The sequence below is a fragment of the Crotalus tigris genome, unplaced genomic scaffold, assembly GCF_016545835.1.
Source record: "Crotalus tigris isolate CLP2741 ecotype Arizona unplaced genomic scaffold, ASM1654583v1 scf7180000017663.5292952, whole genome shotgun sequence".
NCBI classification, from domain to species: domain Eukaryota; kingdom Metazoa; phylum Chordata; class Lepidosauria; order Squamata; family Viperidae; genus Crotalus; species Crotalus tigris.
Window position 1 is genome coordinate 3,999,828 of NW_024096550.1, and position 121,896 is coordinate 4,121,723.

The 121,896-nt window shown below is 39.4% G+C and overlaps 2 protein-coding genes and 1 pseudogene across 4 annotated transcripts; 2 read left to right on the forward strand and 1 right to left on the reverse strand.

The window, feature by feature from the left end:
• Window positions 1-4,227: 4,227 nt before the first annotated feature.
• Window positions 4,228-5,549, reverse strand: LOC120304847 (annotated as a pseudogene).
• A 29,567-nt stretch (window positions 5,550-35,116) lies between these two features.
• TBC1D12 (TBC1 domain family member 12) lies at window positions 35,117-97,115 on the forward strand. Of its 2 annotated transcripts, XM_039335994.1 has the most exons (14): window positions 35,117-36,139; window positions 51,483-51,606; window positions 64,077-64,133; window positions 75,911-76,026; window positions 77,959-78,041; window positions 80,598-80,715; window positions 81,057-81,163; window positions 83,572-83,652; window positions 86,542-86,636; window positions 88,485-88,556; window positions 89,769-89,897; window positions 91,727-91,836; window positions 92,958-93,216; window positions 95,498-97,115. In XM_039335994.1, the coding sequence occupies exons 1-14, from the start codon at window positions 35,385-35,387 to the stop codon at window positions 95,564-95,566; spliced, it is 2,175 nt and encodes a 724-aa protein (XP_039191928.1). In that variant the 5' UTR covers window positions 35,117-35,384; the 3' UTR covers window positions 95,567-97,115. The 2 variants fall into 2 exon arrangements, with proteins under 2 accessions (XP_039191928.1, XP_039191929.1); XM_039335995.1 differs by lacking the exon at window positions 64,077-64,133 and having other exon boundaries at window positions 35,118-36,139.
• A 2,168-nt stretch (window positions 97,116-99,283) lies between these two features.
• On the forward strand, window positions 99,284-120,938 carry NOC3L (NOC3 like DNA replication regulator). 2 transcript variants are annotated; one of them, XM_039335996.1, is made up of 21 exons: window positions 99,284-99,382; window positions 100,994-101,198; window positions 102,195-102,318; window positions 103,230-103,387; window positions 103,481-103,546; window positions 104,844-104,971; window positions 107,608-107,769; window positions 108,809-108,902; window positions 110,383-110,558; window positions 110,643-110,771; window positions 111,529-111,660; window positions 113,051-113,131; window positions 114,016-114,116; window positions 114,548-114,620; window positions 114,991-115,054; window positions 116,018-116,089; window positions 116,456-116,637; window positions 118,215-118,343; window positions 119,326-119,423; window positions 119,858-119,942; window positions 120,470-120,938. In XM_039335996.1, the coding sequence occupies exons 1-21, from the start codon at window positions 99,374-99,376 to the stop codon at window positions 120,599-120,601; spliced, it is 2,400 nt and encodes a 799-aa protein (XP_039191930.1). In that variant the 5' UTR covers window positions 99,284-99,373; the 3' UTR covers window positions 120,602-120,938. The 2 variants fall into 2 exon arrangements, 1 of the variants encoding a protein (XP_039191930.1); XR_005555876.1 differs by lacking the exons at window positions 119,858-119,942; window positions 120,470-120,938 and having other exon boundaries at window positions 116,456-116,633.
• Window positions 120,939-121,896: the final 958 nt, after the last annotated feature.

Genomic DNA, 121,896 nt, shown 5'->3' on the forward strand with positions numbered 1-121,896 from the left:
TAGATGACCTCCAGGTCCCTTCCAACTTTATTATTATTATTATGGATCATCACACAGTCAGCCAGATGTTCAGACTGGATTTGGCATTTTGTCTACCTATCGAGGATCTAGGATAGGCAGATGTGGATGTTTGATGGTATTACAGATATCTCTTATTACTATTGTTGTTCTTGTTGTTGTTTCCCCCAGTTCTGGAAAAGAGTTGGACTGTGTTGATTTGACTGACAATCCCAAAGATGCTTTTCCAAAATAGTCCTTCAACCAAGAAAATCCAGTTGCCTTTCAGAAAAACACCCTTGGGGCAATCATGACTTAGATGGTGAGGATCTCCATAGACATTTGACCTGACAAATTGCCAGTGGTTCGACATCATTCAGAAAGATTATAGGACTGGGATGATTTTTTTGAGACTTGGGATTGCAGGTAATATGCAGTGATGTTACCACAATGGGCAAGGGGAGAACATTCAACCTTACCAATCCCTTTTGGTAGGGATGGAAATTATGTCCAAGAGTTTCTTTTTAAAGATTAGCTGTTATGGGCAGAAGAAATAACTTCGAGAAGAGTTGCAACCTTCTCAAGGCAAGGATCTGATAAAAGAAATTTGAACCCAGAGCAGACACGTAATTTAAGAGTGTGTCTCAGACATGACCCTCATGAAGATAAAGAGGGGGGAGGGGGAAGCATGTTCAGACTTGCAAGATTCTCTTACTGTAACCATATAATAAAAGTGGTATTATCATTCATAACTTTGCTTTCCTAAACTGGTTCACCTTGGAGAGCTGATAGCAGCAGAGGTTTTGTGCACCACTTTAAGCACACGTGCACCCTTTTACAAACCAAAAATCATACTGTCAAAAATAACCTTTAGCGATCTGGTATATAGACACTTACTTGATCTAGGATGTAGACACTTAATTGTTGCTCCTTTTTTGATACCTTACAAGACATGATCCCTGGACGAGCGTATCCTGCCATCCTGATCCCGGTGCTCTTCGGTAGGGTTAGGACACCAACTCCCAGGATTTATGTGCTTCCTTATGCACAACAACTAGATCCGGAATGCTCTATTGGATGTTCCAACACAATTATGGGGAAAACCAAAATGGCAAGCAGCATTATAGTCTCATTTGCCACAAACATCTTGGGGGGGGGGGTAAGCAATGATAGTAATAACAGCAGCAGCAGGAACTCAAGAATATGGAGGTGATTTTGGTTATTCATCCAGATAAGGCAAAATGTAGAATCAGTAAAGATTCTTTTGTTTACTAGAACATTGTTACTGTGTCCAAAAAGGACTATAATAAGGCTATCGTGCATATCTAATTACACAGGATTCCAATAAAAAAGGTACAATTAGGACAAAATCATACTGAGCTTTGAAAATGCCTTCTTTAATGTCCAACTGATTTGTCCTCAAAAAGTAATTTATTTTTGATAGAAGATTTTATTTGCCAGGGAGCTGAACAAAAGAAGTGAGAAGCAAATACTTACATTTCCTGTGTAATCACAGTTTCACTGGGATTGATGTTGCCCACTGACTTTATGTCCACAATAACAACAGCGTAGAACAGTATCTTACGCAATTGCAAAAGTGTTAAATTACATACAAGCAGTATATTATATTTTCAAACTCACTCCAAAGCCTCAATAAATACAAGCAAATTAGCCAAGTGATTATATTCTGATAATATATTTTAGACTACAGAGATTTATTAAGGAAACCATGTCTGATTATCTATTATTTAACATTTTAAAGACAATCAAAAGGAATTTAGCTTTAGAAATTGTACAGTCTGTGAAAGGTTGGGATGGGAAGATTAAAATGTACACATAAGCTCTTATGCCTAAAGAAAATAAGTACCATTAATTTAATAAGATACATATGGTAAAATATTTTTGAATCTTAACAGTTCTCTCCTAATTAACAGCTAAATTCCTTGGCTACAAAGTGGTAATGGCTATATCATTTACTTAGACCTACCTCTCCTCTTCACACAAAGCTGCTTTTTGCTAAATTAAACAAACAAAATAAACAACTGCAACTGTACATTCTGCCAAGTTCATGTAACAGAGCTTTCAAATTTTATTTCTCTCAACAAAAACATGCATACTTAATGTATTTATTGGCAGTATGCATTTCAAGCAAAAATCTCTACACTATACTACTATATCTATTTTTTATTTTTACACTCAATAAATAATTAATCTACATGATTTAAACATTTAAACATATACTTGGGTCAGATGGAAAGCACTGAATATTGTTCTACTTGGATACAATCTAAACCTTTGGAAATAAGTCATAGGTTTAATTTAGTACAAATTTGCATAAATCAGTTTAATATTTTGTATGAAATTTCATATTTCCTTAGATGCTCCATCCTGGTCAAGGTTCTTTGCAATATACAATAATGGTAATAATAATAACTGAACACAAACAAATAAACTTTACTGGACTGGACTGGAAAGAAAGACAGAAAGAAAGAAAGAAAGAAAGAAAGAAAGAAAGAAAGAAAGAAAGAAAGAAAGAAAGAAAGAAAGAAAGAAAGAAAGAAAGAAAGACTATTATGTATTACATCCCCATAGTAATATTGATACATTATACCTATTCTGCAGAAATGGAGGCTGAGATTTATTTCAAGTCAAACGAATGGTCAAAGAAAACATGCATTGGGTATTTATGCAAAAGACAACCAAGAAGAATTGATGGAAGTTAAAATTGAAACTTATTGAATATACAGGAAACAAAACATGAATATTGAAATAATGTAATAAATACACAAACAGAATGCTGGCAAGGAAAATCGATTACATGGTCAATTTCTACAAACGATCAAGGGGAAGGTGGATAAAGATAAAATCTGGCAATGACTTACAACAGGAACACGAAAAAAAGAAACTGAAGGCTTGATTTTGACAGCTGAAGAACAAGCTATTTGAACTAATACAATCAAGGCTTGAATTGAAAAATCATCAAGTGATTTAAAATGCAGATTGTGCAAAGAAACAGAAGAAACAAAAGATCATAAAATCATGCAAACTGATTATAAACAATGACACAACATAGTAGCCAAATGATTTAATGTCACACCTGTAAAAATTATCATGTGCCAGTAATGAAAAATTACTTAGAACATATAATTGAAAAAGTAATAAAAAATGAGCACGTTAAAATATTGTAGGATTTTCAAATAAAAATTGATAAAGTCTTGGTTCATAACACACCAGATTTAACTGTTGTTGAAAAGAAGAAAGTGTAGATTATTGAGGTCTCAATACCAGGGAATAGTAAAATAGAAGACAAAGAACTGAAGAAGTATTAAGATCTGAAAATTGAAGTTGAAAGATTATGGCATAAACCAGCCATGTTAGTCCCAGTGATTATCAGTAACTAAGAGTAACTAAAAAATTCTTGAACAGCACTTAGAAAATCTGTGTACTGACAAAATTTCCCTCAGTTCCAAATGGCCACACTATTTGGATCAGCACATGTACTACACTAATATATTACAACGTCCTAGTTTCTTGGGAAGAACTCAGCGAAAGCTAAAGAATTGGTGAAATCACTTTCACATAATAATAGACAACATTTGCCTATCTCAGGTCTATAGGAAGGACTTGATAGGTGGACAGAAATGAAAATCCAGTCTAAACATCTGGCTGACTGCACAACCATCAATAATTCAACTATTCTGCAAAGCATCCTCCTCTCTGCAGTGCTAAATCTGAACATGAGCTGTAGCATTTCAAATAGAGATATCTATTCACACATACTCACTTTCCTTACTGGAAACTAGTATGTCAGGAGAAAAGATGAGTTAAAACTCTTTCTTCTGACATTATATGAGAGGAAGAAATGAACACGTGTATATGTGTGTTAAGTCCATCTTGTAAAACGTAGAAGCTTTATACTCTCAAACCAACATATCAACTGCTATCCAGATGCAGTCATAGTTAGAAAAGTCAGAGATGATTATGACCACCAATTTAGATGACTGTGGAAAGGAATTCATGGAGCTACTTAGTCCAAATTCAGCAGCCTTTTGGGTTCCTATATACTTTCTAGAGATAGCCTAGTTCTGGATAGCAGTCACTGCAGAACATTCCCTTAAGTGTGTCAGTCTTTCATTTTCTTCTTCTTTTTCCTAGCATGTTCTCATGTGGTTTTCAGATCTAGGCATATGTGGGCCAGCAGTACCCCTCTGAGATCAGGTTGGGGAGTATCTAAGTTTCATCACGAGGAATATCCGTTTCTAAAGTTAGCTCAGTCTCACACTGAAAGGGAAGCAAAACTGGCATAGTGGAACTGCTTCTGTAAGCCCTTGGAGAGGATGGAAGCATCTCTTTCTCTGATATGAGCTTTTCATGCTGCTCTTCATTCCCTTGGATGCTTGCTGTGGAGGGCAGTGGCTCATTCCAAGCTACAACAGCACATGTGGGTAATGCCAATGGGGAATCTTCATCTTTTATGTGGGGGTAAGAGGTCAACTCACCACTCAGATGGACTCTCTGGGTGACAGAATGGGGACACAACAAGGAAGATGATGGCCACCCAACAGGCTCCTGAATGCCCGCTGAAAGTCTACATTGAAAGCGTAGATCACTGGGTTGATGGTGGAGTTGGCCCAGCCAAGCCACATGAAAATATTGAAGACGGGTTGGCTGATGCAGGTCACCTGCTCAGGGCTTCTGTCCTTGGACCCTGAGTCACAAAAGGGCAACAGGCAATTGAGCAAAAAGAATGGCAGCCAGCAGCAGACAAAAACTCCCAAGATGATGGTCAAGGTCTGAAGCAACTTGGTTTCTTTGCACAGTGAGCTGCGCAGAGAAGAAACCGGCTCCTTCCCCTTGATCAAGCACAGGCCACCTGCTCTTTCCAGTGAGGAGATGCGACGGATCTGAGCCTTAGCAATGCGAAATATCTGGGCGTACATCCCAATCATGATGGAGACGGGAATATAAAAGCTGATCAAGGAGGAGGCAATGGCATAAGTACGGTTGAGATGAAGGTCACAGTGATAGGGAAGCAAACCAGGGGTTGCCTCAGCGCTGTGCCAGTGGAGGTGGACAGGGATGAAGGAAATGAGGATAGAGAGGGTCCAGGCCAGGGTGATCATCGTGAAGGCCAAGGACGGAGTCATCCGCCGCTCATAGCAGAAGGGGTTGGCAATGGCCCAGTAGCGATCCAGGCTGATGATGCAGAGTTGGAGGATGGAGGCCGTAGAGCACATGATGTCAAAGGCCACCCAGGTATCACAGAAGAGGCTGCCAAAGAGCCACAGCCCGCCAGTCACTTCCACAACCGCTTTCCAGGGCATGACCAGCAACCCTACACAAAGGTCAGACAAGGCCAGCGAGAGCACAAACCAGTTGGTGGCTCTGGTCCGCAGGTGGGGGAACCGGAGGACGGCCAGGCACACCAGACTGTTGCCCAACAGGGTGCTCAGCACCAAGAGCGACAGCAAGCACCCTGCCAGCACCCTCCAGCCACGGAGCGGGCCCTGGGGCTCCCAGACCTCCTGGCTGTGGTTGGAGGCGTTCTCCATCAGGGAGCGAGAAGGTCTTTCCGTTTCTCCGTTTCTCGGCTTCTTCTTTGGGGTGGGGGGGGGGGACTTTTCTGAATCTGGCGCCGCTTGCAGAGGACCCGGGCAGCGCCTGTCCATCAGCACCTCCGCAGCGCCAGCAGCTCCGAGGATCGCGCGTCTCTTCGTCGATTTGCCTCTGATTCCATTGCAAAACTTTCCTGCCTTGCGGGATGCGAGCGAGTCGGCCAGCCCGGCTCGGGATCTGGGTGGATGGGCTTTGAGGAGACGCCCTTGCTACTTCCCGGCTGAAGGAAGCGGCGGTGGATGCTACGAAATCCGGGGCGCTCTGCGGCTCCCTTGACGCGGAAGGCAAGCAGAGCGAGGCGAGGAAGGAGCCGTCCCGTGTGTGATGTGTACACGAACCAGGTTAGCTGTTTCCAGGTGTCTCGTTTGGAAGCATGGGTGGTGCTCGCCCCCAGATCTTTTAGCCAGCTTTCGCTGTTGAACGGACGGGGAGAGTCCTTCCTTCTCTTCGCCTGCCGGTCCAAATGGCCGGGGCAAAAAAATAAATAAGACCTAAATATAAAATAAAATAATAATAAAAAATAAAAATCTTAAGGCTTATTCTGGACTCTTTTCTACCCTGAGCCAGCTTCAGACTGGGCTGTTCACAGCAACATGGTAGGCAGGCAGAAATTCTACCGGTGCAGCTTTCCTCTCTGATAAGGAGGAACGGGAGACAAGGCTGCTGCCTAATGCACAACTGTGTAATACCTTACATTTTTTAAAAAAAAAGTCCCTAGTGAACTGAAATGTCTACTGATGCTGAATTTCAAAATGGGCCAAAAAAGTTTAAGCCTGTGAGAAAAGGGCAAACAGTTTAGAGCAGTGTTTCTCAACCTTGACAATTTTAAGGCATGTGGACTTCAACTCCCAGAATTCCACAGCCAGCATTGCTGGCTGTGGAATTCTGGGAGTTGAAGTCCACATGCCTTAAAATTGTCAAGGTTGAGAAACACTGGTTTAGAGGCACTTATCCAATCGATTGGCGTCTGAGAGTATGCGAAGCCAGCAGTTCCCTTGAACAGGATATTAATAACAGAATTAACAGAATAACAGAGTTGGAAGGGACCTTGGAGGTCTTCTATTCCAACCCCCTGCTCAAGCAGGAGACCCTCTACCATTTCCAACAAATGGCTGCCCAGCCCCTTCTTAAATGACATGAGTTCAGTCTGCTGTTACCTGCCTTGATAAGCCACCAGTCTCAAGAAGGAACAAAAGCGAATCAATCTGTCTCTCTCTCCTGCACACACAAGCAACCAATTCATCAGTGTATCTTATCCCAGCGCTGAAATCACCCTGAGGGTTTAAATCTGTACAACTGTGGCTTTTGAAACGAGAGACAGCAGTTAATCTGATTAAAAAGGTTTCCTGAATTGTGGTTAGCCATTCTGCTCGGTTGTTTGTCTTTTGATTTGGAAGCTTTATTGCTTCCATCCTTCAGAAGAAAATTATACCAGTCTGACATTTGCCTTCCTGATTGTCCATCTCTATCCTGATTTTGTTACTCCCGGTTGCTGCAAGTTAATAGGTGCAAAGCTAACCACATTTTACATCCTTTCTGGTTCTCTTTAGATGGGGCTGATATAAGAGAGAAAATGCTCCTTTAAGACCAGCATAGCTAAAGGTGTCTCTCATGGATTGGAGATGAAATGAAGGCAATAGAATTAATTTTTAGCATCACTTGCATCTTTTAAATTTTTATATACTTTTTACACACAGAGCAGGAAATACATAAACATATAAATAGAAAACATATGAATGGTTGCAGGAATTGGGTATGTCTAGTCTAGTAAAAAGAAGGACTAGGGCAGTGGTTCTCAACCTTTTTAATGCTGCGACCCCCAACCGGTCATAGGTCGAGGACTACTCAACCAGTCGTAAGCTGAGGACTGCTCAACTGGTGCAGCACCGTTTGCAGAATGGGACTTTTGGCGGGCTCAGCAGGGCAGAGACAGCCTGGACAATTCCTATTGGCTTTTGAAAGCCAATAGAATTAGACTCAATTCAAGAGAGTCTCTTCTATTGGCTTTCAAAAGCCAATAGAATAAAAGGGAGGAGCACAGCTAAGGAAAAGGGGGAAAAAATGGTGGACTGCATTGTTTGGCGACCCCCGTGAAATGGTTGTTCGACCCCAAATGGGGTCCCGACCCACAGGTTGAGAACCGCTGGACTAGGGGGTGACATGATAGCAGTGTTCCAATATTTGAGGGTCTGCCACAAAGAAGAGGGGGTCAACCTATTCTCCAAAGCACCTGAAGGCAGGACAAGAAGCAACGGATGGAAACTAATCAAGAAGAGAAGCAACCTAAAACTAAGGAGAAACTTCCTGACAGTTAGAACAATTAATCAGTGGAACAACTTGCCTCCAGAAGTTGTGGGTGTTCCAACACTGGAGGTTTTTAAAAAATAGATTGGACAACCATTTGTCTGGAATTGTGTAGAGCAGACATATCAAATTCGCGATGTCACGTGACGTCGCGCAACGAATCGGGACGCTTTTGCCATTGCCGGCAATGGGGTGGGTGCGGCTTCTGGATGACGTGTCCAGCCCATGGGCCGGCAGTTTGACACCCCTGGTGTAGTCTCCTGCTTGAGCAGGGGGTTGGACTAGAAGACCTCCAAGGTCCCTTCCAACTCTATTATTCTGTTATTTTATTAAATGTTTTTAATATTGTATTTGTACACCTTTCAGAATCCCTCTATAAGAGAGATGAGTGGGTTTTAAAAAATTGATAAATAAAGAATTAGCAAATAAATAAATGAATAAATTAAAATAAAATAAAATATCAGGAGACATGGCAGAAAAAGGAGTCTCCAAGGGCAATGCTCGGTCATGGTTAGTGGGATAATCAACAAGTCATATGCAGGAACTTCAAAAATTGGCCACATGTCTTGTTCACAGCTTAAAACCATGTGCACCTTCTTTACCAGGGCTTGATTTCCATGCCTCACTTAAACCTTGATTTACTGAATGAGTCACTGTTGGCTGTGCGAAGCCACAAATCATTGCTCAAAATGATAATAGTTGGCTGACAAATTCCAAGTCAAGTCCAAGCCAGTCATGTTGCAAGAGAGAATGATGGGTGAATAAGGCAACATGTGAAAGCAGTTCAGAGACTCTGGCCCCTCCGTTAAAGACAGGTGCTTGTTTGTTCATGATCTCTTTTCGTATTAGATTTATGTCCCACCTTTTTTATCAGGAGCTCCGGAAAATCTATGTAGATCTTCTCCAAAGCAGCAACTGTCTGAGGTCACTTGGGCTGAGGGAGAAAGAGACTGCACTCCTGCAAAGTCACTCAGGGGGTTTCTATGGCTGAGGCGGGTCTCAAACTTGCCCTCCCCCCCACCAAATGTTCCTACCACTGTATGTGTGCGGTATTAGATAAAAGATTACCTTTTATTTATTGACATATAGAGGTAGTCTCGATTTACGAGCCCAGATGAGCCCAAAATTTCTGTTGCTAAGTGAGACATTTGTTAAGTGATTTTTGCCCCATTTTATGACTTTTCTTGGCACAGCTGTTAAGTGAATCATTGCAGTTGTTAAGTAACACGCTTGTTAAGTGAATCTGGTTTCCCCATTGACTTTGCTTGTCAGAAGGTCTTAAAAGCTGATCACAAGACCCCAGGCACACTGCAACCGTCATAAATATGAGTCAGTTGCCAAGCGTCTGAATTTTGATCACGTGACCATGGGGAACGCTGCAACGGTCATAAGTGTGAAAAACAGCCATAAGTCATTTTTTTCAGTGCCATTGTAACTGAACGGTCACTAAATTAACTGATGTAAGTTGAGGACTATCTGTACTGTATATGATAGTGTGATCTTTTCCAAATCTCCTTGAATATCCTATTCAGAAAGCCTATATAAAAGATTTTCTTCCATGAAATATTGTTGCATATGATATACATAGAGACTTTCCTTTGCTGGAGATGATTAACCAGGACAAGAGAATCATGTCTTAGAGTTTTTTTTGCAATTATTTTTGCTGAATCTCTCTAATTAAGATGTTTTATCAAAGATGCCATTTTTATTCCAGACACTATCAATATTAACAACTGATGTTCCATTTAAACAACAACAGAAGCATACTTCTAAGTTTATATGGCAAGGAAAAAGCCCTGAGATTTTAATAGAAATCGTTGCAAGATGCTAATGAAAGAAGTGGTGTTGAGTTACCAGATTTAACACTGTACAGGTAGTCCTCAATTTACAACAATTCATTTAGTGACCATTCAAAGTTACGACAGCACTGAATAAAGTGACTTATGACCATTTTTCACAGCTACAACCTTTGCAGCATCCCCATGATCACATGATCAAAATTGAGATACTTGGCGACTGGTTCATACTTATGACTGTTGCAGCATCCTGGGGTCATGTGATCACTTTTTGCAACCTTCTGACAAGCAAAATCAATGGAGAAGACAGATTCATTTAACAACCAGGTTACTAACTTATGGACTGCAGTAATTCACTTAAGAACTGTGGCAAGAAATATCATAAAATGGAGCAAAACTCACTTAACAAATTTTCACTTAACAACATAAATTTTGGGCTCAGTTGTGGTCATAAGTCAAGGACTACCTGTACTTTGATGCTTGCTGTTCGATCTGGATGAAAGACTGGTTAATAAGTGGTTATTAGATTTTGAGAGACACGAATTATTATTTGGACGGCACACCTAGCTTTGGTATGATAAGGTTAAAATAAATGCTAATTTCAAGAATCATTTTGCTAGAGGTGCCATCCTAGGAGTTTGGAATTGATATAAAATAAGCCTCTTCTACAAGGTACCTCTTTGATGTCACCTCCGGAAGCTTTTTTTGTTTTTAAGAAAAGAAATGATGTTGAGACCAAACTGGGGGACTTATGATCAGTTAATATATCTTAGCCAAGGTGATCCTACTGTCAAGTTAAAAAAGAATTGGAATCAGAAAGATATGTTTGCCACTGGCCCACATACTTTCAACTTAAGGAAAGATTTAATGTAGACCAGAAAAGTTATGGAATTGAATTTGTAAAAAATGAATTTGAAATGGTATTTATTTATTGCTAAGGTTCACAAGATGTTGTTGAAAATGTCTTAGAGATTTTCTTCTTGCATTTGCATTTAGAGCTAAAACATACCCATATGAAGTCCAAGATTCTATTCCATTTCTATGGGTTTTATCTAGATAGTTCTTAAATATTTTACTACCTTTAGGGCATCTCCAAGGTTTTGGTTCTAGATTTCTCTGTTAGTAATGCAGTAAACATTACAGACTACAGTGTTGGATTTATTCATTTTAGAGTGCTTCCTTTTTGGTGATCTCACAGATACTTGCCATCTTCACGCTTTTTAAAGTTAGAGCTGTGAAAATTATATGTTGTTCTGTGAAAGCTCTTGGCTCTAAATGAAGAAACCAGCTGGCATCCAGGTTGGTAATAACATGGCTTTTTTCTTTTTTTTAAAGTATTCCATATTGAATTTTAACATTGCAAATCTAAGCAATCATTTAAAATACAAAATAACATTTGCAAAGACCAACCTCTGTTTGAGCTTCTAAGTGCACTAAGCATTTGTCTATTTAAAAATTAACCCCATTTCATTCAATGATTTGCAGAAACCTTTCAAGGCAATCCTTTCTTTTCTTTCTTCATGTGATTTATATTCCATTATTCTCTCCAGGCAAGGTAGATAGCAAACAAGCACAATCCCCAAAAAATGAAGATATAAGCTAACTGATATAAGCTTAAAACAATGAACAATTAAATACATGCCAACAAATTACATTTTTCCATGGAACTGTGGTGGCCCAGTGGCTAGAATGCAGTATTGCAGGCTAATTCTACCCATTGCCAGGAGTTCGATTCCAACCGGCTCAGCCTTCCATCCTTCCGAGATCGGGAAAAGGAGGAGCCAGATTGTTGGGGACAATATGCCAACTTTGTAAACCACTTAGAGAGGACTATAAAGCACTGGGAAGTGGTATATAAGTCTCAGCGCTATTGCTATTGCATGTTTTCTTAAGAATTGGGTTTGATGGATTCACATGCCTTCAAACAATTCTTGGAAGCAACTGTTTTTTTGATCTCAGACATGAAACTACAGGTAGTCCTCGACTTACAACAGTTCATTTAGTGACTGTTCAAAGTTACAATGGCATTGAAAAAAGTGACTTATTGTCGAGCCCTGTGAGGCCGACTCATCCGGGAGGCAGGGAGGCCGCGCGCTGCTCCACTGCCCAACCAACAGTCCCACACACGCTCCGTCGATGCTGCTGCTGATCAGCTGTCCCTCACTGAAGTCATCACTCAGTGCCTCGCCGGGTCGACAGTTGCAAGCAGGGAGGAGACCGTTCGATGTTCTCCCTTGTGCTTGGATCGGACAACCTGCTGCTGGCCAGCCCGGGCAGGGACAGGCAGCCGACCTGACAACACACAGGGCTGGGGTGGGGCTTCAAAGCTGGATGGTGGTGGGAGGGGCTAAGGCCCAAGCAGGCCAGTTTTTCCTCCTGCGGACTGGATGGTGCCTTGAAGGGTGGGGTTAAGGTCGGTGAGAGTGAGGCAGGTGCGTATATCCTATGTAAAGCACTGGGAGCAATTCACTCCCAGTGCTGACTTTATTTTGTACGGAGTGAATAAAATTACCATTTGTCTATTGTTCCTGCTTGCTGGCTATTCTTGAAGCTCCAAAGAGGACGACCTGACAGTAAGTCAGCACTCATTAATTACTATTGTTCACCTTCTCTGATTCCTGGTGGTGAAAGGAATGGCAGAGGGAACCCAAGGGGCCGCACCGGTGGAGGAGCTCCTGGAGCCAGTGGTGGAGACTGAGATACCACCTGCAGCAGAGGCAGGGGAGGCCCAGCCATCGGTAGGCCCAAAGAGAAGGCCCAGCAGCCTGTGGACACAAGGGGTGAGTCCCACCAGCTGACTCCTACAGTCTCTTCTCTGCACCGCCCGGAGGCTGGTAGGCTGTGTGCAGCAGGAGTGGGGGAGGCCTTGTCCAGATGGAGGAAGAGACATGTGACTGGAGATGAGGAGGAGGAGTGGAATTATTCCACAGCCCTGGGCCAATATATATTGGACATTCTCCGGGACCAGTTTGGAGAGGTGGGCTACCTGGAGCCGCCACCTCGACCCAGGGCCACCCCCGGTCCGGGGGCCCCAGCAGAGTCATCTGGATTCCAGCTAGCCAGCCCAAAGTTCAGGATACCTCCTAGCAGTGGCCCTTCCCAGGCAGGGGCTCCTGAGGGGTCTGCTTCAGCCGATCAGCCCCGGCACCGACGGGAGCACCGGATGGCAGGAGCTTCAGCTGCAGCACCCACCAGGCAGGCTGTGCTCTTCTCCAGGTCCTCAGGGTCCTGGGAGACAGACCCTAGCAGCCGTCGTTCCATTCCTATGGATGACGGTCAGCGCAGAGCACAGGCCATAGATCCATGGCCGTCGGGGTTCATGTGTGGCCCACCGCTTATTGCAGTGTCCTTTGATGGCAACCCAAACCGATTGGCGATGTTCATGAGTCACGTCCTAAGCCACCTGGACCGGTTTGCCTCTCTTTACCAGTCCAATTGGGCAATGGTGGTGGCAGTAACAGCAAGCTTGCAGGGTCAAGGACAAATAAACATGAATAGAATATGAAAGAAGAAAAGTAGAGATTTATACTGACAAGAAGGCAGTGGAAAACTTTCACAAGTTTGTGAATAATAAAAATATTATTATACTATGTTTGTAAGATAGCCCTTGTTTAGTAATTGCTTTGTTTGCAACCTTTTGCAGTTACAACCATAATGAAAAAAAATAACTACAACCAATCCTTGCAGATCTGTAAAGCAAAGGAAAGCTGAAGTAAAATCCTAAGTACAGTTGCAGTTTCACTTAGCAAATACATCATTTAACCACTAAATTGCCAATCCCAATTGTGGTTACTAAATAAGGGCTACCTATATAATAACAAAGATCAGAATTGTTAAAACAACGTTTCTTTCAGGGGGTGCACAGTTGTGAATGCTAGACATTAAGGAAGAGGAAGAAACAGATTTATGCCTTTGTAGATTCAAAGATGTTTATTATGAACTTCCAGAAGAATCTACCAATGGGTTCTGGAAGAAATAAAGACTGATTGTTCCCTTGAACTGATAACTGGCAAGCATAATAGCAGCCCATTGATAACCGGCCATCAACATCCCAATCGACCAATAAAAAGGCCACAATACAACCAGACACCACATAAATATGACGCATAAAATAACCCAAGGCACACATTCTGGTAGACAGAAGTTCCTTGAGGACGGGCTCCAACATGAGTCCAAAAGCTTGGAAGATAAAGCCTCTGGTCCCAGTGCCCGACCCAGACTGGATCCTACCACATCATCCTTGGACATGTATATTTGCCTTCATTCATGAGAAACCACATCTTTTGGTGATGTGAGCAGATAATATACTAATAAAAACAACTACTGTATATTCGATGAGATGGAGGGAAATAGAAAGGCAAAACAATAAAATAGATGGACAAGATGGGAGATATCTTTGGGATATTCCAAAAAACCCCGCAGGTTGTCATCAAGAAAAAATAAAGATGGCAGATACTTGTTGATGCTCATCAGGACTACTATATATACTCCAAAGGTTGTAAGATCTTTTTTACAATTTTTTTGTACTTTGTTCTTCTTGGGGAAAAAAAAGAAGTAGCCAAAATAAATACAAGTACCCAGTACAGGAGACTTTCCTTACTGTAAAAAAGCACCATCAAATAGGCAGGCCACATGCAAGTGACCTCCTTGTGGCTTAATTGACAGCAGCAGCAGATACTCATAGTGCATTATAGCCCGGGTTATGTGGGGTTGTGGGAAATTTTGAAATGGCACCCCTGCAGATGTCAGATGTTGGAGCAAAGTTAGAAAAGGCAGAATGGAACATTCCATTCAACCCATAGAATGTCTGGGAGAACAGATAAAATATGGAAGTCTGACTTTTATGTCCTGCTGTTTAATAATGCTGGTATAATCTATTGATTTTGATGCAGATAGCCATAAAAACACAAACAAGCAAACAAAAGGAAAAGTAGAGATTTCAAACAGTACCACTAGAGGGCAAACCTGGCCTTACGAAAAAAGTCCTTTTTTTCTGATTGCGGTTGACGGTTGTTCCTTGATAGTCCCTCTTGTTAAATGATTCATACTGTCTGTTAACACATGTGAAAAACATGTCTCTTTCATCCTTTAAGTGTTAGAAGTTCTCCGTTTTAAATGTTAGGAGACAAACTGAAGTTATAGACCAGTTGGGGCAAATTGCATGAAGAAATCTAGTCGCTTAGGAGTTAATAAATTCTGCTTGGAAAAATAAAAATGGTCAGCATTCTGCAACAAGACAGCAAGGAAAATAGCTTTGCAATTACACATATCATTGCATTCTGCAGTGTTCACCTCAGGACGAAGGGGATTGTAACCTACGCTTGCAGTGCAGTTTTAAATATGGTTTTTGGAATGTAGAATTGTACCTAGACAAGAGAATTACTACCCTGAGGTACATATGCCTTTCCTCCATATTGCAGATTCCCCTGTCCTGTACTATAAATGTTTTACTGAAAATAAATTCCATAGTTTAGCAATGGAAATGTTGGCATCAATAATAATATCATGTATAAATTGGCAGATAGCGTATAAGTCATCTAGTCCAACCCCTTCTTATGAGGACTTCTTATGATTAGAACAGAATCCACTACAGATAGTCCTTGATTTACAATCACAACTGAGCCCAACATTTCTGTTACTACGTGAAACATTTGTTAAGTGAGTTTGCCCCATTTTGCAACTTTTCTTGCCACTGAATCACTGTAGTTGTTATATTAGTGAAACTGTTGTTAAGTGAATCTGGCTTCCCCATTGACTTTACTGGCCAAAAGTTCGCAAAAAATGATCACATGATCCCAGGACACTGCAACCGTCATAAATATGAACCAGTTGCCAATCATTGAAATGTAAATCACATGATTATGGGGATGCTGCCACAGTTGTCAGTGTGAAAAATGATCATATAAGTCACTTTTTTCACTGCCGTTGTTAACTTCAAATAATCACTAAATGAACAGTTGTAAGTCTAGGACTATCTGTAGTAGGATAGTGGTTTCTGAAAAGGAAAAAAAAAACATTTATGTTGCTTACTATTACCATAGTAATAGTAAGAAAAGAAGGACGTGCAAAATGATTTGCCTATGAACCATTTCAGGCATGGAACAGCCAGTCAAGCTGTTTGTGTAAAAAGCAAAGCATACATGTTATAAGTACTGTGATCTGAGTATTGTGAGTTCTTAGGATCCACCAGACATTCTCGATATAAACAATAACTTCTTCCTTTACTCTTAGCACAACAAACATAGAAAGGCATCAATTATTTAGGAGGTTGACTTCTCCAGCTTAAGCAAGACTGGGTTTATTTCATGCAGATAAGATCTCCAGTTCTGCCCTTTTGACTCTCTGAAGACAGCCTTCAAAGGAGGATGGAAGATAACCAATTTCTTTCGGGCTTAATATTTTCACCATTCCAAGATCTATCATGTCTCACATTAGTCATGATGACTGTGGCTGTTGGAAACTGTGGCTCCTCAACTGTCAGAATCCATTAATATTCATTTCTATCTATCTCCTCTGATCTAAAACCAAATCTCACCTTCCCCTGGATTCTGCCATACTCCCAAGGGGGAGGGGGATATGTCTGCGGGGTATGACTTTCACTTCCTCTATTTGCTACAATGTAACCTTTTGTTTATTGCCTGTTGGGATTGCTGCCCATTACAATGTAACAAATTGCCTCCTGCACTATGCATCTCTCTGAACTTTCTTCTCTCTAACCTGGCAGTTAGGAAGGGGGGGGGAGAAATGCAAACATCTGGAACCTGGCTTATTTCTCCGGTCTTAAAAGGAGGTGTGAAGAACTGTGGAACATCATATTACAAACTGAGCGGGACTGATGTTATCTTCCCTTTCCCACGATGGATTTAACACCTGGGGATTGGGCGGTCTGAACCATCCGGATGAACTGTGGGGTGGGGTTTGCTTAGGGACCCTTTAAAGTATCGATCTGTAAAGAATCCCTCAGATCCTGTCTATTATGCCTGCTATCAACTACTCTTAATAAAAGTTCCTGTTGGAAGAAATTGTTTCCAAGAGTTCTGCTATCTTAAGATGTGGGATTGAGGGTCACAGTTTCCCCACCTGTATAAAATTTGAGAGCAGGGGTGGTGGGGGGAGAGAATCAGACTCTAACTTTGACTTTGAAAACAAGGTTATAAAAGAACATATACATTTCTATTTTATTCTATGAAATGTTGGGGACTGAATATAATGAAGTCAGCAGCACTGGAAAGCCCACATGACCATGGGGATGCTACAACATTCGTACTTGTGAACACTGGTCATAAGTCTCTTTTTTTCATTGCCGTTGTAATTTTGAATGGCCATTAAATGACCTGTTGAAAGTCGAGGACTACTTGTAAACCATCCACAATAAGTGGCTGTCCAGCCCCAGTTTGAAAGCATCCAATGAGGTTCTTACTGTGTCAACCTGGATTGCTCTGTGTTAACATTGTTTAACCACCCAAATACGTTCTTGATTTTTTTTTCTATTTTGGTACATCAATTCTGCAATGTTGGGCTTGATTGGTTGGAAGGCCGCCAAAGAATTATAGGGCTGAAGGCTAGATTTGGAAATCAAAAAGTCCTGGAAGAAAGCAGTGGTAAACTACTTTGATATTGATATCAAAGAAACTGAATGGTTGTGCCTATGAAGACCCCAGGAAGTGACTTAATTTCAAAGGAGATTTACTTCACGAGTGGCCAATTTACAATAAATTTTAAATAAACCTGAAGACCTATAATGCAGAAGCTGTTCAGCCTGCTTCAGAGCAGCTGCCATGTTTTTAAAATGCTTTTCTTCCCTCTTCTGGTGAAATTTCAAAATCCTTAAATAAATTAAGAAATGAAGTGTTATCTAAGATTGCATTCAAATGTGCTGCACTGCTAATAGGAGACATATGATTGGTTAGGCTGCAGCAGGGTCATATAATTTGTTAGAAGTTCATCAATGGTATTATTTCAGTTCATGTTTGCATTGGATAATAAAGAGTCCAGGAGCTTGACTGATTTCTTATGATTAATAAGATTATAAGAGTGAGCTATTCTCCTCTCTATTTGGTTTATATTTCCAAGGAGCAGTTAGATGGGCATTTTGTTTTATTTCATGTAAAGGGACCACTAGAGAAAGTCTTGTTGGCAAAGCAAAGGACACTCTCCTCTTCAAGAAAAGGGAAAAAATCTGTAGCTTTTCAAATCAGTGGGAAGATCCTTGGGCAAATTCCTTTCTCCTATTTTTCCATCATCTATATCTTCTGTGTCTCTAAAGAGTAAGCTATTCTGTTTGGCATTTATTGTTACAATTGCTTTATCACCAATAATAATAATACAGTGTTTGAGCTCATTCCTGATTTTAAAAAAACCCATCTCAATATTTTAATGCAGAACTGGGAGATAGATGCTTTGTTTCAGAGATTCATCATAATATGGATATCACAGCCAAGTTTCTTGAAGACATTTTTAATAGCATCTTTTCTGTTCATTACACCACCCTTCTCCATATAAATGCCCACCAATTTTGGTTTATTTATTAATCCATAAATCACACAGTCTTGTGTTTTTATAGCCCATAAGATTACTACATTGCATCTCAGTAGCAAAAATGCCAAGTTTTGATTTGGTGCACTTTTTCCTGCTCTTTTTTTTTTTCAGAAAGAAGGCATAAAATAGTTAGATACACTAAGCCACTTCAAAGTGTGATGAGTTGATTTTATGGGAAACACCCAACCCTTTAGTTAAGCAGCTCCCAACCTTTTGGGCACCAGGGACTGGTTCCACAGAGAGAGGTTTTTCCACAGACCAGAGGGGGTGTGGTTTTGTGTTCTGCCTGCATCACAAGGATGGGGCTTCATTTGTTTGTGCAGTCCGGTTTCTGGCATGCAGTGGCCTGTTGGGGGTTGGGGACCCCTGCTTTAGTTTATGTTACACCCTTCCCTAGCAAATAATTTTAAAATCAAGGGGGAAATTTGAACTCTCCCGTCTCCTCTGATGGCATAATATAACCAGTTGTATCCGCTGAAGTCCTTGGAGGTTAACCTTTAAATAATTGGAGATCCTTCAAGAAAATTGTTCTTCTCTGCAAGACAATATGCTTCATATGTCATGGATAAGCCGGAATCAATCTCTCCCTAGATCAGTGATGGCGAATCTTTTAGAGACCGAGTGCCCAAACTGCAAACCAAAACCCACTTATTTATCGCTGGGTGCCAGGTGGGCATGGCCCACTGGATGGGCATGGCTGTGGTGGTCATGGCAGATTGGGTGGGCGTGGCCAAGGTGGGCGTGATCACCTCAATGTTGCTTGTGGGGAGGAATGCCTGTGGAGGCCGGGCAGGGTTGGGGGAGATCCAGGGGGTCTCTGGCAGGTGGGGCTGTGGGCAAGAGGCTTGTCCTGCGGGGTGAGGTGAGGCAAGGCGAGGCAGGGCGGGGGTGCCATTGTCACAGGGCTAAGTGAGGCAGGGGCCAGGGCAGCTTCTGCCTGACACCATCGGCCCCTGCACACAGAGTCCAGCAAGCGCATGGGTCCTGGGATGCATCCAGCCATCTGGAACCTCAGCGAATTAGCGGGCAGCTGGTTGAAGAGAGACGGTTGCCATCTCTGGGGCATGGCGAGAGTGCCCATAGAGAGGGCTCTGAGTGCCACCTCTGGCACGCGTGCCATAGGTTCACCACCACTTCTCTAGATGGTTCCTCCCTCACCAGGTAGGTTGAGCCATTGCCTTATGAACTGCATAGTGTAGCTGACTCATCTGATCAGCTAGTAGGCACAGATTGTGCCTTGCATTCACCCACTGCTGTGTAGAAATGGATGAGGGAAGCCACAACATGTTTCAGGGCTCTTGAACAAAGGAAGCTCTTCCTGTTACTCAATGAAGCCACAAAGTGCCTCTCTGTTTGCAGAGTTCAAGCTGATTTTAGAATGCAAGGTCACATTTGCCCTTTCCCATGGACTCTTGAGTTCTGCTTCAAAGTTTTCTGTAACAAAGGAATTTGAGGTTATCCAATCATTTCAGGTAAAGAAAAAACAATGGGAGGCAAACAAAAAATGTTTATGAACACCTAGATGTGTAAAAGTTCTACAATCCAGCCAATCAATAAAAAGGGACAATTATATTTATTAGATTTTAATGACTTTTATAAACAGAAAATACTAAGAGCAATATAATCTCTATGCATAACTAAAATTATTAAAAGCAGAGAGGATTGCTGGCATCCTCCATCGAAGAAATCCCTATCTTTGCAAGAGAGGCAGAAACGATCTCCCTTTTGCAAGCAGGAAATCTTGCAGCTGGGGATTTCCCCCCCCCCCCCACACACACACACTTTCCCTGGCTTGTCCCACATCTGGGGTTTTCTTCCTCGTGAGGAGACCCGCAAGATTTCCTGCTTGCAAAAGGGCGATCACTTCTGCCTCTCTTGCAAAATAGGGATTTCTCCGACGGACGATGCCAGCAATCCTCTCTGCTTGGTTTCACCGGAGAAATCCGTCTTTGCAAGAGAGGCAGAAGTGATCGCCCTTCTGCAAGCAGCGGAGGACGCCAGCAATCCAGAGTGGGGCTACAGGCAAGAAAGGGAAACCCCTTCTCGGAGCATCCGGGTTGGGGAAACCCCCTGCCCCACCGCCTGCCTTCTCCTTTTTTTCTGCAAGGGGGGGAGGAGGCAGGAGGAGGCGCAGAAGCAGCGGGCGAGGTTGCAGCCCAGCCCAGAGAAGGGGAAGGAAGAGTCAGTTGGAGAATGCATCTTTCTCCCCCCACCCCCGGAGGGAGAAGCCCCCCCCCTTGCCTGCCCACCGCCCCGGCAGCGCCACCAAAAGCTGCCAGCCACGTGACACGCTCGGCCGCGGCGGGTCAAGCGGCAACCCCTGGCAAAGGAGGGGCGCGCACTTGGCCACCTTCAAGCATGCGCTCTCTGCCTCTGTGTGCGCACAGGCAGGGCCGTGATGTCGCAGGTTCACTTCGCCCCCGGCCGTTCCATATAATGAGACTGCTCCGGTGCCTGCCAAAACCAGGCTGGGGTCTGGGCAGTGGTGTAGGGCAGGACAATGGGAGGGAGGGACAATGGAAAGGAGGGACAAAGTGGGAGGGAAGGGAGGGAGGAAAGAAAGAAGAAAGGAAGGGACAATGGGAGGGAGGGAAGGCACCCACTCCTGTCCCACCCCTCTCCACCAGAAACCCATGAATTTCTCCCCACAACAGGCACCCCACAACCTGAGTGATGAGCTGGCCATGCCTTCCCCCCCCCCATTGACTTCACTTGTCAAAAAGTTGCAAAAGTTGACCACATGACCCTGGGATACTGAACATCATAAGTATGAATCAGTTGCCAAGCATCCGAATGTAAATCACATGACCTTGGGGATGCTGCAACAGTCATAAGTGTGAAAAATGGTCATAAGTCACTTTTCAGTGTCATCATAACTTTGAACAGTCAAGGAACAAAAGTAAAAAACGATATGTGCAGTGTTATCTTCATTTTAGATGTCAAAAGGGTTTTGTGGCTCCCAGTGTTTTCTTTTTGGTGAGAAAGGGGTCCAAGTGGCTCTTTGAGTGTTTAAGGTTGCCTATCTCTGACGTATACCTCTTCTCCCGAACTTGGCCGGAATGACTTTGTAAGGTAACATATAGCCATAGTGGCACAGTGATTAGAATGCAGTATTGCAGGCTGATCGGCTCAAACTTTCCATCCTTCCGAGGTCTGTAAAATGAGGATCCAGATTGTTGGGGACAATATACTGACTCTGTAAACTACTTACAGAGGGCTGTAAAGCACTGGGAAGCAGTATGTAAGTGTAAGTGCTATTGCTATATATGGAAAACATCTGATTGGAGAAGGCTAACCATATTTAATGTGTTTAGAGGCTTCAGACATTAGCCATCTTCATTTTACCCATGTTTTCCCAAAAGTAAGACCCAAAATAAGCCCTAGTTTGATTTTTGGAGTGGGCCTAATATAAGCCCTACCCCAAAAATAAACTTTAGTTTTGGGGTGAGGCCCACACCTAAAAATCAAGCTAGGGTGGGGGTGGGGGTGGAGCTGCACCCACTTAGTTGCAGCCAGACTTCCCATGAATCGACACCTGCCTCTCCTCACCAGACTATTTCTTCTGTGGTTATCCCCTGGTCTGCATTTTGCCATCAGAGGCCTTTCCAAAAAGGCCTCTGTAGCTGACAACCGAGTTATGAATTCAGTCCATAGCTCAGTTCTTGGCTGCAGAGACCTTCCAGAAAGGCCTCTGATGGCAAAATGCAGGCTGGAGTTCCATTCTCAAAAGCAGAGGCATTTCCTTTGGCTGCAGAAGAAGTGGGCCAGCTGGGCAGGGCTGTTGGTGCCACCACTGTGAGGTGAATGGAAAAGACACCCCCCCCCAAAAAAATAAGACCTGGTGCCCCTTTGGGAAGGAAAAAAAATAAGTCCGCGTCTCATTTTCGGAGAAACATGGTAGTTATGTAAAACACTGCTTTTATCATTCAAGGTAGTTCAGTGAAAATTAATAGAAACAATCTAGTGGACGTATTCAACCTTTTGGATGCGCCTAAAGTAGATCTTCACATTGCACAACAATGCAATGTATCAGATGAGAAAATTCAATTCCTCAGTTTTCCAAGATATGTGCTTGGTGGAGCATTATTGCCTTCTTCCAACATTTTTTGGCCAACTTCCCTGTCTAGCCTTTAGCTGTGGTAGTATAGTACATGTTGAATGGAAAGAAAATGGCAAGTTGCAAAATATTGCAAGTTCGGAACAGCAAAATATGCCTCTTTTCTCAGGAAAATGTAGCCTTTTTAATTTTATTTTATCTTTAACCCACCTTTATTATTCTTATAAATAATTCAAGGTGGTGAACACATCCAACACACCTTCCTGTTTTCCCCACAACAACTCTATGAGGTGAGTCTGGCTAAGAGAGAGTGACTAGCCTAAGGACATCTAGTTGACTTTCATGGCTAAAGTGGGATTTGAACTCATGGTCTCCTGCTTTCTAGCCTGGAGTCTTAACCACTAGACCAAACTGGATTTATTGTACTAAAAGCAAGAAGATAAAGGGGTTCTTGCCCTAACCAGCTTCTTCTGAAGTATTATTTAATAAAACTGAACAAAGACAAAGGAAAGCTCTGTGTGTGTGCACACAGGTAAACTTATACAGAAAACAGAATAACAGAGCTGCAAAGGACCTTGGAGGTCTTCAAGTTCAACCCCCTGCTTAAGCAGGAGACCCTATACCAGACAAGTCAAACACAAGGTCCGGGGGCCGGATGCGGCTCGCGAAGTGGTTTCATGTGGTCCGCGAAGCCTTCCTGTAAACAGTGAGGGAATGGCCCCTGCCTTGGCCCTGGCCCAGACCGGCTGGGAGCCAATGTACAATTTTGTAATGGCCATCTATGCTGAAACGCATTCAGTCTTAGCTCCACAAGGCTGTCTGGAAACAGCGAGGAACCAGCCCTGCTGTGTTGGCCCCGCCCCCTGGGTACATGCTGGGAGGTGTCACCCTTTGTGAGGAATGAAGGAATGCACCATCGCCTGGAAGTGGCCAGCAAATGGCCCTGGCCTACTTCACATATCTGGCTTGATGGGCTCCGGGGGAGGGGTTTCGGAAGGCAGTGGGGTGCTCTCCTCACAGCACCAAGAGGCTGAGCCCCTAGAGGCACCCTTGACGGGAACGATGTAGAGCTACCATGCCCACCCAGTAGGCCGCACCCACCCTGGCCACACCCACCTGCCCCCCCCCCGAGGGCAACTGCAATGCTGATGCGGCCCTCAATGAAATTGAGTTTGACATCCCTGCCCTATACCATAATTAGAGAAATCGTTGTCTAGTCCCTTCTTAAAAGCCTCCAGTGTTGGAGTATCCACAACTTCTGAAGGCAAGCTGTTCTACTGCTTGATTGTTCTTACTGTCAGGAAATTTCTCCTTAGTTTTTCAGTTTCCATCCATTACTTCTTGTCTTGCCTTCTGGTGCTTTGGAAAATAGGTTAGCCCCCTCTTCTTTGTGGCAGCCTCTCAAATACTAGAACAAATATTGGTACTTAAATACAAACGAAGAGAAAAATGGGTTGCTAAATGAATCTATCCATTTATCAAGATTTTTATAGTCTAGACCTACCTACCTTCCTTCCTTCCTTCCTTCCTTCCTTCCTTCCTTCCTTCCTTCCTTCCTTCCTTCCTTCCTTCCTTCCCTCCTTCCTTCCTGATACCAGTCCAGAAAGAATTTTATCTCCTATCATTGCTTGGATAGGCAATGAGATTGGTGTACAAAAAGCATCCAAGCCTGAAGGTAAACAGGGGGAAGTAGCAAACATGTGAAAATTTTAGTCAAATTAAGTTTTGACTTCAGCTTGGTTCACACATCCTGCAAAGCCATAAATTAGAGGGTTGGTTATGGCATGTTTAGGACAGTGCCATTTGATGTCTAAATCACAGGATACAGCTCAGCAAATCAAAGGAGATGCAAACTATGGCCTAGCACACTGATTCTGGCATATGAACCCAGTTTTGGCCCGATTTAAAAGGAAATGAAAACAAAACATACTGTAATTGAGGCAATTCTGACACACACACACACATTATAGCTTAAGAAACACATGAAGAAAAATTATAGTGAATGATAGAAAACCCTCACAAAGAAACCATTTCTGTAGCTAGCTTAAGGCTATCAAGTGCATTCAGCAGGCTACAAATAGAGGCCTGGTCATTAAACATAAGGCTTTGATGTGACAGAAGCTTGTTGAATAAGCAGTTGTAGGCAATTAGCAGCAACACTAGCAGATTACATTAATAGGATCATGTGAGAAAAATCATTGCATCTATCTAAGCATTACTTTAAGGAAGGCAGTTAGCAGTAGCAACCAGAAATAGAAGGGTGTAATCTGAAATAGTTGTAGGGTCATGTACAATGGCAGGGATAAACTATATTTGGGCAGCAATGTATCAGTGTTGTGAAATGCAACAGAAAATCATTAGTCACTGGGAAAAAAGCAAATAAAAATAATGGTCCTCAATCTCTAGTAAGAAAAAGACATAAATGTCATTCTCCTGACTGTTTTTCCATTAGAGGAAACTAACAATCTAAGCATTTTCTCTTCTAATAGTTAATGTGGTTGCTGCTGTTATTAACTATACCTCAATTCTTGACCATCTGCTTTGCATACAGAAGATGCCAGACTCAATTCTTGGCAATTTCCCGATACAAAGAGAAAAACTCTTGACTCTGATTCTAGAAAGCCATCATCAATCAATGTCAACAGCATTAGTTTAATTGATTCAATCATTTAGTTTATGAGAAGGCAAGTTCCTATGTTTCTTTTTCAAATATGTATTGGTGGGATGCCTTGAATTGCAAAATATTCCATTAACGTAACTGTTCTGCCCATGAAAAAAAAATCAGATGGGCAAGCTGACAGCTGGTAGGGGTGCTTTGCTATTATATCCCCCACCTGCTTATGGCATGCACTCTATCCCCTTTTATGTTGATGTTGTAAGATAAGCCATACAATGGCCCCCACTGATTTTAACTTATGAAGTCAACTGTTGCACAGGTCACCATAGCTTAAGCCAGGAGTCCTCAAACTTGACCACTTTAAGACATGCTGGCTGGGGAATTCTGGGAGTTGAAGTCTACAAGTCTTAAAGTGGCCAAGTTTGAGGACCCCTGGTTTAAGCGATGATACCTGGATTAGTTGTTAAGAGTACCACAACACACTTTGTCATTTTTGCCAGAATTAACTTCCACAGCAATTTCTCTGGAAAGCAAAGAACCAGCTGCCAGGAAAATTGTGAGGTTTCCTTTTTTTTTTTTCCAGAGGGAACTGCCAATTTGAAAAACTGTAGGATCAACTTCACTGCCAAATGACTAAGATACTTATCTAGACAACACTTGGTTTCCTTTTTGGTTCATCATAATTTAATGGATATATGAGGGGAAAACATCACTGTAACCCAGACCACATCTGGCCCTTTAGTTATCCCTGCCCAGCCCACCTGAGGTCAATTGGAAATTAGAAATCAAATGTAAATAAGTGTGCCATGGGGCAAGAGAAGAAGCCAAGTCAGGTCTGTGCAGTCACCATGTGCTCCATCAATCATCTGGAGGACATGGGAAGTTGAGGAGAGAAGACACTTTTTTGCACCTGCACAGTGCTCGGTCCTCGTCCGGAGCAGCCTGAGAAGTTGTGATGATGGAGATTGAGGACATAAAATCAGGTTAAATTGGTTTGGCCCTCCACAACATTCCCAGTTTGTTATGTGGCCCCTTGGGAAAATTAATTGCCCACCCCTGACAGACGAGAACACTATGAAAAGACAAGGGAGTAGGGAAGTAAAATGTAATTAATACCTTTGTCTTACCAGCCTTGAAATAGGAACTGGACCTGCCTTGTATTCTCATAATAGAAAAAAGACTAGATTGGAAACAAAAGCCTTGTTATAATTAGAACAATGAATAATGAATGGATTGAACAAGGAAGAGTAATTCAGGGGGTAATATTTCCCCTGATTTTGCTGAAATGACATTCTGTAGACTTAAATAACATTGATAAATGTAAATTCCTTTTGGGTGATTTGAAAAAAAAAAGGCTTTGTGAAAGGAGTTTGTCCACCATTAGTCACCAATGGTTCTTTGTATGCAATCACTAGCGGCCTTTAGTCTAGATGTAAATACTGTACACAGCTCTTTACATTAATCCAGTATGATCCATTTTGACTAAGCTGTACAATGGCAATTGTACAATCCAGTATGAAAGAGGCCACCCAACAGGGACACTTGCAGCAGAGATTAACATGACACTGTAATCCTTAGCATATTTGTTCAGGATGAATCCTGTTGAGATTTTTTTTCTTTTTACGACCCTATAATCCTTTGCTTTGGGGTGGAGTCAGGGCAGTTGAATGGAGCTGAGCCTTTACTGCTTGGATGCCCTTCCTGACACCTATGTGGAGTTCACAGCAGATATTTTCTCTTTGAGCCCTGATAGAGAAACATGTCATTGCCTAAGACTGAACTCTCAACCTGCTGAGATTTATTTATTAGATTTATATCCTTTGTTTTTCTTCCTGTTGTTCAGGAGCCTGATGTACCATATATAATTTTCTTCCTCCTATTTAGGTTGAACTGAGAAAGTGATTCTTCCAAATTCACTCAATAAGCTGGCATTCAGTGGATAATTCTCCCAAGATAACCTATAGCCTGCATATGTGTCTTCCAGATATTTTTTTATATTGCCAATTATTATGTTGCATGAGATCTAAATAATTATGGTAAGGATGCATTTTACTGGAATTTAGGGTAAAATATGTTGTCCTTAGAAACTTCTTTTTCACCCTCTAACTATAAAAGCTCTCCAGTGCTGCTGACTTCATTATATTCAGTCCCTAACATTTCATAGAAGAAAATAGAAACATATACTTCTATAACCTTGTTTTCAAAGTCAAAGTCAATCAGAGTCTGATTCTCTACCCCTACCACCCCTGCTCTCAAACTGCATAGAAGTGGGGAAACTGTGATCTTCCCAATGTTGAGGAGCCACAGTTTCCAACAGCTGCAGTCATCATGACTAATGTGAGACATGATAGATCTTGGAATGGTGAAGATACTAAGCCCGAAAGAAACTGGTTATCTTCTATCCTCCTTTGAAGGCTGTCTTCAGAGAGTCAAAAGGGCAGAACTGGAGATCTTCTTACCTGCATGAAATAAAGCCGGTCTTGCTGAAGCTGGAGAAGTCAACCTCCTAAATAATTGATGCCTTTCTATGTTTGTTCTACTAAGAGTAAAGGAAGAAGTTGTTATTCTTTATACCTAAAATGTCTGGTCGATCCTAAGAACTCACAATACTCAGATCACAGTACTTATAACATGTATGCTTTGCTTTGTACACAAACAGCTTAACCGGCTGTTCCAGGCCTGAAATGGTTCATAGGCAAATCATTTTGCAGGTCCTTCTTTTCTTACTATTACTATGGTAATAGCAAGCAACATAAATATTTTTTTTCCTTTTCAGAAACCACTATCTTACTACAGGTAGTCCTCGACTTACAACTATTCATTTAGTGACAGTTCGAAGTTACAACGGTAGTGAAAAAAGTGACTTATGACCATTTTTCACATTTACGACTGTGGCAGCATCCCCATAGTCACGTGGTTTACATTTCAATGATTGACAACTGGTTCATATTTATGACGGTTGCAGTGTCCAGGGGTCATGTCATCACCTTTTGTGACCTTCTGACGAGTAAAGACAATGGGTAAGCCAGATTCACTTAACAACCATGTTATTAATTTAACAACTTCAGTGATTCCCTTAATAAATGTGGCAAAAAAGTTGTAAAATGGGGCAAGATTCACTTAACTTTATATATAATGTAAGCTTATGTACCGCTAATTCCTTGTGTATCGGATCACACTCAGCCAATAAAGAATTCTGTTCTGTTCTAAATTTCCCACTTAACAACATATATGTTGGGCTCAATTGTGGTCGTACATTGAGGACTACCTGTATAGCTTCTCTTCATACTAACATGAATGGGAAGGAGTAATGGTGGAGATAGCCATTAATCTTTTTTTCTATCTAGTGGGGTAAGGGAATTTTTGATTCCAAGATTTATATCAGCCCAACTGATTGAATAAACGTTTTATGCTCCTTTGAGTGCAGGGCTGGTGATAATTTCAGTATATTCCCCATATTTCTAGATTGGTAGCAATTTTCAACAGTTTTGGAGAACTTGCAGAGAGGAAATTGGTGGTATAGAAGTGTCCTTACATTAGATTCACTCTTTCCTCCTACTTCAGCCTTGAACTATCAGCCTTCTTCTTCTATCGGCTGAATAGAAGCCAACAGTTGAATTCTTCCTTTTCAGTTTTTAAACTTCCAGAGTGAAATCTCTGCATAAGGTCAAATGAAAGCAAAGCAGCCACGACTATCTTTTGTTTGGATTTGGCCTACTTAGTTATATAATAATTCATGCAAGGACTTGCAAACTATAAACATCACAGAATACAAACAAATCGATAAAAATATAGTGTTCTTCACATAGCCCCAAATGTTGTTAAGGAAAGGAATGCATTTGTTTGAGGAATGTTTTTCTTCTTTTCTGCATTAGATTAATCACTGGTTTATGTTACTGAGGTTGTCTTGCTCTTTCGCTCTGACTACAGACTTGGAATAATCCCAGGTGTTGAACTTTGTTAACTATATAACTAATGAGTTTGTTTAACAGAGTTATAGAAAGTTTCTTAGGACACTTTATAAACATAGGACACATAATGGATTTCTTTGAGCCGAATATAGGAGACATCTGGAAGCCATATGTATTTAGGAGCGCATGAATGGAATGATACAACAAGGATAAAACGGCTTTTCTTATTTAGTGATGTCTGATAGTACTAGTGACCCTTTCTGTACCACTCTGTACCATTATTGCCTTTCCAATAATGGTCATTATCAAAAATATGAGTTTGTTAAATATTTCTATCCACCACAACCTCAGGAAGAAATAGGCTTATTTTTGTGTTTGTCTGGCTGGTGAAAGTTTCCTAGGCAGATGACATAAGAAATATTAAACAGTGGCTGCCATTGGTGGGGTATATTGAGGAGAAGAGGTGAGCCAGTTAATGTGATCAGGCATATTTATCATTGTTTATAAGCAAATTTGTCATATTGTTTATTATGTATCTGGTTCACCTTCTCTTTCTTCTCCAGCCATGTATTTTTCCTCTTCCTCTTTTCTAAGAAACACTCTTTTAGGAACAGAGTTTCACTTGAAGCAAAAGTGAAGTAAAAAGTGAAAACCACTGTGTTGTAATCAATCTATTCCCTTCCATGATCATTCCCAGATTGTGTAATTCAGATGCTATTGTGGAAGCTAAACATAGCTACAAACCCCTGCTTTGTTGATTATGAACAACCATAATAGAAACTAAACAGGGAGGTATTCCTGTTGTTTAAATGGAGATCTTTCAGGAGTCATTCCTTCCGAGGTTACCTCATAGCTATTAGAGAGGCAGCTTTCTTAATGATTAAGGAAATATATGTGCCTAATACATACATTTCCTTAATCATTTACATATCTGCTGCTATTAACTATGTTTAGTTCGATCTTTATAATTCCATTGTGTTAATTCTACTAATTTTATTTTCTATTGAGTTTTAAATTACTTGAAATCTTTGTTAAAAATAATTGTGATATCAGGTCAATATCAACTCTTAGTGACCATATTGATAGATTTTCTCTATAGTGATCTAACTTCAACCTTCAGTATATCCATAACTACTACCATGCTGGGGGCCATCCTCTTCTCTTAAATCTTTTCCAGCATTATGGATTTCACAGGGGAGCTAATGAACCAAAATATATCATTTAAGCCAGGTCATTTTTTTCTCAAATAAGAACTCTGGATTGATCTAACATCATTTGCTTAACTCCAGGGTATTCTGCAGGATTCTTCTCCAACATCAAACTTCAAAAGTGTCAATACTCTTTCTTTTCTGCTTCTTCAACATTCAGTTTTTGCTTTCACAGAGTATCGCAGGGAAGAGGTTTCATGATTGTGACTGTGATCATGATCCATCATGGCATCAAGTCTGACATTTTTACTCTACCAGGTGCTAGTCTGCAGTTCCTTTACTTGTTAAAAGGACTAAAATAATAACTTAATTAACAAATCCTGCAAAACAGGATCTCTGAAGTTCTGAGCTAGGGCAGAAAATCTTAAGCAACTCTCTACATGAGTATAAGTTTAAATACAACAAGATTTAATAATTTGTGAGCCTTCATGGAGCTCACTTTGAAGAAAACTTTGATTTTACTTTCGAGGCACTGATATTGGCTGCCTGAAGCTACTACCTCATTCTGCAAGCAGTGTGGAAGCTGGTAATCATCACAAATTATATTACAGAGGCATATTCTCATCACCACCTTGGAAATTACACTAATTGAAATACAGACCTTTTACATGTGAACCAAGAGCTCTATTGCTGAGCGCTGGTTCTACTTACAGATCTTTTCAGATTCCTAAAACACCTGGTTTAATGCTACATCTTCTAAAGGGACCTCGAGATATAAATCATAGTGAGTTATGAAAGGCACAATAGTGGAACAAAAACAAAAATCCTGGAACCTTTCTAAGCATTATCCTGCAAGCAACTGAATGTTTTCAAATTTGCTTTGAAATATTAAACTTTGAGATGGAGATACTGTATGCCAAGTTTCTGGACCGTACTTTTATAGTTCAGTTATAAACCTGTGGAAAAAGAACTTTGAAATATTAAACCAAATAGATCCAAAATGCCAAGGTAAAAGAGCAAATGCAGGACAAAAATATTTGATGAAGTATAAACAAAAGAAAACGGGTGACGTTGAGTTTGTCACACAAGATTGGCTTAGGACAGGATAAACTTGTTTTGATTTCTACATTGGGATACACCCTGCAATGTAAAATATTATGAGGAAATATTGGTCTCATATCTTGAATATAGTAATACATGTGCATGTTCAAATAATGTGCACTCTTTAGAAAATTGCCTTAAGAAAAGTTCCAATATAAAAGTTTGATGCTATGCTTTAACAAACTCAGCCATTCAAATTCTGTCAGGTTACTGTGGGGGGAAAGGGCAGTTTTTTTAATTTATTTTTTTTTGCTGGATTTTTGAAATTTTGAGCTGATCTCATCTCCTTTCTTCTGAAATCTTTACCTCATAAAACACTATTTTCAAATGTTTCCAATGGTTGCTTTATTAAATAACAGGCCAGATATCTTGCTTGTGTGTACTCGAATTAGGCGTTTTAATGTTTTAATGGTTTTTTTTACTGCTTTTATTATTTTAAGCTGTTTTTAAGATTTTGGTCGTAATTATTTGTTTCTGAATTGTGAGTTGCCAGAGTTGTTTGTTGAAATTTGAGACTATAGAAAATAAATAAAATAAAATAAAATAAAATAAATGTGATGCATGCAGGTAGTCCTCAACTTACAAGAGTTCATTTAGTGACCATTCAAAGTTACAACGACACTGAATAAAATGACTTATGACCATTTTTCACAGTTACAACTTTTGGTCACGTGATCAAAATTCAGATGCTTGGCAACTGGTTCATATTTATGACAGTCGTTGTGTCCTGTGGACATTTGATCACCTTTTGCGACCTTCTGACAAGCAAAGTCAATTCTGGTTGTAAGCTATTAACTTTCACTCTTTACATTTGATAGTCTAACAATATCAGCACCAATACCAGGGCTAAGGACAAGCTAGAAAAGCATGAAAACAACTGATTGCAGAGCATTTTAGCACCAGCAAAGCACCTCTTCTCAGAGCATCATTTACAAAGCTTGCTCCCATACCTGTTTCAAAGTCTATTCCTGACTGTTTCTGTGCCTGCATATGCAGCTAGTTTTGGGAAGTCTGAATTATAGCCTTTATGAGGCAAGATAATATAGCCACTTTTACAGGAAAAAGGAAAGGCCTTTTTCATCCAAACGCAGAGTGTGGTGTACAGTTAGTGACTGTTCAAAGTTACAGTGGCACTGAAAAAAGTGACTTATGACTGTTTTTCACACTTACAACCTTTGTAGCATCCCCATGATCATGTGATCAATATCCAGATGCTTGGCAACTGACTTATACTTAAGACCATTGCTGTGTCCCAAGGTCATGGGATCACCTTTTGCAACCTTTTGATAAGCAAAATCAATGGGAAAGCTAGATTCACTGAACAACCATGTTACTAACTTATCAATTGCAGTGATTCATTTAACAATTGTGGCAAGAAAGGTTATAAAATGGGGCAAAACTCACTTAATAAATGTCTCATTTAACAACAGAAATTTTGGGCTCAGTTGTGATTCGAAGTTGAGGATTACCTGTATCTCTTTCAAAAACTTTATAGAGCCTTATTATAGGCAGGTTTATAGGATATTGCTAGATAAGGCAATTGCCTTGTAATAGCTTTAAAAGTCCTTTTACACAGGGGTCCCCAACTCCTGGTCCATGGACTGGCACTGGGCCGTGGCATGCCAGAAACCAGTCCATGCAAACAAGCAAAGCCCCATCTGCGGATGTAGGCAGTACATGAAACCACACCCCCTCCACGGAACCCGGTCCCTCGTGCTCAAAAGGTTGGGGACCTCTGCTTCAACAGCAAGCATGCACTCACTAATGTGAAAGATTCAGCTTCTAATGGGATTAGCAGGAAAACTTTTACTAGGAGAGTCCTTGATTGCACAGACAAGAAGACAAATCTAATTCTGTCACTGGCATCAAACAGTTGATAATCTCTTTCACACTGTCCCCTCTTCTATTTTCTAACCCCACAAGAAATTGAAGATGATTTTCAATCCATTGGCTCAAAAACTCAAAGGAAAGTGAAAAACATTAGCTTATCTTGACCTTACATTATATTTCTTTGTTTGGCATTCTACATTATATTTCTTTGTTTGGCATTCTACAATCTGAACTATTCCTGGGAATGAGGCAGGGGAAGCTGAAAAGAGATCAAGGTACCTTTTTCCCATGGAAAGTTTTACCATCTTGTTTATGCAAAATGGTTTACCTAAAACAAAGTTCTACAGCAGCATCAAGTACACCATGAGAATCACAGCGGCATAGAGCTGATCCTGGAATGAGTAAGCTATTTATACTTGGTCTTCTGTTCTGCTCTTGCACTGCACATATGTTGTCTATTTGACTTCTGATACACAAAAATAGATCAAATTCAACTAAAGGCCATAACTACAATTCATTCAGCACCATTGTAACTTTGCTGAACAAATGGTTGTTAAGCAATGGTCTGCTACCATTTGTTATATATAAACTGAAAATTAGGCAGCACTTCACTTAAGCTGTTAAGACCTAATTCTGTATTGAATCTCAGGCTTAGTTCTAGAATATTTGATGACTAAAAAAAAGGGCTCCGATCATGTACTGTGTGTTTAAAAAATACACTTCAGTCATCCTCCACCTATATGGGACCTGGAAAAGAGTTTCCATACAAATTACAAATAAATAAAGAAGCTAAATATTTAGGAATAAAACAGATTAGAAGAATATCCCTATGGCTTTTATAACAAATCCAGAAGGGATAGATACCATGAAACCTAATTTCTTCAGGAAATCTTGGACTATATTATAATAGCTCTACATCCATTCCCCATCAGTTTTTTTATTGTTTATAGCCCTTCAGGAGATAGTGAAACCTATACAAGATCCCATCCTGCAATACACTTGGAATTTATACTCAGGTTATCTGAAGATATGTGATACACTTGTGCTGTCAAAGCCATAAGGGTCCAGCCCTAATGTTGGCAAGATAGAATATGCTAAAGAATGAGAATATTATTTATGTGGGTCAATCAGAGATTGCCAGATGGACAACAAATTACGTGGGATAAATAATAACTAAAAGGAGATTTGAACATGATTACCTCTATGCCATAGAGTTTATATCCTGGACTGCACATGCAGTAAAATGAGGTAGAAATAGAATTATGAAAGTGGTGATACGGTAGAATAGATATAATACCAGTTTAGAATGGGAAAGGACATAGACAAGAAGTATTTTGCACGCAGAGAACAGTCTCTGCAAATAGAAAATTGGAACATCAAAGGAAAGGTTAATCAGGCTTTTCTTCCTCCAGTTTTGACATTTAAAAAAAAGTATTTAGCACGTGTTGTTTTAATATGAGAAATACTGAAACGCCAATTGCCAATGAGGATGGTCTGCAGTCTGAAGCAGTAGGTCCATGATACTTGCCTAGATGTAAACTAAGTGAGTCCGTTTTATTTGTTGGGAGAAATGTGAATAATAATGGGCTGGGTCCACATTACAAGTGGAGATATATATCACACTAAATCTAAACTAGATCTAAGCCTAGTCTGTATATCCATGACAGTTGACAGGATTCTAACCATCAGCCCAATAAAAGGTGTGCATCTCTAGCTCAAAATCATGTTTTGTCGGGATGGGCAACATGTTCTTATATGCAACTTTTCAATTCATCTAAGTCTTATGCATACCTATTCACAAGATAATTTCATGTATTTAATGAAACTTAATTTGAGGAGTGCACATAGAAACTTAAGTCGTTAAATACATCGGACCACAAAGAAGTTAGGCCAGTGTTTTCAAACTTCACAACTTTAGAATTTGTGGACTTCAACTCCCAAAATTTCCCAGTCAGCGTGGGAAGATGGGAAAGAGACAACAGAGGTGATTCCTTAAAACAAGGCAGTCTCCAAGACGCTTTTTCAAAAGAAGAAAAAGGAGATGCGTTCTTCTACCAGACCATAACGCCTTCATAAAACTCCGTTTTGTAGACGGCGCTTTTAGAGAATATACGGTAAGCCAAAGGCTTCCGTCAATCTTACTCGGGGCGGCCCGAAACCACACCGGATGTTTACACGCTGCATTTCCGCACCAACGAAATAGTCTCTATGATCGGCCGCCCCTGGGACCGCCGAGGGGGTTGGATGCGCCTGCGCGAGCCGGGCCCCTTTAGGCCGCTCCTGCCGCCACGACCATCCACATAACTGTATGCGTTGAGCGGAGACGCGCGGGCTCGGCGACAATAACAGCCGCCCCGCCCTCTCCCCTCCGGTGGGCCCTGCTGCGCCGCCGTGAGGAGCCGGTTCTCCTCCCCGCGTCCTCCTGATCTGGGCCGGGCCGCTGGCTCCCCTGGAGTTCCGCGACGGCAAATGGTGGGGCCGGAGGATGCCGGAGCTCAGGGCGGCGCAGCATTGCTTCCCTCAGGCCGGGACAAGGAGGCGGAGGAGGCGGAGGGCGAGGAGGAGGATGCGGAAGCGGACAACAAGCGGGATGGGAGCCGAGAGGGCTCCCGGGACCGACTGCATCGCTACCTGGCGGGCAAGAGGCCGCCCAACGGGGACGCCTGCGGCGGAGGGAGAATGACCAACGGGGACGCCGGCTTTCTGCTCCTCTCCCCGCCGCCGCCCCGCGAGGGCCCGCCGGGCTCCGAGGCGCCCGCGTCTCCGCAGCGCGGCGAGGAGAAGCTACACAACGGCGGCTGCGCCTTGTTCCTGAGCGGCGTGGCCGTCGCTGAGCCGCCGAGCGGGAGCAGCCTGGCGGGGGCTGCCCTGCCTTCGGCCCCGTTTCCTTCGCCCACCTCCTCCTCGTCCTCCTCCGCCGCCACCTCGTCCTCCTCCGCCGCCTCCAGCTCCTCGGGCACCCCCGAGGAGGCGGAGAGCTTGTCTTCCCCGGCGAGGGCGCTCCCTTGCCTGCCCGCCTTGGCCTTCATGGACATCAGCCTCAACTCGCGAAACACCTTCGAGGTGAACCGCCGCCGCAGCGCCCCCGTGCACTTGCCGCCGCCGGAACCTCCGGACGCCCCCTCCACCGGCGCCCACACTGCGGCCGCTGGGTCAGAGCAAGGGGATCGGACCAAACGGCTGAGTGGGATCTCCGGGTCCAGTTTTGCAGAATTTTTCACGAGGTAAAAATTACTCATCGTGCCCCTTCCTTGTGCATGTAGAGAAAAGGTACGGTTACGAGTGCCGCAGACCCGAGTTGTGCAATTCTGGGCTCTATGAATGAAGGCGAGTAATACGTTTCCCAGGCTCCAGCACGAGTCCGAAAGCTTGGGAGGCAAAAACCTCTGGTCCCGGTGACCGATCCAGATTGGGCTCCTCAGTCGTTGATCCTCAATAGCATCGATCTTCCCAGCCTTGTAGTGGCAGCCGCCCATTCTTGCTGGCTTTCCTCTCGGGTTAGATAGGCTTGCAGTGGAAGGATAGTGTCTAACTATTACTTAAAAGACTTGGCTTTGCAGAGGTGAATAAGACTCTGAATTATGGATAATGTGAGGTTCCTTATTTGCACTTTTTTTTCCTCCCAAGCAGGTAGAGCTTTCTGGGTACCCTGACACACTGCAAAGGACAGATATGGAATGAGGGATGGCCTGCTAAAAAATGTTAGGCTAGGAAATTCCTTGTGAAAGAAAGAAAAATCTTAGCAGGTAATGTTTAGGAATGTCTTTAGCACGGCCCCTTAATTTCTGATAAACCAGTTCTGAAGGCAAAAAAAAATTAAACGTGTATAACCTTTAGAGAGATGTCCTTAACTTTATTGAGTGTAGCATTCACTTAAAGTATGTACAATTCTAATGCATTAATTGTTTAACTTAGAGTGCATTATTAAAAATATTTTAACTCTGTTCTACTCAAAGATTTCTGTCTGTAAATGGGGTACAATCATATTTTATGCTTTGGATAGCATTTTTCTAGTTTTGCACCAAATGCCATATTAATGGAGAATGGGGATAATGTTTTGTATCAGATGTCTTGTTACAATAGCTGCATCTTGTGTTGCTACACATTTGGTTATATGTGTCATTTTGAAAGCAAAAGGTGCTTTTATTGAATTTAGGGGATTTGACCTCTACATTTCCTTAAAGCCTATACCAGAAAATATTGGCAAACCTTTTAATCAGAAACATCTATTATCTCTCAGTGATCCTTTTTGAAGCAGGGAGCTGTTTTTCGTGACATGTAGAAGAACATACCTTGATAAATCATTAGCTTCTGAGGCCTCTGAAGTAGCTGCACAAGTACATTAGAATATCTGTTAGAATGAGACCCTACCATTTATAACACTAATGTTTCCTAATCATTCTCCTCTTCAATGTTTCACTGTAATACAAAATGTTATTTTCATATTCTTAACTATAAGTAATTAAAGCCTTTACAATGGTTAGGCTAATAGGAAAGAAAATAATTCTATTATAGGCTAGTGTTGCAGAGTTAGACTGTTCTTTAGATATGCATGGCATACTCCAAATTGAGCAGTTTTCAAGAATGAAACCTTACATCAGACATGTCAAACCACAAGGCCCAGGGGCCAAATGCAGCCCTTGAAGTGGTTTTATGTGGCCTGCAAAGCCATCCTGGAAACAGTGAGGGAACGGCCCCCACTGCCTTTGCCCTGGCCCAGGCTGACCGGGAGCCAATGTACAATTTTGTGGTGGCCATCTATGCTGAAACACATTCAGTTTTAGCTCCACAAGGCCGTCTGGAAACAGTGAGGAACCAACCCCTGCTGTGCCAGCCCCGCCCCCTGGGTGCATGCTGGGAAAGTGTCACCCTTTGTGAGGAATGAAGAAATGCACCATCGCCTGGAAGTTGCCAGCAAATGGCCCTTGCCTACTTCACATATCCGGGTTGATGGGCTCCAGCGGAGGGGTTTCAGCAGGCAGTGAGGCTCCTCCAGTGGACCATGCCTTGGCACTTTCCCTGGTCCCATTCCCTTCTGCCAGTGATCCTCAGATCTGTCCCACTCCTGCCCAGGCCCCCACAGGTGCCCTTGACGTGAACGATGTAGAGCTGGTCATGCCCACTCAATAGGCTACACCCACTCCATCCACACCCATCCAGTAGGCCACACCCACTCTGGCCACACCCACCTACCCTCCTTGAGGGCAACCGTAATGCTGATGCGGCCCTCAATGAAATTGAGTTTGACACCCCTGCCTTACATCATTATTGGATTGTGTTTTCAGTTTTATGAAGGACCAATGCATTCTTATTTGTTCTTAGCTTCAATAATGCTGGAAGACTTAATGAGTACTGGAAATGGTGGAGTAAGAATTAGCCACTTTAATTTTTTTTCTAAAGGGATTTTATTCTATCACATACTAATACAGTATTGAGTGTCTTGGACATTGAAGCTATTTATAACATTTATGTTATATAATGTCTGTTATGTTAGCTGCCTAGAGTAGCCCCATAGCAAAATAGGCAGCAGATAAATTTAATAAATATATAAATTTATGCTCCCAAGCTTCTGGAAAAAAACAGTAAAAATGGGTAGTTTTTGAGTCTCTAGCTTGATGTTTACAATCTAAAAGCCATGAAGACCTGGATCTTCACCCACGCCTTCAGTGTGGGTGAGTAAAACTGTTCATTATGCTTGCCATTTGTTATCATTATGTTTTGTTGATTTTATTGTAATGTTGTAATTATGAACCACCCAGAGTTATTGAGAGTCAGTTTCAAGTTCAATAAATTATTATAAAGTCATGATACAAAAGAAAAACAAGATGGAGCATGTAAAAGAAAACAAGATCATTCAAGCATCAGTTCTTAATGTTACAGGGATTCTAATCTTATCTGCAATAGCTCACTAGAGTGGCTCTAGTCATTAATATGGGAGAATCAAAGAAGAAATTTACTTTTTTGAAGAATATAGGTGGTGGCCCTGCATTCCTTCTCTCCCTGACACAGTGCAGTGGAATGGCTTCTGGATTGTGGCAGTTATTTAGAGCAAGAACTTTAATGCCAACTGTGGCCTTTTTGTGCTAAAAGGTAAGGTGGTAGGGTATTTAAAGCTCTTCCACTATGTTGTTGATACATGATTTAGCATATCTAATAAACTTAAAATCATCTATTTCTTCAACTTTTGTTTGGTGAAGATGGGGAGAGAAGAGGAGAAAGGGAAATGACAGTGGACAGATTCTTTTGAAGTAGCCAGCTAATATCCTGCTGAAACATCTGATATAATTTACAATACTTGCCGGAATTGTAATTCTTGTGTTGAGGAAGTATCTCATGTCTTAATATTCATGAATAGCTGATTTGTTTCCAGTTGCTCCTTTAGCAATTATCTAGAAACAGTTCTCCATCTGAAATGCTCACTACCTCATATAGCTTAATATAGAAAATGTATCATTAGAGAACTATTAATCCTATTTACAGAGATGTGCCATTTATTCTGAGTGATATAAGAGACTATAGAATTATATCTGTGCTTTTTCTTATGTCTGCTTTCACCATTACAAAGTCGTCTGTGTTTTTTCTAACTGCATTTTCTAAACATCAATAAATCATAATGAATAGAGTAATAAAATTATTTATAATATCTGTAAAAATTGAGTTCCTGTGTTTTTAAGATTGTGATAATCATGTGAAAGCTGTTTGTATTTCTTGAGTAGAACTCTTGCTTCTGCATTCAAGTTTAATTTTCAAGCTTCTTTCTTGTTTACCCTGTGGCAACTTTGTGAAGTAGATTAGGCTGAGAGAAAACGACTGACCCAAAGTCACCTAAGGCTGAAGATGGCCTACACTATGGGTCTCTTAACCACAGTGCCACCCTGATTATGTGTCTTGCCTGGGAGATTCATAGTATGACAGCAGAGACTAAATCCTGAATTACTTAGTGTTCATGTGAAAAGTATCTTGAAATTGTGCTTCATCATTGATTAAATATGAGTCAGTAGTATGACTTGGCTTTTAAAAAGGAAAAATGCAAATTTGGATTGCCTCAGTGGAGGCATAATTTTTCAATCACTTGAAGTAAATAGTTCCTTTTTCTTTTTAAAATTTTTTTTTAATTTTTATTTTTTAAACCAACAAAACAAGGCAAAACAAAACATAACACACATACACACACAGTGTGTGCTCCTCCTTTTTTTTAACAGCAATTTTGTAACAGTAATCTATTATTTACATTTCTCCCCTAATTCTTCTTTAGATATATTTGTCCTTGTTGTCCCGTTGTTTCTTGTTTGCATTTTTCTTCCTTCTTTTTCATTAGTCAGAGACCACGTAGAACATGTCCAGTTCCAAATATCACATTTTTAAAAAGGTACAGACAACTGGCACAGGTGCAAAAAATGGGGGAGGGCAGTAGGGATGATGAAAACACTGGAAACTAAATTCTACAAAGAGATAAAGAATAAATTGGCTAGGTCTTGGGAAAAGAGAGCCGATAGGGAAGTGTCAGCAAGCATTTTCCAAGTACCTGAAGGGGGATCTCAAAAAAGGTCAAGACCTATTTTGTATTGCCTCAAGGTGAAGGATACAGAATAATAGCCTTAATTATAAAGGCAAACAGATTTTGGCTGAATGTGAGATTAGACTTAAAATTTAAGATGGTAGAAGTGAATGTTTCAGCAGCCATCTGTTTCATGCTTAAATTTGGGTTTCTGCACTGAACATACTTTGATGTAAGGGTATAAGGGATCCTTTCCAATTTTATGATTCTGTGATAATTATCTCAATTCCTCACTTTTTGCTTTGACAAGTAGCAAGTAAAAAAAGTTGCTAATGATATCTGGCATAATACCTCCTGAAAGGAAAATTGATTCTGTATCCCTTGTAGAGTCATTTAAGAAATTCAGAAGGTATGCAAAATATTGTTAAAAGGGCATGTAAACTATGGACTTTGCTGAGAGTGCATCCTGAGGATCTAATCTGACCCTAATTCTGAGAACCGATAAAAATCACATCTTGACATATTTGCTTGGTTTATCACTTTATACCTTTTATAATTCTACAAAATCTGAAGTTTTCCTGAATTCGTTGATACTTGTTGCTATATCTGGTTTTAACATGAAATGTCAGTTTTATATTGAAAAGCAAATGCTTCATTTCTGCTAAGGCTGTGGTCTAGAACCTCTTTTGAAGCTTGTATCTCTGAGCAGTATTAATAAAGGGTTAGAATATTGATTATCTCACAGTAACACTGTATCTGAAAATTGAAATTGTATTTTAAGTACTTATAACCACTCTGCTACATTACCCATTAGAAGTAATGTATTTGATGTAGCAGTGTCTGAGTTGTGGAGTCCTAAGATGCTCTCTGAGCTTGGTTGTTTGCTTGCTGACATTTCGTAACCTAATGAGGTAATCCCTTCAGTGTAAGTTGCGTGTGAAATTTGGACAAAAATGACCAATGAGTAAAGAAAGACAAACAGCTGAATGCAAATTATAAACGTATCCAGACATACCTTTCATACATTGTTATACTTTTTGTTACATATTTTATATAGTGCTAAATATGCTGCTAAAACTATAAATTTAAAGTCATTTACCAAGGAGAATTTATTTCTGAGTTAATGCAATGCAGTAATATAGTTCAGTCCTTTAGGTAGTTTTTTACATGGAGTACTTTCATTATTGATACTATAAGAGAAAAGTGTTTTATGAATTACTTATTTGAAAATGAATAGAGAAGACATTGTATAAAGACACGTCTCCATTCTACTCTAAGTTTATATTGAAATAGGGCTATAAGTAACCTACTTAAAAAGTTGATAAACTTGAATTTTGCAATGCTGCAATGTGCTGCGGCATGTTTTATTACAGCTGTGATGTTTTAGAAATCTAATATTTTAATAAACACAAATTGAAACTGGTACAAATATAGGCAAGAAGTACCTGTTAGCTGTACGTCATTTTAATTTAAGTTCTCCTAGTAACTTAGTTGAAACTGAATGTTTCACTTTGATTGTGAACTTGTTTTTCTGGTTGTGATTTATTTCTTTTTCTTTTTCATATTTATGTAAGTAATACTTATCTCTGTATGAATGACTTTCACAGGTATCAGTTTCACCTTTGTCTCAATCCACAGTGTTTATAAAATTGCTGTTAGAGATTTAGTATATGTATATTTAATTGAATACAGGTAGTCCTTAACATAAAACCATTCATTCAGTGACCATTACAGTGGCACTGAAACAAATGACTTATGACCGTTTTTCATACCTATGACTGTTGTAGCATCCTCATGGTCATGTGATCAAAATTCAGATGCTTAGCAACTGGCATGTATTTATGACGGTGCAGTGTTGCAGTGTTCCAGGGTCATGTAATCACCTTTTGCAGTTTTCTGACAAGCAGAGTCAATGGGGAAGCCAGATTCACTTAACAACTGTGACAAGATAGATCATAAAATGAGGCAAAACTCACTTAACAACTGTCTTGCTTTGCAACAGAAATTTGTGGTCTCCATTGATGGCTATCTATATGACATAAATACTCTTTATCTAAATCAGCTACTAGTTTTTGATATTAACTGAAAATAAACTGATTTTCTGGTTATGTCATAGATATAATAAAGTTCACTGATAGAGAGATTCATTTTTTGACCAAGTGACAAAATCAGTGGACCAGAGGAATGCTTTGAATATAATTTATTTGGACTTCAATAAGGCATTTGATAAAGTAGATCACAACCTACTACTTGATAAGATAGAAAAATGTGGGTTAGACAGCAGCAGCACCAGATGGATTCGTAGCTGGCTGACTGGCCGTACTCAGTGAGTGGTCCTCAGTGGAACTGCATCTACATGGAGGGAAGTATGTAGTGGGGTGCCCCAGGGCTCTGTTCTAGGCCCAGTGCTCTTCAATATCTTCATCAACGATTTGGACGAGGGGATAGATGGGGAACTCATCAAATTTGCAGACGACACCAAGTTGGCAGGAATAGCCAACACTCCAGAAGATAGGCTTAAGATACAGGAGGATCTGGACAGACTTGAACACTGGGCGCTATCTAACAAAATTAAATTCAATGATGAAAAAAGTAGGGTTCTACATTTAGGCAAGAAAAACCAAATGTACAGGTATAGTATAGGGGGTACCTTGCTCAATAGTAACAACTGAGAGGGATCTCGGAGTCGTAGTGGATAATCACTTAGATATGAGCCAGCAGTGTGCTGCAGCTGCCAAAAAAGCCAACATAGTGTTAGGCTGCATTAACAGAGGGATAGATTCAAGATCACGTGAAGTATTAATACCACTTTACAATGCCTTGGTAAGCCACACTTGGAGTACTGCATCCAATTTGGTCACTATGATGTAAAAAAGATGTTGAGACTCTAGAAAGAGTCCAGAGAAGAGCAACAAAGCTGATTAGAGGACTGGAGGCTAAAACATATAAGAAACGGTTGCTGGAATTGGGTATGTCTAATTTAACAAAGAGAAGGACGAAGGGGGACATGATAGCAGTGTTCCAATATCTCAGGGGCTGCCACAAAGAAGAGGGAGTCAAGCTATTCTCCAAAGCACCTGAAGACAGGACAAGAAGCAATGGATGGAAACTAATCAAGGAGAGAAGCAACCTAGAACTAAGGAGAAACTTTCTGACAGTTAGAACAATTAACCATGGAACAACCTGCCTCCAACACTGGAAGTTTTTAGGAAGAGACTGGACAGCCATTTGTCTGAAATGGTATAGGGTTTCCTGCCTGAGCTAGATGACCTCCAAGGTCCCCCCCAACATTTATTTATTTATTTATTTTTGTTGTTGTTGTTATTATTATTATTATTATTATTATTATAAATTGCCTTATAGAACTGTTGTATGCAGAATGTTACATACTGCTGCTCATAATGCTTGGGTCCCTTTTTTATTTGCTTATTGTTGATGATTACATGCCATCAAGTTGTTGCTGACTCTTAGTAATCACATAGTTAGATTTGTCCATGTTGATCTGTTCGTAACCTGGACTTTCAAGTCTTCCAATGGTATGCTCATTGCTGTAATTTAAGCTATTCATCCTGCTGCTGGTCGTCCTCTTTGTTTTCCTTCCACCTTTCCCATGTAGTCCTTGATTTAAGAGCCATAAAGCAGGTCACTGGTCAGATCATTGCCTGACCAATCTGATTTTATGACCTTTTTTTTCTGGTGCTTATGAAGTGAATTGCCGTAGTCGTTAAGTGAACCTCAGTCATGAGATAAACACCATGGTCCTTAAGCAAACTTATTCGCTGGGGAGGAGTTGCTGAAAACCAGAAGTAAACCTGCTTTCGGCAAACCCTAATTTGCTAATGGCTGTAAATGCAGGTGGGTTATAACACGTCTGAAATGTGACTATATGACCATGGAGGAGACCCAGCCATCAGAGCATCAGCATTGAGTCATAAGTACATTTCGGGTGGGGTGGGGGGTTCCATCGTAAATTTGAATAGTTGCTAAGCAATTGGTCATAAGTGAAGGATTGCCAATAGATCTTCTAATAACAGGTCCTAAATAGGATAATTTTAGCTTGGCCCCTTGTGCCTCAAGGGGATTTGCTTGATGATCCATTTGTTTGTTTTCTTGGCTCTCCACAATGATCTTGGGAGTCTTCTGCAACACCAACATTCAAAACTATCAATTCTTCTCCTATAAAGTCCAAGTTTAGCTTCCACAGAGTGTCATGGGAAATACCATGTTTTTCACATGTTTTATCTTTGTAGTTGTTTACAAACAGTAAAAAGAAAGATAAAAGGGACAGCAATATGCTACTAATCAAACCTCATACAAAGAAATAAAATATGTTGTAGCACTATCATAAAACTGTAGAACATGGGAGAAAACTGTTCTGCTTTGTGAGGAAAAGCCTGTTTTATATCCCATCATATGTCATTAGAATTTTTGTTAGTAGGATTGGAATTTTATTTCCAAAGTTAAATTACCCAAATTTCAATTCAGAATTTTTTAAACTCTTTCCTCAATAATCATAAGTCATTAACATTTAAGTTGAAAAAAAATTCTAAAATGGCCAATTCTGCATTATCATGCCCAATTCTATATAATTTAACCATATGAGCTATATTATAGCCAGAAAATAAGTGAGTATATTCATGTTCGCCATCTAGAGGAGCTTGTATAATAATATGGTGGAATATATATTTATTAATAGTTAAAATTGCTCAACAACCGCTCTCCTCATAAATTAGATCCTGACACCAAGCTTAATTTTTTTTTCCTGGTTTATATGCTGCTCTAACATTAAAAAAAAAATAAAAATTGTGGCTTGCACTTCTCATTCCAGTCATAAGGGTAAAATACAATTTAATTATAAGAATACTTTGTTCTTCTGTTAAATTAGATATAAGCAAACTTCCAAAGCAAACTATCAAACATCACAAATAAAAGATAAAATGTAATACAGTTAGTCCTTGGTTAATGGCCATTCATTCAGCAACTGTTCAAAGTTACGACAGTGTTACTAAACAAGGAGGCTTAGGGCCAGTCCTCAAAATAGCAGCTGTTGTTCCCACAGTCATGTGATCGCAATTCAGGCACTTGGCAACCAGCTTGCAATTATGACAGACTAATTGAACTTACACAATTAGACTGCTAGATCAACCACTTTAAATTACTTTCATACTTAAACTTGTTAAATGTTGAAAGATTTATTTCTGCAAATCATTCACGAGGATGTAATGTGACTGGAAGGTAAATTATCTTCTTTTGGAGGAGTGAGTTGGGGGGGCTTCTTGTGTATTCCATTTAAATAAAGGTGTGCCAAGAGGGCATGCAAGAAACACATTTGTTTTTAAAACAGCACACAGTGTGTTTGTCAGAAAATAAGGTTCTGCACAGTACATAGTATTGTTATGTCTTTGCTGTGTTTAATCATGATGGTTCCTGCAACCTGTCTTCTCACAAACCTAGGATAAAGAAGAAGAAAAAAAAATAAATGACTAGTCTATTGTGCCTCAAGTACATTCTGAAACTGGCCATCAGAATTCATATGAGAAGCTGTATTCATATGAAATGACTTAAAGTTTTTGTCACCTTTACTAGAGCAGGGCTTTGTTTTGATGGTAATCTGAGAGGATTCCTCCCATATGAAGTCACTATTTATATGTTTCACTTGTATCCATGTTTAAAAGCAGGATATAGGTATATACAGGTTTGACTATAATCCATCTTTTTGAGAGAGCTGTCACGTCCCTGGAAAGAATAACATACTAGTTGTTACCAATAGGCGAGATACACACTTTCGTTAGAATCTTCTCCTCTGATTATTCATACAAAATAATAGAGATGGGAATTTTAAAAACAACTACAGTGAGGAAAAAATTATTTGATCCCCTGTTGATTTTGTACGTTTGCCCACTGGCAAAGAAATGATTAGTCTATACTTTTAATGGTAGGTTTATTGTAACAGTGAGAGACAGAATAACAAGAAAAAAAATCCAGAAAAATGCATAAGTATTTGATCCACTATCAATCAGCAAGATTTCTGGCTCCCAGAAATTTTTATACAGGTAAGGAGCTGAGATTAGCAGCACTCTCTTAAAGTGAGTGCTCCTAATCTCAGCTTGTTACCTGTATAAAAGACACCTGTCCACAGAAGCAATCAATCAGATTCCAAACTCTCCACCATGGCCAAGACCAAAGAGTTGTCCAAGGATGTCAGGGACAAGATTGTAGACCTACACAAGGCTGGAATGGGCTACAAGACTATCGCCAAGCAGCTTGGTGAGAAGGTAACAATGGTGCGATTATTTGCAAATGGAAGAAATACAAAAATAACTGTCAGTCTCCCTCGGTCTTGGGCTCCATGCAAGATCTCACCCTATGGAGTTTCAGTGATCATGAGAACGGTGAGGAATCAGCCCAGAACTAAACAGGAGGATCTTGTCAATGATCTCAAGGCAGCTGGGACCATAGTCACCAAGAAAACAATTGGTAACACACTATTATGCCGTGAAGGACTGAAATCCTGCAGTGCCCACAAGATCCCCCTGCTCAAGAAAGTACATATACAGGTCCTTCTGAAGTTTGCCAATGAACATCTGAATGATTCAGAGAACTGGGTGAAAGTGTTGTGGTCAGATGAGATCAAAATCGAGCTCTTTGACATCAACTCAACTCGCCGTGTTTGGAGGAGGAGGAAGAATGCTGCCTGTGACCCCAAGAATGGAAGGTTCTGAAGGTTTGAGCTGCCAAACATCAGCCTTGAAACCTTAATGACTTGGATAGGATCTGCAAAGAGAAATAGAACAAAATCCCTCCTGAGATGTGTGCAAACCTGGTGGCCAACTACAAGAAACGTCTGACTGCTGTGATTGCCAATAAAGGTTTTGCCACCAAGTACTAAGTCATGTTTTGCGAAGGGGTCAAATACTTATTTCACTCATTAAAATGCAAATCAGTTTATAACTTTTTTGAAATGTGTTTTTCTGGATTTTTTTGTTGTTATTCTGTCTCACTGTCACCATAAACATACCATTAAAATTATAGATCGATCATTTCTTTATCAGTGGGCAAACATACAAAATCAGGGGATCAAATATTTTTCCCCTCACTGTAATATTTCAAAAGTTGCTGGATGCAACTTTGCCATAAGCCTGGCAATCCTCAGTTTCTGTGGATGCTACGTTACTGTAAAAATGTAGTTGTCATTTAGATGTGAATGCATCTGGTTGCAGTTGGATATGCTGTATGAATAACTGTATGTCCCTTCAAACAAAACGAAAATAAGGTGTCAATAAAAATGTCCAGGCAACAGCCTTTTCTCCCTTCCCTATGCAAATTAGGGAATGTATACAGGGCGTGTATACCTTCATATGACATCATATTTGCAATTTGTTTGAACCAGTAGGAACTAAGAACTTAGGAAAAGACTCCAAACTGCAAATACAAAATAGTTCTGTGATGTATAATGCACAAAGTAGGACTGTACATCCCCCGTACAGCATTTCCTTTTCTTTAAAAAAAATACTCTATCTCCATTATTTTTTCAGCATAGGAACAAGAAGCTGGGAACGGTTACAACGGTATGTGAAAGTATAAATATTTCTACTCAGACAATAGGTTTCAATGAATATTTACTGAACAGAAACTAGCACAATCTCCCCGATAGTGTTCCTTGCAGAATTCTTCTAACTCAGAAATATTCTTGGGCTTCCTACCTACACTACATGTTTGAAATCTCACAGATTTTCAGTAATAGTCAAGTTTGGAGAATGCAAAGGTTATTCCAAGATTTTTGTCTTTTTTGTTCCTGGAAGTATTTCATGGCCACTTTGGAGGTATGTTTTGGATTGTTGCCTTGCTGAAATATCAAGTTGGTGTTCAGCTTCAGCTTATTCACTGACTGGGTCATCGGTCTCAAGGCCAAGAAAAATCTCGATTACAACTGCCTCCAAACTGGACGTGTCGCGACGTATTGCGACTTTTTTTTCCATTGCCGGCAATGGGGTGGGCGCGGTTTTGGCATGACACATCCGGCCTGCGGGCTGGCAGTTTTGAGACCTCTGCTCTAGATAATTGCTGAAAAATTTAGCTGACACTAAAGAGGTTGTCTGCAGGTCCGTAGTATAGGATTGCTTATACAACAATGATCTTCATGTGAGAAGTGTCAGATTTTTTTTTCTGGACACCAAACAAAAGTCAGTTGTACGATACACATAGTCCTCAACTTATAACCAAAATTGAGCTTGGAATCTTCCATTGTTGGATGAAGTAGTTGTTAAGGCATCATGTGACTGCTTCACTCAATGACCACAATCCTGGCTCTCCCAATCTGGTTGTTTGATCACATGAAGTTGTTAAGCAAAGCATGGGGAGGAGGCCTTTTTCAGGGCCCACCAGCATATGGAAAGTTGTTGCATGTTGGGTGGCTCAGGACAGGTGCTATAGGGGCCACTGGCACACAGGGCCTTCTGAACAATTGTGAGAATGGCATCTGCTTGCAGAATAGTATGAGGGAGTCTCTGTAGGAAGACTGTGCCTGTCAGCAACTGCATAAAAATGCAAAAATAAGTAGAGCAATTGATGTGCACTGCTGGGCCATGTAGCTGGCCTGGCCCTCCCTGCCTGTGGTGGCTTTCTATATACGGGTGGGGCCTATAGTAGCTGGCCCAGGCCACCTAGTCCATGGCAACTTTACATGAACTGCTGAGTCCTGTAACTGGCTGTGCCCTCCCAGGCGTGGTAAGGTGGGGAGTAGGTGAAGATTAAGCGGTAATATTCAATATTAGCAGCGTTGACACAAGGATTATTTGTATACAAAAGAAAACCTTGAGTAGCCTGAGATATTTTAGAACCAGATGAAAGGAAAAAAACCTGGCTGAAACTATGCAAGATACATTCAGGGAAAAGGAGTGTAGCATTTCAAGGAAAGAGTCCCCTGGCAACCATTAAGCTCAGGAGCAGCTCTATTATGCTTTGGGGTTGTGTGACAGCCAACAGCACAGGAAACACTATGTGGCCAAGCAGAAGTATGGATTCAACTAAATAGCAATGTATCTGAGAATATTTCTGAACTAGCAGAGTTCTGCAAGGAGGAGTGGGAAGAATTCTAAACAAATGGGAAGACTCTTAGTTGGCAACAGGAAATGTTTGGAAGCAAAAGCAATAGCACTTAGACTTATATACCACTTCACAGTGCTTTACAGCCCTCTTTAAGCGGTTTACAGAGTCAGCATATTGCCCTCAACAATCTGGGTCCTCATTTTACCAACTTCGGAAGGATGGAAGGCTGAGTCAATCTTGAGAATCGAACTGCTGGCAGCCAGAAGCCGGCAGAATTAGCCTGCAGTACTACATTCTAACCACTGTGCCATCATGGCTCTGGAAGCCGTTGTTTTTTCAAAAAAAAAAAAAAAAAACTTAAGTAATGACCAAAAGGCTGTCTACATTTCTACAATGCCTTATTCTTTTTAATATTTCAAATCTGTAAACAATTGCACATAAATATTCTTTAATGTGTGATTAAGCTATATTCCAAGGGTTGAATTTCTTAGTTTGATTGCACTGTAAATATATACAGGTAGTCCTTGATTTGCAATCACAATTAGGACCAGAAAATTTGTTGTTTAGCAGTGCAGTCCTTAAACGAGGCATCATGTGACTGCAGTTTGCAACCATTTCTGCTGACTTCGCCATTGATCACACTTGTCGGAAACTGACTCGGAAGTCACAAATGGTGATCACCCAGGAACACTGTGAGGACTGATCATAAATCACCTTTTCTAGCGTTGTTGTAACGTTGGAACAGTCACTAAACAAATGGCTGTAAACCATCTGATCACCTGCAATGCCATAACGTATGGCATAAGTATTAGGATTTGTGTGTTGTCTTCCAGGAGGAGAGCCATACCGTGAAATTGTGTGTGTCCGGTAGTATTGCTTGCTATGCTTGAAGTTTTGTTCAATCAACAATACAAAATGTTCATTTTCGTTTGTTTGCAGTACATCCACAAAAATGCTTGCTTTTTGTGTTAAATTTTTGCTGACTAAACAACATTTGAAAGAACTTCCATTTTAAATCTTCATGCTGCAGTACAGAAGACGAGAGATTGTTATTTCTTCCTAGAAATAGCAAAAACTGCATAGGACAGGGAGACTGCTACTATTCAACAAAGAAGAATGATGACTTTCACAAATGGCTTCAGTGCTTGCAGTTTCTCTGAATAACCACACATATTGATTGTGCAAGTTAAGTTTCTTGTTATTTCAGAGGCAGCATGGTAATATACTGTAGGTACCACTTCCCAAAATTAGATTTCTGCTTCTCCTAAAGCCTGTCTTTCCTCCCATATATCACTTGAATTTCTTGTCATGCATGTATATATGAAACTGGTAAAACATTATCATATTTTTGGAGTTGGCTGTACCTTGTCACACACAAAAATCATATTTATAATTATCTATGCAAAATGTCATTTGTGGTATGTGTGTGTTTTTCTAGCTTTTTCCTTATGTTATTCTATGAATATAGAAAATGTTTATTTCATGGATTTCATAGAAGAAAACAATAAAGTTGTGTTTAACAGGGAGAATGGATCTCTAGCTCAGAAGTATATAACTGATTGTTATACAACAATGTTATTATAACACAAAATAAGTTATTTCCTCTAAACTTCTAAGTTAATTTTGTTTACTGTTATAACTACATTTGTATTTTATATTATATATTGTGAGTAATTGAGGACTTTATATTACAAAACTTAAAATATCAAGGGAAAGAACTTTTACTGGGATATTAGTGTTTCTTTTACTTGATTTCAGTGATGTTTGTACTATGTAGCATATGAAAGGCTTATTTTTAATGTCAGTGATACGTTTGCATTAATTTAATCCTTGTTCTTTTAAATATTGAAACTAGAAAAACAGGCTTATTTCATTCCATTCTAGTCGGAATAAATAAAAGATTTTCCAATTGCTGTAAAATTAATAATATATAATACTCCCTTTTAGATAAGGCAGCTTTTTGTTTCAGTCTGTTAATGTAGTGAAAAATCTACATTTTGATTTTTTATTTTTTTTTACAGGAACTTCTTTACCAAAAGAACAAAGGAACTCAGGCCTGGTATCCATAGTGCTCCTGGCTGGAAGTTATTTGGAAAAGTTCCCCCGAAAGAGAACCTGCAGAAAGACTCCAAAATAATTCAACAGGTTAGCATTCTAGAGTGACATCATAAGCTTTTATCTTCATTTTAGACTGTTCTTCCATTTCAAATATTTCTCAGAGTGATTAACCATTTAAAAAGAACCTTGGATGGAATCTGTAGTCACAGTTTTGCATTTGCTTTAATGTTGATCAGTTAGACTAAATTCCTACTGACTTCAGTGACACATCTACACACTTTTCTTAGTAGCAGCTGGCTGATCTTGTCTAAGCTAGAAAGCTAAGTAGGTCTGGAGCTACTTAGTGCCTAGGTGAGAGACTACCAGGGAAGTTGAAAAACATGCTGGAAGAAAAGATGAACAAACTTACTTCCTACTGTAGGTGCCAAGGAAACTGGATGGTTGTGTCCACGTAGTCATCAGGAACGAGCTTGATTCAAAGGAGATATAACCTTTAACTTTGCTATAGTGGTAAAGATGGTGAAGCAGGAAAAGAAAAACCCGGAACTGCCACTTCCACTGCTGTCCCTTCCTATCTTGTTCATCTGGCTAGTCTTCCCAGTAGATTACCTCCCTCCCACTTAGCCACTGCTCTAACTCATTACATGTTTATCTTTCCAGTCTTTCCTTCTTCTACTTTGTCCCAGCGTATCAACCACTATCTGCCCAGACTTCCCTTCCACCTTTCTCTCACCTGGACTCAAACCTGATCCATGCACAGACGAAATTTATTTAGGGGAAGCAGAAACCACTTTCCAGATTGCTTTCCCACATAATGGGGAAGTCCATTATTTCAGGGCATTGTGTCTGAACTTCTGAAGTTCCCTAACTAGAAAACAATTAAACTGAAAGTTTATGTATAGACAATTACAAATAAATAGTGTAGTTAGAACGCTAACCTATACTTTCCAATAACAGTATAAATTTCATCCTTGAGATTTGAAGGTGGGAAATTCCTATCCCCATAGCTTCTTGTCTGTTTTTCTTATTTTAGGAACTCTACTAACTCTAGAATAGATTTAAGAATGCATTTGGACTGCAGAGAAGAAAGAATCCTGTTAGGAAGCGAAGTGCATTTCTTGAGTTTCACCCAAAGGTACTTTTTCAAAAGGCAATTGGACTTTCTTGTTTTTCTTTGAAGACGTTTCGCTTCTCATCCAGGAAGCTTTTTCAGCTCTGATTGGATGGTGGGGAATGGAAGGATTTATATTAATATAAATATAAATCCTTCCATTCCCCACCATCCAGTCAGAGCTGAAGAGGCTTCTTGGATGAGAAGTAAAACATCTTCAAAGAAAAACAAGGAAGTCCAGTTGCCTCTTGAAAAAGCACCTTTGGGACAACCATGACATGGATGATTGAGAATCTCCATAGACATTCTGAGTTTCATCTACTTTATAAACAGGAACGGTCAAATTTTAATAAATAATATGAATAAAAATATTTAATCATGAGACAGAACCATATTATTTTATTATTATTTACTAAACTACGTTTGCTTGCAAGTTCTTTCAGCATTTTTCAGTAAAAACATAAATCTACAATTAAACCTGAAGTTACTAAAAACAATTAAAGAGAAGGCTAGGTTTTAGGACAGCAGTTCTCAACCTGTGGGTCGCGACCCCATTTCACGGGGGTTGCCAAACAACGTAATCCGCCAGTTTTTCTGCCATTTTCCCCCCCTTTTCCTTAGCTCTGCTACTCCCTCTTGTTCTATTGGCTTTCGAAAGCCAATAGAATAGACTCTCTTGAACAGAGTCTAATTCTATTGGCTTTCAAAAGCCAACAGGAATTGTCCAGGGCTGTCTCTGCCCTGCTGAGCCCGCCAAAAGCCCCAGTCTGCAAACAGTGCTGCAAGGGGAACAGTCTGCAGAGCTTCCCTCCCTGCTGAACAACTAAAAAGTAAGTAAAAGAGGGGTGGGAGGTGGGAGGCCGGTGGGCGGAGGGTTGCTGGCACTCGTGGGGGCCGGCAGGTACCTTACCTGCCTTGGGCTGGGCCAGCTGGTGGCCCAGCCGGTGGTCGCCCTGCGCCACCGCTGCTGCAGCCGCCCGGGAGCGCCTGGGCCTGCCTGCCGCCCCCCTGAACAGGCGGCGGCCAAAGTAAGCCTAGCGGGGCAACGGCGGGCACAGGGAGGGTTGCTGGCGCACGTGGGGCCTGGCAGGTGCCTTACCTGCCTTGGGCTGGGCCAGCTGGTGGCCCAGCCGGTGGTCGCCCTGCGCCGCCGCTGCCGCGGCCGCCCAGGAGTGCCTGGGCCTGCCTGCCGCCGCCCCAAATGGGCGGCGGCCAAGGTAAGCCTAGTGGGGCAGCGGTGGGCGCAGGGAGGGTTGCTGGCGCGCATGGGGCCCGGCGGGTGCCTTACCTGCCTTGGGCTGGGCCAGATGGTGGCCCAGCCGCTGGTCGCCCTGCCTGCCGCGGCCGCCCAGGAACGCCCGGGCTTGCCTGCTGCCGCCCCTTGCCGGCTATGCCTCAGCCGGTGCAGGGGGCGGCACCACGCATGTGCGGCGCTCCCGGGCCGGTAGTCCTCGACTTACGACCGGGGTCGTGGCTATAAAAAGGTTGAGAACCACTGTTTTAGGAGCTTATAAAAAGCCAGCAAAGATTAAGCCCTTCAACCTAGTTAAGTGCATTTCAAAGAATTGACTCCTGCTCCACTTGAAATTTCAGATCAAATGCTGAACTGGCTATATGCAGAAGTACATGTAACTAATTTGGATAGGCTCAGTATAGTCATGGTTGCCAGAAATTTCTATTATCAGAAGAAACAAACCACAAAATAGATCATGAAGTTATCTAACACTCTGGGAGATTCTATCACCAGCTCAGTCACAGATTTCATTAAGCACTGCACAGAACGATAGAGTCCTCAACCTATCCCTGCTTCCACAACTGAGGTACACACACTCAGTATAAACCCATTGGCTTTCAGTGAGAGCTACTGTTCTTGTAGATTGGAGTAATACTATTTTCCCTGCTTTACTATTGGTTGGAATAAACTGAATCCATACTGGCCCATCTGTTTCCCTCAGTCGTTCTTCTGTTACATAGACCCAATTAGCTTCCTTATCTTTGATTTATGTTGAGCTCATCTGCTATTACAAAAGATCAAGACTTTACTGGGCTCAAAGCCTGAAAGATAAAAGGGGGAATAGCATTTCCATTTTTAATCTGTTTTCTCCTGTAACAGATTGCTAACTTGTCAACACCAAGAATGCTACTCTGCATTACTACTGTAATTGCTGCTCTGGATTCAATAGATATATATACTTCCCCCCACCCCTGATGAAGTGCTGAATGAATAGTTCCAGTAGCTATTTAACAGGCAAATCAAGTACCGTGTTTCCCTTAAAATAAGATCCAACCGGAAAATAAGCCCAAGCATGATTTTTCAGGAGGCTCATAATATGTCCCACTCCAAAAATAAGCCCCAGACGGACGCATTTAGTACCATATTTCCCTGAATATAAGCCCTAACCTGAAAATAAGCCCTAACTAGTCTTTTGGAGCAAAAAATTAATATAAGACCCAATCTTATTTTCTGGGAAACATGGTATTGAAAGAGATACCTTTAAGAAACAAAACAAATGGTGAGTCTTTCAACTCAGAATCATATCGGGGCCATCCGGAAAGTTCAGTACATTGTAGCTCACCTGAAAGATTGAGGATATTCCCTAATGTGTCAACCAAGCTTATATCATCACTCCCAGTGAGTTCCTGTTCTTATACCAGCAGAGATGGTTGGGCTTAATCAACCATGTTTCTGCTGGGGACAGCTTCAGGCCATTTATACTTTCACACAAACACCCACACCACACCAGTTAGGGTTACAGCCCTCATTTTTATGTTACTCCAAAGTGGCATATCCCAAAGGGATAACTTCCATTGCTACCCATGCTACCCAGCCTCAAATGCAACTAGCTGGTTGCTTAATTCTTCCAGGACAGATCTTCTCCTGATTCACAGCTGACAAGCAGTGTGGTCTCCTCCTCCATGCAAGACAGATTGTTGAACCAAGCAGTACAGAAATGCAACAATTGAATCACAAGTTTCCAAGAAATTTGTCTCATCTTCTCCTGGGTTGTCTTCCATTGCTGTAGTTTTGCTTTACTGGCTATTGAAAACTATGGCTGTAATTTAAGTTACGTTTGCTGTGTTTTCCTACTTATTGTTGTATAACTGGCAACCCTTCTTGTAAACATTTAAGGTTGGTTTTCAAACAATACTTTCTCCAGCATGACGGGTGGAGAATCCATCAATGGGTTTTTTCAAGGTGAACATTCTATCTTTAAGTTTAATCAGTTCAGTCAGAGAAAAAATATTTTATGTTCAACTTACTATTTTGAGATGGTTATATTCACTATATCGAAAAATGTTAGCAGTAAAATATATTGATACAATTATAGCCATTAACTTTTGTGCTCTACAGAATTATACTGAACTAGATACATAATTGTACTTTCCATACATAGATATGAAACAAAACTACTTATCTGAATGCTGTAGAAGTCCTGATGAATAAAGTAGACCGAATGACACATTTCCTGAACATGTTGGAAAACTATAATTGCCAGATTTTTTTCATTCCCCATAAGGCAGTTAATTTGAAGAATATATGTGTATCAGTGGTTTTTTCTTTTCTTAATTCAGGATGCTGCAGTGGGGCATTTTGGAGAGAGTAAATCATAGTTGGATGGAAAAGTATAATTCTGTCCTTCTATACTTATGTCTCTTCCCTGCCCCCAAATTCCTGACATTCCTAAAATTGGATTTAGGAAAAAAGATACCATTTATATTAATGAGAATGTTTCTGAAAATCATGCTTGGAGGAAGGTTTGATAAAGATTACAAGGAGCAATAATATAAAGGGGGAAATAGAGGGAATAGAACTGGAGTGTTTAAAAAGATGATATGAATACATGGGAATTCTAATGGAGGTGTACAGGAGGAATGGAGGTTAGCAGCCATGGTGTTGCAGTGGTTAGAATGCTGTATTGCAGGCTAACTCTGCCCACTACCAGGAGTTCGATCTTGACCAGCTCAAGGTTGACTCAAACTTCCGTCCTTCTGATGTTGGTAAAATGAGAACTGATTGTTGGGAGCAATATGCTGATTTTGTAAACAGCTTAGAGAGGGCTGTAAAGCAGGGGTCCCCAACCCCCGGTCCGTGGACTAGTACCGGGCTGTGGCATGCCAGCAACTGGGCCGCACAAACAAGCAAAGCCTCATCTGTGGGATGCAGGCAGTACACAAAACCATGTACTCTCCGGTCCATGGAAAAACCTCTCTCCACGGAACCGGTCCCTGGTGCCCAAAATGTTGGGGACCTCTACTGTAAAGCACTTTGAAGTGGTATATAAGTCTTAAGTGTATTGTTATTGCTAATATATAGCTAGCACCAAGAGACACACATGCATATACATTTATTGAAATTTATAGCAGCAAATTAAAAGAAGTAATATAAGCTAAAATAGAATGAAAAAGGGAAAGAGAAATAAAAGAAAAATTAAAAGTACAAAAAAAGAAGCTATAAAGTGGCTTCTGATCTTTACAGCAGTTTAACTTTTCTCTAAAGTTACAACGTGACTTCTTTCTTTCTATACTCCATCATGTCTAATCATCAAAACCATATATCATAAGTTCATTTCCATGCTGTTCCCCATTCCAGGATGTCTTCAAGAGCTCCCTCCAGTCAGAAAAAAAGTTAACCTGTTGATATCTCCTCCCCCCCAGCCAGTCCTACCTTGCTAGCAGACATCTTAGCCACTCCCTCTTTCTTTCAGATCGTTCCCATTTGTACTTCCAGAACTATAGGATCACACTGCTGAAATTCAGAGGCAGTTTTCAGATGTGCAATTTTTTGTGCCCCCCCCCCAAAGGATAGTGATGGGGAAACCAAAGTCTTTGAGACCATTTCAACTTCATACAATTGCACAGCTGAAATTTAATCATGTTTTCACTGAATTTTAGTGGTATGATTTGGAACTGATTTTCAAGGTTTAGGGAGATTTTAGTGATGAAAATAGACTGTAAAGCAGTGGTTCTCAACCTGTGGGTCGGGACCCCATTTGGGGTCGAACGACCATTTCACAGGGGTCGCCAAACAAGGCTGTCCGCCATTTTTTCCCCCTTTTCTTTGGCCAAGCCCCTGGCACCCGGTGATGTAATAAGTGGTTGGGGGTCACCACAACATGGGGAACTGTATTATGGGGTCACGGCATTAGAAAGGTTGAGAACCACTGCTGTAAAGGCTGGCTTGCAGCCTCTGAAATCTCAAATATTAGCCACCCTGGTATAAGATAAATACTCCACTCAGTATAGCTTTAGAACAGCAAGCAAAACATATAGTAGGAGTCAAAAGATTTCCACTAAAAAAAGGAAGGGAAAAAAAAACACAGTTGTACAACCCCTGGCTGGTTTATTGGCTAGCGAAACATAAAACTTGTTTGTACAGCTCTGTATTAAAAATAATGAATAAAGTGTGTTTTCAACTTAAATGTTGAATAATATTTACTGGATTGAGGTTTGTATTGTTGCTTTTGGAGTCATAAATTTATAATCTAATTCTGGTTTTGGTGATTAAACAAATCTGTAGTTATTTAGTAAATATGCAGGCTCTGATAATGCAAAGATAAAAGCTGAGGAATTGTTTTTTATTGTGAAATCAGCTTAGATGAGTTTTATGCCTTATTCCAGCGAAGTTAGTTTGCTATTTATTATGAACTTGTTAAAATATCCGTATTTAACAAACTGATTTTTTGGGGGGGCCGATGGATCACTGATGTTCACTAGAGAAGGGAAGGAAGATAATTTCTGCTGATTCTATGCCATCCTGCCTCCTTCAGCTATTGAACAATGGGCTTGCTGCAGCGTGAAGATGCTTTACTGATTGTATTTGAGGGACATGTCATGATACTGTTGCCTCCATTTTATACCCAGCTTGCTGCCGAGGCAGCCTAAAGCCATCTTTACTTGTTTCCACTTTGAAGTAGTTTGCTTTCCCATGCCAACACTCTAGGGTGCTCTGGAGAGCACAAACAAACACCCCTCTCTGACAAGTCACAGGTCACTGATTCCCATAGCCGTTTTGTCTTTTATTCTTTTCATTGCATTATTGATCACCCAGGAGACTAAAGGATTTGTCAGCCAGGAATCCTGTTGTTTGATTTGTGAGCGAATGTAGATGTACATTGGAAGATACAGTTGTTTATTTATTATTCAATTTATACGCCGCCTGATTCTCACTGATTGGACATGATTTAAAACATGAAAAGCAAGACAAAAATAACAAAAAATATAAGAGGGACATGGAGGATGGAAACAAAGGGAAGCAACCTAGATTAAAAAGAGTCATCCTCACCAACAACCTAGATGAAGAGCTACATTTTCAGGGCACTTTGAAATACCAGTAGGATAGGGACCATTCAGATCTTGGAGAAGATCTGGGCAGGCACTGCAACAGAAGGGGCGTTGATTTACCTGAACGCCTTTTCTCAGCACGGAGATGGATAATCCACGCAGTGGTTTTATTCTATCCTCTTCGTGGTCCCAAAACCCTCGGGGGGTTGGAGAGCCGTTCTGGATTTAAAAAGGCTAAATTTCTACATAAAATACCGCAAATTCAAAATGCAGACACTACACTCACACTACGCGTGAGGTCGATCGATGCCAGAAAATCCCTTTTCCTTATGCTTCCAAGGATGGAGCGTAGTGTCTGCATTTTGAATTTGCGGTATTTTATGTAGAAATTTAGCCTTTTTAAATCCAGAACGGCTCTCCAACCCCCCGAGGGTTTTGGGACCACGAAGAGGATAGAATAAAACCACTGTGTGGATTATCCATCTCCAGTGCTGGAGAAGGTATGCTTCTATGGTCCCAGTAGATAATATTGTTTAATTGAAGGAACCTGCCATGTACCTTTCAACTGCTATAGGAAACAGATGCTCCCTCAAATAACCAGACTTTGTGCCACATAAAGCTTTATAAGTAACAATCAGCTCCTTGAATCACACCCAGATGCAAACTGGCAAGCAGTGCAGCTTGCAAAACAGAGGTGCTATATGGACATACCGAGGTATTCTGAACCAGTTGAAGTTTCTGGGTGGTCTTCAAGATCAGCCCCATGTGGAACACATTGCAAAAGTCAAGCCACGAGATGATCAGAGCATGAAGCCCCCTCCCCCCATCTAGGAAAGGATGCAGTTGGTGCAGGTACAGTGAATAGGTACAGCAGCCATCTATATTCATTGAACAACTGTGAGTTCAGGAAGACGTTGAGATTGTTAAGAAATTAGGGATGTGCATAACACATTCACAAACACAAAATGCAGAGTGGAGAAAAGAGAAAAAAGGCTCTTTGCCTGATCAAAACCAATTTGTGGGGGGAATTTGGTTTTAGGCAAAGAAAGAAAGAAAGATCTAGATCCTAAAAATCTGAAAATAATTTCCTTTGGACCTCGGGGGTAGGCAACCTTGGCTCTTTTATGACTTGTGGACTTCAACTCCGAGAATTCCTGAGCCAGCCATGCTGAGCCATGCTGGCTCAGGAATTCTGGGAGTTGAAGTGCATGAGTCATAAAAGAGCCAAGGTTGCCTACCCCTGCCTTAGATTTACGATGGCAACCCTGGCTCTGTCTGATGCTGTCATTAACTTAGAATCATGGGTTGTTAAGTGAGTAACCATCCTAATCAAGCCATTTGAGGTTTGGTCCGGGACTGCCTCCAACACCCCTCACCTGGCTAACTCCCTCCCCACTCTGTTCTTTTCGTCGCCCTTCACCCTCTCTTGCAGAGCGGCAAGCCTGATCCAGCAAGCAAGCCAGCAAAAATTCCTTTGATCCCCAGCAAGTACCAGTAGGCAAGTACATGCACCCACCTATCTTCTCTCCCAGTTCTTTGCACCAACCTTTAGCCTTTTGCGCCCAGCACTTTGCTGCCTTTGCTGTCCTTTTCAGTCCCAGCACCTTCCCTCCTCCCTCCCCATTTTCAGAATGACTAAAGCTGCACCCTGTCTTTGCAAACCTTCCCACAGACCAGTGCAGTTTTAGCTGGAATGGAAGTGAATCCAAAAAGGAGACAGCAAAGGCAGCAAGGTGCTGAATGCAAAAGTGAAAGGTTGGTGTGGAGACCTGGGAGAGAATGCTTGCTGGGACTTGCTGAAGCTTTTGGGGCATGGCCATGCAGTTCTGGGACTGCCCCACAAGTCAGGGTACAAGGTGGCCAACAGGGCAGAGGTGGGGTGGGGGGATAGGTGAGTAAGAGGAGTTGAAGCACCCTTGTGGTCATAAGTGCAGGTGGGATGCCAAGTGTCTGAATGTTGATTATTTGTCTGCAGAGGTGCTGCAATGGCCATGCCTTTGGGCATAGGTCATAAGCCCATTTTTTCAGCACTATTGTAATTTTAAACAATTTCTGACCGAATGGTGTAAGTCAAGGACTATGTACAGCCAGGATTATATTCAGTGTTGTCTGTAAATAGGGTGAGTTTTTTTGCTCTGTTTTGGAGAAAAATCAGAAAATAAGAAGTCTCTTAAATAGAGCGCTTATCAGGCGAGTAGAAAGCAGACCAGATTTATATCTCTGCGCATATCAATTACAAATGAAGCTAGCAATTCAGTAGTGCTAATAGGACAGTTTTTGATTATGTTGTGTCAGGATAATGGACAGAATCCAAACAATTGCAAAAATAGTTTTTTTGTGATCATTAGCAAACTTGAGGCTTTCTCATTCAACAGTAAAACTTTGTTTCATATTTTTCTTCTTGTCTGTTCTGCATTAAAAATGCAGTCTCAAAATGGAAGTTGCTCTGAAGGAAACGAATTTCATGGACTCAAGCCTTTTACATGAATCAGGAAATATCGTTTATGTGAATGTGGGAGGGGTGGAAGGAAAGATTATCCTGCTAGGAAGAGGTGTTTCTAACTTTCCCTCCCTCTCTGATAACTCTAGATATTACAAAAGTTGTTTTGGAAAGTCTTAGGATAGAATTGAAGTATTTTGGCTTGAGATCTTTGATCTATCCTCTCTTCTGACCTACTGTACTATTAGCAAGAACATAAACAATAGAATTGTTTGCTTATAATCTTCCATGAATGCTCTTTTTTAAGTGAAGGTTTTTATGCCAGAACAAAGATATTTTCATCCCATCATTTCTTTTAATCTCTTCTATAGAAAGGAAGCAAACATTCCATATGTATTAACTGCATTAAAATATATTCATTTCTGAGCCCTGAAGCATGATTGGAAAGAAAACTTTCTTCTTTAAAAGGGCCCTAGAATTACAATCAATATAGTATATTTTCCAGAGCTTCTAAGTTAGCACTATTCTTGAGTGGGTGAAACTGAAAATCCCTAGCATCAGCTTTTCTGCTTCCCTTTTAAATATGTCTACTTGTCTCTTCTCACAATTTTATTTATCTTAATGCACTGTATACAGTTCGATATCCTTTGGTGATTTTTAAATAGGTTTTCCTGGTTGGTTTTGGGAAAGTAATGTTAGAACAGCTAAGAAGTTGTTTACTCTAACATGGGACAGTATAATTTAACTTTGGGGCTCAAGGTTTTTGAGAGTAACTTTCTAGCTTCTATGGCAAATCATTTCTGAAACCAAGACATTTTCAAAACCACTATGTTGGAATCACTGTGGCTGTCCATGGAAAAAATAAAATAAAATCTGTCTTTTGTATACCCAATGTCTGGATTTTAAAATACCTCAGTTAAATTGGAGTTAATAAGTATATTTTGGTCATGTTATTTTTAATACCAAAAGTGATTCTGTGTAGTGATATTACTTACAAATAAGTGAAGTTTTTTTCTAATTTGCAAGTATATTGATGAAGTACAGAAGAAATGCTTAATGCCACATAACGATCTTTCAATGCTATGGGAAAATAACCTGTAGAAGTGGGTATTTGCTATCAGGTTTCCTAGTATCTCAGTTCAACCTGCCATCTAGTCCTTCCAGGCTTTCTGGGATTATTTCTCAGTTTCTGAGAAGTAAAAAATGGTTGGCTTCTGCATGTCTTGTGAGCATTCGGATTGGAAGGGCTGTCCAGGAGAGGGAAAGTCATTAACTAGAGTTGGTTAGAAGATGGGGAGCTATAAAAAAATGTTTTAAATAAATAAAAAGTGTAGCTCATATCTCCTTGTACCAGATTGGCAAGGTTTACAGTATATCAATCCATTATCAGCATATCTATCTGCCGCATCACATACAGGTTCAGCAGTTTGAACAGTTGGTTACGCCTTTTCCATGATAACTCTGCATAAATTAATCATACCACTAAAGCAATTTAATAATTATTTAATATTTGGTGTACATTTTATCTACTCATTAACAAAAACAAATGTCCCAACAATACAAAATAAAACCAACCTGTCACACAGGAAACAGGAAAACAGTTTGAGATATATATCTATAAACTGTCATTGTAATGCTTGGTATTTGAAGTTCTCCATAAAATGTAAGTGTGCATGCATAAAATGCCTGGGAGAAGGAAAATGGCACAGATAGATAACAGATGGTACCAGGCACTCTCTCTGAGGAGATATTTCTTCCCCAACTCTTCTAATTTCATGTAGAACCAAATTTCAGTTATAAATCTTAGAGAAAACATAAAATAGATTTAACAAACGTAAATATTTTAGAGTGAACTTCTAAATTCAATGAGGGTTTTAAAAAGGCCATGAAATAGCTAATCTTGTGAAGGCCTGAATCACAAGTGTTGATATTCCATAATAATGTATCCCTGTTGAACCTCTCTATGTAGATTAAATACTTGGTAGAATCTCTGATACGGGAAATACAGGTAGTTAGTGAGTATTGATAAGAGACTTTTAAACAATGGCAATTGGCTGTTATTTTAGACTAGAATGGCTTTTTAGTTTCAGAGAATGAAAATGGGATACCTACATTACCAAATATATCTTTGAGATTCCACTTAGTGCCTCTGAATGTTTTCCTATATTTTTAAGTAGTTGAAATCTTGGAAATTGTAGGGCGCTTTTAAACCTGTCAAATTTATTTTTTTAAAAAATCATAAATTCTACTGACTCCTAAATGAATGGTATAATTAAACAAGAAAAGTTTAGATATGCGGTAGCAAAAGCTAAATCGCTGAAAGAATTAAAGATGCTAGTAGGGTTTTGGAAATCTTCAGGACTCAAAGATAAAACCTGTAGGAAATCCATGTATCTAACTGTTTATCTAGCTAGAACTTAGAATCCTAGTATAGGAAGTATGGCTCTTCCTTAGGCATGCACATTTCTTTGCATAAACTCTTGAAACAGCTAGTACTTTTTACAGTAACTGTCAGTGTTAGAGTTTAAATGGTTTTTTTTTATTTCAGAATTTAGATTGGTGTCTGGCATACTTTTGGGGAGATACATATGCAGGCAACTTGAGCTAGCTAAATTTGAGCCATTAATAGGTTATGAAAGAAAAGCTAAAATTTGCATGCACAATGCTGTATGTTAATGATTGTCAAATGTTTCTCTAAGGATCTACTTCTGTTTTTCTCATTAGGAAGAAAGTTCTGGCACTGTTGCATCAGTATCTACACTCAGTCTATTAAACACTGGGGTATGAAATTTAATATTTTTCTTTCACATTCTATGCCATTTAGGATCTTTGTAGCATTCATTGAAATACAAGGTACATTACATAATTGTAATATGAGTGAACAGTACTAACACATCAAGCCATTAAATACCATTAACAAAAGGGATTATATTAATTGCCTTTGTTTAATAATAATTATTGATATAAACTGATTTGTTTCTCGTAAGTTTACATAATTTTACTGTTTGGTTGAAATATGCTTTACTATATAAATTTCATTTATATTTAGTTGATTCCGCTGCATAATGCATTTGGCCAACTTATTTTGTTGGTATAAATGTATAGGTATTTTCAATAGCTTTAATATCTCATTGCTTTATGAAAGTTGCTACTTTTAATACAATGGGGTGTTGAAATCTTCCGAGAACAAATTTAAATGAGTTGGTGAAAGAAAAAGAATGTTAGATTTGAACATGTTAAACGCTTCAGTTATACTCTTATAATTTGAAGGAAAATGCTAAAACAATAGTTGTTTCTCCAATCATCTAGGCTCAAGCAAAACACTCCTCCTACATAAACTGTTTACTCCTTCCAGGTCAATTGTATAATTGTTCTCTCCTTAAGGTTCAGAGGTTCAGAAGAAAGCAGTCTATTTATTTAAAAAAATCATACAGTAACTAATTACAAAATAAATCTTTTAATTAGAAAGAATGAGTGACAACTAATAATGTAATGCACACATCGCAGTTAGGGATGTGATGACAAATGGGATTGTGAATAACTAGACTTAGCTTTTTATTTAGAAACCTGATCCTGCCCTCTTCAGAGGCAGTTACAACTTTCAGTGTGACTATTTTATTAGGCAACAAATTAAGCAAAATTTTCCTAATATCTTAAGTTTTACCCATGTCTTAAATTTTTACTAATGTCTTAAACCACACATCAGTCTAGCCTTTTGAGAAATTTGATTTGAATTCTCACTGAATTCAATATTTAGACCTTCTCAACTGCTATTTAAAATCTTTTGTTGCTTTCTGTTTAATGATTGTCAGTGGCTTTAATAGAAAGTCACAGTGTAAGAGTTATTGGTATCTCATTATATTTGACAAAAATATTATATATTCCATTTAAGATACATCAGAATTAGAAATAAATTGGGTTAATTACAACGTATGTGTCAATGCTGCTAACATTGGATGTTCTTGCTTTGACAACATATGGAGATGCAGCCATTTTCCTTCTTATGTTTTACTCTTAGAATTAGAGTTAGAATTAGATGATAATGGGGGGGGGAGGAGGAATATGTATGGGAATATGATATAACAATATTGTAATAGTGTGAGGACTAAGGTTTTTTGAAAAAAGAGATGATAAGAAATGGCGGGGTTGGAGAACAAGAGGGAAAGCCTGCATTTCAAACTAATTGGAGAATGTGATTTATGACAGTTAATTAGAGGAGGGAGTTGTGCTTGGTACTATGTGCCCAGGGGAGGGGAATTCAGATTTTGGCTTTGCTATGTAAGTGGGGAAGCTATGCTACTCAGATAAAGATTCTTTAAGGTAAACAATGCCTCAAAGTTCTTTGAAGAGTTTCATCTGTGGGAACCATGACAGTATGTTTACAAATGCAAGAGAGCTCAGGTTTGCCACAATATTTTCTTTTCCTTACTTTCTGTTTTGCCTTTGTTGATTTGGTTTTTCAATTCTGTATATATTTGGATGGCTTTTCTTATTTTGTGACTCTCCATGAAGCCATAATAATAATCTTGATAACAAGATGAAAGAATTAGGGAATTTGTGGGGTGATGATGGCAAGTATTGGGGTTTCTAATACTTGGATTTTTTTTGTGAATATCTTTACAAGAGGCCTGACTTGAATTGAAGACTATGGAGAAGTCATAGAGCTATAGACTAGATTGGAATTTTTTTGTAAAAAAAAAAGAAAACGACAAACCTTTTTATGTACATATGCTGTGTAGCTGCCAAGAATTGAAATTGACTTGAGGGCATCTCTTTTTTATCAGAAGTTTTAAAATGATGCTTCTTATTAGGACTGTTTAGTACTTTGGATTCAAATGAAAAAAAAATATTTGGCATGCACATTGCAAAGAAAGATGTCCCTGCACTATATGAAGACCTCAGTGTATCTGAAACATTGTACAGCTCTATTGTTTACAAAAAAAGAGACATGTTGGTTGATTTCTGTTACTTTATTTAGTTATCTTCATTTCCTCTTTTTGGAAGCGTGTTGCCATATCTTTGGCAGTGCAGACTGCTTTTTTTATATATATGAGTTTTCCTGTTTATTATCCACCAAAGTCCCTTTGCTAAATGCCAGCATTTTCTCTCTGAAGTGCAAATTTTGGAATTAAGTGTCTCATTTTTAGGAAGACCTGATTTTGGTTTGGAATATTCATTTTAGTCCAGACAGAAATTTCCTTGCGTTCTACTCTGGGAAGAGTGACGTATCCTGATTTGGTATATTAAATAGAATAATTAATAAATTTAGAATTCCTCATTTGAACTCAAACTCAAGTTTCTATTTTTCAAGAAAGGATCATACATAAAGGGGCAAGAAATTGGATTAGTATCTGATTCAGAATTCCTCTAAACTGTATTTGTTATGGTTTACATCAAAAAAGCTTTGGGACTTCCATCAGTTCCCCTGATATGTCTGTTTCCAGCAGGTAATGGATAGATGAAACAAGACAGCACTAGCAAACTGTCTATTTCCTGAGTATTAATCTAAGGAATCCAATGGAGCGTTTTGATGGCATAGTGGTGAAGACGCTAGGCCCCCCCCCAACTTGGAAGGTTGAGAGTTCAATCCTAGGTAATGGCAGATAATTCTATCCTAAGGCACAAAGAAAATATATCTGCTGCAAACTCTGTGTGGTATCAGGAAGGGCATCCAGCCAGTAAATGCTCAGCTCCATCCAGTCGCCCTGATGCTACTCTTAATTAAGGGATTACAGGGTCATAAAAAGGGATGGGTTTTTTTAATCTAAGGAATCCAATATTTCTGTTTAAGGACTAGCAGCATTAAGAATTCTAAGAGTGTAAAAGACATAGAGATTTTTTTAAAAAATAAGACATTTCCTGCCTGAATGCTTATGGTATAGTAATTCCACTGAAATTTGTTTAGTTTGGAGTATTTGCTCAAAGAAATTTGGCAATGTGTTTCCTCCCTTTGCTTTTTTCTGCCTTGGATAGAAAAGGGGCGTTGACTTACCTGAACGCCTTTTCTCAGCACGGAGATGGATAATCCACGCAGTGGGTTGAGACTGTATTCCTGGCCAATCAGATCAGTCAGCCAAAGTTGCCACGCCCTGTCTTGGACCATGATCCTTTAGTCTTGACTGATCTAGCCATGCAGAGACATCTACAACTTTTGGCTCCTGGGCAGGTGTAGTTCCTTTCCATTAGGGGGGATTTTTTCTAGTAGCTGAAATTGCTTAGTTTAAAAGTTAATTAGAGATAATTTAATTCAATTTAATTGACCACTCAAAAATTTCCTTGCTAAATTGTAAAACTCAGGAAGTCAGATTCCTACAGGGGAAACCACCCCCACTTAAAAGGGGGAAATCCCTAACTCCCCTCCCTAACCAACCCCAGCCACCTTCCAGCAGCCGGCAGCCGCCTTAAACAAACGGGGAGGCTCGGGCAACCCCTCGCGTTTAAAACAAAAAAAAAAAAAAGACAGAAAGGCAAGCAGTTAGTGAGGGAAGCGTAGGACAAAGGGGACGCATGCTGGGAGGGAGATTGATTAAGGGAAACAGCTGGCGTGCGAAGGAGCAGTCTTTTCACTCCAGGCTGCTCAGGATTTTTTAAACGAGGCGCCATTGTCTGCACAGCTGGAAGCACGCGCAGCTCTTTGTTACAACCGCACGTGGCATAGGCAGCCTTGTTAACACATGCGCAGTAGTTTCCTGGCAGCGGCGGCCATATTTTTTGTCCAAACAGGGGAGTTAAAGTTGCTTAAGAAAGCTAGGTTCAGCCGCTGGAGTGAATTAATAGGCAAGCAGTACTGGGATACTAAAGCATCTATTATTCATTCAGAGACATTCAAATCAGACACATAGCTACTGGTTCCACGACTTGGTGTCTTCTACCTAAAGTAAATAAGAACCTTTCATAACTAACTGTGTTTAGTTGCCTTTGGCTCCTTCCAGACTTCGGGTCCCCCATTAGTGGCCCGTACGCCTCTGGATTTAGTGGTGGGTTCCAGGCATCCCCAGTCGCGTGCCTGTCCTTACCCACCATAGTCAAGCCGGGTTCCAGGCATTCCCATTAGCGTGCCTGTTCTTATCCGTGCACAGTGACTAACTCTGACAATTTTGCAGAGTCTGCTCCTGAGTTCCAGACGCCCCCAGTAGTGCGCCTGTCCTTACTCAAAGTTGGAGCTCTCCTACTACCTGGGTCCCCCCTATCGCGGCCCAGCGTTAGTGGAGAATGGAGGAAGCAATCATTCCCTCCACTGGAGCCCCGCCTTCATCCTCTGGAGCACCTGCTTCAGAGGATTCGGAATCCTCTGCAGCCCCTAGAAAGGCTGCAAGGAAGTCATCAAAGAAGGCTGACAAACAGGCAATCAGAAGACACCAAGCCCTAGAAAAAGAGTTCGACAGAGCCCAGAAAAGGGCCAGAATTGAAAATAGGCAGAATGGGGGAATAGGTCCTGATCTACCGCTGGGTCTCCCTTCATCCCCACGGGCCATTTGGTCATTAGGGAGCTCATCACAGTCCCAAACAGAGGGTGGGATAGGCGAATTCTCATCGCTCTCCCGATCCCCCTCCCCACGGAGGTTACAGGAAACCCCGAGGACCATGCTAACCACAGCACCTGCAGGGTCGCAGGCAATGGTCACTCCTCCTGCATTGACGGGGGATCTGCTAGCTACCCTAATAGCACAGGCAGTGGACCGTGCATTTGAGGCCAGGGCTCAAACTTCAAAAGCCAAGTCTCTAGGGCTTAGAACGAGGCATCGGGAGGAAACGGAGGACCATCAGGACCTCTCCTCCGTCTCAGACTCGTCGGTCTCGGAGGAAGCTTACCTGGACCAGCCAGGTACGTCACAAGGGATTCAAATGTCTGAGGAGGAGGAGGACACCTCACCTCAAGGGCCGTCCTTCAGCGGCCTGTTTAACCCTTCTCTTTTTGTTACTATTCTGCGCAAGGCTGAGGCCACAGCCCATCTGGGGCATGGGACACCAGCGGAGCCTGTCACAGTTGACACGGAGGCTGAGCCGACGTTCGCCGAAAAGGTAACCACTCAACACCGCATACCATGCCCGACCATGTTCCTAAACACAATAAGGAAACAGTGGGCAGCGCCAACCTCCCTACCGCTTCCTAGCAATGCGGAGAGGAAGCTATTTAACGTAGCAAGGGAGCTAGAGGGAACATTGGAGGTGCCGGTGGTGGACGAACCCATAGGTCCCCTGATATCGGACACGGCCATATCAGGAGATTTTGCTGAGGCTCTTAAAGCCGAGGACCGAAAGAGTGAGTCCAACTACAGGAGAACGCACCAGGCAATAGCTTGGGCTACCAGGGCGTCTACCTCCGCGTCCTTTTTCACCAGAGCCACACTTTGTTGGCTCCGTGAGCTACAGGGCCGGGTTCCCATGGAAGATATACGCACTCATCAGGAACTCAGCAAAATGGTAGCGGCCACGGAATATGCGTCGGACGCAACACTTTTAGCGACCAAGTTTTCAGCCAAGGCAATGGCGGCAAACAACACGAGCAGGCGCATCCTCTGGCTAAAGAACTGGCAGGCGGATACCAAATCCAAGTGGAAATTGGCTTCGGCTCCGTACCAAGGGGCAAAGCTGTTTGGTGAGGCACTAACGCCATACCTGACAGAGAACAAGGACAAGCGCAAGGTCCTTAAACACATGCTTAAAAGGCAGGACAAGAGACCCGGCTCCTGGGGAAGGAAACAATCCTTTCGTACGGAAGCCAGGGTCAACTACTTTCAAAATTCCCAACCCTTCCAAGCTAGACAGGATAGGGAAAGACAGGGGGACAGACAGAACACAAGACATAGGCAAACACAGGGAAGACGGCCCTTTCGGGGGAACAACCGCCCCTTCCGCCGTACCAGATGACTCCCGCCCAGACCTTCCCATAGGGGGCAGACTAGCAGGGTTTGCTCCCCAGTGGGAAGAGACCACCACGGACGTATGGGTCAGGAACACCATACGTCATGGTCTATCTCTAGAATTTCTCTCAAAGCCCCCGAACCGCTTCCGCCCGTGCCCCTGTCCCACAAACCCAACAAAGAGAAGGCTCATGAACGAGGCCGTTCAGCACCTTCTAAACATACGGGCCGTAGAGCCGGTGCCTATGAACCAGAGAGACCAGGGGTTTTATTCTATCCTCTTCGTGGTCCCAAAACCCTCGGGGGGTTGGAGAGCCGTTTTGGATTTGAAAAGGCTAAATTTCTACATAAAATACCGCAAATTCAAAATGCAGACACTACGCTCCATCCTTGGAAGCGTAAGGAAAGGGGATTTTCTGGCATCGATCGACCTCACGGAGGCATACTTGCACATCCCTATCTCTCTGGCTCACCGCCGCTTTCTACGGTTTGCCTACAGGGGGCACCATTTTCAATACAGGGCACTTCCATTCGGCCTGTCATCAGCGCCCAGGGTGTTCACCAAGATTCTGGCGGTTCTGGCAGCACAACTAAGAAACGTACCAGTCAGAGTCCAGTGCTACCTGGACGATATTCTAATCCAGTCATCGTCCGCCCAGCAGTCTCGGGCGGACCTAAAGTTAGTGATAAAAATGCTGCAGGACCACGGCTTCTCGGTGAACTTTCCAAAGAGCCATCTAACCCCAACTACGAGAATACTCCACCTGGGAGCGGTCATAGACACAAAGGAATGCAAGGTGTACCTATCACAGGAACGCCTCAGCAGCATAAAGAAAGCCGTAAAACAGGTAAGCCGCGGTCAGTCAGTGACGCTGGTCTGCCTCTCCCAGCTGCTAGGGAAGATGATATCGACCATAGCAATAGTTCCTTGGGCAAGGCTGCACTCAAGAGAACTGCAATGGTTCATGCTCCCGTTTCAGAGACAACAAATCAGTGCATCCCGGAAGAGGGTAGGCATACCTCTGAGAGTACGACACTCCCTCAGGTGGTGGCTATCTCCAGCTCTCCTCAGGGGGTCCCCCTTCAGGGAACCAGACAGAGTAGTAGTCACAACAGATGCGAGCTTATTCGGCTGGGGAGGCCACTTGGGGACCAAGTGGACACAGGGCCGCTGGTCAGCGGTGGATCTCCGACACAACATAAACTGGCTCGAGCTGCGGGCTATTCACCTAGCGTTAAGGCATTTTCACAGCAGCATAAAAGGCAGGCACGTACTGGTCCTGACGGACAACGTGACAGCCAAGGCCCACATAAACCGTCAGGGGGGCACACACTCTCGCTCGCTCTCGGCCGAGGCCCTCCTACTGGGGGCCTGGGCGGAACAAAATCTGGCCTCCATAAAGGCCGACCACATATCGGGGGAGGCAAACATCCAAGCAGATCTGTTGAGCAGATCAACAATAGATCACTCGGAGTGGCAACTACACCCGAGGATCTTCAGGGAGGTCTGTCACCGCTTCGGGCTTCCCCAGGTGGACCTTTTTGCCTCTCCTTCCAATGCCCACCTAACTCGCTTCTTCTCCCGATTCCCATCCAAGGGAGCAGAGCAGACGGACGCGTTACGGAGCCCATGGCCAAGGGGGCTCCTGTACGCGTTTCCACCCTTACCTCTCCTTCCGGCGGTAGTACGCAAGATTCTGCGGGAAAGGGCCGAGGTAATCCTTGTGGCCCCTTATTGGCCAAGGAGACCTTGGTTCGCAGACTTGAGGAGTCTCTCCCGCACGAATCCATGGCGGATTCCTCCGGAGAGGATCTCCCTCAAGCAGGGGGAGATCTCCCACCCAGAGCCACAATGGCTACAACTAGCCGTCTGGCTCTTGAACGGTCAATTTTAGCCAAGGGGGCTTGCTCACAGGGTGTAATTAGGGTCATACAGGCATCAAGGCGCCCCTCCACGAACCGTATCTACGAGGCCACGTGGAGAAGCTTCCAATCATGGTGCTCTAAACAGGAATTGTTACTCGAAGGGATCACAATTCCCAAGATCCTAGAATTTTTACTAGATGGCCTAGAGAGGGACCTCTCGCCAAACACACTGCGCAGGCAAATCGCCGCCCTCTCAACTATACTTTCTGCCAGCCCCGGTGAATCCTTGGGCAAGCATCCCTTAATACGATCCTTCCTCAAGGGGGCTGCAAACATCAGACCGCCAACCGTGCACAGGTATCCATCGTGGGAACTACCACGAGTACTACAAGCTCTTACCAGAGCGCCCTTCGAACCACTCAAAACATGTGACATTCGCTATCTGACCCATAAGGTAGCATTCTTGGTAGCCATCACGTCAGCTCGGCGGATATCCGAGTTAGCTTCTCTCTCAATGAGGAAGGACCTGTGCCATTTTCACAGGGACAAGGTAGTCCTAAGAATAGACCCTTCATTCATTCCAAAGGTCAACTCCCTTTTTCACAGATCACAGGAAATAGTCCTACCAGACTTCTGTCCAAACCCAGCTCATCCCCTGGAACAACAATGGCACACCTTGGACGTACGCAGGGCACTAAGACATTACATTTCACGCACAGCGGAATTCCGACGCTCGGAAGCGCTTTTCATATCCTTCCACCCTGCTACTAGGGGCCGGAAGGTCTCGTCCTCTACCATCGGTAGGTGGATTAGGGCATGCATCACGGGGGCATACCAGGCGGAGTCCTTGCAAGTCCCCAAGCATATCACAGCCCATTCCACAAGGAGTGCTGCCACCTCAGCAGCATGGGCCATGCAGGCTTCTATTGAAGAGGTATGCAGGGCAGCCACTTGGGCCTCGCCCTCTCCATTCATTCGTCATTACAAAATCGACAGGTACTCCTCTGCAGAGGCCTCCTTCGGTAGGAGGGTTCTCCAGCAGGTGCTAGACCAAAGTTGCACACGGGACCAGTCTATTCCCCAACCCAAGGGACAATAGGCTTTGGTATGTCCCACTGCGTGGATTATCCATCTCCAGTGCTGGAGAAGGGGCGTTGACTTACCTGAACGCCTTTTCTCAGCACGGAGATGGATAATCCACACCCACCCTTATAGACTAGAATAATAGGGTATATTTAGTGGAGCCAAAACGTCTTACTGTCAGTCAATGGCTGCGCTCGAGTCAAGACTAAAGGATCATGGTCCAAGACGGGGCGTGGCAACTTTGGCTGACTGATCTGATTGGCCAGGAATACAGTCTCAACCCACTGCGTGGATTATCCATCTCCGTGCTGAGAAAAGGCGTTCAGGTAAGTCAACGCCCCTTTTCTATCCAAGGCAGAAAAAGGCAAAGGGAGGAAACACATTGCCAAATTTCTTTGAGCAAATACTCCAAACTAAACAAATTTCAGTGGAATTAGGAGAACTTTATTTTCTGCTACATATCTGTAGCAATGGTGCTTGCTGAGGTTGTGCAGCTGTTATCCTTGGCATTTCCCCTAATGCAGTAGACACAAAACACATGAACTGAAATGCTTACAGTGTACAAATTAAAAGCTGTGGCAAATGTTCATTTGTGATGTGCAAACATGATTCTCTGCAGCGTATCTTGCCAACTAAGTATATTTAGGAAATGGATAGCTTCCCATCCTGCTTATAGCATCTTCATGGACATTTGAGGAATCAATCATATTTCAAAGATCTGACTGATATAATGCAACAGAATTTAAGGAATATAATGTGGATTAGATTTATTATTTTAATCTAGACTTACTAGTTCTTGGAAATGTTTAAGACAGTTTGTCAGATGTCCAGCAATTTGAATTCAAAGCACAAAACGATTTGGAGCATGGGTGGGTATACCCACAACATTTCTCAGAAATTTCTTAAACCATATGTGTTTTTTTCTGGGGATTCTAGGTGAGTTGAAGAGGGAGCTTGTGCAAACCCAGATAAAAAGTTACAGCTGCCAAAGCCTGTTACGTACTTCACCTTATATTTTGCCCTTCAAATTAAGAACTCTTAACAGCTCTGCTATGTGTATCATCTTGTATTAGTCATAGATCTGATTTATATAAAGGACCAAGTTTATTTACCTTTGGTTTCCGTGGTTTAGAGTTGTGTGCTATGTAACCTTAGCCACTGTGGTTTTAAAATTATGGTGTATAGTTTAGTATAATCTGTATAATTCCTAGTTTTTGTATCTTCTTCCAGAAAATTATCATTTAAAACTGGATTATAGAATGTGTGAATGCAACCATTGCTTCGTAACTGATTTTTCTTCTTGAAAACAAAATGTCAGATAAGAAAACCAATAGGTCACAGTCTGAGGAAATATAATATATTGTATATTTTTCCTCTTGGTTAATATATTTCAGTTCCTTGAGATTGTGTTGCATATATAAATGAACATGAACATTACTTGGTCTGTTTTTAGCAGGTGTTAATTTAAAAAGTCATGAGATAACAATATTAGCTTAAAGCATTATTTTATCTAAAATATATAGCACTACTTTATTACAAAGCATATAGCTGGATTTTTCATTTTGTCACATGTACTAAAGTCTACATAAGGAGTTCAGGGTTTAGAATTTTTTTCCTCCTTTGATCTCACAGAAAACAGTGCCCAAATTACATTTTAATTGAGTTTCAGTCTTTTAATTTCATCTGAATTTTAATCACATGATCATGGGGATGCTGCAGAGGGCGTGACTGTGAAAAATGGTCAGAAGTTCAATTTTTCAATGCCATTGTAACTTTGAACAAATTGTTGTAAGTCAAGGACTACCTGTATTTATTTTAGATTGAAGATTTAGACTTAGACATGTAACATGGCATACAAAATGTAGAAAAGATACAGGTATCTGTATCTTGGATATTGGTCGCTAAACACTGCAGTTGTTAAGACTTGATTTTTAGAACGGTTGTTAAGCGACTAAGGTGATGATTAAGTGAATCCAGCTTCTTGAATTGACTTTTCTTGTCAGAAGCGAGTTGAGAAGGTTGCAATCACACGACCACAAGGTACTGCAGCTGTTGTAAATATGAGCTGGTTACCAGGTGTCCAAATTACAACCACAGGGGTGGCACAACAGTCATAACTTCAAGGACAGGTCTTAAGTTACTTTTTCCAAGGCCATTGTAACTTTGAAATGTAGTTAAATGGTTATAAGTCAACAAGTACCTGTAGCAATGTAAGCATATTCAGAAGATCTTTTTGATGGACCATTGTTTAGGCTGTAGCATTTTCTAGTAATGCTGTTCTGGCATTGCAGCTTGATTGTTAGCTTTTTAAATCAGAATTTAAAACCATATATTATATTTCAGTCCAATTACTTTAAAATGGAAGGAAAATATTCTCACTCCATCCTCAGTGAAGCTGGAGGAGGACAATGGTGCAAGTGTGAATTCAAGGTCCTTGTACTCTTATTTCATCTGAACTAGGAAAGTGTTATTTTCCTGGTGTCTTTCTTTCTCTTTGCTTATAAGTTTCAGCTTGCATAATATTGTTGTAGGTTGTAAGTGTCAGAACTACATTTCTCTCTGGCACTGATGCAATGTTTCTTATTTAATCTGAAATTAGCCCCGCTTCGTGGCAACCACTATTTATCTAAAATGCACCTATTGAGATCAAATGCACTTGATCTCAATAGATAGCTGGTAGAATCTGAACTGTGCAGGTTATTGTATTTACAAATCTGTAAAAGTATATTATTTAATTTTGTTTAGGAATATGAAGCACGGATAGGAAAATTGTGTAAACCTGCACCCCAAGCAACAAGGCGTAGACACTTTGAGTTTGAGCCACTTTCAACCACTGCTCTTATTCTGGAGGATCGACCATCGTAAGTCCCTGTGAATTCTTTTTACAAGTGTTTCAGTGTCAGATCAAAAAGTAAGCTAAGATAGGGACTCAGGTAAATTATTCTTGAATTGTAGCACACAGTGCCTCCCCTTTCCCAAAATAATAAAACTTAATTTTTTGTGAATATAATACAAAAATATATGCAGTGGGAATAATTATATGCTTACCTACATACATATATACTTAAAACAAAGGCATTCCATAGTTGTTCACATTAGGGAAACTAAAACTTACCTTAATAGGAACTGCAAAAAATGTATCTTAACTTTAATAAGTATCAATTGAAAAAAAACATTCTTTAGCTAACCATCATGTTCTAGTTGAGTACAATCTAATATTGCTTTACTTTTATGCTTAAACCATTTAAAAATCTAAATGGGTACAACTTTACCACCTAAGAATTAGGCTTTAATGTTAGCATGTATCTGAGGAACTATACTTTGTACAATTGACACGCTACTGAAAATAATCCTAAAACAATTGGTAATGCTTTCTTTGGAACTCTGATTTTGAAACAAAGCTTTGAAATACAGAGCTAAGATTAAATAATAAAACCTGCATTTTTATCACTTTAAAATAAATAGTGTCTACTCTGCATGGAGTCAATAATTCAAATTGATTTGCTGAAGTAACTTGTGCTCACTTATTTTGAATTTATTCAGAACATTTACATGTCGAAGATCTATATGTTAAGGATTCAGAATGTTTGATTTTTTTGTATCTATCAAGAGTCCTTTTGGCTGATGTCAAGTGAGAAGGTTAGACTACTTGGGTGGATAAAGAAGTAAACAATCAAAGGTTTATAAAATAACAATGAAGCATGAAACTGCTAGTAAGAATAGAAGTAGACATTCAGATGCTTTATACCTTGCTCTTTCAGTATTAATGCTGGTAACATATTTGGAAAGATTTTTGTTAAGGACCAAAGCATGCAAATTTGCAGCTGTCTCTTTTCATGAGGCAAGTACTACTACTTGTCCACATATGTAATGCTATCACATCTCTTGTCCTCATGGAGAGTTTTTTTTTAAATCCTCTAATCAGTTTTCTCTCTCAATTTTTTCCTGTCTCTAATTAGAATAGCAACAGAACACTTTCTAAAGTCCTTGAATATTTCTTTTAAGTTTGGGTTGGGAGGATATTATGACTTCAGGGAAGGAGTAAATTATTTGAGTGATTGGAGTAGGAGTTAGATGAAAAGCAACTTATTGGAGCTGCAGGGCTTGAGTAGTGAATTATTTTATACAAGGAAGGAGGAAAGGATGTCAGAATGGATAATATAAAGTTTGTGTGGAAAAGGTATGGCCCTATTTTTTGAATGCTTTGGAATAGGCTCAGTTCTCAAATATAGATGTATAGCTGAATAATGAAAACAGTGATGTTGCCTAGTACACTGGAGACTAATTATATCGCAGTGGTCTATTCCTTTGGGTTTCATGATACCATTATCTTTTTGGTCTTATTTCTGCACATACCTGCACTGGTATGTTTTTCCCACGTTGGAACTGATGATAGGATATAGTTATACTTTAAACAATTTTCACACTCTTATTCAGTAATTTCAGGTCTCTTTCAGAGAGAGCAATTATAATCCCATATCATTTCAGATTACCCTTCAAATATCCTTGGTCCAAATTTGTCAGAGAACAAATTGGTTTGATGTACACCTTGCATTGAATCTAGAAACTAGATTTTTAGCATAAGACCAATTAGTCCAAACTATAATTTGTTCCATTATTTGTAATTAGACTTGCTCCTAAAACATTAGTTATACGCTCTTAGGTAAATTATTGGTGACAATCTGTAAAATGAAGGATCTGTAATACCATTCTAGCATTCCTTTTTTAATATATGGAACATTTAACAAGACTTTAATTTGATTAATCTATATAGTACTTAAAATTCTTTTCAGGAACCTTCCCGCAAAATCTACGGAGGAGGCTTTACGTCACAGACAAGAATATGATGAAATGGTGGCAGAAGCAAAAAAGAGAGGTATGCCTGAGCTAATAATATTTAGTCCATTATGTACTTTATCAGATTTAACCAAACTTTAAAAACTGGCTTGTTACAGAGGCACTATCCTATTTATATTCTTTGGATAAAGTTAAAACAACATTCTTTCAAGTCTTCTGGATTATTTTTACTACTTCAGGACCACGTGTATGCCACAAAGGAGAATTTATAAACCAGAAAATTTAGTTTCCATGATTAATTGATTGTATCATATTTAAAACTGAAACTGAATTATAATTACTCATTAGTGAATATGAACATTCATAAACTAAGATATAGGTAAAGCTTTTTAAAACACATGTTTTCTAATATATGCACACATGGACACAATATATCATTATTTATTTGTATCCTGTCTTTATTATTTTTACAAATAACTCAAGACAGCGAACATATCCAGTACACCTTCTTCCTATTTTCCCCACAACAACAACTCTATGTGATGACCTTGTTGGCCCAAGGTCATGCAAATAAAGAGATAAATCATATCTGTTTGCAGACTATGCTGAGAAATTTTGTAGCATGACTTTCTAGATGGTTTTATAAATTTATATACACACACACACACAACACATTGAACAAATAAAATGTGCAGTGTATGAATACGGACATGAATATGGACTTGAAAAAGTCCACTTTTTTCTATCCACAGTAATCTTTCTCAGACTAGCATTCAGTAGATCTTTTCTGAAGCCAAAAAGCAGCCATCTCCTTCCAATGAGTAAACCATATTTATATCTTTTGCAGTGTGCATTGTTTGTATAACCTGAAATTTTTATGTTGTTTGATGCACTGTAAATGTAAATATTAAATTACTTCATGGTTTGATCTTTAACCCTCTTTGTCAAGCTGATCATCTTTGATGACAAACCAGAGGTCCTATTTAACAGCCACCCACACATGCACACGCGTGCGTGCGCGCGCACACACACACACACACACACAGAGAGAGAGAGAACGTTATATACATGAAAGAGATTGTTTGTTGTACATGCTTCCTAGAACCGCTCAGACTCATTTGGCTGAAATGGAAAGACTATAAAATTGAATGAATGAATGAATGAATGATTTTTTTCTAGCAACAAGATGTTTGCTATTTGAAAGAAGCACAAACTGTCGTACAAAATATAGCACATTAGGCACATGCTATTATGTTAAACACCTATAATTAGTGTTTCCAGTATTTCAGTCCCAAGTATGCTACTAAACCAGATTCATGCCATTCCTTATTTCAGTGGGATTGATCTGTTGGAAATTATACTGTAATTTAATCATACAGAGAACTCTTATTTTTAATATCATAAGTATTTCAACAATTGTAAAACAGAATATAAAACAACTAATGTAGATTGCCACATATTTTCAGGGTAAGGTAGAAGCTTCCAAGATTGCGATCATTCAGTTTCATCTCTATATTTAAATACAGTTGTGGTTCAGAGTATAGTAAATATTCTGATGTGTCAGGAAACGAATTATTTTTTAATGTACTTTTGAGGGCCTTTTTAAGATTCTGAGAGACCCAGAGCCAGCATTTTATTTTGATTTTCCATTTTTTTGTTCATTGAAGTCATGGCTACAAGAATATAGGAAACTATTCAAATAATTGAAATAATTTCCATTATATTTTAACAGATTATTTTTTTCTGATTTTAAGAAATAATACGGATTCACTCATTTTGAAATAGTAAATTAAGTTACAGATGAGGGATGGGGACCCCACCATTGCTGGAACCTATGGCAGTTGTCCCATTCTTTAAAAATCATTAGATCTTTTCTTCCGTGCTTTTTCTCCTTTTGCATCCCTGTACTTATATACAATTATTTAGTTAGGGCAGTGCCTCATGATATGAAGTAGATTCTAATCTAATCTAAGAAAACTTATTTTAAATAAAAACAGTATTGCTGTCCAGGGGCACCAGTGCACCCATAGCAGTTTTCCTTGACATCTGCCAGACTCTGTGTCTTGATGCGTAAAAAATTGACATTCAGAATCTACTACGACTATGTAGATTTTCACAGTCACAAAATGTTGACTGTAAGATATGGGTAAAACACTTCATCCTTAGAAATGTAACATTCTTGGAAATGTTCTCAATTTCTTCCAGATCATGCCACCTGACCATTCCAGCTGTTATAGGGCTATTTTCCTCCCCCCCCCCCAGTAAATCTTCCAAAATAAGGAAGTGATTTATGGTGCTCTAAATCTACTTCTAAAAAACACCTGGAAACTCTTGGAACTGCCCAGTAGAAAAAAACGTAACATTTTAGAATTCCTCAGAATGTTCCTTTTCTGGAGATGGAACGGTTTGCACATACCTCTTTACTTTTTCTGATATTGAAAAAAGAGCTACAACAATGTAACAAATTCATTCATTCCTGTAATTAGAATTATCTCTGCTAAGACTTGCTTTACATAGCAGGTATATATTTTATAAGCATTTATATTTAAGGGGCCCATATCCTTTAATTATCTAATATTTGTTTTAAACATGGCTTTTTGACGTCACGTTGCAAATAAAATTCTGAATTTAATAGAAATTAAAGAAGCTCACCGAAGAAAGAAAATAATGAAAGAACGCTTCAAACAAGAGGAGAATATTGCTAGTGCTATGGTGATTTGGGTCAATGAAATTCTGCCTAATTGGGAGAGCATGTAAGTGTAGAATACTTGGTAATACAAGTGATTTCCTTGTGTTCCTGCATGTTTTCCTTTCTGTTCTCAGCTGTACTTTTAATTCATCATAACATAGAATTTCTTTCTCTTGTATCCGCTATTTTATTTTTTTAATTCAAAGAGCACATATTAAGAGAGCAGTGGATGCTGATTTATAAGGATCAGGCAATACACTTGCAGGAAGCACTGCTGGCAAATTCCAATAAGATCTCTGGTTTCTCACGTGAAGCTAAAGTTTACTGCTATATTTGTTTCTACAATATTTCTAATAGTACGCAAACAATTACATTTACACTCCTTTTATTTCTGTGTGTTTATAGGCGTTCTACAAGGCGAGTGCGAGAATTATGGTGGCAAGGATTACCTCCAAGTGTTCGGGGAAAGGTTTGGAGTCTTGCTGTAGGAAATGAATTGAATATCACTCCTGGTATGTTTGAAGCATATAATAGTTTCAAGTGATATTCTGCAACATAGCTCAACCTTTGGTTGTCTTGAGTGTATGATGGTGTCCATTTTGCCCAGGAATTAATTGCATTATTAGCTGTCACACTTCAGTATCCTAGTGCTTCCCTTATAAATGATGAGATTATGCAGCACTCAAATCCCTGTCTTAAACTGAAACCCTTTCTTTAAAAGATAATCAATAGGGCTGAATGAAAAAAAAAACCAAGAGTTTTTTTTAACTATTCTACAAGTTAAACTTACATGGTGCTGACTAACATTTCTTATGATATACACTTAGCTAGTAATAATCTATAATACTTTAAATTTTAGCTCTAAACAACTTAGAAATAATGCAATATTAATATAGGTGTGAATTCATTCATTGTGAAAATTAGCAAATTAATTTTCTTTTTAGTTTGAATGGTTAATTTCAGAACAGATTTTCAAAGATTTTGCTAAAATCAGTATATTAGTGCTGCTTCCCACTGTTTCTGAGTTAGGATGTTGCTGACCTAATCAATATCATTGTAATTAAGAAAATGTAGACATATTTTCTCCAGGAGGAGGAAACGACTAAAAGGCCATTAAATGGTTTCTCTCTCTCTCTCTCTCTCTCTCTCTCTCTCTCTCTCTCTCTCTCTCTCTCTCTCTCTCTCTCTCTGTGTGTGTGTGTGTGTGTGTGAGAGAGAGAGAGAGGGGGGGGGGGAAGCTTCTTTTCAGTGGCTGCAATTGTGATTCAGTGACTAGGGAGGTGATGACCAGATTGTTTGAGCCAAATAATGATAATCAACAGTTTCTCATCAAACTTTAATTAGGTGTCAAATGGTATACCATTGAATTAGATCCTGGACTTTCTACTCTTCATTTTTATTAATGACTTAGATATATTACATTTGCAGTTAGCACAAAACTTGATGGTAAAAGTTAATACTGTAGCTCACAAGAGCAAAATTCAAATTGTTCTTGACTGATTAGAAAGATGAATTAGAAGTAACAGAATAATATCTAATGGAGATAGATGCAAAGTTTTCTAGTTAGGAAAAAGAATCGAATGCACAAGAAATGAGGATTATCTGGCATGATAAATGAGAACAGAATATTTGAATTGTAGTTGATTGTAAAGTGAATGTGAATCAGCAATCTAACAATGCTTCTAAGAAGGCAAATTCAGTTTTAGGGTCTACAAATCAACTTTCCAAATCATGGGAAGCAATAATTCAATTTAGTTTGGATTATTCAGCCCTTTCTGTTGGCACAAGTAGGATAGGCTTGTCCTAGCAGGACAAGATGATTCATCAGCTTGCCTGGACCTGTGCCATTAAAGGCTTTAATGGTCATAACCAACACCTTGAACCGCATTTGGAAGCAGACCAGTAGCCAGTGAAGTTCACTAAGCAGAAGTGTAATATGTGTCGGGTGCAAGAAACTAGGAACCAAGGTTGTTTAAATGAGTACAACTTTATGTCATGCTAGCGCTCTTTAATCTGAACTAGTAAAAACTAAGGCAAATTGGCAGATTTGAGTCAATGGAATTGGCAGAAAAGAGTCAATGGAATTCAAGGAGGGCTGGACCTAGATTCTGAATGACATACTTGACTCCTCCCTTGGGCTCAGTCTCATCATCCCGTTTGTCACAGGCCATCCTAGGGCCCCTGAAGACTGCTCTCACTGCAACACTTGGTACCAGCTGAAGCTTCTGAATGAACGTCAAGGGTAGCCTCCTGTAAGGCATATTGCAGTAGTCCAGGCGAAAAATGACCAGGACTTGAGTAACTGAACGCAGAGAGTCATGATCCAAGAAAGGTCGCAAGTGGTTCACAAACCGGAGCTATGCAAAAGCTCTCCTGAGTCATGCCTGCCACCTGCTCTTCGAGCAGGAGATGCGAGTTTCCCAGCACAGAACTTCCAAGAGACAATTGTGTGTTTCCTACTTATTTAAAGGGAAAGTCAGAGAGGAGGTTGCGAACTAGGTCTGAATGGGATAGTGCAACCACTGTCTCAGCATGAGGTCCTCGCTTAACAACTGCAACTAGGACTACTGGAACTGCCATCGCTAAGTGGTACAATCATGACATATTGTCATCACTTTGCTAGGGTAGAAGTATCAGCCCTAATAGCTAAGCAAGGCCCACTTGTGCATATATGCATTATTCATAGTAACTAAAGCTTGTATTTATCACTTTGTATTTTCTCTTTTTATCCTTTGGTGAGTAGAGCTTGAATCTAATTATGAAGGTTACAAATTCCTAAATCATCAAACCGAGACTTCCACTAGTCAATTTATAGAAGTTCTGATCTTAAAAACCTATAAATTAATATTGAAATAGAAATCACATTCAATTTGCAAAATGATAAATTTGATTTTTGGCTATATTTTGCTCTGTTTTGCAGAACTCTATGAAATCTTCTTATCTAGAGCCAAGGAACGATGGAAGATTTTTGGAGAGACAGGGACTGAAAATGATACCGAAGGTATTTTGAAATGGTACCAATAGCTGCTCTTATCATTTCACAATACATAATGTACTGTTTGTAGTGTTTATTATAGTGCAAAGCCACTTCCAGGGATTTTAACAATATAATTTCCTAGCACAGAACTTTTAGCAGACAAAATTGTGTGTTTCCTACTTACTTAAAGAGAAAGTCAAAGAGGAAAATTCTAGAAATATTATGTAGAGGATCTATTCTCTGTAGTAGTTCAATTCTCAATAATCAGTGTTATGTGAAATTTCTGGATCCGTTCAACCCTGTGTTAGACGATCTTCGTTTTATATTACAACTTCATAGCTATGGTTATAAGCTTCATAATGCCCTTTCTTCTCAAATAACAGCCTGACTAACTTAGTAAGATTCTGGTTTTATAAGTCATGCAAAGTTCACTTTTTATGCCCAGTTGGTTTTGCTTCTTATTTTTTTTGGCTGTTACAAAATTGAGGGAAAAGATGATACGTTTTCGATACAAGATCCTAACTCTATCATCTGCTAAATGGCTGTATGGTATACATATCCCTAACACCCTTATGAATCCTAGTTACAGGTAGTCCTCATTCAGCAGCTATTCAAAGTTATTACAGTGCTGAATGAGGAAACTTGTGACAGGTCCTCATAGTAGCAGCATTCCTGAAGGTCACATGATAACAAGTCAGGTGCTTGGCAGCTGGCTTGCAATTAAAACATTGTAGCATCCTTTGCAGTCTTCACTGTTGGCTTCCAATGAGCAAAGTCAGTGGGGAAACCAGCAGGTCACAATGGCAATCATGATATTACTCCTAATGACCATGCAGGATAAATCTTAACAACAGCAACCGGAACTGCCATCATAAGTCAGTGCAGATGCATCACACTGCACTTTATAGTAGTGCATCCAGCAACAGAGTTCTTTGTCCCAATTAGCCATTGGTAATTGAGGATCACCTGTACATATCTTCCAAAACCAGTGCCAGGGTAGGAAAATTAAGTGTGCTGTTATGGAAACCTCATAATGAATAGTGCGTATATTTAGTGTAGGGAGAAGACTCCATATAAAGAAGCAACAGAGCTGAATCATAACTTACTTTGCAGAAAAAAGATGTTTTAATTAATTAATTAATTAATTAATTAAAATAAAATGCCTCCCTAGTCTCACACTAAAGGCTCATCTAGAGAAAGAAGGAAGAGCGGGGAATGGTCAAGAAGGGATAAGAGATAGACGAAACAACAAAAATATAAAAAGAATGAGAGATAAACACAGGGGGGAAAAATTGAGCCAAAAATTCAGATAGCGAAAATGTGAAAATGTGTATAGTGCAGCATTTAACAAATGCAAGAATGTAGATTCATAAGAACATGAATGAAGCTAGGAGTTCAGGTCTGCTGTTGGAAAATACACCTAATTTACTGTTACAAAAATATTGACAAAGTGTTAGTTTAAAAATATTTTCACACAAGCAAAAAAGTAAAAAAAAAAAAAAAAAAAAAAAGGCTCCCTTCAGGTACAAAGCAAAAATGGCTAAATTGAGTATTTAATTCTAGATGGGACACAAAAGATTCAGGGTGTTGCTTTTGTCAACAGATGAGAGGCAAGCTTGTTGTCCTAACTAAATTATGTTCTGGAGAAGTTTGAATAAGCAAGTCCATGATTTATTGAGCCTCCTGAAATTCAGGTTTCGGACAGTGTTCTTTGTGTTAGTAAAGAATAATCGCTGCTGATTGTAGAATGGGAAGAATAGAGTCACACAAAATAGAGGTTGGGAGGAAGGGTGAAAATGGGAGAACTCTGATAAATACCATTCCCCTCTTAGTAAAATTGTATTTTGTTGTTGAAATCATTTTATTCTGTACAATGATACGTCAATCATTACTGAAGTTTAAAGTAGATATAACATAACAGAAATATTGAAACAGTTGAAATGCTGTGAATGCTTTTACTTGAATGTTGAAGTAGATTGTGAAAAAATTGCTGCCCAGTTCCATCTTTAGTTTTTTAAATGGAATACAGGAACTTGTGACCAATCACTTAGTGATTAAAATTACAAACAGATGTCTCCCTGGGTATAGTTATGACCTGGATTTTAAATTTTGACAGTTGGGGGGGGGAGGGAGAAAGAGGAGAGACTGCAGTCATGTGACCACTTTGGACCCTGGGCAACTGGCCACATTTATGCCTGTTAGCAGCGTCCCAGTCACATGACTGTGTTTTACAATTGATTTGCTGAAAACTAGCATGAATCTCCAGTTTTTGGCAAAACCACAACTATAGTGAACCATTGATTTGTTTAACAACCATGGGGATTCACTTAATGACCACTGTTAAAAATATTGTAAAAATTGATTGATCATGTGAGTGACCCAATTTGTGATTGTTACAACTTGTAACTATGATGGCAGGAACCATTATGTAACCCAAGGACTACCTGTATGTCTGTGATTGATTTAAGGAAACTTGCAAACTGTTTATCAAAGCGATATAATCTTACGAGGGTGAAGGTTTGTTCTCTGAGCTTGAGGGGTTGGTTTCCAAATGTTTTGTTACCATACTAGGTAACATCTTCAGCCAAGTTTAGGGAATGTCAGTGTCAGTGTTCTTCTGTTGATAAGGGCTTTATGTGGTCAGTAGGTCTTGTGATGGGTCAGGTGTGGGTGTATCAAGTGAGGGTCTTGTAAAACACACCCACACCTAACTCACCACAAGACCCATCATAAGAAGATGTTAACTAGCTTGGTAATGAAATGTTTGGAAATCAACCCACAACCTTGGAGAATGAACCTGCACCCTCATCCTACATCCAAGCTACAGATATTTGTCACTATTGCAAATATAATCTTCTATTACTGGGACTCAATCTACAGACATGTATAAATCTGCAGGTTTACTCTCTCTAGATGCTGGAGCATCACTTGCTGACCGAGAAGCTAGCTTGGAGTTAATAAAATTGGATATATCCCGCACATTTCCATCCCTTTATATTTTTCAGAAGGTAACATTTATTGATTGTGCTTTGAGATTAGACTGCTTTTAAAATAATGTTTGCTAAAAGCAAGAATTCTGTCCTTGGAAGACTTTTCTGTTATGGTTTAATGCAGTCGATAAGTTCCATCTCCATTAAGATGGGCTTAACAAGATAAAGATAGTTATAAAATCTGTACAATTTGCATATATTATAAACTCTCTTGCAAGCTAAAGTATGGCAGAAAGGTTGACGTTTGGATTTCTGTAGAATTGCAGCTGTTGTGTGTTGAGCTTTTTAAAAGCCTATACAACAAAAAGAACAACGTAAGCAAATTACAAATTGTTTGGGAACACAACATCTGTGTTGTATTCTTCAATCAAAATACACTTCAGGGGGATTTACATTTTCATTTTCAAAATTGTGTGAAGGAAAGAATTCAACCCCAGTGCGCACATGTTATAAAACCATTTTTAAAAGCATATTTCTCTTTTGTTTGTACATAATGTAGTGTTCTAGTACTGTTATTATGTCTCTCAAAATGTAGATACTACATACAGTTCCATCTCTTTATTACAGAGTAATAGATAAAATAGTAGGTTCCTCTGATTAATGTCTCCTTGTGAAATTGAAGCTGCTCAATGTTTTACAGTAGTGTTCCCCAACCTTGAAAACATTAAGTGTGTGGACTTCAGCTCAACACAATCCTTAGCAATGGTTGTTTTGTAATTGAAGTCCACACACCTTAAAGTGTGTCCTGCAACTAGTCTGGGAACAAGGCTGGCATATTTTGCTTAGGCAGAAGGTAGTTTTGAGCCTCAGTATTTCCCTTCATGTTCAGTCAACCTGCACTTGGAAACAAACATTTATCAATATGAAAGCTCATTTCCCCTCCCTGTTTAGATTACAGAATGCTAAAACATAACCTTTGGATTTGAAGCCTTCTTTATTTCATTGTTACTAAAATGTACCACATGACTGCATCACCCTTATTAAATTGCAGATTATTTCAATCATGTTTATTGCTTGTAATCATCATTGCCTTGTCCCTAAAATAGGTATGTCAGAAAAGAATGGACATATTAGATTTCCTCTTTTTAATAAAGCTGCTTTTTAAATGCAATAGCCTTCCAATGAAAATTATAATGATAAGAGAACAGATTATTGAATGTATTATCCCAGACCACTAGTTCTAATGACCTCATGTAATTCATAGTATTGATTACAATTGTAATCAATTGTACCTGGAGGCTACTAGGATTGAGCAGGTGGATAAATTCCCTGAATTAATGGGTAAATTAGCTCCATAGGGAATAAATTTTGTTACCACACAAAAGAATCCTTCTTCACATAGATGCTAATCACCAAGCTTCTGAACAATAGCTTTTTCAGACACGCCTTACCTATAATCAATTGCTCTGGTTAGCATCCTGATTACCACATTTATATTAATTGAAATTTTTGGACATTTTCGTGTAGAATATATTGTATTCATGGATCTGCCTAGGCAGGAATACAAGTTTTAGAAAATGGAGTGTCCTATCACAAAAGTGGACTATAAAACATTCCTATGTTTGTTCAGGTTGAAGCTAGTATGTTTTTTTCTTGAAAAATAACAGCTATTCAAGATCATTAATTCATATGCATAAGAATGGGTAGTCAGGTCTTATAAAGGGGAGCTTTTCGAAGTGATTTTAATGACATAAGTGCTGTGTGACAAAAAGTTGGTATTAAAAGTCACATAATATGTACAAATTTTAATTTATATTCTATCTATGCAGATTTTTTTCTGGATTTAAAATTACCTTTATCATATGTCTCCATTTTTAAATTTTAGTTTTTAACCTTTACTTTTTTGATCTACTGTTTCCATTTTAGGGTGGCCCTTATCATGACCTCTTGCACAGTGTCTTGGGAGCATATACATGTTACAGACCTGATGTAGGATACGTAAGTATTCATATAGTGTTGTCAATCTTTCAACAACAATGACAATAATAAAGAAGAATTGGAAAAGAAAGCAAAAGTAGTATCTATAATAATCAGTGTTCTTGATGCAATCCCAACATATCTGGAGCACAACTTGAATACCATGGCCATTGACAAAAATCACCCATCAGTCAGTTGCCAAAGGCAGGTTTACTTGGAACAGCTTACATCCTGTGACTATACTTTTAATGCCATCGAACAACATGTTCCTATCCCAAATCCCTGGGAAGGATTTGATAGGTGGATGAAAATGCCAAAACCGATCTAAACATTTGGCTAACTGTGCGACCAACTATAATAATGATAATAAGTTATTAAATTTGTATGCCTTCCAACTCTCAACAGCCCTGGGTTGTTTACAATAAAATCAAAGCTTTCTTAATTTATTATGTTAATATATTTGATTATTGATATGATTATAAATGTATGCTTTATAAAGTGAGTCAATTACCACAAACTTAGCCTTTTGACCCCAAAAGGGAAAAAGTGTTGTCCCACACTTAGTTTCCATAGTTTAAACTCAATTCCATTGCAATCTAGGGAATTTTGGGAGCTGAAGTCCACTCCCCTTAAAGTTGCTGAATTTGAGAAACTGGTGCAACTGTTCTACTGCAAGATATTTCATATCAAAAGGTGAACTTCCTAATGCTGTAACTCCTTATATATTTGCTAGGAATATAGAACAGATATCCCTAGCAAAAATAAATATCTCGAGATATCCAGAGATATCCTAGATATATTTAAAGATACTTCTCGGTAAACATGCACAGGATTGCATTAGTTTAGGGTGACACTTTCTCTAGACAAATGGAAAGTAGAAAGAAATTGCTGAGAATCATTGCATGTGTAGAATGTGTATTCATTCACCCACATATATTTTCTTTCCATTCTTCTATACTTGCTTAGAAACATTTGCAAATTTTAGCTATCTAAAGTAAAATATTGAGCATCTTTACCTCATAATGGACATTTTTTTCTATATCCATAATCACTGTTATTTTTAGACTTAATTATAATTCATCAAGTAAATTAATGGGAAAAAATAGCAAATCTGGTTCAGAATAAGGTGCCAGCTTATTTTCATAATTTGGTAATATCCTAGTTTTCAAAAATACTGTAGCATAAAAATGAGTCTTTTACTTAGTACACTCAAAACCTGTTTGTGTTTTAAAGGTCCAGGGAATGTCTTTCATTGCTGCGGTTCTCATACTTAATCTGGACGAGGCAGATGCTTTTATTGCCTTTGCAAACCTTTTGAACAAGCCATGCCAGCTAGCCTTTTTTCGTGTGGATCATAGCATGGTATGTGACCATATTAATACTTTATTTTCTTCTTACTGCCAATGTACATGTGGCAATAGCAATAGCACTTAAACTTATATATTGCTTCACAGTGCTTTACAGCCCTCTCTGAGCTCTTTACAGAGTCAGCCTATTGCCCCCAACAATCCGGGTCCTCATTTTATTGACCTCAGAAAGATGGAAATCTGAGTCAACCTTGAGCCGGTGAGACTCGAATTGCTGAACTGCAGGCAGTTGACAGTCAGCAGAATTAGCCTGCAATACTGCATTCTAACCATTGCGCCACCACGGCTCATGTAGATCAGGGGTTTTCAAACTTGGCCCTTTTATGACTTGTGGCTGGGAGTTGAAGTCCACAAGTCATAAAAGGGCCAAGTTTGAAGACCCCTGATGTACATGTTTCTATTGAAGTCAGTGGTATTCCTAGTCTTCTAAACCTCCAAGCTTTGTATACATCCTTATAGCTCACAGGTATTTGCACCTAAGGAACTGTACTAGCAGCAAATACATCAGTAGAATATGTTGTCCCTTTGCAGAATTGTTGTATTTTTCAGTATTTACACATTCTATTTTCAGTTCCTCCAGTTTTCTGTGATGTAATAGTAATCCCTGCAGTCTTTTGCTTTTTGGACAAAGAGACAGCAAGAAGAAAATAATACTCTGATTACTTACGCCTAGCAACACATGTCTTAGATACATCAGGGTTGGATTACTGTAAAATAAAAGTCCTCATTGGGTTACCTTTCAAAAACCTCTTCAGAAGCTGCAGTTCTTTGAGAATGTTGCTGCCAGGAAAATATGGGGCATATTCTTGCATTGTTGCACTAGCTGCCAATATGTTTGGTCCAGAATATTTAGTATTTCCTTCTATACCAGAAGCGGGAGGACTTGTGCCTTTCCAGTTGTTACTGATTTATATTTATGCTGGTGGGAATTCTGGGAGATGAAGTCGACACATCATAAAGTTGCCAAGGTTAAGATACACTGTCTTAGAACCTTTTCTGTCTACCTACCATATAGAGTGGAAATGGTGACACAATTGGAGCATTTTTGGTGTTTGCACCAGTATAGTGTGACATTGCATCTGGTGGCCTGGCCTTTGGTTATGTTTTGCCCTTAGCGAAGATAGTGTTGTTTCAATAGGTTTCATTTGATCTGTTGTGCTAAAGATAATTGTTGTGTGTTTTTATAATTTTACTGTATTTTAATGTAGTTCATGTTATACTGAGTTTAAATTATTTTAAGGATATGCACTTTTATGCAACCACATTATTGTACATTTTTATTGTTATTTTTTCCTCCCTAAAATATTTCAGTTTGTTTTTTAATTAAACTGTACACCTAATATGTGAGATTAAAGATGTAAAAAATTCTGAAGTGATTTATTTTGGTCTGATTTTTTTACAGCTCAAAAACTCGCAATTTTAATGGCCGTGTAGACTTTCTATATCTATATCCACTGTATCTATGAGCAGTGCTTGCTATTATCTGTATCAGTGTTTCTCAACCTTGCCAACTTTAAGATGTGGACTTCAACTTCCAGAATTCCCCAGAGAACAATTTTAAAGTTGCTAAGATTGAGAAACACTAGTCTACATTGCAAGGGTAATGGAAAGCTGGAATCATTAACCCTGAGTGTTTGAATATCAGCTAAATTATTTCTCAACTGCAGAATCTGTTGTACGGTAACCAAAATGTCACTTTAAATAAGGTATACCATTTAAATAAGGCATACTTTGTTCTGTAAACTGATATATAATTCTGCAGAAGTTTCAAAATTTGTGACATTTGGTATGATTTCCTGAATTATATATTTTTCTCCCTTACAGATGCTGAAGTACTTTGCAGCATTTGAAGTATTTTTTGAGGAAAACCTGCCTAAACTGTTTCATCATTTTAAATCCTATAATCTTACCCCCGACATATACTTGATAGATTGGTACGTTGGAAACTTAATGGTCACATCATACCCCAGTGATAAACTTTCAGGTGAAGTTAAATATAAGCCAAATTTTAACAGGCATTCTAGGATTCCTTGTGATTGTTTAAGGGTATCTGGTTAGGAGAACAGAAGTGACTGTAACATGTATGCGTAAAGCACAGAGGAATAAACAAGAGAATGGGATTTAATAGTAGATGATTTATAGAAGATTATCCCATGATTTTAACCTTTAATTCCTTATTAGAACAAAAATAGTTTTCTCCCTGGCCAAATAAAGTTGGTAAATATGAGAGAAGGAGAATAAACAATGGCATTTCACCTAACTAGCTTCAGAGCTAAATTTTGCCACTTAAAAAACATTCCCGGATTGAACACCTCAGAGAAAAATCTGCTTCTTTAATATTATGTGTTCACATTCTGCTGTCTCCATGAACTACTACTGTGGCATCAAATGCAGCAGGCAGGTTTTTTAAATGCAGTACTGAAATCTAGTCAATGGATACAGTGGTTTTTTATCTAAATATAACTACACATCCACTTATAAAATTGGCTTTTCTTTTTGGAGTCTTAGGGTCAGTATTGACTTTAAGCAACTGAACAAGTCCCTGCAGTTTTCTTGGCAAGATTTCAGAAGTAGTCTTCTTCCTCCTAGAGACTGACCCACAGTCACTCAGTTGGCTTTGTGCTGACGGCAGGACTAGAACAAACTATCTCCTGGTTTCTAGCCTGGTGTCTTAACTGCTACACCAAACTGGCTTTCTAATCTTCATATTACAGCTCTTCACTTGGAATGTTGGAGATACACTTGGAAGTGGAGAGATAGTTGTTGCAAATGAAATGTCTACTGGTGCTTCGTTCCTTAACCCAAGGCATGATTGCTTATCTAGATTAAATAATCACTGGTCGTACTAGAGCAGGGGTCTTCAAACTTGGCCCTTTTATGACTTGTGGACTTCAACTTCCAGAATTCCTCAGCCAGCGTGCCTGGCTGAGGAATTCTGGGAGTTGAAGTCTATAAGTCATAAAAGGACCAAGTTTGAAGACTCCTATACTAGAGGAATTAGAAGATGTGGTGTTTTGTCCTTATGTGCCTGATTCTTTTTAATTTCAAAATGCAGGATCTTCACCCTATACAGCAAGTCACTACCCCTTGATTTGGCCTGTCGAGTTTGGGATGTCTTTTGTAGAGATGGAGAAGAATTTTTGTTCAGAACTGGGTTAGGAATCCTTAGGTTATATGAAGATATTCTCCTGCAGATGGACTTTATTCATATAGCACAGTTTCTAACAAAGCTACCAGAAGATATCACGTCAGAGAAGCTCTTCTCATGCATTACATCTATTCAGATGCAGAATAGTAACAAGAAATGGGCTCAGGTAAGTACTAACTATATGTGGATGTTTAATTTTATCAGAAAGGAACTCTCAGTTTAAAAGAGAAGTGCAACCACAAGCAGAGTTAAAGATTAACCTTGTCCAGGAAAATAAGGCTTTACCTGTTGCTGAATGAAGGTGGTTACCTTAGGACAGTGATGGCGAACCTATGGCATGGGTGCCAGAGGTGGCACTCGGAGCCCTCTATGCGGGCACTCGTGCCGTCGCCCCAGTCCTAGGCCTTCATCTGGTTTTATAAAACCTTTTCGCTTTAGGCCTCCGCTGCCGTGTACCCAAAAAAAAAAGGTTCAATCAATCAGTCAATTTCAACTTCTCGTGGGGAAAAAAAAAGATCTTGCAAAATTGAAATTGATTGATTGAACTTTTTAGTCCCACCCACTGCTGTTACCACCGCAGCCACGCCCACCCAATGGGCCACACCCACCCGGCACCCGACGCTGCATAAGTGGGTTTTGGGTTGCAGTTAGGGCACTCGGTCTCTAAAAGGTTCGCCATCACTGCCTTAGGAATAGCATTCCTGCAGTGGACGCCACCACTATCAAAGCCTTGACCTCTCTAGCCACCTGCCGCATACAGGTAGTCTTGATGTAACAACTACAGCTTGGACCAGAATTTCTGTTGCTAAGCAGGGCAATTGTTAAGTGAGTCACGGCCAATTTTATGACTTTGTTTGCCATGGTTAAGTGAACCATGCAGTCATTAAGAGAATCCAGCTTCTCCCCTTGACTTCGCTTGTCAGGAGCCAATTGGGAAGGTCACACATGGTGATAACCTTGGCTTGCTGCAATCATTGTAAATACATACCAGTTTCCAGGTGCTCAAATTTTGATCACTTGTCTGTGGGAATGGTGTAGTGGTTGGAAGTGTGAGAACTGGTTGTAAGTAACTTTTTTTCAGTGCCATTGTAACTTTGAAGAGTTGCTAAATAACTGTTTGTAAGTCAAGGACAATCTGTACTAGATTGCAGGGATATCTGAAAAAGCATTTATTGAAAATATTGCCTATAGATAAGGAGAATTATTGAAACCATGAAGAACTTTGTTGATTAAAATCTGCACTTCGAGTTCAATTGCTATAGTTGAGGCAACAAGATTGTATATAGTCCCAGTTAATGTAACAGCTGTATTTTGGAAAACATTTTCTATATGTCACGTCACCTTAATTGGTGAAAGTAGGCTTTCGTTGTCCATATGTTATTCCATTCCGTAGAAAGAAGTGTGTAAGAGATTACTTGTGTCTTGGGTGATACAATGAACACTCACAGGCTGTGTACTTAAGGTAGGGGAACTGCAGTCCCAGATGAGAAGTGCCAATGAACCATCCCCCAATAGCCATTTGTGTAGATTGAGTTGATTGTTTCTATTGTTGGTTGATCTCTCATTTACAGAACCAGATGTAAAAACGATAGGAAAATTATCTCAAAATAGAGATAAAGAAATAAGTATCCATTCTCTACATCTCTGCTCTTAAGAGATTTTCTAACTAAATTTCAGAAATGTAACAAAGTACATGGTTGCATTTTTCTAAAGATATGCTATGATTGTGACAGTTCAGGGTACTGCTGATTATAAAGCTTCCTATAAGATTTAAGGAGTATACCCTAATATAAGCATAACCATACTGAATTTAATTGAAATTCTAATTTGAATATATTAGAGTTGGTTATGCTTATATTAGGGTATTATACCGTCCTTATATTACTGTAACTGTTGAAATCAGTGGGATTTGGGTCTTAAGTTACTCATGATAAACTGAATCGTAACTGACTTCATGTCTTACTGATTTCAATGACTTTAGTTCAATGACAAGTCTGAAACTTGTATATTTACAGTAACTATTGTATTGTGCATGTTTCTGCTAGAATTCAAGTGCTAAAATGTACCATTTTCACAGTGAGATGTTGACATGACTTTTGCCTGACAGCAAGAAGACTAAAAAGAATATGCCAAATGTTATTATGCTATAAATAATCTATATAGCATGTATATTTGCTAAGTTTTGCAAACTTTAGTTGTAAGATTTTTAAACTGTGGTGTGTGAGTTCCTTGATCTATGACGTAAAAGCTATTTGGCTCTCCACTTATAATGAATGATTATAGAACTGATATTGAACTATTGAAAAATAGAGGTAGGGGAATGATGGAAAGTAAATGGTTATGATCTTGATAGATGAGAAAACCTGCAAAAATGGCTAGTATTTATAAATGTTAAAAAGAGTTAAGCTGTGCCCATTTTTAAGTTTTATTTTAAAACTGGTTTTCAGGTGTTTGCCTCATTAATGAAGGATAGCAAAGAAGGAGACAGGAACCATAGTCCAGCACTAAAAAGTTAACTTCCAAGTTCAATTGGAAAAAACCACTTGGTTGTGAAAGAATTCTTCTAAACATCTTCTCAGTGAAAACCACTAAAAACGGCTTCAGAGACTGAAGAAGAAACAGTATTGACTGAACGCAGTGGTGGAATTTGACGGTCCTTATCCTGCTGCCAGTATTAAAGACCTCTTTTGTGGGAAGATACCTTTTCACAGGAAGCAGAACAATAAAGTATGAAACTGAGAAAGTGGCTATCGCATATTTAATATTTAAAGTTGAATGCAATAACATTTGTAATAACTTTTGTTGGTACTTAAAATTTTGAGGGATACCTTTTTTATAATTACCACAAAGGCACTTTTGGGGGCAGGGCTGGTGTTTTAAAGTAAGGCCCCAGAAACTGCTACCTGAACCAAATGTTTTGGTACAAATACCTCCAAAATTACAGATGAAGTCCTTAGGACCAAATCAGGTTTTGTTTTGGTGTACATGCTTGCCCAGGAACAGGAGGCTTTTACGCACGTCTTACAAAACTCCTTTTAAACTGCAGTTTCGCTTTCCAACTAAGTGAACGCATGTAAGCGAATACGGAGGAAACTGCATGCAATTTTGCATATGGAGCCATTGGCAAATAAGTCTTTTGGCTGAAAGGTGGCAGTAACTGTGGGCTTATGTAAGCAGCCAAGGGGGTGTTCAGCGTTTTACATTTTGAAGTACTTTGCTTACAGGAAAATTGGTTTCTAATCCATAAAAAATCATATGAATTTTTTTTAATCAAAGTGACTTATACTTGATAAACACTAGTATAATTAATAAGCTAGTGATAACCCTTTTGCACATTTTACGCAATGTTAATGTTGAAAGTTTTGAGTCCCTGTATATTAAAAGTGTTTTTCTCATTTAAATTTAAAGTTGATTACTGCAGTGTGTACAATAATGAGTACCCAAAACGCATCTTGTTAGTCCATACCCTCTCTTTTAATGTCAGCATCGATACTGTAAAGACAACATGCGGAAGGTCGAACTTCCTTCACACTCCAAAACGTTTTAAAATGGCTTTTGAACTGAGGGGAATGGGAAAGGATACCTCTTAATTTCTCCGAGCAGCTAATGCTTGTTCTTTCTAAGTCCGTTTTGATAGTATTAATGTAAATAAAATTGCCTTTCTTTTTTTCTTTGTACCGGTCCCTGTATGTGCAAATAAAGTCAAATTTATCATTGCATTTAAAAAAATAATAAGTGAGACTGCTTCAGTTGTCAAGTGTTGCAGAGCCTATTTTAAAGATTTGGTTACAGTATATTGTAATATTTATGTTGCTATCAGATGTAAACCACACTTCAATATTACTTATTACAACATTCAAGTTGAAGTTCAGATGTCTGCTTTTTTTTTTCTTATGTATTTACTTGCTTCCGGTATATGTCCTTTACTTGGGTTCTCTTGTACAGTTTTCTTACTTTTCAAGTACAGTATACACATGTATATAAATTGTAAATAGAAGGAATTTAGCCTTCATTCAAAACTACTAGTAACAATTCCTGTGTAAATAAACTTGTAAGCAGAATGAATACTGTCTTCATATCAGTTTGTTCAGCCTTCACGTGTAAAGGAAAATCTTGTGTAGCTTCCCCAATGATCTGCTTCAGTAGTCCAGATATGAGCGCTAAGGTCTTTTTTTCAAAGTTAGGCTTTTAATGAAAGATTATGGTTTGTATCTTCTCAAAGAATCACCACTGACTTTCACACCTATGTATTCAAAGGGCTGGGGATCCTGTGACTCCGTACAAGTTGCTGAACTACAGCTACTGGCCATACTGGTTGAGGCAGTGCGAGTTGTGATTCAGCAGCATCTTCACATACAATCCCCTTTCCTTTGTAAATGAAACAGAGCTAGAATAGAAGAATTCAGAATACCAATCTTAGCTGTCCCTGAAGCTGATTGCAAACCTAAGGGATGGAGAACAATTGACTGGCATATTTGCAATGCCTTATTGAACAGAAGTTCCTACGTAGATGCAGTCTTCTGTTTTTATCCCATGGTTATCATTTTGCATTATCAAACGATAGCACCACAATTTGCTTCTTAGACAAGACAGAGTTAGCAGAGCAGCGATGGGTGCAAATTATTCAGTTTGGTGCAAGAGAATAGTGCCCAAAGTATTGTTATCCTTCCCGAGTCTGAAATCGACCTTTATCGCTGCATATCAGCATAATGAAGCAAAAAGGTTTACTTCTTTTAAACAGTACACTGTATTTTAGAGCAGGGCTGTCAAACTGCCGGCCCAGAGGCCGGCTGCATCATACGGAGGCTGCGCCCACCCCAGATCTGGCAATACAAAAAAAGTCGTGATACGTTGTGACACATCACGTGATGCGGCGAGTTTGACACCCATGTTTTAGAGAGTTGTAAGTCAAGGACTACCTGTATTGTCTGAGCTGTGTCATCACTAAATGAACTGGGATAAGTCGAGGATTACCTGTATTGTCTGAGCTGTGCTAAGCTTGTATTTATTTTTCTGGGCAAGCTCAGTAATTGTGCGTACGTCAGCCTCTTTTGCACATCTCAGATTGTGCATGAGGAAATAATTTCTCAGAGCTTCTGTGATTTGGAGCAATAATTTGATTCCCTGCTTCTATGGCTTTACAGCAAATGCGTTTTTATTTGTAGCAGACCAGGACCAGTTAGTTATAAGATGGATGGCTAAACAGGTAATCCTCAACTTAGGACCACAATAGAGCGCCAAATTTCTATTGCTAAGTGAGATAGTTAAGTGAGTTTTGCCCCATTTTACAGTCTTTCTTGCCACAGTTGCTAAGTGAATCACTGCAGTTGGTAAGTTACTAACATGGTTGCTAAGTGAATCTGGCTTTTCCGTTGGCTTGTCAGAAAATCACAAAAAGTGATCACATGACCCTGGGTCACTGCAAGTCATAAATATGAATCAGTTTCCAAGCATCTGAATTTTGATCACGTGACCGTGGGGACACTGCAACTATCATGAGTGTAAAAAATGGTCAAGTCACTTTTTAGTGCTATTGTAACTTTGAACAGACACTAAATGAACTGTTGTAAGTCGAGGACTATCTGTATAAGGAGTTTAATTGGTATTTCTTGGGAAGGAAGCTAAACGCAGATAGTCCTTGCTTAACAACAGTAACTGTTGTCGATAAATAAATAGTTGTTGCAAATAAATTGAGGCCTACCTATATAAATGTTTTACATAAATCTTGTAGTCTGCCTGAAGCACTTGATCACCTTCGATGATTCCCCTTTCAGAGCTGTTCATCTTGAGCAGCTGTGTATTTACCCCGGTTAGCACAGGCTGGCATTTTGAAACGTTTCAAAAATTACTATTGTTTTCTCTTTGATTTTCTCTCTTGTGAGATTGACCTCCAGAAAAGGGCTGAAGGAGATGGCACTCCAGATCTATTCTGATTGATTGATTGAGGATTTTCCTCCTTTTTATATTTTAATTGCCAAAAAGGGAGCGTCTGGTCGTGCCACGCCACGATCGCAAAGCAGGAGTTGAGACCGGGATGGGAAGAGCCAAAGGCTTCTCAAGCCCCCAGCTTTCCACCCAATGGACTCGACTGAGTAATCTTCTGCAATGCTGCTCCTAGACCGACTCCCGCCGCTCGTCACTCCCGGTTTCTTCGCAGGCTCTGGAGCTGACTTCGGATCCTCCTCTCCGGCAGAGGGCGCTGTGGACAGGGCGGCATTTCCGGCCTGACTAGCGCCAAGATTCCACTTCCGCTGCTTCTCGCGTGCCTGAAGTGAAGTGCTGAGAGAAACGAGGCAGAGCGTTTGCCCTGCTTGGCAGCTGCTATGAAACCGGTAAGAGTGCGAGGACTCGCTGCCGGGATAAATAGCGCGGCCTGCGCCCAATTGGAAGTCGGGGGAAGGGGTTAGGCCGCGTAGCCCTGAGAGTCAAGTGCTGTGCGCGAGTTCTCGGGGATTTAAGTAAAGTGCCCTACTTGCTTAGCTGGACTTCCCTTCCCAGAATCCTTAGAGGGCCTGCAGACGCAATGATTTATGGAAATGAGAGTCCAGCGCGCTTTGAGGGTACAAGATTGGGGGCAAAGAAGAATACAAATGGGCTGGGGTTTGGTTTTAAGCCAGTGTTTCTCAACCTTGACAATTTTAAGGCATGTGGACTTCAACTCCCAGAATTCCACAGCCAGCATTGCTGACTGTGGAATTCTGGGAGTTGAAGTCCACATGCCTTAAAATTTTCAAGGTTGAGAAATACTGTTTTAAGCGTTGTACACGTTGGATAGGAAGATATTTTCTAACGATTGGTTGAGGGGTTTTGGGGGGGGGGAGAAGGTAGAGGGAGGTGTGAATAATAGGAATTCTGATGGAACCTGGGTGGGATGCATTAAAAATATAGAACTCCTTTTCTTGCTTTTTATCAGTTAAAGTGACTTGCTTCAAAAATATTAAATGGGTATTTTATTAAAAAAATAAAATAACCACTGGATAAATATATGGGTATGGCAGTGTTTGTCAACCTTAGCAACTTTAAAATTTGCGGACTTCATCTCCCAGAATTCTCCAGGCAGCCATTCCCTGTGCTGGCTGGGGAATTCTGGCAGATGAAGTCCACACATCTTAAAGTTGCCAAGGTTGACAAACACTGGGATATGGTATTTGCTACACAGGCAGGGGATTTCATTTCATTGCCACAAAAGTGTCCTTATGCATGCCAATGCTGAAAAACCGTGGGGGAATACCTACAAGTTAATCCCATATTTTAATTTTTAGGGTAATAAAAGGGAATAATTTTTGTATGCACGATAAATAATCTTTTTAACTGCGGGTGATTAATTCAATGTAATCTTAATTCAAATTTAGCCCAACCCGCATTTTATTCCACTTACTTATAGAGTGCAACCTTTGTCACTCCAAGACCAAGAGTAAATTTCAGTTCAAAAAGAATTTAATAACCCTGTGTCAATAGAACATTTTTAAAATACTACATTGCAGAATCCTGTATAGGAGGCAGTCTACAAAACATACAACAGAAAGTTGGAAATAAACTTTACCTTTTTTCCTTCACATTTTTTTCCTTTTTTTTCCACTTATATTGGATAATTGCACTGTTAAAAATTATTTCTAGTATAATATTAACTTAGTGTTGCTATTGAATTGATCTTATTGTTTCAAAACTCTGTGCCAATGTGTTGCAGTGAATAAGATGTCGGCCTAGGAGTTGGTTCATAGCCATAGAAGTAGTGAGGAACTCTACAGAATTATTGTTAGGAAACTCAGATAAAGAATAGCTAAATATGCTGCCTTGAGTACATGGAGGAAAAGCAAGATAGAAATCTAACAAATAATTGGTTATTATACATATTCCTTAATGTTTCAAGACTTGAATTAAAATATAAAAGAAAGGAACAAAAAGTTTAAAAAGCATACTAATTTCATCCTTATTGTCTCCAGAGGAGAAATAAAAAAAGAGTTCCAAGTTTTCGAAAGATATTGAAAACAAGTAAAATAAAACTTGAAAACAAGTTAAAAAACAAGCAGCTCAAACAGCAAAGTGCTGTCAAGAAATACCGAAAAGAACAAAGGAAACTCAGACAAGCTGTAAAAGATGCTGTATCTCGGAGGCCAGTGCCTTTGGAAGATCACAAAAAACCTCCAAGTAAGATGTGTGTGTGTGTGTGTGTGTGTGTGTGTGTTTGTGTGTCTCTATATATGTAAGCTATAGAGATATTGTTAAATGTCACTATATTATTGACTCTAAGGATTGTTTAATAAGATTGTTGATTAACATAGGAGTGGGCTATTTGCAGGCTATTTGATCCCTAGAAGCTTTTATGTCACCTACATAAAGGCAACTTGAGGGCAACTCTGAAGGTGACATAAAAGCTTCTAGGGATCAAATAACATGCAAATAGTGCATTTCTATAAAAACAGGATCGCCAACGTCCGATAACGGATATGACACAAGAAGAAGAAGAAGAATCCCAAAGGTGCTCTTCAGTTCAGGACTGAAGAAGCCTTTTAGATGAGAATGAAACATTTTCAAGGAAAAAAACTAAGAAAGTTCAGTTCCCTTTTGAAAAAGCATCTTTGGGACAATCGTGATGCTTGAGAATCTCCACAGACATTTAGCCTACTCCTATCTTAATAGGATCTTAGTATAGATTATAAAAGAGAAGTCCCTGCTTCTCTAAAGCAGGGGTGTCAAACTTGCGGCCCTGATGCGTCACATGCAGGCCACGCCCACCCCGGCCCTGATGCGTCACATGCAGGCCACGCCCACCCCGGCTCTGCAAAGGCAAAAAACATTGCAATACATCACAATACATTATGTGACGCGATCAATTTTAACATCTGTGCTCTAGAGGATGGTAGCTTGAAAATTATCCAAATCAAAGTAGAATAAATCAAGTTTAATTTTGTCTGGGATAATTGTGATTTATAGATTTAATAACCTGCAAATATAACACAAAAAGAATCTATTATTGATACTTATTTCTCATTTTCCTGTAAAACATGAATCTTATTGTTGAATTATTTGTTCATGATCTCAGGGAGGTATACAAATGGAAAATCAATATATTTCCACTTATCTATAGCAGACTTACATATATCTATTTCTGTATCTCTGATTTTTTTTCACTTGTCTCAACAGAGAGGTTGGAGAAAGAGGAAGAGGAAGAAGCACTCCCTCTAGATATGATGGATGAAGATGATATGAAATTAATGGAAGAGTTTGCTCAAACGGCATCTTTTATAACAAGGGACTTGTCTTCCAAGTGGGTGTTGGCAAATCCAAAACTTTGATCTATAGAAAACCTTTCAGTAATTTCTTCTTTATCAATTTTCATTTCACATTCTCTGATGTAAATAAGGTCTAAAATGCAACTAATGTTTTCTGTGTTGATCTTTCAAATTTAGGTTTCGAGGGTTAAGAACTTGACCATATTTTGCTTTTGTGTAGTTAATGTCTGAAATAACAGAAAATATTAGAAAATGTCAGTGAAGCATTAATTATAATAATTGCAAAGTCCTCGTAATGTATTTAGATTTGTTTATAGTTTTGTAACTTATATTGAAAAGTTAATTTTTTTTTCATATTTTTTATGTATTTCTTTTTTTTCTTCTTCTTTTTTGGTATTTATGTTTTTCTTTTTTTTACATATATATTGTTGTTAACTATTTAATAATTTGTTTAAGTAATGTATTTAGATTTATTTATATTTTATACTTTTCTTAAGATTTTTTGAAGAAATTCTAATTAAGCCTATATCCAGCTCTGGGATAGTCGGGGGAGGAAAGGGGAGGGATGGGGAAAACTGTTTTGTTTTTGTATTGTAAAACCTTATAAATTTTCAATAAAAAAAAATAATAATTGCAAAGTCCTCATGAATAAAATCACCGAATTTGGCAAAGCTGTCATTGACAGGGCCCTTAGCCATATTAATGTTTAATGGTAGCATTATGTAGATCAGACATGTCAAACTCGCAACGTCACGTGATGTCGCGTGACGTATTGGAGCTTTTTTCCCATTGCCAGCAATGGGGTGGGCGTGGTTTCCTGGTGACGTGTCCAGCCCGCGGGCTGGCAGTTTGACACCCCTGATGTAAATAGTCCTTCATAGTCAAATTAAGGACCCAAGTAGTTTTAATAGATAAAAATGATTTATATGTGAATTACATTTTGTAGTGAACCAGTTCACGCCAAGAAACGCAAGAATGAAAGTGTGATTGAGAAATATGAGAAGATGCCAAGACGCCTGAAGTCTGAGCCTGAAAAGGAACTGATTCATCTGCTTCCAATCAAAGATAAGCATGGAATTATTCCACAGACCATAGAAAAGCCAGGTCAGATCCAATTAGGATTGCTTTGCAAACTGTCAGTGATAAAATGTGGAATCTTAGGGTTTTTTTTTTAAAAGGGCATGCTCTTTCTTGTAGTTATAAGTACTGAAGAGGAAACAGAAGAGAAAGAAGAAGTAGTTGAAGAAAAAGAAGTGATAGAAGGTAATTAAGAATTGGAAAATAATAATTTGAACAGTTGAAGTATTGATTTCCCCCCCCCCAAGTGTTATTAATATTACTGGAACAGTAATACAGGTAATCCTTGACTTATGACCACAATTAAAACTTCTGTTGCTAAGTGAGACATTTGTTAAGTGAATTTTACCACTTTTTACGACCTTTCTTGTTAAGAATCACTGCAGTTCTTAAGTTAGTAACATGTTGTTAAGTGAATCTGGCTTCGCCATTGATCTTGTTTGTCAAAAGGTTGCAAAAGGTGATCACATGATCCTGGGACACTGCTGCTGTCATAAATATGAGTTGCCAAGAGTCTGGATTTTAATTATGTGACCATGGGGATGCTGCAATGGTCATAAGTGTGAAAAATGGTCATAAGTCACTTTTTTTAGTGCCGTTGTAACTTTGAACAGTCACTAAATAAACTGTTGTAAGTCGAGGACTACTGGTATAAGCAGTTTAATTGATATTTCTTGGGAAGAAAGCTAAACACAGGTAGTCCTTGCTTAACAACAATAATTGGAACCAGCAACTCTCTCCCAGGGATCATGGTTATAAGGCTTGACATCATGTGGCTGTGCCAATAGCACTTGCAGCAGTTCTGGTTACTTCATTAAGCAAATTCTGCATAGTCATTTAGCACAATGTCACATGATCCCACTTGCCACCTCCTGCCAGTTTTCCCATTGACTTTAGCTGTTAGAAGCTGGCAGTGAAGGTCACAGGTAGCAACCACATAGTTGATCATCATAATTGCAAGCTAGTTGCCAAGCATGTGACCACTGTAATGGGTGCAATTATGAGAACTGGTTGTAAGTCTCCTTGTTCAGCATCACTGTAATTTCAATGGTCACTGAACAAATTGTCATTCGGTGAGGACTACCTATAGCTGGACTTTAGACCAAGCAATAGACTACTATTAAACTGCTCCAGATATCAGGCCAGATCTGATGAGAAAATTGATGCTGTTTTCAAAATGAGGCAGATATCTGAACTGTTGTTTGAAAGTAGATATGCAAAAAAAAAAAAAAGTCTAACCATTCCCCCAATATAAAGTTACATGTTTATCTTTACTAGAAGCACTGAGCCAGGGCTGCAACATTCCAGAAAATCATAAGATGGAAGCAGAGAGATCAAAAAGTTCTAAATAATAATCCTTAGATTAACAGCAATAACAGAATATTTCTTCCAAAGCTATCTTTGCCATTTCTAAGTTAAATGTTTCCACACTGGCACATTTGCATATGTTTTTTAAACAGTTAATTGCTGTCTTTATTATCAGCCCTTGAAGATCCCTTATCTGGTCTTACTGTTGAAGAACTATTAGTTCATCGGAAAAAAAAGCTACAGGAGAAGAAGATGCAAATAGCTGCTTTAGCATCTGCAATTTTGTCTGATCCAGAAAATAATGTAAGTAATCCTGGTTTTGGAAATTCCAGGTAAGAGAATGTGAAAAAAGTTAAAATTATGGACAGCTCAAAGTTAAGGTAGAGAAATCAGGTCTTCAATGATTTATATTCAGTTTTCCATGCTGTCATTCTAGACTTTGTGGAAGTTACCATTCATCTAGAAACAATGCTCTTTCTCTAAAGCAGAGGTGTCTGACCTAGGCAATTTTAAGACCTGTGGACTTCAACTCCTTTATGACCTCTGGAATTCTGGGAGTTGAAGTCCACACATCTTAAAGTGCCAGGGCTGAACACCCCTGCTCAAAGAGTATTCATGATCTTATTCTTGGTCACTCTTGCACATTTTAAATTAATACTATTAATTTTGATTACAAATTATTTAAACATTTTTTTAAAAAAAATACTGTCCTCTTGTCAGAAGTTTAATAAAAAATGAAACCTTTTTAACTATCGATCAGTGATTTAAAAAAGCTCTATAGCGAGAAATTTAGAACTGGTGAGCAGAGTTGAAAGATTCTGGGAATTTTTAGAGAGTAGATTGTATGACAGAAAATTATTCCTGGCTACTTGTCTGAAATGCCATCTGGAATACAGTAAGGGAGGAATAGATATGAAGATTTCATTCTAGGCCTCTTTTCTTGTTCTTGGTAGAAAAATTCCTTTCTAATTTGGAAAATGGGTAAAATTTAAACATGCTAATTTTTATTTTTTTAAAAATATATTTTATTAGTTTTATAGTTTTAACAAAAAGTATTTAAGACACACCGTGGTATTTGGGTAAACACAGATTCCGACATAAAAATCACACAATAACAGCTCAACTTAATACATTCGCTATAATCTCTATTTCCCTCAAGTAACATAAGAAATTTAATATATTTCATTTCTATCCTAAATTTCTATTACTACTAAACCTGTTTATTAAACTTTATCAATTTCAATTACCATAATCAAATAATGTTTTACATCAACATATTACCCCTTCAAATATCTCTTGCAAATGTATTCAAGTTCTTAATCTCTCTCATCCTTTTTTAAATCACCAATCTAATTTATTTCTTCTTCCAATAATAACTAATTTAATTTAAAAAAGACAATATTATCATATCAAATCATATTATTATACACATTAAACATTACACATATATATAGTTATAATTTTCTTCTAAGTCTAGATCATTTGACTTAATTCATTTCCATTCATTAAACAAACCAAGTTCCATCCAATTAATTACCATAACAAACATATTATACACAAAAATCTCCTAATTAATTAAACATTTCAAAATTCCAGTCTAAATCAATCTATTATTCCAAAAGATGCATTCTTAGTCTCTATAAAGCCAAGTTTCTTTTTCCATTCCACATTTAACTTTCATATTTCCATACCAAACAAACTTCCATAAAGCAATAAATTCATCAAACTAAATTAAACACACATGAATATAATTGTGGATTTCTTCTAAGTCTAAAGCATTATCCTTAAAACAATCCATAAAACCAACATTGCCTTTTAATCCATTCAACAATTTTTACTAATTTAAACACACATGTATATAATTGCATTTTTCAGCTCTAAATCATTATCCTTAAAGCAATCCATGAAATCAACATTGCCTTTTGCTCCATTAAACATTTTTAAATTTGTTTTTGAGTCTGATTCTGGGTTTCTTTCTATTCCACACCGGCTTCCATAAAGACGCTTCCTTTTCAACCAGTAAATCCATTCTTAATGCTTGTAGTAGTCTTTGAGCAAATGTATGTCCCTTTCTCTGTAGTAAGCATCTTTTTTCTCTTTCAACCAATAAATCAATTCTTATTGCTTGTAATAATCTTTGAGAGAATATAGATCTCTTCCTCTGCAGTAAATGTCTTTTTCTGTTCTCTTTGCAATGTAGTTGCTTTGTATTTTGAAATCTTAGTCTTTGTTTCTTCTGGTTCTCTAATTTGCTGGAGAAGGGATTGTCAGATGAAATAAATTCCACTTCTATCTCTATAAATTCCTCTTCTGGCACATTTTGATTTATGCCATAATCAGTTGTAACCTGGACATCAGTTTGGGCAAATATAGTAGAGTCTCTGGATCTTAATTCTGAAGTACAGTTTTTAAATGTAGCACAAATTTCCGTAGTGGCCTCATAAATCTTTTCCAATATAAGTGCACAATTCAATTGTATCTGAGGTTTCTCCATTTTAATACTAATGCTTAAAAGGAAATCTCCTTTTCTTTTTTGTAGAGGCTTTGTTTAATGTAGAAACATCCACCCCCACAGCTTCACAGGTGCACAGTTTATCTTTAGTTAAACACGCTAATTTTTATGATACAGTGTACGTGAATAGCAGCATTTTCATGTAAAAGCTCAGTGTTGCTAAAATTATACCTATGTAAGTTAACTGGTACAGTGCTAGTTCTTTCCCTAATCTGGATTTTATCATTTTTATCCACTTCCAGTCTGAAAAACCAAATATCAGAGATGGCAGGAGTAGTAACAAATATATCTTGAAATGTTTTGATTGGTAGTGTTGGTGATGGGGTCCCCAAGCTTAGCATATTTTTAATAACAGCATATCTGAACACTTATACGTTAGCCTAAATAGTGACAGGTATATATTCAAAGGTGTGTTGTTTTTGAGCAGATAAGGAAACTGAAAGAGCTGCGTGCAATGTTGATGGAACAAGATCCCAACGTGGCAGTAATTGTGCGAAAATTGGTGATGATTTCTTTGATGGAGCTCTTCAAAGATATTACTCCATCCTACAAAATCAGGCCTTTGACTGAAAGAGAGAAAAACACAAAGGTGAGGTTACACAATGACAAGGACTTAATATTAAAGCTGGGAAGGTTTAAAAAATGCGTTGGGGGAACTACATCCAGATTTTGTTAGAAGTTTGCAATTTGGATTTTAATAGTCGCTTGAATTATTATATCTTGATTTTGGTATCATCACTCATCCCTGTTGATTTATTGAAAGAAAGTCAATCAAATTTGCAGAGATTGCATAATTTCCTAGTGAATAAGAATTTGGAGCTCTACAGATAGTCCTTGATTTACGACCACAATTCAGCCCTAAAATTTCTGTTGTTAAGTGAGACATTTGTTAAATGAGTTTACGACAGTTGTTAAGTGAATCACTGCAGTTAAATTAGTAACACAGTTGTTAAGTGAATCTGACTTCGCCATTTATTTTACTTGTCAAATGATTGTAAAAGATGATCACATGACCTTGAGACACAGCAACCGTCTTAAGTGTGAACCAGTTGCCAAGTATCTGAATTTTGATCCCGTGATCATGGGGATACTACAGAGGTTGTAAGTGTGAAAAATGGTCATAGGTCACTTTTTTCAGTGCCGTTGTAACTTTGAACAGTCACTAAATGAATTATTGTAAGTTGAGGACTACCTGTACTTATTGATGAAAATGGAATTTAAATAAATCCTGATTTTTTTTAGAATTTGCCCAAAGAGTTAGCTACTTGACATAGAAATCCTATTGTAGGATGCTCTTACAATAAATGGATTTAAGCTCAGATTTAAGCTCCAGTAATTTTTATTGGAACTTTTCAAGTTGTACAACATGTGAGAAAAAGGGAATCTAGTTGCTAGGTTTCAGGGAGCTCTTCAGCATAGAATTCAGTATTTTTAATACTAATGTTTTATATTTGGTATAGTTCCCGTGAAATAAATACTTGTCTGAAATCTTGTCCATTAATTCCTTCAGACTTGTGCATTACACTGAGTAGAATACCTACTGCTGAGTCATGTTTTTAAAATGTAAATGGTTGAGTATTACAGTGGATACACGGCAAAATAGTTTTACGTTTCCTTTTTATCTGTAGGTTAAAAAAGAAACTCAGAAATTGAGAGAATTTGAAGAAGGCCTTGTGAGCCAATACAAGTTTTATTTAGAAAATCTGGAACAATGTATAAAAGGTATAACCTGCAGGATGGATCGAGATACAAATAAATGTGTATTTTTTAATAGAATGTCCAGTTAGGAAGCATACCAATTCTTATAAAAGATTAGTCATGCTAAAGTCAGTGAATACATAATATAAAACTATGTTTGCACAAATATTCTCCCTAGTACAATACTGTGTATTCCATCATAGAGAAGAAAAAGAAATCACCCTTTCTGTAAAATAAAAATCGTAATATCTTTGCCTATGTGTTCCTGATTGTATTCCATTTTTAGTCTGTCACTTTTTCTCCATTTCAAGTCTTGGTTTTATTGAAGATTTTACTGTTAAATATCCATAACTCCCCCATAACTCAGAAGACTATGATAATAACGTACAGGTTAATTTACATTCAAGATTTAAATGTTTTGCATTTCTGATATCTGTGAAGAAAATAAAAGAAACGAGTAAAATATGCGCTAGCTTCAGGAATGGTCTCAACTTTGATTTTAAGTTAATGCAAATTAGATATAAGAACAAAAATATTCTTACCATTACATGAAAAGCCACAGTCCTTTTCTGATCTTTTGCTGTATGCTGTTAGCAACTACAATTGGGACCGGCAACTTGGTTGTTAACAAAATGGTCGCTAAGTGAAACATCACAATTTTACAATCTTACTTCAGCTGTTCTCCATTTTACAAGCCTGTGAAGGCCATTATTGCAATGACTGGTCACAAAATAACTTTTTCATCACCACTGAAGGATCACCCAAAAAAGTTGCAGCTTCAGCTCTTTGCTAAGAATTTACTAAATGTCAGTAGTGGGATTTCTGAAAATCAGCACTACAATAAGACTGTCAGCAAAGGGTCTCTGTGTGCATGTATATATGTGCACAGCAGGGTGAGGAAAGTTTTCAGAGTAGTCTCACAAACCTTTCAAGATGATGCAGCTGCTTTTAATGCTCAGAGGTGAAACACTTTGCCAATCACTCTTTTCAAATTTTTTGTACAGCCCTAATTTTCCTCACTTAGTCCATTTGTGTGTGTGTGTGAGTGTCTGTGCGTGTTTGTATAGCAGGGGTCCTCAAACATGGCAACTTTAAGACTGGTGGACTTCAACTGCCAGAATTCCTCAGCCAGCCCTGGCTGGCTGAGGAATTCTGGGAGTTGAAGTCCACCAGTCTTAAAGTTACCAAGTTTAAAGACCCCTGGTGTATAGGTTTGGTGGTGTTAGAAAGTATCAGTATTTACACTTAAGAAACTTACTCAGTTGAACTAAGATGTTTCAAGCAAATTCTGAAGATTAATAATTTTAACAGAGCAATGCTCAGTCTTTCCAATATTCCAGTGAGTTCCTCTCAGGAGAATATCATCCAGTGATGCAGTTCATTGCCTGATTTTCGGGCATTCTCCCCCTCTGCATTACAAACTATTCCATTCCGATTTTGAAATCACACTATCAGTAACAAAGGAATCTGGAAATATTGAAGCTTTGCATAACATTTCCTTTAGATTGGAAGCAGAGGAAGCTGAAGAAGAGTAACGTGATTTCAATAAAGGCCTACAGAGGCCTTGCCGAAATTGCTGTGAAGTGCCTTTGTGAACTCCTGGTGGCCCTGCCTCACTTTAACTTCCACAATAACATCATTGTACTAGTGGTACCACTTATGAACGATGCTTCAAAAAAGGTAACTGCCTGCTCGGCTTAATTTTATACGAAACATGTTGATTTCCAAAGCTAATCCTCCAAACTGGGATTTTAAACCTCATAGATTTCTGAACTGTGTTGTGATGCGGTAAGAAGCCTCTTCAAGCAAGATAAGTTGGGTGTTGCTTCACTTGGTGTGGTGAAGGTCATTTCTGGCCTGGTGAAAAGTCGGAATTATGACGTCAGGCCTGAGGTGAGTTTGTTGGTATGTTCATTTATTCGTTTTTGAGAAAGCATTGACGATGGATTCCCCTGTTTCTATTGAAGTAGCATCAGATCTTCAGTGCTTTGATTGAAGCTTTTGATATATTTATTGCTGTCCTTCGTGAACTACTGGCAAGAATGATAGCTGGGAACTTCTCACAGGTGTCGAACCTTGACAACTTTTATAACACTTGTGAACTCCCAGAATTCCCCACTCAGCCATCCTTGCCAGTAGTTCATGCTGGCTGAGGAATTCTGAGAGTTAAAGTTCACAAGTCTTAAAGTTGTCGAGGTTGGACGCCCCTGCTCTATCTGAAAGAGAGAAATAAGTTTTAATTTCTCATTATTATTTTTTTGTAAAGTCTTGAGTCAATTCCATAATTTGGACCATAATTTTTAGAGCCAACTTCACAACCATTGTTTACTGTGGCCATTAAGCAAATCATTAAATGAATCACAGTTAAGTGAATCTGGTTTCCCCCATTGACTTTGATTGTCAGAAGCCAACTGAGATCCTAAATCATGTGACCGCAAGATGCTGCATCTACCGTAAATGTGAGATAGTTGCCAAGTGCCCAGATTACAATCATACGAGCGTGGGAGTGGTATAATCATAATTTTGAGGCAGGTCATAAGTAACTTTTTTGGCATGTCATAACTTTGAACTATTATTACACAAGTATTTGTAAGTTGTGGACTTCCTGTACACTTTTAATGAGAAATAAATGCATGTGGATTATATTTAGGTTTTAATGGCACTACTTCATCTCAGAATTAAAGAAGTGGAAGTAAAAAAAGATGCAGAAGACATTACACCAAAGAAAAAATTCATGACCTACAAAGACAAAAGGAAAAATCTATCCAGAATGCAAAGAAAGGTATTTTTTTGGTACAGTGAGCAAAAATGTGAGGTAGAATTTGTAACTAATAATATGTCCTGGATTCAGAGCCAAGTTCCACTGGGGACCAAGGGAAGAGTGGCTGCTGAGGGAGAAGACTGGGCATGTTTACATGTACCATAATTGTTTGAAAAAATGTTTTGGATCTCATGATATTGTTGTCCAAATATATAAAATGTAGGGAACCCAATCATTGGTAGTTTAGCCTTGCACATTTTATTAACATCACCCTGCCCCTATTTTTTTTTAAAAATATATTCTTGTATATTTTTGATGGATTTTTAAAAAACTACCCAAACTTATAATACTGAGAAAATGTCAGTATTATTGTAAATTCTCTGTGGGGATTCTCCAGATCAGGAGTGGGTAGAAAGTAGATCCAAATCTACTGGTGATTGGAAAAGTTCAGCAAGGGATTCTGATTCTCAGTTGTTCAAAATTATAAGCAGAAAATGCACACACACACACACACACACACACACACACACACACACACACACCTAAACAATTAAAGCATGTATCTATATTTAAATGGAAGCACCATAGGTATGTTTGGTACTAAAACCTCAAACAGGTCAGAATTATTTCATTCTGACTCAAACATGTGCATAACAATTTGACACCCACGGGGAACATGCAGCCTCAAGCACTTACGCCATTTCTACAAATCATGACAGAAGGGAAGCCTGTCCGATATTTGGGGAATAATCCAATAACTTATTTGTTTATTTATTTACATTGATACCCATTCAGTTTTAGAAGCTCTGGCTGGGTAACATTCAAGTAAAACCTCATCAGAAAACAATAGTAATCATATGGATAAAACTGTCATAATGCAACCCAACAAATCTAAAAAAATAAAATCAGTGAGAATTAGAGCCCTGGTGGCGCAATGGTAAGAATGCAGTACTGCAGGCTACCTCTGCTGACTCCTGGCTGCCAACAGTTTGGCAGTTCGATCCTCACTGGCTCAGGGTTGACTCAGCCTTCCATCCTTCTGAGGTCAGTAAAATGAGGACCCAAATTGTTGGGGGCAATAGACTGACTTTGTAAACTGCGTAGAGAGGCTGTAAAGCACTGTGAAGGATATAAGCCTAAATGCTATTGTTAAATGTGAGATATAGACACTCACCTCTCTGCATGTCTGGCCCAGGGCAAAGTGACAACCATTGTATTCCTGCCTTCCTGACGTGTGTGTGTGTGGGGGGGGGGGGGGGGGTAGGTTTTGGCTGACTTAGTGATGGAGGAATTCAGTGTTATTATGTTCAGAAAAAAATGCCATTGCAGATTGGAAGGTCAGGGATTCAAAATTATTTTTGTTCCAGTTGCCAGAATCTGGTTATCTTCTAAATCATTTGTTCCTTTTCAGTGGAAGAAAGCAGAAGAAAAACTGGAGCGAGAACTGTTGGAAGCTGAAGCCTCTGAAAATACAGAGAAAAAATTGAAACTGGTATCTACATTCTTCATACACTTTACATTTGGGGGGGGGTTCCTTTTGCATTGCACATGAAGTAGGACTGGATTAGGCAAAGTATTTCTTCCAAATTCATTTTCCTCTGTGGCTCATCAGAAATAGAGGATTCAAGTAGACGTGGGAGCCACGCATAGAGACTTAAAGCCTGATATTATACACAGCAGTCCTTGCCTAATGACTCCAATTGGGGCCAGCAACTCTGTCACTGAGCATTGTGGTCACTAAGTGGAAAATCGTGTGACTGACAGGCTTGCCACATCACTTCTCATTCAGTCATTATGCGAATCACTGCAGTCATTAAGAAAGACATCACATGACAACAATTTTGCTATTTTAGTTCTGCATTTTCTGTTAATTCTGCTTGTTGGAAGCCAGTGGCGAAATGCCTAAATAGTGAGTACTTGACCATTGGACACTGCAGTGGTGATAAATGTGAAGACTGCTCACAAAACTGTTGAGTGGTCACTAAATGAAGCAGTCAATAAGCGAGGGCTACCTATAGTAAATGGGTTCATATCTCATTGTAGCATTGGTATTCTTCAGAAATTTAGCGAATCCAAGTATACAGTAATAGACAGTTACTTACGTTTGAGCTAATAAACAGCTTTTTATTTACTAATGTGATTACATTAATAGAGGTTGTGTCATAGCTACAATTGCTGTTAGCTCAGAATGGTATAAAGCTATAATGTTTCTGGCTATAATGTTTCTAATTATAATTAGACAGTTTATTGAAAAGCCAGGTATTTTTAACAATATTTTATGATTAATAGCTTCTAAATTGATGCATGAAGAACAAAATATCTGATTAAAATGAAATCATTTAGGTTCATGTATCATTTTATGCCTTTTTATTATAGCATACAGAAACGTTGGATATTGTATTTTTGACTTATTTCCGAATCTTGAAAAAAGCTCAGAAATCTCCTCTTGTGCCTGCTGTGCTGGAAGGTCTTGCAAAGTAAGTATTTCAGAATAATTTTGAGATTTCTTTTTTTTTAATTAAAATAAAATAAAAAGAAATCTAGGGACTACATGCTAAGACATATGCTTACATTATAAATATATCAGTCATTTACGATATTCTTTAAAATGAAATAGCATGACATAAAAACATTTGAAATATTTAGTTGACTAATAGTTCTGTAGCTACTTTATGTTTTATCTTTTGTTATCAATATGAATTTTGGGAGTTTTCAAAATTCCTCCTAGTGAGTGAAATGGAGCCTTATTCCTTGCCATGTGCAATTATTTAGGAATGAAAGCAATGCTACAAAAACAGGACTAAGGGGCAGTCTTAAGTTTTGACCTCTCCAAATAAAATAAATAGAAACAAACAACACCAAAGTTTTGTGGATGAATCCTGCCTAAAATCAAGTTACTTTCATTTAGATTTGCCCATCTCATAAACTTGGAATTTTTTGATGATCTTCTGATGGTCCTCCATTCCCTTATTGTGTCTGAGGTAAGTTTACTGCTTTCTGATTAAACGAGCAGCCTTTATTCTGTGTCAGAAGGAACCTGCAATCTGCTGCTTGCCATAGCCTGTGTGGGCCCACATTTGCTTTATAAGGCTCCATCTTCAGATTCTCTCTTACTGCTACAGCTGTAAGAAAACAAAACCAGTGTTTAGAGCAGGATTTTCTCTCCTCTCAACTCAAAGCAAAAAAACCCTCAGCCCTGGAGGGCAGGGTTGGACATAGGAAAATTGTGGACGGACAGATACTTAAATGGGAATGGAAAGGAAATGCCTGCAGTTTGGCTGTAAGAGTCCCCACCTCCCACCCCTCAACTGTGGTCATAGAGCCCTTACAATTCACCTTTGGCCTTTTCAGGTGTTAAACCATAGAGAGAGCCTGCACTGTATCCTCTCAGCATTTCACATTTTGTCTGGGCAAGGTAAGGGATTTGATTTCATATTGGCTTTTATGATCAGCTTGAAGTGATACAATTCCATAGTTCAGCCTGAGAAATTAGAGAGTTGTTAATTTTGTGTCAAAAGTCTCTTTAAGACAGTTTGTAAGAAGACAACGAGACTATTTTCATCTGAAACTAAGCTAGGATCACTGATTTTGTTGCCTGTTTTTTTTTTTCCTATCTGCTTTTACATTTGTAACTAAAATAACTTAGCAACATCTCGACCAATTTCCAAGATTTGCATTTACAGGAACTCCTCAGTTAAAAGTACCGTAATTGGGACAGCTGTAAATAGAACAGCTTGCCTTCAGAAATTGTGGGCACTCCATCAGTGGAGATTTTAAAGAAGAGACTAGTCACTTGTCTGAAATGGTATAGGTTCTCCTGCTTGAGCAGGGGGCTGGACTAGAAGACCTCAAAGGTCCCCCCCAGCTCTTTTCTATTCTAATTTTGGGAGAGGCAACTGTGTCATTAAGTGCATGGTTGTAAATCAACATATCACATAACTTTGCCAACTTTACACTGGTAGTTCAGGATATGGTTAGGCAAATCACATATAGTCATTAAGCACAACATCATCTCGCTGCAATTTGCGACTTCCTGCCAGTTTCCCCATTGATCTTGATGGAACCCTGCGGTAAAGTTGACAAATGGCATTCACGTGACTGTCATAATTGCGCACCAATTGCCAAGCACCCAAATTGTGATCACATGATTACAGGGACACTGGTAGACATAACTACAGGGACCCATCATAAGCTCCCCTCACTCATTGGCATCATAACTTCAAATAATTTAGTGGTCACTAAATGATGACTACCTGCATACCAAAAAGAAATCAATTCTCATAGAAGGTAAGGCTTTTAATGTGAGGACTGGAGAAACCAAATGCATCACTGGATTTTCAGAAATAAAAACCTACTTAACTGGAATTATTTTCAATAGGTGATGTCCTTAATATTGATCCCTTGAAGTTCTACACTCATCTTTACAAGACATTATTTAAAATACACGCAGGTAATTCCTGATTTCAATGGATTGAATATAACATAGACTATTATCTGAATATATAGAAATGGATGCTTTTTAACTACCCAGATTTGTTTCATTGAATTCTTCCAATATTTAAAGCTGAATGAAGTTTGAATGACATGTTTGAGTGACATCTGCCCCTTTTATAGCAGATGGATTGGGAGTCTCAGTAGCTTTCAGACATTACTGCAGCTCATCAACAAAGAAACGAAATCTCGATGTAAATCCACATGGGATTCTACAGGGCACCATCTTTAGCCAAGTGAAGCTTAACTGATTAAAGAAAGGGTAGTAGAACTGTAGCTTTTCAACTTTTGAGGCTATTATTGAGATTTTCGTTTTGTGTTCAAGGAGCTACAAATGAAGATGCAGAAATAGTGTTACAGTGTCTGGATATGATGCTCACCAAGCGTAGAAAACAGGTGACCCAGCAGAGGGCGCTTGCTTTCATTAAGCGTCTTTCCACCATGGCACTCCAGGTCCTTCCGAACTCCAGTATTGGAATCTTGGCAACCAACAGAACATTAATGTATGTAAGTTCATAGTAGCATAGCTATGGGTGCAATGCAACGTGCTGTTCCATCCACTTTCTTGCAAGGAGGCACTATCTCATTATTAGGAGCTGTGGTGGCGTAGTGGTTAGAATGCATCATTGCAGGCTAATTCAGCTAATTCACTGCCAGGAGTTCAATCCTGACCAGCTCAAGGTTGACTGAGCCTTCCATCCTTCCGAGGTTGGTAAAACGAGGACCCAGATTTTGGGGGGCAATATGCTGACTCTGTAAAGTGCTTAGAGAGGGCTGCAAAGCACTCTGAAGCGGTATATAGGTTTAAGTGCTATTGCTGTTGTGTTGTTCTCCCTGCTTCCCTATTTATGTCTTCCGTTTTCCTTAGTCTTCTGGGTAACTGTATACCTTAAGTATTAATTATATGTAATGTAAATGTGTAGAGAAAATACGCTCATTGGATCACTCTCTTATTTAAGGAAGCAGACCATATCTTCCCAGTGGAGAAATTATATATTTTATTTATTTATCAAATTTATATAGCCATCCATGTCATCAAAAAATGGTAGAGGGACCAGTATGAACATGCAGTGGCTTTTATAATGCTGACGCCTCCAGAAATTATGAAATGAGAAACTTGAAAATCAATCTGCTGATGATAGTCAACATTCAACCCATGAGCTCCTTTTCACTGGATTACACCATCTGAGGAGATTTAAGGAGGAGATCATAGGCTGAATAAGAATGCACACATGAAATCTTGGAGTTAGCATTCTTTTATTCTTTCCTTTAGCAGCAAGATGCATAGGGGCTGAGGGGTTATTGCTTTTTACTGTTTTTACATTGGGTTTTTATCCTTGTAAGCTGCCCAGAGTCGTTCAGAGTGAGTTGGGTGGCCATATGAATTTTCTTAAACAAATAAAACGTGGAAGCAGTATATCATCCGCTGTTGCTCCTGGAAGATTGTGTCTCTTACCTCCTTAGGCTGAGGTCTGCCTGCTGGGGCTGCTGTAACAAAATGCCAGCCTCTATTATATTCTCAACTCAAGTAACTATTGTAATACAGTAAGTGTTAGATGGGATTGTAGCAAGGAGAAAAATGAGAGTATATTTATTGTTGGAAGACAAAATACAATGCCAGTTATAAACCGAGTTTGGTATATTTTAATAGCTGCAGTTGATAGATGGTGGTTCTGCTTTAAATTGTCCTTGTAATTTCATGTGTTCTTTTTTGTTGCATCTTCATAGGTGCTCAATGTTTTGTATTAATAAGATATAAATAAATAAGCCTGCAATGTACAAAATAATTACTCTTTATGAGGTAGAAAAATCTATTTCAATAGCTAACATACTGTAGACCAGGGATATCCAATTTTGACAACTTTTATGACCTGTGGACTTCAACTCCCAGAATTTATGGTTGGCAAAGTCTTAAAGTTGCCAAGGTTGGATAGTCCCGCTGTGGACCATATGTACAATAGAGATTCTGTATTAAGAATTAAGTACTCACTTGGGGGATAAATTATTTTATTCTTTGAAATGATCAAGACATCTTGTAATTTTTTTGTGGGACTCTTTTTTTTTTCCAACAAACTTCATTGCAGATTTTCCCCAAAACGGACCTTCTTTTAGACAATGAATCGCAAGGGAGTGGTGTTTATCTGCCCGAACTGGATCAGCCAGAATACTGTAATGCTCAGAACTCAGCCCTCTGGGAGTTGCATTCCCTCTTGGTGAGAACCACAAAGGCTTACATTTTGTAGCTTTGTTCTTGATTTCTAGTGTAGTAACCCTGTTTTCTTTGTCTGAAGAGTTTTATTTTCCTCCCGAGTTAGAACATGAAGAAATGAGTTTACGAATTTTATGTACTACTTTCAACCTGTAATAGTAATACTAATGTAATAATGTTTTTTAGTTTTCAGAATCCTGACTAGCTTACATATATTTTTACTCCATTTCATCAGTCTTTTTTTAAATTAAAAACTTTCCTGGTTGCTGTTATTTTTCAACAACTGCCTGTTTTCAGATTACCTTGGCCAAGTAATTTATTTAGGCTGAACAATGGTTTAAGATTACCTAGCCTTATTGTTTTAATCAGTTGCTTTTAACTGTTAAATAATGTTTATGAGCAACAAAGATGATTAGGGGACTGGAGGCTAAAACATATAAGGAACAGTTGCTGGAATTGGGTATGTCTAGTTTAACGAAGAGAAGGACAAGGGGGGACATGATAGCAGTGTTCCAATATCTCAGGGGCTGCCACAAAGAAGAGGGAATCAAGCTATTTTCCAAAGCGCCTGAAGGCAGGACAAGAAATAACGGATGGAAACTAACCGAAGAGAGAAGCAACCTAGAACTAAGGAGAAACTTCCTGACAATGAGAACAATTAACCAGTGGAACAACCTGCCTCCAGAAGCGGTGAATGCTCCAACACTGGAAGTTTTTAAGAAGAGACTGGACAGCCACTTGTCTGAAATGGTATAGGGTTTCCTGCCTGTGCAGGGTGTTGAACTAGATGACCTCCAAGGTCCCTTCCAACTTTGTTGTTGTTGTTGTTGTTGTTGTTGTTGTTGTTGTTGTTGTTGTTGTTATTATTATTATTATTATTATTATTATTATTATTATTAACTCTTAAGAGAAATAAATCAGGATAAGTGCATTGATACAAGAAAATGTGAAGCATCTCAGTCTGCTGTGACTTCTCCTGTTTTCAGAGACATTATCATCCAGTTGTTCAGAAATTCGCAGCTCATCTTCTGGCAGGAGCTCCAGCTGAAGGATCAGAAGCTCTTGGGCATGAGCTTGGCCGGAGGTGAGAGAACATTCTGTGCAGAGTCCACAAACAAGCCAGCATCACTTTTATCATCAAATGATATTCAGTAATATACTACCGGTATCTCTAGTCCTGCAGGCTTTATGTGGCTGTTGTGACCAATGGCTGGTCATCAAAAGATGTGTTTTCTATATTAATTTCAAGAAGAAAATAATATTTTAATTCATTCTTACCCTTAATGGAAAATAAAAGAATTTTAGAAATTACCTTGTATTTCAGTACCCGGAATTGTACTTCTGCAGTTATCTGAAGGCCAAAGGTTCCTTCTGGTTTAAGTCTAGAGAACTCTGTAGATTTCTGGCCTAGATTCTTTTATTATTAAGGCCTATTATTGCTTTGTTTTTTTCAAAACTTGTTGAATTTTACAATAATGTTTGGAAATAATGGAAATTATATATTGCTATGTATCATAGGTCACCTACTGAACTTTTTGAGGCCTACAGTATGAAAGATATGACTTTTGATCCTTCTATTCCATCAGTTGCACGTAGGAAAAAGGTACTTCTTCACAAATTTATTTCTTAAAATATGGAACATTACCATAAGGCAGGGGTGTCAAACTCAATTTCATTGAGGGCCACATCAGCATTGCAGTTGCCCTCAGGGGCGAGTGGGTGTGGCCTACTGGGTGGGTGTGGCCAGCTCTACATCGTTCGCGTCAAGGGTGCCTGTGGGGGCCTGGGCAGGAGTGGGATAGATCTGAGGGTCTCTGGCAGAAGGGGGTGGGACAGGGCAAATGCCAAGGCATGATCCACTGGAGGAGCCTCACTGTTTCTCTCAGGCCATGCGGGGGGGGGGGGTGCTTATGGAGCTAAGACTGAATGCGTTTCAGCATAGATGGCCACCATAAAATTGTACATTGGCTCCTGGCCCAGGGCCAAGGCAGAGGGGGCCGTTCCCTCACTGTTTCCAGGATGGCTTCGCGGGCCGCATCCGGCCCAAGGGCCTTGTGTTTGACATGTCTGCAATAAGGTTTATAACTGTTTACTTTCAATTTTTTATGATTGTATGCTTCTTTGTTTCAGAGTAAATTTTTACAAGGTGATTTATTTCTGAATGAGAACGTGACTAAATTGATTAAATTTCATCTTGAAAAGCCTGGTTTACAAGTACCCCTGGATTTTGCTGAAGACATAAAGAAATTTCCAGCATCATAACTATATTATAGGCTTATTCAGCCTGTTTGAAAATACTAGACCTATGAAAAAGTGACCTGTTCCATTGAACCTTAATTATTCAGAATACAGAAGCATGATAGAAGAGTGTTTTTGTAATTCCTAGAATATTTAAAGTAAATTCTTTAAAAATTCAGAAATGATGACTTCACACTGACGGCTAAAGTTAGGAATTTCTAATTTATTCAAACTTGCATTTGTAAAACCAATTGTATAGTATTCTCAGTGCAAAATAATGCCTTTTTCCATAACTGTATAAACATGGTTGATTCCTAGAATTTTTTAATTATAAATACAGAAATTTCTTTTTCAAAAAAAATGACTGGACTAATTTGTTCTAACTCATAATTTTATTTGACTGGTATAAGCAGAGTTTGAACAGATGTTTAAAAAACAAAAATGTAAAGTTTTCCACTCTCTTACACACTGTATTCATTTTTTCCCATCATTACATTCATTTAGATCAGTGGTTCTCAACCTATGGGTCGGGACCCCATTTGGGGGTCGAACGACCATTTCACGGGGGTCGCCAAACAACGCAGTCCGCCATTTTTCCCCCTTTTCCTTAGCTGTGCTACTCCCTTTTATTCTATTGGCTTTTGAAAGCCAATAGAATAGACTCTCTTGAATAGAGTCTAATTCTATTGGCTTTCAAAAGCCAATAGGAATTGTCCAGGCTGTCTCTGCCCTGCTGAGCCCGCCAAAAGTCCCATTCTGCAAACGGTGCTGCACCAGTTGAGTAGTCCTCGACTTACGACCGGTTGAGTAGTCCTCGACTTACGACCAGTTGGGGGGTCACGGCATTAAAAAGGTTGAGAACCACTGATTTAGATAGATGCATTTCATCCGTTGAGATGGTGGAAAAAGAAAAGTATTTATGAAATAAAATATTATCTGACCAAATACTTGATTTGGCACAAGGCAGAGTCAAACATAGTGTTCATGTGTCAGGATACATTGACATATTCAAAGCACATTTTGGGTAACTTCAGAACAGACAGTCTTTGCATCCACTGAATATACCTGCCCCAGGTCTGACTGAAGAATTAAACCATCCACTTTGAGATGGTTTGCAGACCTGTTTCCTGTTACCCATCAAAAAAAATGAAGTATGGAAAAACCCTTAGTTAGGTTTTGCATGTTGTTAGAGACTGGAACAACCCCATGCTTTCCCTAAAGCAAACAAAATGTAATCCGTAACGAGAAATACAGCCGTGGTTTCCAAAAATGAAAACATTTCCCCAGATAGCCTCCAGGGAGTATGCCGATGCTTGCCA

Excerpts from the sequence above, each read along its gene's own strand:
- TBC1D12 (XM_039335994.1), top strand. The coding sequence starts at position 35,385 with ATGGTGGGGCCGGAGGATGCCGGAGCTCAGGGCGGCGCAGCATTGCTT. Across the intron at positions 80,716-81,056 it reads CTGCCTAATTGGGAGAGCAT|GCGTTCTACAAGGCGAGTGC; the intron begins GTAAGTGTAGAA and ends GTGTGTTTATAG. Across the intron at positions 83,653-86,541 it reads GACTGAAAATGATACCGAAG|ATGCTGGAGCATCACTTGCT; the intron begins GTATTTTGAAAT and ends TACTCTCTCTAG.
- NOC3L (XM_039335996.1), top strand. Across the intron at positions 110,772-111,528 it reads ATTATGACGTCAGGCCTGAG|GTTTTAATGGCACTACTTCA; the intron begins GTGAGTTTGTTG and ends GATTATATTTAG. Across the intron at positions 116,090-116,455 it reads ATTATTTAAAATACACGCAG|GAGCTACAAATGAAGATGCA; the intron begins GTAATTCCTGAT and ends TTTGTGTTCAAG.